The following is a 133,027-nucleotide window of genomic DNA, read 5'->3' as shown; positions in this document are numbered from 1 at the left end:
AAACATAATGCTTTTTATTTTGCAGTTTTACTTTAGTGCCTTAATGCAAACATTATTTGGAATATTTTTATTCTGCACAGGCTTGCTTATTTTCACTCTGTCATTTAGGTTAGTATTGTGGAATAACTACAATTGTGTTGATCCATTCTCAGTTATTTTAGGTGCACTACGTCATCGCATACATCATTTTATCTGCAATAAGTATGTTTGATGGAAACACAGACAGACAGACACATCTCTGGTGAGAAAATGTGCATATTGTTTTATGCAGATTTTGGAGACCTAGCTACTGTGGTCTCATGTTGAGAGAAATCCATGTCTCAGGCCATCTATTTTGTAGATTCACCTGTATGCCACAACCCTAAATGAATGGAAAACATTAGCACCATATCATGTCACATTTTAATTCAATACAATGCTTGTGTTGTTCATTCATTTAGGCTTGAGGCATAAGGCTGAGGAACGTAGCTGGATCTACACAATCGATGGCATGGGATGGGGATTCATCTTGACATTAGACTACTTTAAGTCTTAAAACGTTGGACAAACTTCGATTTGGGATGTCCCTTTTAATCATCAAGTGGCCTGCAATAAAAACACACTATGTCAAATATCATATTAGCCTATGCCATCTGCCTATGTGAATTGTTTCTCCACATCTCTATCCTTGATTTATCCGGTACTTTTCCATACATGCCAAATAATTCTAATAAGCATGGACAGCAGGAACTTAATTAGTCTGTTTGGTGGAAAGGTTAGCTAATTTGTCCTGTGGCTTTAGGCAGCAGATCGTTGTTTGCTTAGATTGATTTATCTGTAATAAGAAAGCCATATGTGAAGAGAAATGTATGAATAATGAAAGCAAAATAGAGTGGGACTGGGAAACATGGCAGTTGTTGAAAATACTCACAAAACAAGTTAGTCTGAATAATATTGGCCAAATCCTGGAAAACATGGGCAGATTTTTTTTTCAGCCCTGCACATTTCGTACATAAGGCCTTTTGTAGAGAGGAAAATGGACAAAAGCAACAATCTTGATAAAAATCAATTGTGATTCATATTGTTTTTCCCACCGAACCGTATCCGTGAATGCAAGTCATATACTGTCATGTGTACCCAACTACTAAAGGTTAGACATGACAGCTGATGTAAAAAGGGCTTTATAAACACATTTGATTGCATTTGATTGATAGTTTAACTGTTCTCAGAATTGTTCTATGTGTTGTGAGGTCAAAGTTTGAGTAGGGGAGAGTGGGGTAAGTTGGGCCAAAGGGGTAAGTTGAGCCAAAGGGCTAAGTTGAGCTGCCCTTGTGTCTAGGAAACCATACACAAAATGTATCATTTGACCAAATATTTAGGAAGAGGTCATCATTTCATGGAGTCTGTGAAGGAAGAAACCACATGGAAAAAGTGGTAAGCAAGTTAGCTCCCAAAAACCGAACACCAGATATGGTTTCAAATGACACCAGGACTAGCTTTGTAGCATCTACAGGATAATCATTTTACTGTCTAAAAGAAGACGTGTTTAATGCCAAAATGTCACATATTTCTCAACTTTAATCAATTATTTCTCAATAATTAAATCAAATCAAATTGTATTTGTGCCAAATGCAACAGGTGTAGATAGACCTTACCATGAAATGCTTTCTTAGAAGCCCTTAACCAACAAGGCAGTTCAGAAAATAGAGTTAAGCTTTATTTACTAAATATTATTTACTAATATTAATAAATTACTATGCATAGATAATAAACATTGAGTAGCAGCAGTGTAAAAACAAAGGGGGGGTGAGGGGGGGGGGGGTAGAAGCTGTTAAGGAGCTTTTTGGACCTAAACTTGGAGCTCCGGTACCGCTTGCCTTGCAGTAGCAGAGAGAACAGTCTATGACTTAGGTGACCGGATTTTTTTTTATTTTTAATTTGGACATTCCTCTGACACCGCCTAGTATAGAGGTCCTGGATGGCAGGAAACTTGGCCCCAGTGATGTACTGGGCCATACGCACTACCCTCTGTAGCGCCTTATGGTCGAATGCCGAGCAGTTGCCATAGCAGACTGGGATGCAACCGGTGAGGATGCTCTCCTTTTGTATACAAGACAAACATCCTTCCCCGAAAAATACCTTCCTATGGATTTCATTTCAGGAAGATCCAAAACACCATAAATATTTTTGGACCAATCTCTTGTGGAATCGCTCTAATGTTGGATATTTGTGCCACATCTCTCCTGCTACAAGGTGATAAGGCTTTTCCATGTGTGAGAGGTCAAAGGTCATATTCAGAGGTTAAACCAGGCACACTACCATGGACATGCTGTGGGAAGGCCTTTATGCTTTTTAAATGGTGAACACAACGTGGTTCCGTACAAGGTCATTGAATATAACTGTCAATTTAAAGGCACACCTTGAAAAGGCACAATCTGCAAGATGTCCTGCTGTTCAATGGCCATTTCAATCTGTGATATACTTGACTTTATTGTAATATTGATGGTTATTAGTGACTGACAGCTAGGGTAAGCTCAGAACAGCCGCGCCAGCTTTAGTAAAGGTATCCCGCTTTGACATGTCTGACACACGTTGATGAAGCACTCCACACATCTTTAGTACTACAGCTGTGTCTCACAGAGTTTATCCCCCTGTCTGCCTGCCTGCCTATCTGTTTGCCTGTCCATCTGTCTGTTTGTCTGTCTGGTGTCTGACTGTTGTCTGTCAATCTGTCTGTCTCACAGTTTACCCTGTCTGTGTGTGCGACATGTCTGTCTGTCTGAACATAGGCCTGTTTGTTTGTTTGTTAGTTTGTCCGTCTGGCTGTGCCTTCTGGCCAATATCCTTCACTTAACAAATCAAGGTTATTCTCCACAAGGGGTTTTTAGTCGAGGTTTACCAATGGTCCTTGCAGGATATATTTTTGATTGAGGTTAGCCAGCAAGGTTCTTGGCCGTTGTCTATATCAAACACAGTTGTATTAAAAGCTTTTGTAATATGCTTCTAAACCCCAAAGACTCATCTTACTTTCATAAGCAAATTGAAAGAGAAGAAAATGCTTCTGTTGAATTTGTATCTGTTGTTCTTTGTTTCCTAATCATTTTGACTACAGTGAAGACGTGAGCCGTATCCTTGAAAAAAAGCCACTGAGTTAAACAAAATCTTACACGAGTGAAAGCAAAAAAACAGTGACATAACACATACGTCCAAAACAATTAGACTTATATACTGTATGGTGTATCCTCATGGCTCTGTCAGGCAAACCTATACACAGAACACACCACAATGCTTAAATGAAGCAAATAACAGGTTTTTGGTTTTATGACCCTTAACAAATGCACTGATTGGAAAGGAGGGATCTGCAGAAATCATGCAGACTGTGCTCCATGATTGGGAGAATCCGAGAGGATGAGAGAGAGAGAGAGAGAGGGGGGGAGAAAGACAGAGCGACAGAGAGAGAGGCAGAGAGAGAGAGAGAGGGAGAGGCGGGAGAGAGAGAGAACGAGAGAGAGAGGGAGAGGCGGGAGAAAGAGAGGGAGAAAGACAGAGCGACAGAGAGAGAGGCAGTGAGAGAGGCAGAGAGAGAGAGAGAGGGAGAGGCGGGAGAGAGAGAGAGAAAGAGAGAGAGAGGGAGAGGAGGGAGAGAGAGAGAGAAAGAGAGAGGGGGAGAGGAGGGAGAGAGAGGGAGAGGAGGGAGAGGAGGGAGAGAGAGGGGGGGGATAACCGGGGGAGAACACATTACTCATAGTGAGAGAGGAGGGGGTGATGTGGGCTATATGATCAAATCCAACCAAACACAGAGCTGAAAAATAGAAGTGAGCTCTCTCCCTTCTCCTTTTTCAGCCCCAGCCTAGCTGCCTCCACAACTTAAAAAACCCTGGCACAGCCACCGTGGAGGAGCCGCTTCAAACAAGGCCCTCCAGCATTGTACTATGTTTGTGTAGTGACAGTTGGCCCACTCTGTATGTTCACAACATTGTTAACAAGAACAATGCTACCAGCAGTCTCTTTCATACACACAAATTGAGCCATTCAAGTTTCTAGTTATCTAAGGCTGTCCTCCTCCAGGACATAAATACTGTGAGCAACCAGGTAGGCTTAGCTTGTCAATCAACCACTCATCTGTTCAGATAGTCTTGATGGCTGATGTACAGTACATGACGTCTGGGACGGAAATTGCTGAGACGAAGGACGATTTCAATATGGCAACGTTTTGAGGAGCATGTCGCACATCCAATGAATAATTCACCCGAGCATTACATTTTTACCTCGTTTTTATAAGTGGCCTACGTTCTCTCCCAGGGAAGATGAGAGGCGCGCTCATAACTGTCAGCTGATGAATTCTTAAACTAAAGAACGACTCCCACCACTTCGTATTCCATTATTCAAGTGTCATTGTTCGCTTGGGACGGAGCTGGAGGAGCCACTCGACGTCTCCTCAAGTACCACTGAGGCGGTTTGATTTTTCAAACACAGTGATGACACGCAGTGCAGCTAAGATAATAAACCCCAAAGCCTCAACAGCAACAGCCTTTGGAAAAGTTAGGGCATTCTGACGTTATCAGCATTACCCATGAATCCCTGTGGGATTAGCAGTAAGAGACCAGGGAAAGTTATGCTGTCACTTGTTGGATATCGAATTCTGCTCCTGGGCATAAATGACTACTGCCTGATGGATCTAACTGGTATGCTTCAGCCTTAGTCATCATGCGTCCCAAATGGCACCCTATTCCATAGGGCCCTGGTCAAAAGTAGTGCACTACACACAATATGGGCATGGTAAACACATTTAAATCCAGATGTAAACGCATGATGTGCTCGGAATTCCATTATCAGAACTCCATGATCAGAATACAAACAATGCATTAACTGTCAAGTGTAGACACAGCCATTGAGCCATTATGCCAAAACAACTATCTCAAACACAGATGCCTCCAGTGAACTAGACCGGGCATACTATCCGTGACTCAAGGACATAAAAAAACGCATCTACCTGACAGAAAGGCAGCCCAATTCTGAAATTTGTTTCACTAATTGGATTTTTGACCAATCAGATCAGCTCTGAAGAAAATCTGACATGAAAAGATCTGATAAGAAATCATATGGTAAGTAAAGATCGCAATTAATGAAAATATTGCAATTTTATTACATTTTTCTAAGTATGCTCTTAAGTATGCCTTGACCCCTGAGGGAAAGAGAGGGAGAGAAGCAGAGAGAGAACACATGGTAGATTCATACTGTATATTAATAAAGTATATACCCCGTAGGGAATAGGGTGCCATTTGGGGCATAGCCATTGAACCCAGATAGCAATTTAATTGCACTTATAGACCTTACCCATCACCATCAAATTGACAACATAGGCCATTTCAAGAGCAAAATGTGAGAGAAGATTCTGAGAACAAGGGAGAATGTGCGACGGAGACAATAAGTGCTGAATGTGAGGGTCACAGATAAGGTCATATTCTAATGGCCAGCTGGGTTGAGGACAGCTGTAGGCTCTCTGCTGAGACACACTGCTGCGGCGAAACTAGTTCACTGAGCATAGGACACTGCACATCACTCACTCACAGTAAATAAACACACACACAAACACACACACACACACAGAGAATGAAAGATAAACACGCAGCACTGGAAACAGTAAGTCCCAGGCATGCTGTAAATCCTGAGTGTCACACAAGGGAGAGGTCAGAGGTCGCGTGTTCCTGCCCCAGTGCTGGCAATGTGATCGCCATCATGAGCACTACGTTTCTCAGAGGGACAGTGGAACACCCTAACCTCAACCCCAAATGCTGTAAAAACATACAATGTACAATGCTATGGGAAAACGTGTTGGAAATAAATAAATATGCCGTCGTGAGAAAATTTGCTGTAAAAATAGGTGCTGTCCATTGTCATAGTCAAGCCTCAGCCATTATGGCTCTAGCAATGACAGTTCAAACACTACCACCTTGTGGGTGTAGATGGAAGTTAACACTGTGTGTTTGAATGGCTTCCATGTGAATACAGTAAATAGGCCTAGCCCTGGAGACCTTGATGCATTTCCTAGACATAATTAACGAAGACTCAACTCACTATAATTGCTTTGCACATGGCTACCCTGTAAGAAAGGATGGTTCCATGGCCTAGATTCGTTCATGGTGGTAGAAAACGTTGAATGTTTTGCTAGCTACCTTTATTGAGGGGTAGTACATATGAAGGTCATTCAGTGAGTAGTAGGTGGTGAAGTGAGGCCTCATCTCACTTTAGAAATTACAACGTATACCTAGATGGTATGGCCATGAACTATGATGACATAGTAGTAGCCAGTGCTTCATTTGAGCCGGATCCTGGTACCTTTCCGTTTTGGACTGTTTTGTTACGAACCTATTTGAGCCGGATCCTGGTACCTTTCCGTTTTGGACTGTTTTGTTCCGAACCTATTTGAGCCGGATCCTGGTACCTCTCCGTTTTGGACTGTTTTGTTCCGAACCTATTTGAGCCGGATCCTGGTACCTCTCCGTTTTTGACTGTTATGTTCCGAACCTATTTGAGCCGGATCCTGGTACCTCTCCGTTTTTGACTGTTATGTTCCGAACCTATTTGAGCCGGATCCTGGTACCTCTCCGTTTTTGACTGTTATGTTCCGAACCTATTTGAGCCGGATCCTGGTACCTCTCTGTTTTGGACTGTTTTGTTCCGAACCTATTTGAGCCGGATCCTGGTACCTCTCCGTTTTGGACTGTTTTGTTCCAAACCTATTTGGCCAGATCCAGTAACTCTCGTGGCATGAAAAATTAGGTTTTTACAATGTAACAATTCTAATAAAATGAATCAAAGTTCATTCGAGTTGCCTCTTCATTAATTATCCTGCCCCCACAAAAAAAACGTAATGTGAAAAAGTAGATTTTCAGCCCGGGGCTAATATTCTCAGAATTGTTTTGGGTTCGGTCGGTTTTATGGTTTGCGGAACATTCTAACCTCTGTTTGAAACCAACGCTTGGCCGTGGCTGTGTGAGAAGAGTGCCAGTATCTCTCACATAACTAGAATGACATTCAATTTTTATAATCTCTCTCCCTCTTTGCTCTGACAGACATGAGCCTGCAACTCTCATCTCTCCAGTGTTGCACTTCATCATTTATTTCCATATGGAATCATACCCGCACGAAGCGTTCTGAAGGAACTGCAGCACCCCTGATAAATTGAAATACATTTGTCAAAGTTATAGAATGACTGCTGTCTCTTCAGAAATAAATGAAATCATTCAGAATAGCCTACTACACCATGAATAGGCATACAATTTAGCCACAGAGGATCAATAGCTTCTTTTTTTTTTTTAAATAGCCTAGCTGTGGAATGTAGCCCAATAACAAAGAATAGCCTACAGTCGGGAACGTGCGGGCAAATATGTCACTGAAAAAAACAGCACACAAACCAAACAGGCCTTTTGCAATATTTAAAATACAATCGAGGGAAAACAAAGTTTGGAAAGAAAATGGCTCCTGCTGAAAAGAGAACACTCTATGCTGTAAGCTACCAACATATTTGATCAACTTCCCAATATTCCCAATATTGTTTTCAGTGGCGACCTGTCATTCAGGGCAAGTGGGGCCCACCTGTGTTGAGCCCCACCTGTTTAGCCAAAAATATATTTATATTTACAGTACCAGTCGAACGTTTGGACACACCTACTCAAGTTTTTTCCCCCACAATTTTCTATATTGTAGAATAATAGTGAAGACATCAAAACTATTAAATAACACATTGAATCATGTAGTAACCAAAAAAGTGTTAAACAAATAAAAAAATGTCATATTTGAGATTCTTCAAAGTAGCCACCCTTTCCTTGATGACAGCTTTGCACACTCTTGGCATTCTCTCAACCAGCTTCATAAGTTAGTCACCTGGAATGCATTTCAATTAACAGGTGTGCCTTGTTAAAAGTTAATTTGTGGATTCTTTCCTTCTTAATGCATTTGGGCCAATCAGTTGTGTTGTGACAAGGTAGGTGTGGTATACAGAAGATAGACCTATTTGGTAAATGACCAAGTCCATATCATGGCAAGAACAGCTCAAATACGTAAAGAGAAACGACAGTCCATCACTATTTTAAAACATGAATGTCAGTCAATCCGGAAAATTTCAAGAACTTTGAAAGTATCTTCAAATGCAGTCGCAAAAACCATCAAGTGCTTTGATGAAACTGGCTCTCATGAGGACTGCCACAGGAAAGGAAGACTCAGAGTTACCTCTGCTGCAGAGGATAAGTTCATTAGAATTACCAGCCTCAGAAATTGCAGCCAAAATAAATGCTTCACAGAGTTCAAGTACAGACACATCTCAACATCAACTGTTCAGAGGAGACTATGTGAAAATAGTACAAATTAAAAAAACACTTGAATGAGTAGGTCTGTCCAAACTTTTGACTGGTACTGTATGAATTAGTTTTTTGTTGTTGTCACGTGTACATTATGGTGGACACCTGTCACCATCGTTATGCGCATCAGCGCATAATGACACTCACCTGGACTCCATCACCTCCTTGATTACCTGCCCTATATATGTCACTCCCTTTGGTACCTTCCCCAGGCATCAATGTTTCTGTGTCAGTTTCATGTCTGTGATTCTTGTTTTGTATTATGTTTTCATTTATTAATTAAATGATTCACTCCCTGAAATTGCTTCCCGACTCCCAGTGCACACGTTAGAGTTGTTGCCTGTTTTGCATGTTATTTTGGCGTTAATACTTGTCACATATCAGTTTACAAACAATGCAAAAAAAATCTTTGAGTTAATAAAGCCACATACAAACAGTCTTTTTTTTGCTTTCTTGAGTAAGGCAGCTCCAAAATGTAGGTGTTTCAGCTTAGCTCAGTGCTTTCTGTGGTGGTGGGGCAGCCAGCGGATAATACAGAGCAAAGGGGTTGGTAATGTTCTCTAGTTGCACCGTGATTGGCTCAGTGTTCTGTCACTCATGGGGACACTACGTCAGTGCAAAATCTACAGGGGAGAGCTCGAAAATTCAAGCCCCTTGGGTGATGTCATAGATTTACATTAGAAGTGCCCATCTAAGAAGGCTCAAGGTAATTGGCCACAGATAAAATGATGTCAAATCACGTTATATCTACTGTAGCTTTGATTGGACTGATCATGACAACATCATACTGTCAAAATCTTAGCTAGCTAGACAAGCAGTCATCATCGTGAATCAAGTCGACAATCTTGTCATATAAAGAGAAATTATAGATAAAATGTATCGGTGCTCATCGGCCATTGGACAAACATTACACAACAAGTTGGAAATCTCAAATTCAACAATGAGTGGTTTGGAAGGAATCGGTGGCTAACTGCAAGCATTGCAAAGCAATCACTAGCCTGCTATTCAGTGGAGATGGTGTGTGGGCCAAGTCTGGGTTTAAGGGTCTCTTTTCCAAGCTTAAAAAGAAAAATATTCACATGCAACACCATGGGCCAGAAAAGGTTGAATACATTGGCCATACTATCAATCCAGCATGACTTCTTCCACGTTCAAGACAACTGGGAAATGGGGAAAAAACGAGCTCCGACTGGGAAAATCCTTTTTGAAAAGGTCATCCAACTCGGAATTCCAAGTCGGGAACTTGGGCCTCTTTCTAGAGCTCCAACCTGAAGATCACTGACGTCATGATTTGACCTTGTTTTTTTCAGAGTTCCCAGTTTTATTGAAAGCACTATACATCCAGAGAATGCCAGACTTTGATGGCAGAATTTGCCCACAAGAAGGATCACCATGCCACCTTCCTGTTCAAGTGAGCACAGCACAACAAGGTGAGTCCAACAATGTCTTATATGCTGCTGCATAAATTATGTAATATGCCTGGGAGATATGTAGACTGTAGCTAAGAAAGCAATACTAAGTGTATGTTGTGTAGTAAGCTGTTAGTAGCTCATGTGCCTCACCCTGATAATGTGGTCCCTTTCCCCCCTCATAACTTAGCCTGCTGTTCTGACTTGCTGGTGCACATGTAGCCTATAGCCTGTTTTAGAGAAATGTCATCATTGAATATTGCAAGAGCTTTCATTGTCTGCTGTAAGAACAGCCCATGTTCTGAATTCTGTCGCTATACTTTTAAAAAGTGCTGAACAAATAGTTACATTGAGTGCGTCTGTTTTAGCTCGCTCATTAATGTCTTAATAAAAATTACGGATTACCTCTTATCCACTCATCGTTCCCTTATGCTATAGTTTGTACATCTCAATTGTCAGTAGAAACCACATAACTTTTTCTCTAAGCAAGTCAGCCATATCAGCTATGTTTTTTAAAAGGCAGTAAATGAGGCTGAATGAACTGTTTCGCTGCCAGACAAGGCTCTGCTGATTCCCAGGTGTAGTGGTGGTAAACATTCACTCCATGGTGCTGTAAAGAAAGCTCTGCTGTTGGGACAGCTTTATGTAGGCCCTAACAGTTTGTGGGCACTGTTTGCCACCATTATAGTGCAATTAATGTATTGTTTAGTGTCGTGTTGTGTAGTGGCTTTGCTAGCATGCATACTTTTGTGTTTGTTTGACCCACTAAGATGTACATGCTAATATCGCCATTGATTATTTTACAAAAGAGAGAGAGAGAGAGAGAGAGCAATAGGCTTTGGCACGAGCGCATCTGCCAGCAAGGGAGTGAGCTGCGCATCAGTGTGTGAGTCAGTGAAACTGGAAAGCATTTTTAGGACTATAATTTCCTCCTCATATTGAAGCCTACAATATGTCTCCACCTAGGCCTAGGCTATAGATGGATTCATGACAAGGCCGTTTTTATTGATCTCAGGTTCTCAGTTGGTCGTTTTGTGCGGTATTTTAAAAAGATGCTGCCAAAGTCTCCAGTCATGTAAAATGACGTAGAGTTGCACGAAATGTGTTTATAAAAGGCAAATATTTCCCCGGATAATAGACTACAAAAATGTTTCCCCGTGTGCAACTTCTGTAAGTGCTTCTATTCTACTGCTCTATGCCACAACGCAAATGCGCTGATATGCATGCAATGCTTTCTGGTACCTCAGAACTCCCCCGGTCAGCCAACTCTCGCGCTCACTTTTTGTTCCGGCACCTCCCAATCTACAAATGAAGCACTGGCAGTAGCCATAGGAGTCTTGAAGGTTAGCGATTGCAAGGAAGTTGCAAGCTTCATGATCACCAAAAGGTGGCGGCAGTGATGCATTATCTGAACTTGTAGAATTTTACTTTGTTGAGTTGTATAGCCTAAACAGTACACCACCTTCAAACTGATGTTTAACTGTCTTTATACATGTCTGAGGTAGTCTATTGTAATAATTACAGTGAGTAATTATTGTACATAAAGCGAATGTTGGCTAATTACAAATGTCCTCTCAACATAATTACAAACGTCCAACTCTAGCTCTCCATACCTATTGTGGCGTCTATTTTCGATGTTTCCTCTGCCATGCGTGAGGGTGGTGTGGCAGGACTTGGCCGCGGTAGTCTTGTAATTTACTTTTTAATGGTACTACTCCAATAATGTACTTCACCCTGACTCAGCTGGCTGCACATGTTGTATAAGGATTAGGCTACAACGCTAACTTCGAGACGTCAACACAAAAAGAAGGAGGTTCTTCATTGAGCCCTACAAAGTCCAAAGGAAAAGAGACCAGACTATTTTCTCTCAAATCTGCAAAACCTTTCTGTTACAAACTCCCGGGAAAAACTTTATGCAGAATGGAAATATCCAAAGCAGATGACCTTTCGACTGAGCAGGCTGCCAATTTACTAGGTTCACCTGGTCGAGACAATCAGATGAGACAGAGTGGACAGGTCCACAAAAAGAGGTCAAAGAACCGCATGGTCATCGTTGCGGTGAGTGGAATTACTGTAACTTTTCAGGCTGGGTAGGCTATGGTAAAACTAGGATCAAGTGTACCTACGCAGTCTGCATTCTTGGTGATGTTATATCGCATGATGATACAATGTAACCTAGCCAAACTTTAAAGTCAAGTACCAGCATGTATAGCCTACATTTCAATTCATTTGTGGCATGTTATCTTTTGGATGGCACACATTCAGTGATTCGTTCATAGGCTATTGCAAGCGAGCAGGTGTTTATGTTATCAAATTTGATATGCTATTGAATTACATAAAGGAACAATGACATTGGGTAAGACAGTTAAACTAAGCTGATGAGGTATTTTTACATTGTATTTCTTTTAAACCTTATTTTACCAGGTAAGTTGACTGAGAACCTGTTCTAATTTACAGCAACAACCTAGGGAATAGTTACATGGGAGAGGGGGTGAATGAGCCAACTGGAAGCTGTGGATGATTAGGTGGCCAGGACACTGGGGTTAACACCCCTACTCTTATGATAAGTGCTATGGGATCTTAAGTGACCACAGAGAGTCAGGACACCCGTTTAACGTCCCATCCAAAAGACTGCACCCTACACAGGGCAATGTCCCATATCACTGCCCTGGGTCATTGGGATACTTTTTTTTAGACCAGAGGAAAGAGTGCCTCCTAATGGCAATGATGTACAATCATTAATGGCTATATAGTAGTGATCCTTCATATATGAGCCATGTTACAATTCTCACCTAGCGGATTAATCCAATTGGCACGATTCGTAGGGTGTTTGCATTTCACACCAGGGACCTGGGTTTACTTCCCTGCCCTGCTGTTTTACTACATTGGTGTCAGAAGTGAGATGGTGGCCATGAGGCCATCAGAACGCACGACGGGACTTGTGAGGGGGCCATGATACGTCAAAGCACAAGGACCTGCCTTCCCATTTGGAGGGGCCGTTTAGCGATCCTCACCAATTCCCACCAAGCCAGTTAACCTCTTTGGTGTGACAGGTAGGGTGTTTGCCAGCGACCTGGGTTCACTTCCCTACTTGCCTGTGCCAGCCATTGACTTTGTGGTTGTCTGAACCTGCAATTACTATATCCTTACATTCAAGAATGTCTCAGTAGCCTACGTGCGCTACTTACAGCGCAATGTCTCAACAATCAGCTTGCGTGCACTTGGGCAATATGTCTTGTCAGACATGAGTCAACTCTCTTCAGGAATCATTCTGCACACATCTGTTCAGAGTTGTGAAATATTACAACAGATGGCAATATTAGAGAGTGTTGCAATGCAGACTGGTCTCATAGACTAACATAACATAGTAAACGTAATGCCGGGACACTCAACTTTACTTACTTACTTAATTACTTAAGGCAAAAACAAAAGGAGGGGTGGTTGGTCTGAGTGGATGGGTAGGTGTATAACGTGAATGCCTAGCAACCCAAAGGTTGCTTGTTTGAAACTCATCGTGGGGAACTTTAGCTAATTAACTTTGCAACTACTTACTACTGTTTAGTTACTTTGCAACAACTTAGCATGTTAGCTAACCCTTCCCCTAACCTTAACCCTTTTAGCTAACCCTTTAACCTAAATCCTAACCTTAACCCCTAGAGCTAGCTAACGTTAGCCACCTAGCTAGCGTTAGCCACAACAAATTGGAATTCGTAACATACTGTATCATACATTTAGCAAATTCATAACATATTGTACATTTTGCAAATTTGTAACATACTGTAATGACCTGACTAGATCATGAAGGAACAATTGTCCAGACAGAGGATGGAGTTAACGAATGGACGGTTTATTAACCCAACTTAACACAGGCTACTGTTTGGCCGTAGCCCACGCCAAATAAATGAAAGGTACACTACAAACCAACCGTGACCTTCTCTTGTGAAGCCCAGACGTAAGAGAGAGAACAATGGCTAAACCCGGTCTTAACTTCCAATGCTCCATCCCCCTGCCCAACCCCCCTTCACACCACTCCGCCAACCACCAGGCTGCCCGGTATCAGAACATTCCAGGCATTCCCGTGATTGGCAGATAGCAGGTTGATTGGCATGACCCCGCGAACACTGGTAAGTACGACACAACCCACTAATAGCCTAACACATAACCCACAACTGTCTGTGCAGGTCGCTACACAGCCCCCCCACCACAAAGTCCCTCGTCCCCGAGGGAACAAACAAAGTCTCTGAAGCGACCCGGAGGTCTCCTTTGCCTGCGTGGCCGTGATGTTCGCAGAGTGTCCAGATGTGAAACAGGGGGCTCCATCCGTGGCAGGGGGCTGCTCTCTGGGACCCAGGGGATGAAGGAAGGGATATGGGGGACAAGGAAGCGGGAACGGGGAATACAGTCCGTGGCACCGGGGAACCACGCGGTGACACAGGGAGGGAGACAGGGGGAGTGGGCCGTCTGGAGCCTTGTCGACGGCACCTGGGGGTGGGTGCCTGGAGAATGTCCTTGCCAGAGAGGGGAATTGTGGGGGTCCCTGGGGTTTGGGGAGAAGCGGCCCCTCTGTATGGGGCTAACCTGTCCCAGTGCAGTGCCACCTTTCTCCCCCTGGAAGGAAGCTGCACCCGGTACACAACCTCCCCTACCCTCTCCAGGATGCTGCAGGGCCCCACCCAGTGACTGTCCAACTTGGGGCATCTGCCTTTTTTCCTTAGGGGGCTGTAGACCCAGACCAGCTCCCCAGCCACAAAGTGCCTTCCTCGGGTGTGCACGTCATAGTGCCTCTTCTGCCTCACACCTGCATTCACCAGCTGCTCTCTGGCGAAGTTGTGGGCTGTCTCCAGGCGGTCCTGGAGTCTTCGGGCATACTCCGGCCCCGGGGGAACATGAGGGCTATCCAGGGGACGACCAAACGCCATCTCCGCAGGGGTGCGGATCTCTCTCCTCTTGTCCCAGTCATGCTGGTGTTTGGCAGAGACGATGGCCAGCTGCTGTCCAAGCGTTTTGTTGAAGCGCTCCACAAGGCCATCACTTTGAGGATGGAGAGGAGTAGTGCGGGTCTTGTGCATACCCAGCCTCTCACACATGGTGGCGAACACACGGGACTCAAAGTTTCTGCCTTGGTCGCTGTGGATGGACTCCGCAGCTCCAAACCTGCTGAACATCCCCGCTGTCAGGGCATCGACGGTGGTCTCTGCCTCCTGGTCAGGCAGAGCATAGGCCTCAGGCCATTTTGTGAAATAGTCCATAGCCGTGAGCACCCAGCGGTTTCCACTGTCTGTGGTGGGGAACGGCCCAACTACATCCACTCCCACCCTCTCCATGGGAGCCCCCACTGGGAACTGTTGGAGCTGAGCATGAGAGCGGCCTGGGGGGCCCTTTCTTGCTGTGCAGTTGTCACAGCGGCGGCAAAAGTCCTCCACATCCCTCTTGTGCTGCCCCCAGTAAAAGCCCTGACGGAGGCGGCGGAGTGTTTTTGTGACCCCAAAGTGTCCAGTCCCCACCCCCCCATGAGTACTCTGGAGCACCGCCTCCCGCAATGCTTTTGGGACCACCACCTGCCACCTCTCCTCTCCCGTAGCTGACTCCTTCCATGCCCGCTGTAGCACGCCATCAGCCAGCCGCAGTCTCTCAAACTTTGACCACAACCCTTTGGTCGCGAGTGAGAGCGCTGTCACCTCTTCCCATGGTGGCCTCACCTGTGCCTCTACCCACTGTAGCACTGGCTGTAGGTCTGTGTCCCGTCCCTGCTGCTGCCCCCATTCAGCCACGTCGACAGTCTGCAGCTCACAGCAGACAGGGCCGCTCACCCGACACACTGTGGCACAGACCCCCTCCTCTGCACTCAGCGCTCTCTCCCGTCCCTCTCTCTGTTCACAGTGGCGGCAGCCATCTGCAGTACAGGGCCGACGGGACATGGCGTCGGCGTTGGAGTGGCGTGCCCCTGCCCTGTGCACCACTGTGAAGTCATACGGCTGAAGCTCCTCCAACCAGCGTGCCACCTGCCCCTCTGGTTCTCTGAACGACATGAGCCACTGGAGAGCAGGGTGGTCAGTCCTCACAGTAAATGGCAGGCCACCCAGGTAGTACTTGAAGTGTTTGATGGAAGCCACAACAGCCAAGAGCTCCCGCCGGGTGACACAGTAGCGGCGCTCATGTTTGTTAAATGTTCTGCTGAAGTACGCCACCACTCTCTCCCCCTCTGGCCCCACCTGGGCCAGCACCCCACCCATGCCCACATTGCTCGCGTCTGTGTCCAGGATAAAGGGCAAGGTGAGGTCAGGGGGGGGCGAGCACAGGGGCCTCGATCAGTGCACATTTGAGGGTGTTGAAGGCCTCCTCACACTCCCCTGTCCAAGTGAAGGCCTTGTCCTTCGGCAGCAGGCGGTTCAGGGGAGCAGCGACGCTTGAGAAGCCCCGTACAAACCTCCTGTAGTACGAGGCCAGGCCCAGGAAGCTCTTCAGCTGACGCTGGTCGGTGGGGGTGGGCCAGTCTCGGACAGCCCCCACCTTGTCCTCCATGGTGCTGATCCCCTCCTTCCCCACTCGGTGGCCCAGGAAGGACACCTCTCTCCTCATGAAGTGGCACTTCTCGGGGTGGAGCTTCAGACCTGCGGCAGCCACCCGCTCCAGCACACTCCGTAGCGCCACCAGAGCTGACTGGAAGGAGCTGCCATGGGCCAGGATGTCATCGAGGTATACCAGACACTGCTGTCGGGGGATGCCATCCAGCACCCTGTCCATCAAACGCTCAAAAGTAGCTGGAGCGTTGCACAGGCCGAAGCACAGGACCTTGAACTGCCAGTGTCCTCTGTTAGTGGAGAACGCAGTTTTGGCTCTGGCCTCTGGAGAGAGGGGCACCTGCCAGTAGCCACTGCGGAGGTCTAGTGAGGAGAACCAGGAGGACCCCCTAACCAGGTCCAGCGACTCATCGATACGTGGTATGGGGTATGAGTCCTTCCTGGTTACCTCATTCAGCCGCCTGTAGTCCGCACAGAACCTCAGCTTGCCCCCCTTCTTAGGAACCATGACAACCGGCGCCGCCCAGGGGCTGTCTGAGGGCTCGATGAAGTCTGCCCGCTGCATCTCCAACACAGCCTTGTCTGCCGCCTCCTGGCGTGCCAGCGGGATACGGCGGGGACGCATCTTGATGGGTCGAGCATCACCTGTGTCGATCTCATGCTGCACCAGATGAGTCTGACCCACCTCTTCCTCACTCAGCGCAAAGCTGTCTCTGAATTCAAACAGCAACTGCCACAACCGTTCCTGCTGCTCAGGGTCAAGACCAACACAGTTCCTCCCCCATATCTCCCTCACTGCAGACAGTGTCCTCTCCTCTCCCATCTGGGGTAGCTGGGCTGGGAGGGTGCGGCCCGGGCTCACGGAGGGCTGTGTCGTGGGGGTAGCTGGGGGAATGTAACACACAGCCGTAGGTGACAGGGGGGCTGGGGAAAAGTCACACACAGATGTGGGGGAGGGGGGCAGCCATGAGTCTCTGCTGCTTTAACTGTTGGAGTAAAGGGTTTGTTGGGTTGAGTGTATGTGATATTAGGGGGGGCCATGATGACTGCAGGCCCTCCCTGGAAGCTCAGTGTGCCCCCATTTAGGTCTAACTGGCAGCCTGTGCTCCTAAGAAAGTCCAACCCCAGGATACAAGGGTCCTGCACAACCGCCACCCACACGGGATGACACACAGTCCTGCCCCCTACTGTCAGAGTCATTATTCCCTTCCCTTTCATGGGTGCCAGCTCACCTGTGACTGTGTGGAGCTGCACAGTTGTGGGCTCACACTGAATCCAACCTGGTACAATATCTGGCCTCACCAGGGTTACTGTGGACCCAGTGTCCACCAGGCCAGAGCAGGGCACCCCCTCCACAGTGACAGGGACATGACAAAAGTCCCCAACACAGGTCCGGCCCACCACGACAACAGGCTCCGTCCGCTTGCCCACGTCTGCTTCTGGGGGAAGTGGAGCCTTGCTTCCCCGTCTGGGCCGGTGGGCTCCTCCTGAAGAAGATGGTGGTGGTTGGGATAGAAAGCCAGGGGTCCGCACTACCCGGTCAATGCGGACCCCGAGCCGTTTCCCTGAGCTCCGGGGGACTTGGGGCAATCTCGGCGCAGATGGCCTGTCTGGCCACAACCCCAGCAGACCCGGGGACCACGGCGTGTGTTTCGTTCCACCTGTAGCGACACAGCACGAATGAGTTCTGTCATATCAGCCACGCATGCAGGCTTTTCCGGCTCTGGGCTGCTCTGCCCCCCAGCTCCCCCAGAGGGTCTGTCTCCCTGCGCCCCCACCAAAGACCCAGCTGAAGCCCCAGCCCACACCAGCTCCCTCTCCAAAGCCATCTCCAAGGCTATCTGCAATGACTCAGGATGAGCCAGCTGGGTCTGTATGCGCAGCTCCGTAGGAGAAAGCACCTGTATGAACTGGTCCCGTGCTAGCTCGCTCTGCACGTAGGGGGGCATGTGAGCATATTCCCGCCGAGAGAGGCTCTCAATGTCATTAGCTAGCACCCGTAGAGGCTCTCCAGGCTGCCTGCGTCTATTACTCAGTTCGGAGCGCAGCAGCCCGGGCTGTACACACTGTCCATAGCGCCTCCTCAGTGCTCCCACTAAGGCACCATAATCGCGTCTGTCCTCGGGGCTAATCAATATCAAACAGGCCAGAGCATCATCCGTCAGGCATAAAGCCAACTGCAGTGCCCTATCTTCATTCGACCACCCCCTAAAATGAGCAACAGTTCAAACTGAGCATGAAAAGCTTCCCAATCCGCCTTACCGGAATACTTTGGGGTCTTAACGGATACGGACGCAGCTGGGGGCTGGGCGCCGCCATGTTTGTTTACATCCTGAGCCCCAGATTCCTCGTCCCGCCGGCGTCGACGTCACCCCTTCGGTCCGCCCACCAGAATCCGCGCGAAACACATTAGACGAAGCACTCATGCCCGCTTCAGCCGCCATCACTCTAACGTCCTCCCTCAAGCGGCCTCTGGGATCCGACGCCCTGGCGATCTCCTCAGCCAGATCCTCTGACGTCCATGCACACGCACCTCCTTGGCCATAATCGTCCCCTACCTCCACCTTCACTTTTGGATTCCCTTGAAGCATTTTCAACCCCGTTCTCACCTATGTTAGCTAGCCACCGAAGTCAGCTAGCTGGCTAACTTTTATACACGTTTTTACTTCTGACACCAGTGTAATGACCTGACTAGATCATGAAGGAACAATTGTCCAGACAGAGGATGGAGTTAACGAATGGACGGTTTATTAACCCAACTTAACACAGGCTACTGTTTGGCCGTAGCCCACGCCAAATAAATGAAAGGTACACTACAAACCAACCGTGACCTTCTCTTGTGAAGCCCAGACGTAAGAGAGAGAACAATGGCTAAACCCGGTCTTAACTTCCAATGCTCCATCCCCCTGCCCAACCCCCCTTCACGCCACTCCGCCAACCACCAGGCTGCCCGGTATCAGAACATTCCAGGCATTCCCGTGATTGGCAGATAGCAGGTTGATTGGCATGACCCCGCGAACACTGGTAAGTACGACACAACCCACTAATAGCCTAACACATAACCCACAACTGTCTGTGCGGGTCGCTACAATACGTTTAGCAAATTCTGAAAATGTTGTACATTTTGCAAATTCGTAACATATTATACGAAAGAGATAATCGACATCCGCAAATGAATACATATCATATGATACCAGTCAAAGGTTTGGTCATTCCAGGGTTTTTCTTTATTTTTACTATTTTCTACATTGTAGAATAATAGCGAAGACATCACAACTGTGAAATAACACATATGGAATCATGTAGTAGCCAAAAAAGTGTTAACAAATCAAAATATATTTTATGTTTGAGGTTCTTCAAAGTAGCCACCCTTTGCCTCGATGACAGCTTTGCACACTTGGCATTCTCTCAACCAGCTTCATGCTTTTCCAACAGTCTTGAAGGAGTTTCCACATATGCTGAGCACTTGTTGGCTGCTTTTATTTCACTCTGTGGTCCAACTCATCCCAAACCATCTCAATTGGGTTGAGGTCAGGTGATTCTGGAGGCCCGGTCATCTGATGCAGCACTCCATCACTCTCCTCCTTGGTCAAATGGCCCTTACACAGCCTGGAGGTGTGTTGGGTAGGGATGTACGATGTATCGGTGAACATATCGGAATCAGCCAATATTAGCTAAAAATGCCAACATCGGTATCGGCCTGATGTCTAGTTTAACGCCGATGTTAAAATACCGATGTCAAAGCTGCCGTGCATACCTATATAACGTAGGTACATGACATAATGACGCCACGTAACATTTTGCACTACACGTGCAAAACAGCATCCCTAACCTTGCCAACAATGTCTGCTGTGTGGATTGAGCAGTCAACAAGTCGAGCAGTCATTTGAAAGAGTAAGAACATTTCAGCAAGACAACTCAAAAGCGAAATCCATTAAAGTCAAGATAATGGAATTCATTGCCCTTGACAATCAACCGTTCTCTGTAGTGGGTGATGTTGGCTTTCGCCGACTGTTCGAGCACCGGTACACACTATCAAGTGCGCTATTTTTCAGATGTTGCCCTACCAGAGGTACACAGTAATAGCGTCACTGCTATTAGCTTCACGACATACATACTATGAAACGCCGTTTGGGTCTTTGCGTGTCGTAATAGCGTCACTGCTGTTAGCTTCACGACATGCATACTGTGGAACGCCGTTTGGGTCTTTGCGTGTCGTAATAGCGTCACTGCTATTAGCTTCATGACATACATACTATGGAATGCCGTTTGGGTCTTTGCGTGTCAAAAAAGATACAGTAGCACTGTCAAAGCTGTACAAAAAAGTCTGCAAACTCCAGCCATGAACGATGTGTTTACAATACCTCGTTGGTAATAAAGCATCATTTGTTTGACCGCAACTTCTGGGGTAGCTAGCGTTAGCTTGGTAGCAAGCTAGCACCAATACAACCAGCCTGAAAACAACGACCAGTAAGAAACTGCAGTCATTTTCATTATTCTTAGCAATGATTTAGGAATCCTTGTATTGTTGTTCGCCTATTGAAATTGAACTTCAGTTCATGAAAATAAACTCAGCAAAATAGGAAATGTCCTCTCACTGTCAACTGCGTTTATTTTCAGCAAACTTAACATGTGTAAATATTTGTATGAACATAAGATTCAACAACTGAAACTGAACAAGTTCCACAGACATGTGACTAACAGAAATTGAATAATGTGTCCCTGAACAAAGGGAGGGTCAAAATCAAAAGTAACAGTCAGTATCTGGTGTGGCCACCAGCTGCATTAAGTACTGCAGTACATCTCATCCCCATGGACTGCACCAGATTTGCCAGTTCTTGCTGTGAGATGTTACCCCACTCTTCCACCAAGGCACCTGCATGTCCCAGACATGCTCAATGGGATTGAGATCCGGGCTCTTCGCTGGCTATGGCAGAACAGACATTCCTGTCTTGCAGGAAATCACGCACAGAACGAGCAGAATGGCTGGTGGCATTGTCATGCTGGAAGGTCATGTCAGGATGAGCTTGCAGGAAGGGTACCACATGAGGGAGGAAGATATCTTCCCTGTAACGCACAGCTTTGAGAACGCCTGCAATGACAACAAACTCAGTCCGATGATACTGTGACACACCGCCCCAGACCATGACAGATCCACACTGATCCTCAGCACTGGAGCTCCCCAAGGGTGCGTGCTCAGTCCCCTCCTGTAGTCCCTGTTCACCCACGACTGCATGGCCAGGCACGACTCCAACACTATCATTAAGTTTGCAGACGACACAACAGTGGTAGACCTGATCACCGACAACGACGAGACAGCCTATAGGGAGGAGGTCAGAGACCTGGCTGGTAGGTGCCAGAATAACAGCCTAACCCTCAACGTTACCAAGACTAAGGAGATGATTGTGGACTACAGGAAAAGGAGGGCCGAGCATGCACCCATTCTCATCGACAGGGCTGTCGTGGAGCAGGTTGAGAGCTTCAAGTTCCTTGGTGTCCACATCAACAACAAACTAGAATGGTCCAAACACACCAAGACAGTCGTGAAGATGGCATGACAAAGCCTATTCCCCCTCAGGAAACAAAAAGGATTTGGCATGGGTCCTGAGATCCTCAAAACGTTCTACAGCTGCAACATCGAGAGCATCCTGACTAGTTGCATTACTGCCTGGTACGGCAATTGCTCGGCCTCCGACCGCAAGGCACTACAGAGGGTAGTGCATACGGCCCAGTACATCACTGGGGCTAAGCTGCCTGCCATCCAGGACCTCTATACCAGGCAGTGTCGGAAGGCCCTAAAAATTGTCAAAGACCCCAGTCATAGACTGTCCTCTCTACTACCGCATGGCAAGTGGTACCGGAGTGCCAAGTCTAGGACAAAAAGGCTTCTCAACAGTTTTTACCCCCAAGCCATAAGACTCCTGAACAGATAATCAAATGGCTACCCGGACTATTTGCATTGTGTGACCCCCCCCCAACCCCTCTTTTTCACGCTGCTACTTCTCTCTGTTTATCATATATGCACAGTCACTTTTCACTATACATTCATGTACATACTACCTCGATTGGGCCGACCAAGCAGTGCTCCCGAACATTGGCTAACCGGGCTATCTGCATTGTGTCCCACCACCCGCCAACCCCTCTTTTACGCTACAGCTACTCTCTGTTCATCATATATGCATAGTCACTTTAACCATATCTACATGTACATACTACCTCAATCAGCCTGACTAACCGGTGTCTGTATGTAGCCTCGCTACTGTATATAGCCTGTTTTTTACTGTTTTCTTTACTTACCTACTGTTCACCTAATAATTTTTTTGCATTATTGGTTAGAGCCTGTAAGTAAGCTTTTCACTGTAAGGTCTACACCTGTTGTATTCGGTGCACGTGACAAATAAACTTTGATTTGATCCTCCACCTCCAAATCAATCCCGCTCCAGAGTACAGGCCTCGGTTTAACGCTCATTCCTTCGACGATAAACCCAAATCCAACCATCACCCATGGTGAGACAAAACCACGACTCGTCAGTGAAGAGCACTTTTTGCCAGTCCTGTCTGGTCCAGCGATGGTGGGTTTGTGCCCATAGGTGACGTTGTTGCCGGTGATGTCTGGGGAGGACCTGCCTTACAACAGGCCTACAAGCCCTCAGTCCAGCCTCTCTCAGCTTATTGCGGACAGTCTGAGCACTGATGGAGGGATTGTGCGTTCGTGGTGTAACTCGAGCAGTTGTTGTTGCCATCCTGTACCTGTCCCGCAGGTGTGATGTTCGGATGTACCGATCCTGTGCAGGTGTTGTTACACTTGGTCTGCCACTGCATGGACAATCAGCTGTCTGTCCTGTCTCCCTGTAGCGCTGTCTTAGGCGTCTCACAGTACAGACGTTGCAATTTCTTCCCTGGCCACATCTGCAGTCCTCATGCCTCCTTGCAGCATGCCTAAGGCATGTTCACGCAGATGAGCAGGGACCCTGGGCATTTTTCTTTTGGTGTTTTTCAGAGTCAGTAGAAAGGCCTCTTTAGTATCCTAAGTTTTCATAACTGACTTTAGCCTACCGTCTGTAAGCTGTTAGTGTCTTAACGACCGTTCCACAGGTGCATGTTCATTAATTGTTTATGGTTCATTGAACAAGCATGGGAAACAGTGTTTATACCCTTTACAATGAAGATCTGTGAAGTTATTTGGATTTTTACAAATTATCTTTTAAATTATCTGAAAAAGGGACGTTTCTTTTTTTTGCTGAGTTTAAATAGCTAGCCAGCTACTTAACCCTTTTGCCCAAAGCTAATGTTATAAGCAGCCAGCTAGCTTCATCTGGCTAGTGACGCTCGACCGGCCCAGGATATGTGTTGTGAAGCTAGGCACAAAAATAATTAGGCACAGTAGTGGAATTTGCGGTTTGCCTTCAAAATAAAAGTTTGACAGTGACAAATGAATACATATAGTAGAATTATGCCATACTTTTATTTTGAAGGCTAAACGCAAATTCCACTATTGTGGCTAATCCTTATTGTGGCCTGCTTCATAGATGGTCTGACCACCATTAAACAAAATAGAACTCTTATAAATGAGGGTTATTTTAGATGACACCTAGCTAGATAACTGTAGCTACTGAAACAAATTGTCGTTTTGCTTTGTTTTTGGGGAAGAACATTGTTTGCATCCATGAGCTAGATAGCTTTTTTTTAAATGACCAGCACTGTAGGTGCGCGAGACAACTTTACCTGCATCATAGCATAAGTATCGATGAAGAAATACGAGTGATAGTGTAATCTGTGTAATAACTACATAAAAAAATGTATGAACGTGTTAAATTATTATGTGACGTGCAGTCATATTCAGATCCTGATTGATCAACAAGCTTATGACACGTCAAATAGTGTTATTTGACACGCAAGGACCCAAACGGCATTCCATAGAAATCCTGGTTGAGAATTAAATGACTGAACAATGAAACAGCACAGCAAGTAAGTGAAAGAAATCGTTTTTGATTATGTTTTACTGGTAATGGGGACATGCGTAAATGCCAACAAAATATTTTTTGGGTCCGTGTGGAGTGTGTGTGTGTGTGTAACCTTTTTTTTAACTAGGCGAGTTAAGAACAAATTCTTATTTACAATGACGGCTTCCCCGGCCTAACCCGGACAACACTGGGCCAATTGTGCGCCGCCCTATGGGACTCCCAATCATGGCCGGATGTGATAGAGCCTGGATTCAAATCAGGGACTAGTGACGCCTCTTGCACTGAGATGCAGTGCCTTAGATCGCTGCGTCCGTGTGTGTGTGTGTTAACTATTTAACTGTACTAGAATGCTTAAAAGGCCGCAAAAAAATGCAATATTGGTTATCAGTATAATTTTTTGGGGCAAGGGAAATAACGGATATCGGTATCGGCCAAAAATGTAATATCAGTGTTGGGTCATTGTCCTGTTGAAAAACAAATTGAAGTCCCATTAAGTGCAAACCAGATGGGATGGCGTATCGCTGCAGAATGCTGTGATAGCCATGCTGGTTAAGTGTGCCTTGAATTAAATAAATCAATGACAGTGTAACCAGCAAAGCACCCCCACACTATCACACCTCCTCCATGCTTCATGGTGGAAACCACACATGCAGTGATCATCCGTTCACCTACTCTGCATCTCACAAAGACACAGCGGTTGGAGCCAAAGTCCAAATTTTAGATTTTATCAGACCAAAGGACAGATTTCCACCAGTGTAATGTCCATTGCTCGTGTTTCTTGGCCCAAGCAAGTCTCTTCTTCTCATTGTTGTCATTTTAATAGTGGTTTCTTTGCAGCAATTTGACCATGAAGGCCTGATTTCATGCAGTCTCTTCTGAACTGTTGATGTTACTTGAACTCTGAAGCATTTATTTGGGCTGATTGCTGCAGAGGACTCTGTGTTATCCTTTTCTGTTGCAGTCCTCATGAGATCCAGTTTCATTATAGCACTTGATGGTTTTTGCGACTGCACTTGAAGAAACTTTCAAAGTTCTTGAAATTTTCCAGATTGACTAACCTTCATGTCTTAAAATAATGGACTGTTGTTTCTCTTTTCTTATTTGAGCTGTTTTTGCCATAATATGGACTTGGTCTTTTACCAAATAGGGCTATCTTCTGTATACCACCTCTACCTTGTCACAACACAACTGATTGGCTCAAACGCATTAAGAAGGAAAGAAATTCTCTAATGTACTTTTAACAAGACACACCTGTTAATTGAAATGCATTCCAGGTGACTAACTCATGAAACTGGTTTAGATAATGCTAAGAGTGTGCAAAGCTGTCAAGGTAAAGGGTGGCTACTTTGAAAAATCTAAAATATATTTTGATTTAACACTTTGTTGTTGTTGCTTACTACACAATTCCATATGTTATTTCACCGTTTTGATGTCTTCACTATTATTCTACAATGTAAAAAATAATACAAAATTAAGAAAAACCCTTGAATGTCTCAGATTTACAAACGGAATAATAATACAAAAAGTCAACCAATAACAGGAATCCTTCATGATTCCATGAAGCAAGACATGAAGCAAATTGATATTGACATTTTTGAGTATTCTTGCTCAATAAACCTGGGATGTATATAGCTACTCCCACCATTTGGGTTGTGAGATTCATATTCTGTTTAGTGTCCTGAGGCGCCTGCTGTAGGTTTCCACCGAACAGTGTGTTTACTTTCACTGGACCTCGGTACTTTACCCTTGGCTTTCCCAGGACACCAGCCAGGTTTCTCAAACACCACACACACTCTTGCACACATATATACACACACACATGCATACTTGCACAATATTTTGTTCTAATATGGCTTTTCCAGTAAGTTCATGAGGACTTACGAGATCACACATGTACAGCATATGATTCATGAAACAAAGTCCTCAGTTTTCAAAGCACTTCAAGATTAGGACCTGAGTCTTCTTTACGTCAAGCTCTTTACTACAGGTTCTTGGTTTTAACCCACAATGAGAATACGCCATACTGATTAGAGCCCAGTTCTAATCCGGACAGGTCCTGCTAGCCTCTATTGAGGCTCTTGACTCTCTTCAAGCCCTGATTATTAAACTGCTGTATATCCCTCCCTTTTAACATGGGCTGACTCAGTTGAAACTTTAAACCACTGAGATCCACAGTCTTTGAACCGCCCACTAATTACAAACATGTGGCCAGCCGTGCACCCTTCCATGGCCAGAGGAGCCAGGCAGAGCAGACCACCAGGCAGCCAGGAGGAGGGGAGTTGTCTTACGACCAGCATTTACTTCTCAGTTAGAGGGCCAACACCCAGATGTGGAGAATTACTGACTTTTTATTTGTACCCAGAAGAGAGTTATACATTTGAATGGGAACGATTAAAGTGTCATACGACACATTTTCAAGAAGATTAATTCGGGTATGGTCTTTAGTATTTCATTTATTGTTTTGGTTGATTATTATTCTAGGATGTGTCTATTTAAAAAAAAAAAAAGAGTTTCTGGGGTTTCTCTCGATTTATAAACGGCTAGATGTTGTCCTCATACGCTAAAGAAATGTACAGTTAAAGTAATATTTCTCAAGGTAACAGCAGGAAAGACTGCTGCCAAACATCTTCATCATTTTTCTGACACAATACTTTTCTGTGGTATGTGATGTCACTTGGCAGTCTCGATTTACTGGCCTTACTAACAGTGAAAGTGATTTAAAATCCCATGTACACAATATAAAAAAGCCACAAAACAATCCCCAGAAGATTGAATACTGGGATAAAGCAGAGAAAGAAGTACTAGCCTGGTTAAACTAGAGGGAGTGCTACGTATCGTCACAATAGGGATAATATACTCCTAAAAAAATAAAGGGAACACTAAAATAACACATCCTAGATCTGAATGAATGAAATAATCTTATTAAATACTTTTTTCTTTACATAGTTGAATGTGCTGACAACAAAATCACACAAAAATAATCAATGGAAATCCAATTTATCAACCCATGGAGGTCTGGATTTGGAGTCACACTCAAAATTAAAGTGGAAAAATACACTACAGGCTGATCCAACTTTGATGTAATGTCCTTAAAACAAGTCAAAATGAGGCTCAGAAGTGTGTGTGGCCTCCACGTGCCTGTATGACCTCCTTACAATGCCTGGGCATGCTCCTGATGAGGTGGCGGATGGTCTCCTGAGGGATCTCCTCCCAGACCTGGACTAAAGCATCCGCCAACTCCTGGACAGTCTGTGGTGCAACGTGGCGTTAGTGGATGGAGCGAGACATGATGTCCCAGATGTGCTCAATTGGATTCAGGTCTGGGGAATGGGCGGGCCAGTCCATAGCATCAATGCCTTCCTCTTGCAGGAACTGCTGACACACTCCAGCCACATGAGGTCTAGCATTGTCTTGCATTAGGAGGAACCCAGGGCCAACCGCACTAGCATATGGTCTCACAAGGGGTCTGAGGATCTCATCTCGGTACCTAATGGCAGTCAGGCTACCTCTGGCGAGCACATGGAGGGCTGTGCGGCCCGCAAAGAAATGCCACCCCACACCATGACTGACCCACCGCCAAACCGGTCATGCTGGAGGATGTTGCAGGCAGTAGAACGTTTTCCACGGCATCTCCAGACTCTGTCACGTCTGTCACATGTGCTCAGTGTGAACCTCCTTTCATCTGTGAAGAGCACAGGGTGCCAGTGGCGAATTTGCCAATCTTGGTGTTCTCTGGCAAATGCCAAACGTCCTGCACGGTGTTGGGCTGTAAGCACAACCCCCACCTGTGGACGTTGGGCCCTCATACCACCCTCATGGAGTCTGTTTCTGACCATTTGAGCAGACACATGCACATTTGTGGCCTGCTGGAGGTCATTTTGCAGGGCTCTGTCAGTGCTTCTCCTGCTCCTCCTTGCACAAAGGCGGAGGTAGCGGTCCTGCTGCTGGGTTGTTGCCCTCCTATGGCCGCCTCCACATCTCCTGATGTACTGGCCTGTCTCCTGGTAGCGCCTCCATGCTCTGGACACTAGGCTGACAGACACAGCAACCTTCTTGCCACAGCTCGCATTGATGTGCCATCCTGAATGAGCTGCACTACCTGAGCCACTTGTGTGGGTTGTAGACTCCGTCACATGCTACCACTAGAGTGAAAGCACCGCCAGCATTCAAAAGTGACCAAAACATCAGCCAAGAAGCATAAGAACTGAGAAGTGGTCTGTGGTCACCACCTGCCGAACCACTCCTTTATTAGGGGTGTCTTGCTAATTGCCTATAATTTCCACCTGTTGTCTATTCCATTTGCATAACAGCATGTGAAATTTATTGTCAATCAGTGTTGCTTCCTAAGTGGACAGTTTGATTTCACAGAAGTGTGATTGACTTGGAGTTACATTGTGTTGTTAAGTGTTCCCTTTATTTTTTTGAGCAGTGTAGTTTGATCGGATGAGAAGAGATCCAAGATGGTTTATCAGGACGCAATGCTTCCATAACATTATATACCCATGATATGTACTGTGCTGGCCTTGTACCTATCCACCATACAGTGCATTTGGAAACTATTCAGACCCCTTTTTCCACATTTTGTTACATTACAGCCTTATTCTAAAATTGATGAGGAAAACATATTTTTTTAATTAATCTACACACAATACCTTATAATACCCTATACCCTATACCTTATCTACATAAGTATTGAGACCCTTTGCTATGAGACTCGAAATTGAGCTCGGGTGCATCCTGTTTCTATTGATCATCCTTGAGATGTTTCTACAACTTGATTGGAGTCCACTTGTAGTGAATTCAATTGATTGGACATGATTTGGAAAGGCACACACCTGTCTATGTAAGGTCCCACAGTTGACAGTGCATGTCACAGCAAAAACCAAGCCATGAGGTCGACGGAATTGTCCGTTGAGCTCCGAGATAGGATTGTGTCGAGTGTTACGAACCGGCTCAAAGTTCATAACAAAAGGGAGACAACGTGGAGACAAGGAATACCAAAATATATATTTATTAACTAAAGTAAACTAAGAACAATAAACAATGGTGTGTGTAATCAGTAGTGTAAGGGAGTGTTTTGCATGCAGAAATGTAATAATGCAAGGTGTTGAAGGGTGCCAAAGCAAACAACCAAAAAGCCACAAAACTACCACAACAACAGAAATCAACAAAAGTGTCTGCATGGAGAGAGTCTTTCCAATCAATGTGGAAGAGGTCTATTTATCATGGGACACACCCGGGCCCAGGTGTTTCCCATGTAGCTGACGACCCTCCCAACTCCGCCCACCGACATCCTAATAAGGAAACAAGAGAATACGGCAGACAGAGTGGGAGGGTCGTCACACGAGGCACATATTTGGGAAGGGTACCAAAAAAATTCTGCAGCATTGAAGGTCCCCAAGAACACAGTGGCCTCCCATCATTCTTATATGACAGAAGTTTGGACTGTTTGTAGAGCTGACCGCCCGGTCAAACTGAGCAATCGGGGGAGAAGGGCCTTGGTTAGGGAGGTGACCAAGAACCCGATGGTCACCCTGACAGAGCTCCAGAGTTCTTCTGTGGCGATGGGAGAACTTACCAGAAGGACAACCATTTCTGCAGCACTCCACCAATCAGGCCTTTATGGTAGAGTAGCCAGACGGGAGCCATTCCGCTTGGAGTTTGCTAAAAAGCACCTAAAGGACTCTCAGACCATGAGAAACAAGGTTCTCTGGTCTGATTAAACCAAGATTGAACTCTTTGGCCTGAATGCCAAGCATCACATCTGGCAGCATCCCTACGGTGAAGCATGGTGGGGGCAGCATCATGCTGTGGGGATGTTTTTAAGCGGCATGGACTGGGAGACTAGTCAGGATCCAGGGAAAGATGAACAGAGCAAAGTACAGAGAGATCCATGATGAACACTCCTGAGTGCTCTGGAGCAGGTTAAGGTTCACTCTACCTTGGGAGCACCATTCACATGTCCATAGGCCATGCTCACGGCGGAGGTTATGTTGCACCATTAGGTCAAATGTTTTTACCTTGTTGTTATGGATTATCATAGTCTTCATCAGACATGTAATCAGGCATAGGAAATAAATCCAGTAAATAGGGTTCTGAGGTGTCTCCTTCAGGGGTCAGTCAACAGCTTAGCTGCACAACTTTTTTAACACAAGTTATTTTTTATTTAACCTTTATTTAACTAGGCAAGTCAGTTAACCTGTTTAGGATAGGGGGCAGTATTGACACGGCTGGATAAAAACATACCCGATTTAATCTGGTTACCACTCCTACCCAGTAACTAGAATATGCATATACTTATTACATATGGATAGAAAACACCCTAAATTTTCTAAAACTGTTTGAATGGTGTCTGTGAGTATAACAGAACTCAAATGGCAGGTCAAAACCTGAGAGATTCCTTTACAGGAAGTGGCCTGTCTGACCATTTCTTGAACTTCTTTTCCATCTCTATCATTTACTAAGGATCTCTGCTCTAACGTGACACTTCCCACGTCGTCCATAGGCGCTCAGAGCCCGGGAAAAAACAGAATGTCGTCATTCCAGCCCCAGGCTGAAACACATTATCGCCTTTCTCAAGTGGCCGATCAAGGGACACTGGGCTTATGCTCGTGACCCGACCGCCCCGCCTTTGGGATTTTTTTCCTCTGTTTGCCGAAAAGGAGATTCCCTGTCGGAATATTATCGCTTTTCTACGAGAAAAATGTCGTAAAAATTGATTTTAAACAGCGGTTGACATGCTTCGAAAGTACGGTAATGGAATATTTAGAATTTTATTGTCACGAATTGCGCCATGCGCGCGACACTTCTTTACTATTTCGGATAGTGTCTGGAACGCATCGAACAAAACGCCGCTATTCGGATATAACGATGGATTATTTTGGACCAAACCAACATTTGTTATTGAAGTAGCAGTCCTGGGTGTGCATTCTGACGAAGACAACAAAAGGTAATCAAACTTTTATAATAGTAAATATGATTATGGTGAGTGCTAAACTTGCCGGGTGTCTAAATAGCGAGCCCGTGATGCCTGGGCTATGTACTTAGAATATTGCAAAATGTGCTTTCACCAAAAGCTATTTTAAAATCGGACATATCGAGTGCATAGAGGAGGTCTGTATCTATAATTCTTAAAATAATTGTTATGCTTTTTGTGAACGTTTATCGTGAGTAATTTAGTAAAATGTTAGCGAATTCCCCGAAGTATGCTAGTTCGGAACGTCACATGCTAATGTAAAAAGCTGGTTTTTGATATAAATATGAACTTGATTGAACAAAACATGCATGTATTGTATAACATAATGTCCTAGGGTTGTCATCTGATGAAGATCATCAAAGGTGAGTGCTGCATTTAGCTGTCTTCTGGGTTTTGGTGACATTATATGCTGGCTTGAAAAATGGGTGTCTGATTATTTCTGGCTTGGTACTCTGCTGACATAATCTAATGTTTTGCTTTCGTTGTAAAGCCTTTTTGAAATCGGACAGTGTGGTTAGATTAACGAGAGTCTTATCTTTAAATGGCCGTAAAATAGTCATATGTTTGAGAAATTGAAGTAATAGGATTTTTAAGGTTTTGAAAATCGCGCCACAGGCTGCCAGTGGCTGTTACGTAGGTGGGACGAATTCGTCCCGCCTAGCCCAGAGAGGTTAAGAACAATCACGTCCGGATGTGATACAGCCTGGATTCGAATCAGGGACTGTAGTAATGCCTCTTGCACTGAGATGCAGTGCCTTAGACCGTTATAATAAGTATTTATTGAAAAAACACATTTCCAAGCCATAAATCAATCAATTAAATATTGTAGCTCCCATAACACCAAATAATAACTGAACCCTTCAAAACGGATTCCAATCATTGTCTGGTTGGTGTTTAGTTTGCGAGATCACTGCTGCTTTCTGATGTTCCACTACAATAGTCAAGTTATCCTCACCCAGGGTATGAATGTACAGCAATGGTCACCTATAATTTTGGATAAGGCTAAATCAATTACGGGCATGGTTGACCTCCCCCTGTTTCCCGGCACTCATCCTTCTGGCGTGTCTTCATGTTCTTCTTCAGATAGTGTTTCAGTTCGTCCTCCCGAATGGCACATGTTCACTGTCCTTTACAGTCCGTTATGTATTGTCCATTTTCCCACCAGTACACCAGCAGCATGAAAGAAGTTGACAGGATCTCTCTCCATGCTCACTCCACGTGGACTCATGTCGCACAACCTGAGAGAAAAAGGCATGAGAGAAAAGGTAGTTGAAGGCTTTGACTGGATGCTGTGTACTGGTAGGCTGGCTCGGAATCAGGTCTCACGGTAGAAGTGGTGCAGGACCATACTGAACGCCATTGTCGCCATTGCTTCAGACAGTTGGGGGGGGGGTTTGAGGTTCCGACTGTTCTTGGTCAAATTATATAACCCTTTCATGCATCTAGATACCATCTGTAGTCACCTTCACCATAACCTCAAGAGAGGCTTGACCAGAACAACAGTTTAGTTTAGGGCATTTCTGATTCAGGAAATCCAGACAAATGATTTACTGTATGACAAATGATTACTACTAGCAATATTCTGAATACAAATTTCTAAAACAAATGTCAAAGAGAATAAGAATACACAGTTTAAACCATTTTTGCCCTATCATCTTGGCAATCTCACTGCAAAGTTACAGGGTCAGGGAGTTAGAGGGCCAACCCTTAGGGAGATATCCCGACCATACAGCAGACCCAATCTGATGAGATTTGTTATGGAAGCAAGATGACGACGACAACAAACAAACCACAACAATACACTTCATATTAAACTAGAAGTGGGAAAAACTTTTCTTCCTTTTAAAAAGGCAGATGTGAGGAAAGGTGTACAGTGTTTCCTCTGACACATTGGTGCGGCTGGCTTCCGGGTTGGATGGGCATTGTGTCAAGAAGCAGTGCGGTTGTGTTTCGGAGGACGCATGGCTCTCGACCTTCGCCTCTCCCGAGTCCGTACGGGAGTTGCAGCGATGAGACAAGACTGGAACTACTACCAATTGGATACCACGAAATTGGGGAGGAAAAAATATAAACAAATTAGATTAATATATCAATTGTAACTCTTGTCTCGAGGTCGACCGAATTAATCGGAATGGCCGATTTTTAATTAGGGCCGATTTCAAGTTTTCATAACAATCTATAATCGGCATTTTTGGACACCGATCATGGCCGATTACATTGCACTCCACGAGGAGACTGCGTGGCAGGCTGACTAGCTGTTATGCGAGTGCAGCAAGGAGCCAAGGTAAGGTGCTAGCTAGTATTAAACATATCTTATAAAAAACAATCAATCTTAACTTCTTATGGGTATGTGGGACGCTACCGTCCCACCTGGCCAACATCCGGTGAAATTGCAGAGCGCCAAATTCAAACAGAAATACTCATAATAAAAATTCATACAACATACAAGTGTTATACATCAGTTTAAAGATTAACTTTTTGTTAATCCAACCACGGTGTCAGATTTCAAAAAGGCTTTACGGCGAAAGCATACCATGCGATTATCTGAGGACAGCGCCCAGCACACAAAACATTACAAACAGTTACCAGCCAAGTATTGGAGTTACAAAAGTCAGAAATAGCGATAACATTACCTTTGATGATCTTCATATGGTTGCACTCACAAGACTCCCAGTTTCACAATAAATGTTTGTTTTGTTCGATAAAGTCCCTCTTTATATCCAAAAACCTCCGTTTTGTTGGCGCGTTTTGTTCAGTAATCCAATGGCTCAAAGGCAGTCAACAGGCAGACGAAAAATCCAAATAGTATCTGTAAAGTTCGTAGAAACATGTCAAACGATGTTTATAATCAATCCTCAGGTTGTTTTTGGCCTAAATAATCGATAATATTTCAACCGGACAATAGCATCGTCAACAATATAAAAGAAAAACAAGAAAGGCGCGCTCTCGGTCGTGCGCAGGTCTGGCGACTTCCCAGGGTGCACTCACTCAAAGAAGTCTTACTCCCTCATTTTTCAGAATACAAGCCTGAAACAATTTCTAAAGACTGTTGACATCTAGTGGAAGCCATAGGAAGTGCAATTTGAGTCCTAAGTCATGGGATACTGTATAGGCACTTCCTGGATGGATTTTTCTCAGGTTTTCGCCTGCCATATCAGTTCTGTTATACTCACAGACACTATTTTAACAGTTTTGGAAACTTTTGTGTTTTCTATCCAAATCTACCAATTATATGCATATCCTAGCTTCTGGGCCTGAGAAACAGGCAGTTTACTTTGGGCACGCTTTTCATCCGGAGGTGAAAATAGTGCCCCCTACCCGAGTGAGGTTAACTACACATGGTTGATGATATTACTAGTTTATCTAGCTTGTCCTGCGTTGCATATAATCGATGCGGTGACTGTTAATTTATCATTGAATCATAGCCTACTTCGCCAAACGAGTGATTTAACAAGCGCATTCGCGAAAAAAGCACTCGTTGCACCAATGTGTACCTAACCATAAACATCAACACCTTTCTTAAAATAAATACACAAGTATATATTTTTAAACCTGCATATTTTATTGCCTGCTAACATGAATTTCTTTTAACTAGGGAAATTGTGTCACTTCTCTTGCATTCTGTGCAACAGAGTCAGGGTATATGCAGCAGTTTGGGCTGCTTGGCTCGTTGCGAACTGTGTGAAGACTTTCTTCCTAACAAAGACAGCCAACTTCGCCAAACGGGGGATGATTTAACAAAAGTGCATTTGTGAAAAAAGCATAATCGTTGCACGAATGTACCTAACCATAAACATCAATGCCTTTCTTAAAATCAATACACAGAAGTATATATTTTTTTAAACCTGCATATTTAGTTAAAAGAAATTCAGGTTAGCAGGCAATATTAAACTAGGGAAATTGTCACTTCTCTTTATTTATTTATTTATTTATTTAACCAGGTAGGCAAGTTGAGAACAAGTTCTCATTTACAACTGCGACCTGGCCAAGATAAAGTAAAGCAGTTCGACACATATAACAACACAGAGTTACACATAGAGTAAAACAAACATACAGTCAATAATACAGTAGAAAAATAAGTCTATATACAATGTGAGCAAATGAGGTGAGATAAGGGAGGTAAAGGCAATAAATAGGCCATGGTGGCGAAGTAAATACAATATAGCAATTAAAACACTGGAATGGTAGATTTGACAGTAGATGAGTGTGCAAAGGAGCAAAATAAATAAATACAGTAGGGGAAGAGGTAGTTGTTTGGGCTATTTATAGATGGGGCTATGTACAGGGGCAGTAATCTGTGAGCTGCTCTGACAGCTGGTGCTTAAAGCTAGTGAGGGAGATAAGTGTTTCCAGTTTCAAAGATTTTTGTAGTTCGTTCCAGTCATTGGCAGCAGAGAACTGGAAGGAGATGCGTCCGAAGGAGGAGTTGGCTTTAGGGGTGACCAGAGAGATATACCTGCTGGAACGCGTGCTATGGCTGGGTGCAGCTATGGTGACCAGTGTGCAGAGATAAGGCGGGACGTTACCTAGCAGGGTCTTGTAGATGACCTGGAGCCAGTGGGTTTGGCAACGAGTATGAAGCGAGGGCCAGCCAACGAAAGCGTACAGGTTGCAGTGGTGGGTAGTATATGGGGCTTTGGTGACAAAACGGATGGCACTGTGATAGACTGCATCCAATTTGTTGAGTAGGGTGTTGGAGGCTATTTTGTAAATGACATCGCCAAAGTCGAGGATCGGTAAGATGGTCAGTTTTACGAGGGTATGTTTGGCAGCATGAGTGAAGGATGCTTTGTTGCGAAATAGGAAGCCAATTCTAGATTTAACTTTGGATTGGAGATGTTTTATGTGAGTCTGGAAGGAGAGTTTACAGTCTAACCAGACACCTAGGTATTTGTAGTTGTCCACATATTCTAAGTCAGAACCATCCAGAGTAGTGATGCTGAGTTCATTGCACGCAGAGTCAGGGTATATACAATAGTTTGGGCCACCTGGCTCGATGCAAACTAATTTGCCAGAATGTTACGTAATTATGACATAACATTGAAGGTTGTGCAATGTAACAGCAATATTTAGACTTATGGATGCCACCCGTTAGATAAAATACGGAACGGTTCCTTATTTCACTGAAAGAATAAACGTTTTGTTTTCGAAATGATCGTTTCCAGATTTGACCATATTAATAACCTAAGGCTCGTATTTCTGTGTGTTATTATACACTGCTCAAAAAAATAAAGGGAACACTTAAACAACACAATGTAACTCCAGTCAATCACACTTCTGTGAAATCAAACTGTCCAACTTAGGAAGCAACACTGATTGACAATAAATTTCACATGCTGTTGTGCAAATGGAATAGACAACAGGTGGAAATTATAGGCAATTAGCAAGACACCCCCAATAAAGGAGTGGTTCTGCAGGTGATGACCACAGACCACTTCTCAGTTCCTATGCTTCCTGGCTGATGTTTTGGTCACTTTTGAATGCTGGCGGTGCTTTCACTCTAGTGGTAGCATGAGACGGAGTCTACAACCCACACAAGTGGCTCAGGTAGTGCAGCTCATCCAGGATGGCACATCAATGCGAGCTGTGGCAAGAAGGTTTGCTGTGTCTGTCAGCGTAGTGTCCAGAGCATGGAGGCGCTACCAGGAGACAGGCCAGTACATCAGGAGACGTGGAGGAGGCCGTAGGAGGGCAACAACCCAGCAGCAGGACCGCTACCTCCGCCTTTGTGCAAGGAGGAGCAGGAGGAGCACTGCCAGAGCCCTGCAAAATGACCTCCAGCAGGCCACAAATGTGCATGTGTCTGCTCAAACGGTCAGAAACAGACTCCATGAGGGTGGTATGAGGGCCTGACGTCCACAGGTGGGGGTTGTGCTTACAGCCCAACACCGTGCAGGACGTTTGGCATTTGCCAGAGAACACCAAGATTGGCAAATTCGCCACTGGCACCCTGTGCTCTTCACAGATGAAAGGAGGTTCACACTGAGCACATGTGACAGACGTGACAGAGTCTGGAGACGCCGTGGAGAATGTTCTGCTGCCTGCAACATCCTCCAGCATGACCGGTTTGGCGGTGGGTCAGTCATGGTGTGGGGTGGCATTTCTTTGGGGGGCAGCACAGCCCTCCATGTACTCGCCAGAGGTAGCCTGACTGCCATTAGGTACCGAGATGAGATCCTCAGACCCCTTGTGAGACCATATGCTGGTGCGGTTGGCCCTGGGTTCCTCCTAATGCAAGACAATGCTAGACCTCATGTGGCTGGAGTGTGTCAGCAGTTACTGCAAGAGGAAGGCATTGATGCTATGGACTGGCCAGCCCGTTCCCCAGACCTGAATCCAATTGAGCACATCTGGGACATCATGTCTCGCTCCATCCACCAACGCCACGTTGCACCACAGACTGTCCAGGAGTTGGCGGATGCTTTAGTCCAGGTCTGGGAGGAGATCCCTCAGGAGATCATCCGCCACCTCATCAGGAGCATGCCCAGGCATTGTAGGGAGGTCATACAGGCATGTGGAGGCCACACACACTACTGAGCCTCATTTTGACTTGTTTTAAGGACATTACATCAAAGTTGGATCAGCCTGTAGTCTGGTTTTCCACTTTAACTTTGAGTGTGACTCCAAATCCAGACCTCCATGGGTTGATAAATTGGAATTACATTGATTATTTTTGTGTGATTTTGTTGTCAGCACATTCAACTATGTAAAGAAAAAAGTATTTAATAAAATTATTTCATTCATTCAGATCTAGGATGTGTTGTTTTAGTGTTCCCTTTATTTTTTTGAGTAGTGTATTATAAATAAGTCTGATTTGATAGAGCAGTCTGACTGAGCAGTGGTAGGCAGCAGCAGGCCCGTAAGCATTCATTCAAATAGCACTTTACTGCGTTTGCCAGCAGCTCTTCGCAATGCTTCAAGCATTGCGCTGTTAATGACTTCAAGCCTATCAACTCCCGAGATTAGGCGGGCAATACTAAAGTACCTATTAGAACATCCAATAGTCAAAGGTATATGAAATACAAATGGTTATGAGAGAGAGAGTCCTATAATAACTACAACCTAAAACTTCTTACCTGGGAATATTACATTTACATTACATTTACGTCTTTTAGCAGACGCTCTTATCCAGAGCGACTTACAAATTGAAGACTCATGTTAAAAGGAACCACCAGCTTCATATGTTCTCATGTTCTGAGCAAGGAACTTAAACGTTAGCTTTTTTACATGGCACATATTGCACTTTTACTTTCTTCTCCAACACTTTGTTTTTGCATTATTTAAACCAAATTGAACATGTTTCATTATTTATTTGAGACTAAATGAATTTCATTGATGTATTATATTAAGTTAAAATATAAGTGTTCATTCAGTATTGTTGTAATTGTCATTAATACAAATATATAGAAAAATCGGCCGATTAATCGGTATCGGCTCTTCTGGTCCTCCAATAATCGGTATCGGTACTGGCTTTTTTGGCCCTCCAATCGTCGGTATCGGTATCAGCGTTTAAAAATCATAATCGGTCGACCTCTACTCTTGACAACTCCATAAGGAAATATTTGTATCTTTATAAGTTAATGGTAAAATAAACTAGAGACAGGTGTCCCTCATTCAGGGACAGCTCTCTCTCTCTCCTTCTCATGTTCTGGATCACACACAGGACATTGCTAAATTATAAATGTCTTCCTAATTATTAGTGTTTACATAACCCATTTAAATCTCACCCAATGTCTCCAGTCTTTCTAGTGAGGGTGATCAGGCCTCACCAGGAAGTCAGAACAGAGGTTATAGGTCAGTCAGCCGTATTAAGTATTTTCTTTCCCTGTTCTTCCGAAATCATTTCAAATATTTTTGAAATGTTAAACCAAATTTAAAAAAGACCCCACACAATAAATCAAACACAGTATTAACACCACTAACAAATATTCTTAACCAGTGGGTTGTGTGTGCATGCTGGTGTTCATGGTAAAACGTAGGGCAAAACAAACAACCCAATGGCCAGGCCTTACTTATTTGGGAGCTCCCTTTACGGACAAATCCGGATACCTTTATACTTTATAAAACTGCAGAATTGAACTACTTTCCCAAGGAAAAATCCTCGGGAAACATTTCAAAGGGAGAGAAAATAATCATTCTTTAGTTTTCACTTTGATAAATCTTAATCAGTACCAAACAATTCAAAATTCTTATTATCCAATTAACTTCACATTTCCTTTGTTACCTTCACTAGTCTACATCTGTTTCCTTTAACTCAGAAGCACTCTCAATCACCATCACCCAGTACATTTCTCTTCCACTCTAACACTTGTTTCTCTCTACAATCTCTACTATACTCTACCTCTGTCTTTTCGTCTAACGTTACTTTACCAGGTGAACAAAAAGTTTTAAATTATAAACAAAACAACTTCTGTACACCAGGAATCCACTTTAATTACTCGTGACCCCCTCCTCAGTTTTGTCAATTCTATACATCTATTTCAGAATAAGATAGAATAAAGTGTCTCAAATCAAATTTTATATGTCACATACACATGGTTTGCAGATGTTAATGCGAGTGTGACTTGGATTCGAGTCACAAATATGACTCGTGACTTAACTTGGACTTGAGCCTTTTGACTCGACCTGACATGATACCCTCCCCAAGCCCAGATATAAAAAATGATGCTATTTAAAAAAAATGTGCAGCGCATCAACTCTTCATTTAACAGATTACTGTTTTGAATCGGACAGCAGCCAATCAAATTGTGCCAGCTGAGAAAAAGTTGCGCGTGGCAGTGCAGAGGAACGTTGGCGGATATAAATATATCGGATATAAAGACTACGCTGTATCAACAAAAAACAGATTGCAACTTGCAAAACATGAGGGAAGAAAATTAGACGGATGCGCAACAACTTCCAACTTTGTTCGACATTTGAAGCTGCACAAAGAACGGTAAGTCATGGCTAATATAGCTGACACCTATATAATTTATATCTTTGCTAGTGTAGCATGTAGGATAATGTAACGTTAAATCAATGAGCCTCCGTCAGTCAGTCAGTGCGGGAACGTGAACATTGCACCCAAGATTGAACAACAACTGGCTAGGCAGTTGGTAGCCTAAATCCTGCCTGATGTTACTGCTGTTCCTTAAACCATTGACATGCGTTAGCCTACTGTAACCACACACAGAGGGGATGTGTGTGTTTGTTTGTTAAGGTTGAGCGATTGTGTACAAGCCTACATCGCCCGATTGCGCCCCATAGTGATCCTCTAGTCGATCCATCCTCATCGCCAAATTGTCAGAGAAATTCTATAGAAAGAGAGACTGCAGATTCTTTCAAACAACAATTGTATTGTAAGATTTGCAAAAAAATGGAGCAGTTAACCATGCACTTCAATAGTGCATAGTTAAGGCCCAACGAACAGAGTTGTCTCTCTCCTCTTATAGAAAAGGTACAACCTATTTTGTCTACATGGCAGTTTAGCAGATGGGTGCAAACAGGGGTGGAGAACATGGTATATAAAAGGTGTTTCGTTTGTCTGTGTAGATAGCTGACGTTGCCACCATTGACTGTTCCTTCCTGCATGTTTCCACACATCTAAGTTCCTGTAGATTAAGACAGGATGTCATATACTGCAGTCTCACCCCAAACGGCTCTTCTCTGTATGCCCAGACTTATGACTAAGTCACACGACAAACCTGTATCAATAAAATACTAACATATAACAATAGACAGTTCTCATAAGTAAAAACAGCATAGTATGTAATTAATATTTAATTTCCACCACAGAGGATCTGCAGAGAAGAATGGGAGAAACTGCCCAAATACAGGTGTGCCAAGCTTGTAGTGTCATACATAAGAAAACTTGAGGCTGTAATCGCTGCCAAAGGTGCTTCAACAAAGTACTGAGTAAAGGGTCTGAATACTTATGTAAATGTGATATTTCATATTTTTATATACATTGTATGACCCTGGGTTTATAAACGCGGATATCGACTCTGCCGCTGGAGCATGCTTTTAGGGCACAGTTGATAGCACCCTGGACTTCGGGCTAGAAGGTTGAGGGTTCGAGACCTGCTCCCTGCCTGTTTCTTTACATTGGTGTCAGAAGTGATCAGATCTTGCATCCACAACAGTGCGTGTGCTTGGCCAGTGAGTGCGTTCCTGTAAGACGTAGAGTCGCAAGCTAGCGCGAGGACGCGCTCTTTGAAAGGAGGGGGTAGTGTAACGACCCTGGGTTTATAAGCGTGGATATCGACTCTGCCGCTTGAGCATGCTTTTGCGGCACAGTCGATAGCGTGCTGGACTTCGGGCTTGAGGGTTCGAGGCCTGCTCCCTGCCTGTTTCATTACAATATATATACAGTTGAAGTCGGAAGTTTACATACACCTTTGCTAAATACATTTAAACTCAGTTTTTCACAATTCCTGACATTTACTCCTAGTAAAAATGCCCTGTCTTAGGTCAGTTAGGATCACTACTTCATTTTAAGAAATTTGTGGAGTGGTTGAAAAACGAGTTTTAATGACTCCAACCTAAGTGTATGTAAACTTCCGACTTCAACTGTGTGTGTGCGCGTGTGTGTGTGTGTGTGTTATACACAATTTTGCAAAAAATTATAACCAGTTTTTGCTTTGTCACCATGGGGTATTGTGTGTAGATTAATGGGGGGAAAAAACTATTTAATCCGTTTTAGAAAAGGCTGTAATGTAACAAAATATGGAAAAAGTCAAAGGGTCTGAATACTTTCCGAATGCACTGTATGTACTGGAACCGTGCTGGAAAGATAATGTGAAAATAAAATATCCAAGCCAGCACTGCATGGTTTGAGTCGACAGAATACTTTGAAAATGGTAATAGTGGACTATACAAGATGCCAAATGTATCTCTTTTCCTTTCTAGATGTTTTACTTGTATTGATCTTTTCCTGCCACTGCTTCTGCGTTTCTTCCTCTGAGTTTTAGGCCCGGGTTACTGTGAGCACTTTGTGATAACTGCTGCAATAAAAGGACTTTAGAAATAAATTGAATTGATTTGACTCCTACACATGGGGAATTTTCTAAATTCTTTATCTCGTCTCACCAATAGGTACTGTTGCTCTGCTTGCTGATGATCACTGTCATCGTGGTCGTATTTGCCTTGAAGCAGCGCTGCGATGTTAAAGGTACGGTTTAGTTAACAACGAGCCATCTCTGTCTACTGCCCTTTTAGCCCTTGTGCTTGGCAGCTGTGCAAAACTGACCATTTGTAAGCACAGAAACAAAACCCGCCATTGTCTTTGTTAAAATAGAAATCCTGTTCTAGTCTAATTTAATGCATTGAATTTCCAGCTTTAATGGTTCAATATTCTCTTTTGAGAAAAGGGAAAAAAACAGCTAAGGGTCAGCAAGCTAGAGCCTTCCTATTTGGACACCCACTTACACTAGCACTTCTAGAACTGAATAAATGGGTGTCAGAGAATTGACCATCTTGAGGTGCCTAGAGAACTAGAGGTTGAGAAACACTGGCTTAGACTACAGTATCTCATCAAAATTTTAGAGCTGTTTTAGTCATTCAGTTGGCTTCATACTTATCACTCTTAACTCCCCTAATAAAGCTTTAACTCATGGTCATTTTAGCTAGTATTCACCATTACTTGGCTTGCTGTAGCCTAAGCGATCCAAGCACAATGTTCACTTCATACATTTCTTTTATATATTAGATGTGGTTTGAGTGTAACGTGATTTTAGTCTAGTAGATCGATGTATTGTCGATGTGTTTGATAGTTCACCACAAATTAGTGACGATAGTATGGTTGATTTATAATAATATTTTCCAGTGGGAGCGAAGTCTTGGATAGAAGAGGAGTGTGAGGACATTCAAACACCACAATGTCCTGCTGGGTAAGTCATTTTCCACAACTACAGGACTTTCTCTGTGAGAAACACTTTCATACATCACAGTCTGAAGATAGTATCTACTGTTGAATTTGGAGGTCCCACTGTGCTATAAGGGAGAGCACAACACAGTCCTTGATTTAAACTGCTTGATAGTGTATACACACAGTGTGCTGTTGTTACTTAGTCACACTACAATCTGTGTGTACTACAGACAAAAACAGAGCACATTATGACGCAAATGCATTGTGTACAAGGTGAGGCCATTTGCTCTACTTGTGAGACTAAAACAGGATTAACCCAAATACGTTATTCCTGGCTTTTATGATGGAGAAGTTGGAGTGAAGATGTTCAGTGTCTATATGGAAACTTAGCTAATGGTGCTGTGTATTGGATGTGTGTGTGTGTGGCATGTTGTGCGATAAGGGTGGGACCACAGACTTGTTAGACTATGGAAAAGTAAACAGCTGGTTGTCTTGAAGCCATTTGTAGTCTGAAAGAACTTCCCAAAGGTCTTTGAACTAATTAACGTTATTTTTCTTTTGAATGTTTTTTTTCTTCTTCTTACTGACTGACATCACTCATTCTTGTGTTTTTCTTTTTTGGGGGAAGGGGGGGGATCTCTATTGGCTATAACTTCAAATTAGGGTTTATTTTATGAGTTGTTAGCCTTTACAGGAAACACTGAAATCTCCTCTGGTACGGCCCTCTCTGTCATGACGAACAGATAACAGTTTAAAACGCCTATTACTGAACCACAGAGAGCTTTAAATAACTCTAACATAACATCACTTACCTCTGTTATCCCTCATGTTGGAGAAAAGAGAGGGCGAGCGGAAGAAGGAGTAAAAGGAAGGAGATAGAAAAAGCAACCGTTGTGTTCAACTGAAATCTGGCTTTACCCTGCATTGCATTTCAGTTGAAAAGGGGAAGGGGAAAGTTTTAAAATTCTCAGGGAAAGGGGAACATTTTTAAACAACAGGTCTTATACATCTGACTCATCTTGGATGCAGCCATCCAGCCCCAGACCTCTTCTTGCCCTTCCCCTCCTCTCTCTGTGTGTCTGTGTGGGCTGAATCCATCTTGCCTATCCTTCTCATCTAGTCAGTTCACGTCAGTTCCCCACAGTCAAAGGGCTGCTTTGTGTTCGTTCACATAAACCCACAGCACAACTACTGTAACGGTGGAACTGTACCATCCACACTGTGCCAGACTCAGACAGTTTTAGATTCATGCTTTCCAGGAAAAATGTAAGTTCTGTTTTAACCTCAATACAGCTCATTCTCTGTTTGTATCCCCAGTTTTTCCAACCCCCCTCTGATCCTGGTGTCTATGGATGGCTTCCGGGCAGGTTATTTAAAGGCCTATGGCAGTCTTCTTCCAGTCATCAGCAAATTACGTAAGCACACCATTGTTTTCTGGTGCGTAGGGCAACATTTGGCATGAAACGTTGTAAAGAAGCAATCTGGTTGAAATTTGGTTTCTGGTTGAAACGACGTCAGATTACAATCAAGTAAGGACGTCGTGAGGGAAATGATCTTGTTTCAGGAAATTATGTTTATTTGGCCACTTATGTCCGCGCCATCGCAAAAGACGTCAGTCTGACCTCTTTTAAAACCATTATCCACATGGTGAAATGATCGATTTACTTTGGCAGCTTTCAACTATTTTTTGTCTCCATCTATTTCAGGCAACTGTGGCACTTCTACCTCGTATATGAGACCTGTCTACCCCACCAAGACCTTCCCCAACCACTACACCATTGTGACTGTAAGTGTGATGCTCGTCTTAGTTGATCTAATATGGAACCAGTCAGGCGTCGGTAACTCTGCAGAATTGTATACACAACTGGCCTATTTGTTTATTTGAAAATGGAATTCACTTAAAAGAAAGATTACTCTTTAAATCACCTTATCCATCAAATTGTCACTTACGACTAACGATAAGAAAGGACCTCCTGTTGTGGCTGGATGGCTAGGACATGCTGGATGGCTAGGACATGCTGCATCTCAGGAGAAACTGTGTTGGATGTGTGCAACCGTGGGCAGTGATTTCAGATCTACTGGATCTACTAACCCACACCTTCCATTTAGCCTCCAGACTGCTTTCAACACAGTGGGTTAACCGGTGGCTCCGGTGGGTTAACCGGTGGCTCCGGTGGGTTAACCGGTGGCTCTCTGTGATGAAGTGGTTTAGATGTAAAGTTACAGATCATATGTCCACTTACTTAGCCTTGCAGCTGTCAAAGCACTGGTGTGTGTTACTCCCACAGGGCCTCTATCCAGAGTCCCATGGGATCGTTGACAACAAGATGTATGACGTGACCCGCAACGCATCCTTCAGTCTGAAAGTTCCCGAAAAATTCAATGCCAAATGGTACCAAGGAGAACCAGTGAGTGGATACATTGGAATACACAACAGTCCAAATACCGCACCTTCATTCAATGTTAGTTTACTGCTAGAGCTTATTGGTTTTAGGATAATGTGGCCCTAGTGTTAGAATAAATGTAACTTGACTGGTAGCAAAACAGGTTCTCAATTTCAGGCTAACATTCCACTCCTTGTGTCATGTTAAGAATGGCAAGGAGTGGAATGATAACACAAACAGACTGGTACCCAGGTTAGAAGAGTGGAGCTTGAAGACATAAGGGTCCCTGTTGTTGTTAGAACAAGTCCCAGATGGCACTTCGAGAAGATTTCCTCCTGAAACATTTAGCTGGAAAAATGCATGAGGAATAATAACATGAATGTTGAGGAAATTCCTTTGAACTGTGTTTACTAAAACAACCCTAACTATGAGACATACGGACATTACAGAACTGTGTTTACTAAAACAACCATAACTATGAGACATAAGGACATTACAGAACTGTGTTTACTAAAACAACCATAACTATGAGACATAAGGACATTACAGAACTGTGTTTACTAAAACAACCCTAACTATGAGACATAAAGACATTACAGAACTGTGTTTACTAAAACAACCCTAACTATGAGACATAAGGACATTACAGAACTGTGTTTACTAAAACAACCATAACTATGAGACATAAGGACATTACAGAACTGTGTTTACTAAAACAACCATAACTATGAGACATACGGACATTACAGAACTGTGTTTACTAAAACAACCATAACTATGAGACATAAGGACATTACAGAACTGTGTTTACTAAAACAACCCTAACTATGAGACATACGGACATTACAGAACTGTGTTTACTAAAACAACCATAACTATGAGACATACGGACATTACAGAACTGTGTTTACTAAAACAACCATAACTATGAGACATACGGACATTACAGAACTGTGTTTACTAAAACAACCATAACTATGAGACATAAGGACATTACAGAACTGTGTTTACTAAAACAACCCTAACTATGAGACATACGGACATTACAGAACTGTGTTTACTAAAACAACCATAACTATGAGACATAAGGACATTACAGAACTGTGTTTACTAAAACAACCCTAACTATGAGACATAAGGACATTACAGAACTGTGTTTACTAAAACAACCCTAACTATGAGACATAAGGACATTACAGAACTATGTTTACTAAAACAACCCTAACTATGAGACATAAGGACATTACAGAACTGTGTTTACTAAAACAACCCTAACTATGAGACATACGGACATTACAGAACTGTGTTTACTAAAACAACCATAACTATGAGACATAAGGACATTACAGAACTGTGTTTACTAAAACAACCCTAACTATGAGACATACGGACATTACAGAACTATGTTTACTAAAACAACCCTAACTATGAGACATAAGGACATTACAGAACTGTGTTTACTAAAACAACCCTAACTATGAGACATACGGACATTACAGAACTGTGTTTACTAAAACAACCCTAACTATGAGACATAATGACATTACAGAACTATGTTCACTAAAACAACCCTAACTATGAGACATAATGACATTACAGAACTGTGTTTACTAAAACAACCCTAACTATGAGACATAAGGACATTACAGAACTGTGTTTACTAAAACAACCCTAACTATGAGACATACGGGCATTACAGAACTATGTTTACTAAAACAACCCTAACTATGAGACATAAGGACATTACAGAACTGTGTTTACTAAAACAACCCTAACTATGAGACATACGGGCATTACAGAACTATGTTTACTAAAACAACCCTAACTATGAGACATAATGACATTACAGAACTGTGTTTACTAAAACAACCCTAACTATGAGACATACGGGCATTACAGAACTATGTTTACTAAAACAACCATAACTATGAGACATAAGGACATTACAGAACTGTGTTTACTAAAACAACCATAACTATGAGACATAAGGACATTACAGAACTATGTTTACTAAAACAACCATAACTATGAGACATAAGGACATTACAGAACTGTGTTTACTAAAACAACCATAACTATGAGACATACGGACATTACAGAACTGTGTTTACTAAAACAACCCTAACTATGAGACATAAGGACATTACAGAACTATGTTTACTAAAACAACCCTAACTATGAGACATAAGGACATTACAGAACTGTGTTTACTAAAACAACCATAACTATGAGACATAATGGCATTACAGAACTGTGTTTACTAAAACAACCCTAACTATGAGACATACGGACATTACAGAACTGTGTTTACTAAAACAACCCTAACTATGAGACATAAGGACATTACAGAACTATGTTCACTAAAACAACCCTAACGATAAGACATAATGGCATTACAGAACTATGTTCACTAAAACAACCATAACTATGAGACATAAGGACATTACAGAACTGTGTTTACTAAAACAACCATAACTATGAGACATAATGACATTACAGAACTGTGTTTACTAAAACAACCCTAACTATGAGACATAAGGACATTACAGAACTGTGTTTACTAAAACAACCCTAACTATGAGACATAAGGACATTACAGAACTGTGTTCACTAAAACAACCCTAACGATAAGACATAATGGCATTACAGAACTATGTTCACTAAAACAACCCTAACGATAAGACATAATGGCATTACAGAACGATGTGGCGCAGCTTGAGGAGTCACTGAAGACCGGGTTCGATCCCAGGCTGTTTCATAACCGGCCGTGACCGGGAGTCCCATAGGGCGTCGCACAGCGTCGTCCGGGTTAGGGGAGGGTTTGGCCGGGGGGCTTTACTTTGCTCATCGTGCTCTAGCGACTCCTTGTGGCGGGCCGGGCGCCTGCAGGCTGACACGGTTTGTCAGTTGAACGGTGTTTCCTCCAACACATTGGTGCAGCTGGCTTCCGGGTTAAGCAGGCGGGTGTTAAGGAGCGCGGTTTGGCGGGTCATGTTTCGGAGGACACATGATTCGACCTTCGCCTCTCCCGAGCCTGTTAGGGAGTTAGGGTTAACCCATTGGGAGTGAATTGTAATGTGGCTCATATAGTGAGGAGCTGAGGATCACTACACTAGGCCCTCCAAATGGGAAGGCACGTCCCCGTGTGTCAACTTTCTTTCAAGCCTCTTCACACGTCCGCCAGGCTTTCTGGTGGCCTCACGGCTGCCATCCCACTTCTGACATCAATTTGGGGGGTACCCCTAACCGCGACTCAGACCTGGGTCCAACGACTGTCAAGCCAACACCTTAACCATTACACCAAGAGGTCTGAACCTCTTGATGAGGTTTCTAGGTGTTAATGTTGCTTGCTACATTACCCCCTTTCATCGGGAGAGTGTGTCCCTCACGTGTACATGCCTCTCCAATGGCCTAACAGGCACCATCTCACTTCTGACAACCAATGTAGCCGAACGGAGGGAGCAGGAAGCAAACCCGGGTGGCTGGAGTGAAAGGCAAACAGCGTATAGGGTTAACCTACTACTATATGTAGGTCAGTTTTGATGAGTTTATTGGGAAAATCTTTAGATGTAATGATAATGTACTGCTTATTCCGGTGTACCTGAATGAATTAGCTATTAGGGTAGCTCTTTCTAGTGGTCTGTGGTTGTTTTGACGATCAGAGCACCTCCACTGTCTGTCTCTCTCTCTCTCTCTAGGTTTGGCTCACTGCCATGGACAATAACCTGAAGTCAGCCACATTCTTCTGGCCTGGCTCTGATGTGGCAGTCAATGGAATATTACCTGACTTCTATAAGACGTATGACAGGTAAGAGACTTGCGTAATGGTCTTTCTTATCCATGTTTGTTTGTCATAATAAAGAGGAGTAGGTAATTATCCTATATTGAATACCCCATCTATTTGTTTTGTAGGATATAAAGTATGAATGTGTTATTTGGAGGTGACCAGCATTTGCTGTAGTGTATTGTAGCAGTGTGTTTAAGCTATCCATAGTGATGCTTTCTAAAGTAAGAAATAAAGCACTATCTTTGTCTTAGGAACATCCCATTTGAGGAGAGAATCTCAACCATATTTCAATGGCTGAACTTGCCTCAAGGGGAAAGGTATGGTAATACGCTTCTTATAACTTTTTCTAACTTCTTATAAAAAAAAAAATGTAATTCCTTCCTCACCATCTTAAATAAGCATGCCCCATTCAAGAAATTTAGAACCAGGAACAGATATAGCCCTTGGTTCTCCCCAGACCTGACTGCCCTTAACCAACACAAAAACATCCTGTGGCGTTCTGCATTAGCATCAAACAGCCCCCGTGATATGCAACTTTTCAGGGAAGTTAGAAACCAATATACACAGGCAGTTAGAAAAGCCAAGGCTAGCTTTTCAAGCAGAAATTTGCTTCCTGCAACACAAACTCAAAAAAGTTCTGGGACCCTGTAAAGTCCTTGGAGAATAAGAGCACCTCCTCCCAGCTGCCCACTGCACTGAGGATAGGAAACTCTGTCACCACCGATAAATCCAATATAATTGAGAATTTCAATAAGCATTTTTCTACGGCTGGCCATGCTTTCCACCTGGCTACCCCTACCGCGGTCAACAGCACTGCACCCCCCACAGCAAGCCTTCCCCATTTCTCCTTCTCCCAAATTCAGTCAGCTGATGTTCTGAAAGAGCTGCAAAATCTGGACCCCTACAAATCAGCCGGGCTAGACAATCTGGACCCTTTCTTTCTAAAATGATCTGCCGAAATTGTTGCAACCCCTATTACTAGCCTGTTCAACCTCTCTTTTGTGTCGTCTGAGATTCCCAAAGATTGGAAAGCAGCTGCGGTCATCCCCCTCTTCAAAGGGGGGGGGACACTCTTGACCTAAACTGCTACAGACCTATATCTATCCTACCCTGCCGTTCTAAGGTCTTCGAAAGCCAAGTCAACAAACAGATTACCGACCATTTCGAATCCCACCGCACCTTCTCCACTATGCAATCTGGTTTCAGAGCTGGTAATGGGTGCACCTCAGCCACGCTCAAGGTCCGAAACAATATCTTAACCGCCAATACTGTGCAGCCGTCTTCATTGACCTGGCCAAGGCTTTCGACTCTGTCGATCACCACATTCTCTTCGGCAGACTCAATAGCCTTGGTTTCTCAAATGATTGCCTCACCTGGTTCACCAACTACTTCTCTGATAGAGTTCAGTGTGTCAAATCGGAGGACCTGTTGTCCGGGCCTCTGGCAGTCTCTATGGCGGTGACACAGGGTTCAATTCTCGGGCTGACTCTTTTCTCTGTATGTATCAATGATGTTGCTCTAGCTGCTGGTGAGTCTCTGATCCACCTCTACGCAGACGACACCATTCTGTATACTTCTGGCCCTTCTTTGGACACTGTGTTAACTACCCTCCAGATGAGCTTCAATGCCATACAACTCTCCTTCCGTGGCCTCCAACTGCTCTTAAATACAAGTAAAACTAAATGCATGCTCTTCAACCGATCGCTGCCTGCACCTGCCCGCCCGTTCAGCATCACTACTCTGGACGGTTCTGTCTTAGAATATGTGGACAACTACAAATACCTAGGTGTCTGGTTAGACTGTAAACTCTCCTTCCAGACTCACATCAAACATCTCCAATCCAAAGTTAAATCTAGAATTGGCTTCCTATTTCGCAACAAAGCATCTTTCACTCATGCTGCCAAACATACCCTCGTAAAACTGACCATCCTACCGATCCTCGACTTCGGCGATGTCATTTACAAAATAGCCTCCAACACCCTACTCCATATACTACCCACCACTGCGACCTGTACGGTCTCGCTGGCTGGCCCTCGCTTCATACTCATTGCCAAACCCACTGGCTCCAGGTCATCTACAAGACCCTGCTAGGTAAAGTTCCCCCTTATCTCAGCTCGCTGGTCACCATAGCAGCACCCACCTGTAGCATGCGCTCCAGCAGGTATATCTCTCTGGTCACCCCCAAAGCCAATTCCTCCTTCGGCCGCCTCTCCTTCCAGTTCTCTGCTGCCAATGACTGGAACGAACTCCAAAAATCTCTAAAACTGGAAACACTTATCTCCCTCACTAGCTTTAAGCACCAGCTGTCAGAGCAGCTCACAGATTACTGCACCTGTACATAGCCCATCTATAATTTAGCCCAAACAACTACCTCTTCCCCTACTGTATGTATTTATTTATTTATTTATTTAGCTCCTTTGCACCCCATTATTTCTATTTCTACTTTGCACTTTCTTCCACTGCAAATCTACTATTCCAGTGTTTTACTTGCTATATTGTATTTACTTCGCCACCATGGCCTTTTTTGCCTTTACCTCCCTTATCTCACCTCATTTGCTCACTTTGTATATAGACTTATTTTTCTACTATATTATTGAATGTATGTTTGTTTTACTCCATGTGTAACTCTGTGTTGTTGTATGTTGTCGAACTGCTTTGCTTTATCTTGGCCAGGTCGCAATTGTAAATGAGAACTTGTTCTCAACTTGCCTACCTGGTTAAATAAAGGTGAAATAAAAAATAAATAAATAACCATTAAATGAGCATCATTTTGAAGGACAGACCAAACACTTACGTACATCTCTTTCATTTGATCGGACCTCACTATGTAATCAGAGTCCTTTCGTTTTGTTTTCATGTAGGCCAGATTTGTACACTCTGTACATGGAGGAACCAGACTCTGCCGGCCACCGATACGGACCAATGAGCAGCCAGGTCAGATCCATCTCTATTCATTCAACCCACCAATCAGGTGGGAGGTCATTTATAACCAATCAAACCAGGCCCAGCAAAGGCCACAAAGTAGTCAGGCAGAACTCCTGGGCCTTGTATAACATGTGGTGTTATGAATGACTATATACTGTATTTGCAGGTGATTGAGGCCCTGCTGAACGTGGACAGGTTGTTAGGACTTCTAATGGACGGTCTAAAACAGAAGAACCTTCACCGATGTGTCAACCTGGTGCTTCTGTCTGACCACGGTGAGCAGCATGTTACCACAACACACAGCCGGATTGTCCTGTACACACAGTGGTCTCTGCGATCAACAGTGGAATCAGTAGCCTTGTTTTCTACACAGCATTCAGATGAAACAGTAGATTGGAAAGTGACTTGTTGTTTTAGCTCCTACTGGAGCAAAGGGCCTCGAGGGGAAATGTACAGTACAAGAGAAACAATGTTTCTCAGAGATAAGCACTAAGAAAGTCAATGTGAAAGCAGGGGAGGCGGCGGTAACCCATTTAGTGTTTTTTGGCAAATGAAAAAAGACAAGTGGTTTACTTTATGGGTCTGCTGTAAATCATACGGTGATGTGATAGTGAGCATCCACTACTACTCAACATGAAAGAGGAGTTGGTCTAGGGGGGAAAAGGGATGAAAATTTAAAAGAGGAAGTAGCTGATTTTCCTACATCCCTAAATATTAGTGACTCATCAAAAAAAAGAGCTCATATCGAGTCAGTATCTGGCAGCTAAATGATGGCTAACGTCCCTTAGCTGTTGTATAATGGCTGCATAGCTCCTGCCTAACGTCCCTTAGCTGTTGTATAACGGCTGCATAGGTCCTGGCTAACGTTGTATAACGGCTGCATAGCTCCTGGCTAATGTCCCTTAGCTGTTGTTTAACGGCTGCATAGCTCCTGGCTAACGTTGTATTACGGCTGCATAGCTCCTGCCTAACGTCCCTTAGCTGTTGTATAACGGCTGCATAGCTCCTGCCTAACGTCCCTTAGCTGTTGTATAATGGCTGCATAGCTCCTGCCTAACGTCCCTTAGCTGTTGTTTAACGGCTGCATAGCTCCTGCCTAACGTCCCTTAGCTGTTGTATAACGGCTGCATAGCTCCTGGCTAACGTCCCTTAGCTGTTGTTTAACGGCTGCATAGCTCCTGGCTAACGTCCCTTAGCTGTTGTTTAACGGCTGCATAGCTCCTGGCTAACGTCCCTTAGCTGTTGTATAACGGCTGCATAGCTCCTGCCTAACGTCCCTTAGCTGTTGTATAACGGCTGCATAGCTCCTGGCTAACGTCCCTTAGCTGTTGCATAACGGCTGCATAGCTCCTGGCTAACGTCCCTTAGCTGTTGTATAACGGCTGCATAGCTCCTGGCTAACGTCCCTTAGCTGTTGTATAACGGCTGCATAGCTCCTGGCTAACGTCCCTTAGCTCTTGTATAACGGCTGCATAGCTCCTGGCTAACGTCCCTTAGCTGTTGTATAACGGCTGCATAGCTCCTGCCTTATAACACTATCAAACTCAATCATTAAGTTGTTATCTACAGATTTTATTGTACAAGTAGCAATTCAGAAATAAAACTTAACAATGTAGCCATAATGTATATTACCACAACATATTGTTTTGTTTAAATGTTATAGTTTGTCTTCCAGCCTCTGGCCTGTACTCTGGGGTCCTCCATTGTGGGGGAATTTGAATGCTTACTGTCAGCCACACGTACTGTTTGTTTTGGCTGAGACAATGGATGAGTCCTAAATGGCTCCCTATTCCCTATTTAGTTCAATGCTTTTGACCAGGTCCCATAAGGCTGGTTCAGAAGTAGTGCGCTATATAAGAAATACGGTTCCATTAGGAACGCTGTCCTTGCACCTGTTGTGGGGGAATCACATGGCAGAGCGAAAACTTTTGTAAAACAAGGTCAGAGTGAATGCTGAAACAGCTGTGAGTGATTTATCAAAACGAGCATGAGGGAGCCAGGGAGGTTTACAGAGGAGAGGTCTGTAAAGAAGAGATGCGCAACATCTGCATAGCATTTGACATATGTCTAGTCTTGTAATTATGTCATTATGCATGTAAAGGATTAACGAAATGAAATGAATTTGGTGGCACCGACCGATGGCTGCTCAACTGGCCTTGTAATAAGCTCCACGTCGCAGGGTTGTAATTTTGATGTCAGGTTTTTAATATAACAAATATCATATGGGAATCGTTTTTTATTTAGCCTATACCAATCATTGCATCGTTCTTTTGGGTTATTTTTTGTCAATGGGATTGTGATTGATTTCACATTTGCCGTTGAGAATGATTGATTGGGAAATGGAGGATGTAATCCTACTAACAATAATCTGTTTATAATTTCAAGTTAACAGTTTGTTCAGTAAAAAAAAGAAAGATTTTCTCAGAAATCTGGTACAGATTAGACTGCCTAATTATGGTGCTGTTGAAGTCTTATACTGTCTTTTCTCATCCTCCATTTCTCTGCTCTAACTTCTCCTATTGCTCTGACTGCCCAGTTGCCAGGAACAACAATACAAACAATGGCAATTCTTTTTTAAATGGTGACCGTGTGTGTGTGTGTGTGTGTGTGTGTGTGTGTGTGTGTGTGTGTGTGTGTGTGTGTGTGTGTGTGTGTGTGTGTGTGTGTGTGTTTACTGTAATTGCAGGAATGGAGGAAGCTTCCTGCAAAAAGGCTGCCTTTGTAAGCTCGTACCAGGACAACATTGACGACTTCACTGTCATCCAAGGCCCTGCCGCGCGAATCCGACCCAAGAACCTCCCGGAAGACTTCTTCTCCTGTGAGTAACTGTTAATGATGACAACGTGTCACTTCCAGCTGTTTTCCTCCCTCTTCCTGGCCTTACGTTGCAATACCATCCAGTGTTACAGCTGGTCCCAATTCCCTCCCTTCCTCTTGGTCCTTACCCTTAGATTTTTGTCAGATTTAGTCATGTGTAAACATTAATTAAGGTAGAAGCTTCACCACTTCACTGGGGCAGCAGGTAGCCTAGCGGTTAGAGTGAGCTGGCAACTGAAGGATTGCTGCTATCAAATCCTAGATGCCATTGCCTGCCATTGAGCAAGGCGCTTAACCCCCCACAACAACAGCTCCCCGGGCGTCCCGGGTGTGGCAGTCCCCCGCACATCTCCATAAACCTGTGTGTATGTGTGTCTTTCGGAGGGGTTGGGTTAAGGTATTCGGTTGGACTATGTGTACAATTGGCTAAAGTGATTTTAATCTTTATCGCACTGTACCTATGCAGACCATCAAGATCTGCAAACATAAGGGGAAGGGGCCAAGGGGTTGGGGCCAAGGGGTTGGGGGCAAAGCGGTTGGGGCAAAGGGGAAGGGGCAAAGCGGTTGGGGCCATAGGGAAGGGGAAAATGGGAAGGGGTAAGCGGTTGGGGCCAAGGGGAAGGGGCCAAGGGGAAGGGGAAGGGGTAAAGTGGTTGGGGCCAAGGGGAAGGGGCAAAGCGGTTGGGGCAAAGGGGAAGGGGCAAAGCGGTTGGGGCCAAGGGAAGGGGAAAATGGGAAGGGGTAAGCGGTTGGGGCCAAGGGAAGGCGCAAAGGGGAAGGGGCAAAGTGGTTGGGGCCAAGGGGAAGGGGCAAAGGGGAAGGGGCCAAGGGAAAGGGCAATGGGGAAGTGGCAAAGCGGTTGGGGCCAAGGGGAAGGGGCAAAGCGGAAGGGGAAAAGCGGTTGGGACAAAGTGGAAGGGGCAAAGGGGTAGGGGCCAATGGGAAGGGGCAAATTTGGGGGAAGGGGTAACGCGGTTGGAGACAAGGGGAAGGGGCAAAGGGGAAGGGGCAAAGCGGTTGGGGCCATAGGGAAGGGGCAAAGGGGTTGGGGCCAAGGGGAAGGGGCAAAGGGGTTGGGGCCAAGGGGAAGGGGCCAAGGGGAAGGGGAAGGGGTAAAGTGGTTGGGGCCAAGGGGAAGGGGTAAAGCGTTTGGAACAAAGGGGAAGGGGCAAAGCGGTTGGGGCCAAGGGGAAGGGGCAAAGCGGTTGGGGCCAAGCGGAAGGGGCAAAGCGGAAGGGGCAAAGCGGTTGGGACAAAGGGGAAGGGGCAAAGGGGAAGGGGCCAACGGGAAGGGGCAAAGTGGTTGGGGCCAAGGGGAAGGGGCAACGGGTTGGAGACAAGGGGAAAGGGGTTGGGGCCAAGGGGAAGGGGCAAAGCGGTATGGGCCAAGGGGAAGGGGCCAAGGGGAAGGGGCAAAGCGGTATGGGCCAAGGGGAAGGGGCCAAGGGGAAGGGGCAAAGCGGTTGGGGCCAAGGGGAAAGGGTAAAGCGGTTGGGGCCAAGGGGAAGGGACCAAGGGGAAGGGACCAAGGGGAAGGGGCAAAGCGGTTGGGGCCAAGGGGAAAGGGTAAAGCGGTTGGGGCCAAGGGGAAAGGGTAAAGCGGTTGGGGCCAAGGGGAAGGGGCAAAGGGGTTGGGGCCAAGGGGTCAAGAGTGATTTGGGAAGGGGAAGGTCATGACCCTTGAGTTACCAACCATGTCTGTTTTTATTCCCCCAGTCGACTATGAAGGCCTGGTGAAGAATCTGTCGGTATGTGAAGTATTTGTGCCCAGTTGACTTCTGTGTTAATAAGATTAATTGAAAAATGATTTGCTTGCTTTAGCTCATGTCAAACAGGCCTCTCCCTCTGTCCCTTCATTGACTCTCTGCTCTTCTCTTGCTGTGTGTTTTGAAGTGCAGGAGCCCTGACCAGCCCATGAGGCCCTACCTCAAAGAGCACCTCCCCAAACGGATGCACTTTGCTAACAACATGCGCATTGAGAAGGCCCATCTCTACATGAAGCCTGGCTGGCAAGCAGCTCTGTATGTCATAACACAACTCTCTTGTTTGCTTTGCCTCAAGTGACAGATTCCCCCAAATACCCCCACCCTGACATTTTGTGTTTTTACATCTTTATTCATACAGATGTGGGATCTTAATTTGAACAGTTTCATCTCATGAGTAAAATAATCGTGCAAATGGGAAATTAGCTTTGATAGGCTATAGTTTAGGTGTTAGATCTACTGAGAGAAAGATAATTATGGGTTTTCAATGAAGGTATGTAAATCACAAGGCTCATTCTCTGCGACAACCGATCAAATTAAGATATGACATCTGTAGGAACCGTATACAGTATGAACCATAACCCTAAATGCAATTTCTTTGAAAACGCAACAATTTGTTTTATCACATAACCTAAGCTGCACTCTTAGCTTTACTCTGGCATTAAGCCAAAGTATCTGTTGTGGAATAACCTAAGTAAAAAGTACCATTTTAAATATTTATTAGTTACTTAAGTTAGCCAACTCATCACGGTTCACTCCTTTTTCAAGTCATGAGTTCCAGGCAAAACTAAATCCGCACCGGTTAGAACTACACATTGTCCATTGACATTCACTTTAAACGTTGTGCCTACATGCACTTGTCCCTATATGCATTTCTCCCTACATGCACTTTGAAAGCAGTTACAGGTACTTGCAAAAGGTCATCCCACTTTATATTTATACGGAAAAGTACAAAACTGTATGCACTCACTACTGTGGGTCGCTCTGGATAAGAGTGTCTGCTAAATGATTCAAAAGTAAATTGTTATTCGAAAAGACGACTCACTAGCCCTAACTTGACCGCTGAAATTCTCAACAGCTGCCACACATGAAAAGTGATAGTTGGTCGCTGGTTAACAGAAAGCCTATTAACATACCAACAGACATTTTGTTTTGCCCATGTTTGGGCATGTTTTTTACAGATGTCTTTAATGGGTGCTGAAAGCTGTTCCTTGTTGTTATGGTTGCCACAGTTGAGGATGTGAGCTATTGTTTAGTTGGGCTGGTTTATACAGCTGTCCAATTGATAACCCCTCAATTTTAGTTGTATAAATATATATAAAATACAGATAACTCAGTGTCATGTCATTAGTAAAGATTGAAAAAAGTAAGGGGCCTAGACACCTGCCCTGAGGAATTCCTGATTCGACCTGGATTATTTTGGAGAGACTTCCATTAAATAACGCCCTCTGTGTTCTGTTGGAGGTGTGATGTCCTTTCTAGGAATGGAATAATGTTTTTTCATCTCTGTTCGTCCACAGACAACCTAAGGAAGTCAAGTACTGCACTGGTGGATTCCACGGCTCGGATAACGTCTTCAAAAACATGCAGGTCAGGGAAGGGTGAGAGGGATGATGCTGTACTTCCGTTGATACTCTGTGATATTACAGTATGGACACGTGGTTATGTACACACCCAGGGAAACCCATCCAAACATAGTCTCTAACTAAAAAACAGCTAATGCTAATAGCTACATTACACTTGAATCACATGGAGATTAGCTAAACAACACAGCTCGCTTGTTTTTATTTTGATGTGATGAAGTTCTATGATGAAAGCACTACAGAGAGGTAGCCTGAGTCCCAGATCTGATTGTGCCATCTCTTACAGATATAGGATCTTAATTTGATCACCCTTTTGTTGCTGATTTGTCACATGCGCCAACTACAACAGGTGTAGGTAGACCATACCGTGAAATGCTTACTTACAAGCCCTTAACCAACAATGCAGTTCAAGAAATAGAGTTTATATTATATAGTAAATATTTTCTTAAGAAAAACTATCGAATCAAAAGTAAGAAGAAAATTACATAACAATAACGAGTCAATGTGCGGGGGTACAGGTTAGTCGAGGTAATTTGTACATGTAGGTAGAGGTAAAGTGACCACGCATAGATAATAAACAGTGAGTAGCAGCATTGTAAAAACAAAGTGGGTGTGGGTGTCAATGTAAATAGGTCAGGTGGCCTTTTGATTAATTGTTCAGCAGTCTTATGGCTTGGGGGTAGAAGCTGTTAAGGTCCTAGACTTGGCGCTCCGGTACCGCTTGCCGTGCGATAGCAGAGAGAACAGTCTATGACTTGGGTGACTGGAGTCTTTGACCATTTTTTTGGATCTTACTAGGTGACACCACCTAGTATATAGGTCCTGGGTGGCAGGAAAAGCAAACTTGTAGTGTATTTGAGTTTTTAAAAGGCTTCTAACATTTGTAATTTTCACTTTCAAATTTCAGACTTGATTTGCCGAAAAATGTATCAACCCCTACAAAAAAGTCCATTATAATCCACATTTCCTGTAGCTGCAGGATTATTTTCCTGCTGTAGCAAACTGGCTCAAATTAAGATCCAAAACCTGTATGGCCATTCTCAGGCCAAATGTCCCAAACAGATCTGGGAGCAGGCCACTACAGAGGAGCCCCAGTTCGTTAAATCATGCCTGACATTCTTTAGGTTAAATCAAGCTGTGTACTCTGAGAGAGTCAAGTCTCTCCCAAAGTAAACCCACTGCAATACCATTACCTTTTACAGTACAATGTCCTCCCATTCGGAGTTGTTGTTTTCCCATGTACATTTTTACTATTTTTACTATGTTTACTATGTTTTACTAGATTTCTCCCCATCTCCATGTTAGTCTTTATGATCGGTCTGTGTATGTTTCCGGCCTTAGAAAATCACTCCCAAAATAAGCCTGCTGAAATACCATCCCCTATAACAGTATGCTTTGTTCCCATTTGTGTTGTGTTCTATCATGGCTATGTTTACTAGACGTCTCCCTGGCGTCTCCCTGTTAGTCTTTATGTTTATAATAGGTCTGTGTATCTTTCTAGACGTGGTCACACCTGGAATGTGTTGGTATAATTATCGCTGGGACTTTACTCGCTACCCTAAATAAAACAGGTGCATAAGTCAAATGAAAGTCTGCTGAAAATATCTTCTGTGTGTCTTGCTGCAGAGCGGAAGAAAAACAGACATAGCTAGCAAGTAGCGACATCACCTATTTAATTTAGTAGCCACCCGCGTTTTAAAGGGGCAATCAGCAGTTACTACATACATTTTTTGGACTTATACATGAATTATGTGCCCATTGACTCATGAAGAATACAAGTTATGAATGCCTCATTAACTGTCATACTCCATCAGAACCCAAAATATAAGTTTGTTTTTCTTAAATGTTTGTAAAAAAAAACGTAAATGTAACCAAACACTATACAGCCGCAACATGGTTAAAACTATCATTTTGATTTCATGGATGGTTAGTCCTTGCATCAATAGCTCTGAATTTGAGAGTGGTAGATTTCTCCAGCCCCATCTCTCAGCTTTTTACTTAAACAAGGGCTGGGAGTCCCCTTGTTATTGTTTCTACTGCTGATTGCCACTTTAAGGCTTATCTTATGATTATTGCAAAATGTTAATTGCTTTTCAACCCACCTTTTTGGAAGGCCGTTTAAGTACTTAAACTCCCACACGGTTTACTTTTAGCTATTCTGATGTTTACACATGGTCTATTTGTGCTTTTGACTCCTTCGTAGGTGGAGGGAAATTCGAACTAAATGAGATGGTGAAATTGTGGTTACTTTGTTCTTCTCTCCATATCTAACATGTCTACTCCACTGTCATGAATAGCATGTCTCTATCTATTCATGTGTCAGTTATTCTAGTGAAAGTGAATGAAGTTTGTTTTTGTATTTTTCAGGCCATTTTTATCAGTTATGGACCAGGGCTGAAATACAAGACCCAAGTTGCACCTTTTGAAAACATTGAAGTCTACAACCTCCTGTGTGGTAAGCCTGTTAGTCAATGGACCCTTTAACATGGGGACAATGTCCTGTTGCATAAATAGAAAGGGTTAGCCTGGGTGCCAGTCTGTTTCTGCTCTCTTGCCAACTCCTGATGGAGTTGGCAATAGTTGGCAATAGATGTACTATTGTAAAGTGGTTGTTCCACTGGATATCGTAAGGTGAATGCACCAATTTGTAAGTCGCTCTGGATAAGAGCGTCTGCTAAATGACGTAAATGTAAATGTCATGCCAAAGGAGTGGAATGATATCTAAACAGACTGGTACCCAGGCTAAGTATTACTTCTCTAAAGTGAAACTATTTCAGCAGGCCAAACTGGCTTTACATTCATTGTAGCATCATTTCAACCACTTCTATACAGAACTCCCGAGAATATTTCTCAACATTGTGATACATTTCAAAGAGGATGTTCCAGTTGTGAAGGCCACAGCACCACCGCTGGAAACAAAGTCCATAGTCACACAGCTATTCTGTACAGTTAGCCCATTAGATCAAATCTAGTCAGTTAAAGAAAATACCTTTTCAACTCTACTATCACTTTATTTCTCACCCCCCCCTCCCGTCTCTCTTTCTATCTATCACCCTCTCTCTTTGCCTGTCAGATTTGTTGGACGTTCCCCCCGCTCCTAACAACGGGACCCATGGGAGTCTGAACCACCTCCTGAAGAACCCTCCCCACCGCCCCGTATACCCAGCTGAGCTCTCCTCTGACTCCACCTGTAAGGCCAGTGGCCCTGCCTCCTCTGACGACCTGGGCTGCAGCTGCAGCACCCGCACCAAAGAAGCGGTATGACCAGGGGGTACAATCAGGGAGGGGGGGGGTGTATCCTCAAACTCGCACATCCACCCCCAGAGAGCAGGACTGGGAGGGAGGGGTAGACAGAGGGGATGTCCTGTCCATGACACTCTAAATCCTCAAAGTTTGAAAGGTGCTTCATTGAAAACTAATATTTATCCTCACTTTATGATTGATAACCCAGAAGCACTCATTAGAGGGAGAGATGTTGACAGACACACTAACATGCTGAAAATATGTTTCAGGAGAAGACTATGAACAGGCAACTCATCAAAGACAATTCCAGTGAGTACACACTTCATGGGGTCTCTTTTGTAATGGCTTAGTAGTAAAAGCTTTGCCAGACACTCCAGTTAGCTAATCATGGCTCTATTTTGTCAATGATTGTTTTTTTCACCCTCCCCTCCCTCAGATTCCGGAACCAAGGCTCTTCACCTACCATATGGAATCCCTCGAGTTCTCCAGGAGAATTCAGAGTACTGTGTCCTGCACCACGCCGACTACATCAACGGTTACAGCAAAGATACTCTCATGCCCTTATGGGTCGCCTACACAATTAAACCACTGGTGAGTCTTTTTGTGCTTGTGTGAACGACCAGGGTACATACCTAGGTATGTGTTAGTCTGCTTAGCTAAAGCCAAGGCATTTGCTTGGGGGAGTTAACGCAAGTCTTCAGAATCTTAGGAAATGTTACCCCTCACGCGAGCGTGGTTCTAAACCACCTCCATTACACTATGTCGTGTTGGAGATGCACTGTTGTATTATGTTTCTCTGGTTAGTGTTAGTGTTTCTCTGGTTAGTGTTAGTGTTTCTCTGGTTAGTGTTAGTGTTTCTCTGGTTAGTGTTAGTGTTTCTCTGGTTAGTGTTAGTGTTTCTCTGGTTAGTGTTAGTGTTTCTCTGGTTAGTGTTAGTGTTTCTCTGGTTAGTGTTAGTGTTTCTCTGGTTAGTGTTAGTGTTTCTCTGGTTAGTGTTAGTGTTTCTCTGGTTAGTGTTAGTGTTTCTCTGGTTAGTGTTAGTGTTTCTCTGGTTAGTGTTAGTGTTTCTCTGGTTAGTGTTAGTGTTTCTCTGGTTAGGGTTTCTCTGGTTAGGGTTTCTCTGGTTAGGGTTTCTCTGGTTAGGGTTTCTCTGGTTAGGGTTTCTCTGGTTAGGGTTTCTCTGGTTAGGGTTTCTCTGGTTAGGGTTTCTCTGGTTAGGGTTTCTCTGGTTAGTGTTTGTGTTTCTCTGGTTAGTGTTTGTGTTTCTCTGGTTAGTGTTTGTGTTTCTCTGGTTAGCGTTAGGGTTTCTCTGGTTAGGGTTTCTCTGGTTAGGGTTTCTCTGGTTAGTGTTAGTGTTTCTCTGGTTAGTGTTAGTGTTTCTCTGGTTAGTGTTTGTGTTTCTCTGGTTAGTGTTTGTGTTTCTCTGGTTAGTGTTAGTGTTTCTCTGGTTAGTGTTAGGGTTTCTCTGGTTAGGGTTTCTCTGGTTAGGGTTTCTCTGGTTAGTGTTTGTGTTTCTCTGGTTAGTGTTTGTGTTTCTCTGGTTAGTGTTTGTGTTTCTCTGGTTAGTGTTAGGGTTTCTCTGGTTAGGGTTTCTCTGGTTAGGGTTTCTCTGGTTAGTGTTAGTGTTTCTCTGGTTAGTGTTAGTGTTTCTCTGGTTAGTGTTTCTCTGGTTAGTGTTTCTCTGGTTAGTGTTTCTCTGGTTAGTGTTTCTCTGGTTAGTGTTTCTCTGGTTAAGGTTTCTGTGGTTAGGGTTTCTGTGGTTAGGGTTTCTCTGGTTAGGGTTTCTCTGGTTAGTGTTTCTCTGGTTAGTGTTTCTCTGGTTAGTGTTTCTCTGGTTAGGGTTCCTCTGGTTAGTGTTTCTCTGGTTAGGGTTCCTCTGGTTAGGGTTCCTCTGGTTAGGGTTCCTCTTGTTAGGGTTCCTCTTGTTAGGGTTTCTCTGTTTAGGGTTTCTCTGTTTAGGGTTTCTCTGTTTAGGGTTTCTCTGGTTAGGGTTTCTCTGGTTAGGGTTTCTCTGGTTAGTGTTTCTCTGGTTAGGGTTTCTCTGGTTAGGGTTTCTCTGGTTAGTGTTTCTCTGGTTAGTGTTTCTCTGGTTAGTGTTTCTCTGGTTAGTGTTTCTCTGGTTAGGGTTTCTCTGGTTAGGGTTTCTCCGGTTAGTGTTTCTCCGGTTAGGGTTTCTCCGGTTAGGGTTTCTCTGGTTATTGTTAGGGTTTCTCTGGTTATTGTTAGGGTTTCTCTGGTTAGTGTTAGTGTTTCTCTGGTTAGGGTTTCTCTGGTTAGGGTTCCTCTGGTTAGGGTTCCTCTGGTTAGGGTTCCTCTGGTTAGGGTTCCTCTGGTTAGGGTTCCTCTGGTTAGGGTTCCTCTGGTTAGGGTTAGGGTTTCTCTGGTTAGGGTTTCTCTGGTTAGTGTTCCTCTGGTTAGGGTTTCTCTGGTTAGTGTTAGTGTTTCTCTGGTTAGGGTTCCTCCGGTTAGGGTTCCTCTGGTTAGGGTTTCTCTGGTTAGTGTTAGTGTTTCTCTGGTTAGGGTTAGGGTTTCTCTGGTTAGGGTTAGTGTTTCTCTGGTTAGGGTTTCTCTGGTTAGTGTTAGTGTTCCTCTGGTTAGGGTTCCTCTGGTTAGTGTTTCTCTGGTTAGTGTTTCTCTGGTTAGTGTTTCTCTGGTTAGTGTTTCTCTGGTTAGTGTTTCTCTGGTTAGTGTTTTCTCTGGTTAGTCTTAGTGTTTCTCTGGTTAGTCTTAGTGTTTCTCTGGTTAGTGTTTCTCTGGTTAGTGTTTCTCTGGTTAGTGTTTCTCTGGTTAGTGTTTCTCTGGTTAGTGTTTCTCCGGTTAGTGTTTCTCTGGTTAGTGTTTCTCTGGTTAGTGTTAGTGTTTCTCTGGTTAGGGTTTCTCTGGTTAGTGTTTCTCCGGTTAGTGTTTCTCTGGTTAGGGTTTCTCTGGTTAGTGTTAGTGTTTCTCTGGTAAGGGTTTCTCTGGTTAGTGTTAGGGTTTCTCTGGTTAGTGTTAGTGTTTCTCTGGTTAGGGTTTCTCTGGTTAGGGTTCCTCTGGTTAGGGTTCCTCTGGTTAGGGTTTCTCTGGTTAGTGTTTCTCTGGTTAGGCTTCCTCTGGTTAGGCTTCCTCTGGTTAGGCTTCCTCTGGTTAGGCTTCTGCTGGTTAGTGTTAGGGTTTCTCTGGTTAGGCTTCCTCTGGTTAGGGTTTCTCTGGTTAGGCTTCTGCTGGTTAGTGTTTCTCTGGTTAGGGTTTCTCTGGTTAGGGTTTCTCTGGTTAGGGTTTCTCTGGTTAGGGTTCCTCTGGTTAGGGTTAGTGTTTCTCTGGTTAGTGTTTCTCTGGTTAGGGTTTCTCTGGTTAGGGTTCATCTGGTTAGGGTTTCTCTGGTTAGGGTTCATCTGGTTAGGGTTCCTCTGGTTAGGGTTCCTCTGGTTAGGGTTCCTCTGGTTAGGGTTCCTCTGGTTAGGGTTAGGGTTTCTCTGGTTAGGGTTCATCTGGTTAGGGTTCCTCTGGTTAGGGTTCCTCTGGTTAGGGTTAGGGTTTCTCTGGTTAGGGTTCCTCTGGTTAGGGTTTCTCTGGTTAGGGTTTCTCTGGTTAGGGTTTCTCTGGTTAGGGTTTCTCTGGTTAGTGTTTCTCTGGTTAGGCTTCCTCTGGTTAGGATTCCTCTGGTTAGGCTTCCTCTGGTTAGGCTTCTGCTGGTTAGTGTTAGGGTTTCTCTGGTTAGGCTTCCTCTGGTTAGGCTTCTGCTGGTTAGTGTTTCTCTGGTTAGGGTTCCTCTGGTTAGGGTTCCTCTGGTTAGGGTTTCTCTGGTTAGGGTTTCTCTGGTTAGGGTTCATCTGGTTAGGGTTCATCTGGTTAGGGTTCCTCTGGTTAGGGTTCCTCTGGTTAGGGTTCCTCTGGTTAGGGTTAGGGTTTCTCTGGTTAGGGTTAGGGTTTCTCTGGTTAGGGTTAGGGTTCCTCTGGTTAGGGTTCATCTGGTTAGGGTTCATCTGGTTAGGGTTCCTCTGGTTAGGGTTCCTCTGGTTAGGGTTCCTCTGGTTAGGGTTAGTGTTTCTCTGGTTAGGGTTCCTCTGGTTAGGGTTCCTCTTGTTAGGGTTCCTCTGGTTAGGGTTCCTCTGGTTAAATAAAGGTTCAATAAAAAAACTAACTGGTTAGGGTTTCTCTGGTTGCTTTTCTAGTTAGTGTTTCTCTAGTTAGTGCTTTTGGCTAGGATATGAAATAAGTTGTAAAGATGTGTGAAGTGCTGAGAGCTGAGCTGCTGCCCAGGCCCTGCTAGCTGGCTGTAGATCTTCCTAACTCGTGCTGGCTTTCACAGCTTCTTGTGTTTGTTATTATGTGGTGAAAACCTCAATGTAAATCAGGATGTCTCTCTACAGTATATCTATCCCTGGCTTTCGTTCTATCTCAACATCCTCATTTTCTTCCATTACTTTCTATCTAAAAGCTATTAAGAGGAAGGAAAGTAGATGATTCATGGTTTTATTTTATCTGAGTAGAAGTTAACGGGAAAAGCACTATCGTAATGTATATATTGAGTCAACCCTGCAATAAGGAATGAAACCAGGTTCACAGAACTAATACAAGAGCTCAAGAACTGGAATCATCTCTCTCGTCCCCGTCTCTCTTATCAGAACAATGTTCAGCCACTGAGTCCAGTAGCGGAGGCCTGTGTCCGTGCAGACGTCCGTGTGGCGCCGCTCTTCAGCCAGAACTGTGTCAGATACAAGGACAACCCTGCGCTGTCCTACGGCTTGTTGCATCCACCCAGTGAGTACATGGGAGGTTACACCCCAAAACCTTTTGTTAAATACCTACTCCATATTACTGTACATGCATATAGCCAGCGGTGCATCAGATTCTAACACTAAATCAGGACAGTTCTCATACAACTTTTGAAGACCAGTTGATGATTTAAATGAATTGAAGTGTTTAGTGTGTTTAGTGTGTTTAGTGTGTGTGTAGTGTGTGTGTGTGTAAGTGATTAATTCATGTTAATGTTTCAGATCTGGGTGCCAATGGAACAGAGGCAGAGTCACTACTCACCAGCAACATTGCGCCCATGTACCCTGCTTTTAAAGGTGAGCAGGTCAGGCTAGCTGGCTAAGAGACAGGAAAATCTCCAGTACTGTGCAATAATAGCTCAAACACTCAACAAGGTTTGTGTGATTTCTTATGGAGATGCAGCTTCAGGAAATTACTTCTTAGGACACAGTGTGTCTTTGCATGATGTATGTATAGGCCTAATGTAAGATTATTCTCACTGGACTAATGGGTTTGTACTATACTGATCAAAAATATAAACGCAATATGTAAAGTGTTAATTCCATGTTTCATGAGCTGAAATAAAAGCTCCCAGAAATTGTTCATATGCACAAAAATATTATTTCTCTCAAATTTTGTGGACAAATTTGTTTACATCCTTGTGAGTGAGCATTTCTCCTTTGCCAAGATAATCAAGCCACCTGAAAGTTGTGGCATATCAAGACGCTGATTAAACAACATGATAATTGCACAGGTGCACCTTGTGCTGGTGACAATAAAAGGCCACTCTAAAATGTGCAGTTTTGTCACACAACACAATGCCACAGATGTTTTGAGGGAGCGTGCAATTGGCATGCTGACTGCAGGAATGTCCACCAGAGCTGTTGCCAGAGAATGTAATGTTCAATTCTTTACCATAAGCCGCTTTAGAGAATTTGGCAGTACATCCAACCGGCCTCAGAACCGCAGGCCACGTGTAACCACGCCAGCCCAGGACATTCTTCACCTGCGGGATAGTCTTGAGATCAGCAACCAGGGTCTTGACCTGATTGTAGTTCGACTGTTGTAACCGACTTCAGTGGGCAAATGTTCACCTTTGATGGCCACTGGCACGCTGGAGAAGTGTGCTCTTCACAGATAAATCCCGGTTTCAACTGTACTGGGCAGACGTGGCGTCATGTGGGCGAGTTGTTTGCTGATGTCAACGTTGTGAACAGAGTGCCCCATGGTGGCGGTGGGACTATGGTATGGGCAGGCGTAAGCTATGGACAACAAACACAATTGCATTTTATCAATGTAAATTTGAATACATAGAGATACCATGATGAGATCCTGAGGCCCATTGTCCTGCCATTCATCCATCACCTCGTTTCAGCATGATAATACACGGCCCCATGTCGCAAGGATCTGTACACAATTCCTGGAAGTTGAAAATGTCCCAGTTCTTGCATGGCCTGCATACTCACCAAGGATGCTCTGGATTGGAGTGTACAACAGCATGTTCTAGTTCCCGACAATATCCAGCAACTTCACACAGCCACTGAAGAGGAGTGGGACAACATTCCACAGGCCACAATCGACAGCAGCCTGATTAACTCTATGTGAAGGAGATGTCGCACTGCATGAGGTAAATGGTGGTCACACCAGATACTGACTGGTTTTCTGATCCACACCCCTACTTGTTTTTTGAAAGGTATCTGTGACCAACAGATGCATATCTGTATTCCCAGTCATGTGAAAACCATAGATTTAGGGCCTAATGAATTTATTTCAATTGACTGATTTACAGTTCATATAAGGAACTCAGTAAAATCTTTGAAATTGTTCCATGTTGTATTTTTATATTTTTGTTCAGTGTAGTTTCTGTCAGTTTTACTTTTACTCTTAGGCCTACTCTTACAGCATGTAACACTCCCAGCTTGCATCTCTATTCTATTTTGAACTAGCCTTGGCCAATTAGGTATACATTTCAGCCCAAAGATCCAGCGGAGATAACGTACTAGGACAGTTTTTTTCCCCTGGTATTTCCTGTTCGATCCTAGGAAAAATGGTACGATCTAAGGTTCTAGTTGAACAGTGGAAAAAAAGCTGACTCCATAGTAAATATTGAACTCTTAACAACAAGCTGTAGATTTAGGAGCAGGGTTTAAAACTCTTTCACACCAACTGAGATATCTCAGATTGGTCTGTCACATAAAAGCTTCCCTGTGCATGAACATGGTAATTTGACCGTGGTCATAGAGAGCCATATTTATTCAGTAGACATAGGATCTCTGTTACATTTTGCCTAGGGGACAGTAGTGTACAGTAATAGTGCAGCAGGGAGTTACCGTATTATCAGGCAGTGGTCACGGTAAAAACCCAGCCCACTCACTAAGCTCTCTTTTAGTGTTTTATTGTTCACTTTCCATTCTGTGTAACTGGCTCGACAAAAGTGATTGCTTGCTATGCTATTCTAAAGAAGGGGAGTTTGTTACGTTCAAAATCCCACCCCATTTTGTACTCTGTGCTTGGCACGTAATGTCATTTGTGAGAACATGAGCACTCCTGATGCAACATTCCTATAACAACTTGTGGTAAAGTTACTCATAGACCGTCAATGTTTTGGTAGTAGAGCTAAAGGTGTGTTCCTGACTTTCCCAGACAGACAATGTTGCTAGTGTGGGGTCATGTCTACTCTGATTGAGAATAATACCACAGAGTTTTAAGTACTGGGCTGTAGGATACCGTTTGGGACTCAGTCATGGGATAGCGGTCAGGATGGTACAATTTGATGCCACCTTGTGGGTTCCATATTGATGAAAGTGAGATGCAAATGGTTGTTACTTTTGTTGATGGTCGTGGACACAGGTAATCCATCATAAAAAGGGGTTTATGAAGTATGATATCATATCATGCAAGGGGATTTAAAAAATCCATGAACAGAAGCACTCTGGATAACTTTACAAACACTCACTGCCCTCTGGTGGCAAATAGTGAAAGTCTACAGAGTAGAAAGGCTGATCTAGGATCAGCCCCCGACACTGTCCATGTTATCACATTTATTATGATCTAAATGGCAAAACTGATTCTAGATCAACAGTCATACTCTAAGACATTTTTGTGAATACGGGCCCTGAAGACATTGTTGAGTGACTTCTCGTTTTAATAAGTATATGATCGTACGTTTGCAGATGTTTGGACGTACTTCCATGACGTCCTCCTGGTGAAATATTCCCAGCAGCTGAATGGGGTCAACGTTATGAGTGGACCTATCTTTGACCAGCACTACGACGGACACTTTGACACTCCTACAGTTAGCACAGCACAGTAAGTGTTCATCATCCATGAGTGTTGTTGCTTTTTTTGAATTCTCAGTTGTACATGAACATGTTTCCATCTTTCTCTCCTGCAGACACGAGGCTCCCATCCCCACTCACTTCTATGTGATCCTGACCAGCTGTGGGAACTCTTCCTTCTCCCCTGCTGACTGCCAGGGTCCCCTGGAGACGACCTCCTTCACCCTCCCCCATAGACCAGACCACACTGAGACCTGTGCTGTGAGTCACACCGCTCTGGCTGGCTGTCCTACTCTTTCCTACAGGGCCACCTGAAAAGCCTGTTGAGGAAAAGTAACACATCAGCAGACCAAAGGATGGCTGAGATCATCAGACCTGGGTTAAATAGATGCTGTATGTCAAATACTTTCAAATACTTGAGCAGCACTTCGTTTAGTTAGCCCTGTACAATGCAACCAATTAAATCGTCTCAAATGTGCACATTTCAAACTAAATCAGCTGCACCGGAAATATTTTCAGGAATTTCAAAGAATTTGATTGTGTATTTGACCCAGGTCTGGAGATCATATGAGATCCTCTCTAGTTTTGCTGTTTGTAAAGATAATCTATGAATATTGTTAGTGACTCAGCCCTCCTTTTCCTCCTCCTCCGTCTCCTCAGAATGGCTCAGACTTCCAATGGGTCCAGGAGTGGGCCCAGTTCCATGCTTCCCGGGTCCGAGACATAGAGCTCCTGACTGGACTCAGCTTCTACCACAACAGGATATCAGTGGAGGAAACGCTACAGCTCAAGACATTTTTACAGACTTTCTAAGATCCCAAGAAGTTACCTCCGGCGGGTTTTAGTACCATATTTTATTTTTATCGCTGTAAGGCCTTATTACACATATCAAAGTAAAAAGTCAAGGGCTAAATGTGTATCCCTGGATCCCATTAAATTAAAAAAGGTGTAACACTTAAATATAAGTGCATAAAGAGAAAAAAAGCTGTTCTGTTTAAGTGAGAAACTGCCTGAAAGTCGCTTGAACCTCAATCCCTCATAGACTTTAAACCAGAAAGGCATACACTGAAAGAAGCCATGTTATGAGACATAATATAATAGACCGTTGTCTGTTTGGACTTGAGCCAGAACACTGAACCAAAGAAGTCATCATTACAGTGCATTTCGAAAGTATTCAGACCCCTTCCCTTTTACCCAATTTTCTTGTTACAGCCTTATTCTAAAATTGATGAAATAAATTAAACATCCTCAATCTACATAAAATACCCCATAATGACAAATCTAAAAATAATAATAATAATTGAAAATATGACATTTACATAAGTATTCAGACCCTTTGTTATGAGACTTGAAATTGAGCTCAGGTGCATCCTGTTTCCAATGATCATCCTTGAGATGTTTCTACAACTTGACTGGAGTCCACCTGTTGTAAATTAAATTGATTGGACATGATTTGGAAAAGCACACACCTGTCTATATAAGGTCCCACTTGAACCCAATCGAACATCTCTGGAGAGACCTGAAAATAACTGTGCAGTGACGCTCCACATCCAACCTGACAAGAGTTTGAGAGGATCTGCTGAGAAACTCCCCAAATACGGGTGTGCAAAGCTTGTAGTGTCATACCCAAGAAGACTCGAGGCTGTAATCGCTGCCAAAGGTGCTTCAACAAAGTACTGAGTAAAGGGTCTAAATACTTATGTAACTGTGATATTTCTTTTTTTTTATTAACATTTGCAAAAATGTCTAAAAACCTGTTATTGCTTTGTCGCTATGGGGTATTGTGTGTAGATTGAGGGATTTAAAAAAAAATCTATTTTAGAATAAGGCTGTAACGTAACAAAATGGACAAGTCAAGGGGTCTAAATATTTTCCGAATGCACTGTAGATCCATCTACCACTCTGCTAAACCCCAAACACCCCTCTTTCATCCCAGAAAAACAAGGGGAAAGAGTGAGAATGGAAGAAAATAAGAGGAAACCGGCATATAAATAGGAATTCTATTTGACTAAGTGATTATAATAGCTGGGACATTCTCAGGAAACCTCAGACATTCTGGAATGGAAAAGTTAGTCACGGCCGAAGGCCTGAAACACTGCCAACGTTTTTGACTCGGATGTCTGATTTGGAGAGTTGGCTGAAAGACATGGCATGGATGCTCCAAAAAAAGTGTTTGGTCTACAAGCACAAATAACAAGAAAACCACACATTCCCCACACATGTTCATGGTTGCACTTGCCAAATGTTGTCATTGTATGTTTGACTAGATAGTGTTTTTATTTTGTTAATATCAATGTTTTTATATATTGAGTGTTTATTTTTATTGCTCTGTCACTGTAAATTAAAGGTTGTGAAGTTGATGTGGGGAATTGGGATTAAATTCTTGACAGGACTATTGGTGTGTGCACAAGTATGTGGCGTACATGTATTGTGGTTGCAAATGCATGTACATGTGTGTTCTATGGTCGTGACAGGAACTTAAAGTAATACCAAGATTAGCATGACTCTAAAGACACAAAGTATACAGTGTATGAAACAAGATATGCAGTACATGACATCCAATGTACAGTTGAAATACACTTAGGTTGGAGTCATTAAAACTCATTTTTCAACCACTCCACAACATTTTTTGTTAACAAACTATAGTTTTGCTAAGTCGGTTAGGACATCTACGTTGTGCATGACACAAGTTATTTTTCCAACAATTGTTTATAGACAGATTATTTCACTTATAATTCAGTGGGTCAGAAGTGTACATATACTAAGTTGACTGTGCCTTTAAACAACTTAGAAAATTCCAGAAAATGATGTCATGGCTTTAGAAGCTTCTGATAGGCTAATTGACATAATTTGAGTCAATTGAAGGTGTACCTGTGGATGTATTTCAAGGCCTACCCTTCAAACTCAGTGCCTCTTTGCTTTACATCATGGGAAAATCAAAAGAAATCAGCCAAGACCTCAGAAAAAAAATTGTAGACCAAAAGTCTCATCCTCATCAATTTCCAAACACCTGAAGGTACCACATTCATCTGTACAAACAATAGTACGCAAGTATAAACACCATGGGACCACGCAGCCGTCGTACCGCTCAGGAAGGAGACGCGTTCTGTCTCCTAGAGATGAACGTACTTTGTTGCGAAAAGTACAAATCAATCCCAGAACAACAGCAAAGGACCTTGTGAAGATGCTGGAGGAAACCGGGCCAAAAAGATCTATATCCACAGTAAAACGAGTCCTATATCGACATAACCTGAAAGGCTGCTCAGCAAGGAAGAAGCCACTGCTCCAAAAACGCCAGACTACGGTTTGCAACTGCACATGGGGACAAAGATTGTACTTTTTGTTTTGAAGAAATGTCCTCTGGTCTGATGAAACAAAAATAGAACTGTTTGGCCATAATGGCCATTATGTTTGGAGGAAAAAGGGGGAGGCTTGCAAGCCGAAGAACACCATCCCAACCGTGAACCACAGGGGTGGCAGCATCATGTTGTGGGGGTGCTTTGCTGCAGGAGGGACTGGTGCACTTCACAAAATAGATGGCATCATGAGGTGGAAAATTGTGGATATATTGAAGCAACATCTCAAGACATCAGTCAGGAAGTTATAGCTTGGTCGCAAATGGGTCTTCCAAATGGACAATGACGCCAGCATACTTCCAAAGTTGTGGCAAAATGGCTTAAGGACAACAAAGTCAAGGTATTGGTATGGCCATCACAAAACCCTGACCTCAATCCTATAGAAAATGTGTGGGCAGAACTGAAAAAGCGTGTGCAAGCAAGGAGGCCTACAAACCTGACTCAGTTACACCAGCTCTGTTATGAGGAATGGGCCAAAATTCACTCGCCAAAATTCACCAAGCTTGTGGAAGACTACCCGAAACATTTGACCCAAGTTAAACAATTTAAAGGCAATGCTACCAAATACTAATTGAGTGTATGTAAACTTCTGACCCACTGAGAATATGATGAAAGAAATAAAACCTGAAATTAATTATTCTCTCTACTATTATTCTGACATTTCACATTCTTAAAATAAAGTGGTGATCCTAACTGACCTAAGACAGGGAATTTTTACTAGAATTAAATGTCAAGAAATGTGAAAAACTAAGTAGTTATCTAACATTCAGAGATTCAGATTGTATAATAGTCACATGTACAGGGTTGCAGGTGTGATTGCAGGGTACAATGAACATCTTAGGCTTGGAGCTCCAACATGCAGGACAAGTGAAATAAAATCATGACAGTGGTAATAAAAATGATCGACATAGAACTATATACATCATAACTGTAGCAGTGATGAATATATACATGTCCGTTGGGGTGGAGGCAGAGTAAAGGCTTGAGGGGGTGGGGTGGAATGACCATAGGACGAGCAGCATGACCACTGAGTGAAATAAAAACTAAAAACTGCCACAGGGGGTCAACACTGGCTCAGTGAAAAGCTCCCTCTTTTAGTTGGTCTTCTACTGGCATTATGGAAGTTGTCAGTCTTTCAGCAGTGCACCAATTTATCCACAACAAGCAACGGACAAGTCAAGAGCATTTTGACATGGGTTAAACTAAAACATTGAATACCTCCATGCATTTTCCTCACATCTGCCCATAAGTAATGACAGCTATAGCAACAGCGTACAGAAATCTCTGCAAAGCATGGGCAGGAACGACCTTGGGGACTCATAAAGCCTTGTTTAACACAGCAAGACTGTAGTGGACAGTAATATTTGTCATGTATGATATTATAAATACCTTGCACGCAACCCGTAATAAGACCTAGCAATTAGGCTATTAAAATGGTTATCTGACTCCATAAAGATAACAAAAATGTACAAGCAAGCATTAGGCAATGAGTTGACATTGACTAACAAGAATTGGTCTGAGAATGAAATATCTTTCTTTGATATAGACAATTAACATTGTACAATGAATGGATTCGCATAAAAGGCATTAAGCTTAAGTTACAATGCAATAACAAGGCATTATTCCAAGCATATAGATCCTAAGGTTAACTCATAGGACAAAGCATGAACAAATAGATGCTTACTAGGGCAGAGGCCTAGAAGTCTAGGAAATGAGAACTGATCAAACAACCTTCCTCAGTGAACTGGATACAGGATAAGAGAGAAAACAAAGGCATTAATTCCATTTATAACATCTGAAGGTGTAACCTTTCAACCCCAAACCAACCACCATTGACCAATCAAACGATACCAAATTTACAGTAACCAAAACACTCCCAGGCCCAATCTCCACATGGTGTCACGGCATTTAAAGGCTTGTCTGGGTGATGAAACCAACGTAAATAAGATTGAATTCCTGGGAAACGGTGGCCACCTGTTTTACATGTTATTTTGGCATTAATACGTGTCCTATATCAGTTTGCAAACAATGTCAAAAAAAAAGTGTAATCATTGAGTTAATAAAGCTGCACACAAACATGGTCTCTTTTTTGCTTTCTTGAGTAAGGCAGCTCCAAAATGTGTGTGTTTCAGCATAGCTCAGTGCTTTCTGTGATGGTGGGGCAGCTAGCGGAAAATACAGAGCGTAGGGGTTGGTAATGTTCTCTAGTTGCACCGTGATTGGCTCAGTGTTCTGTCACTCATAGGGACGCTACGTCACTGCAAAATCTACGAGGAGAACTAGAAAATTCAAGCCCCTTTGGTGCTGCCATTGAGTTACATTAGAAGTGCCCATCCAAGAAGGCTCAAGGTCATTGGTCACAGATAAAATGACTTCAAATCAAGTTATATCTACCTTAGCTTTGATTGGACTGATCATGTCAACATCAGACTTAAAATCTTAGCTAGCAGTCATCATCATGAATCAAGTCGACAATCTACTGGTAAATCCTTTTCAATCCTTGTCATATGAAGAGAAATTATGGAGAGAAATTATAGATAAAACGTATCGGTTCTCATCAGCCATTGGACATTAACATTACACAACAAGTTGGAAATCGCAAATTCAACAATGAGTGGTTTGGAAGAAATCAGTGGCTAACTGCAAGCTTTGCAAAGAAATCATTAGCCGGCTATTCAGTGGAGTGGGTATGTGGTCCAAGTCTGGGTTTAAGGGTCTGTTTTCCAAACTTAAAATTATAAACATTCTACATTGGCCATGCTGTCAATCCAGTATGCCTTCTGCCAAGTTCAAAACAACTGGAAACTCGGCACTGGGAAATCTCTGACTTCAGTGAGTTCAAGACAACTGGGAACTCTGAAAAAAACTAGCTCCAACTGGGAAAATACATTTTGAACGGACATCCAACTTGGAATTCCAAGTCGGGAACTTGGGCCTAGACCTTGTTTTTTCCAGAGTTCCCAGTTTTCTTGAAAGCACCATCAAAATGCCAATTTTATACAAAATTTGCCCACTAAGGACCACCGTGCCACCTTCCTGTTCAAGTGAGCACAGCACAACAAGGTGAGTCCCAAAATGTATTGTATGCTGCTGCATAAATGATATAATTTGCCAGGGAGATATTATACTGTAGCTAAGGAAGTAATGCTATGTGCATGTTGTTTAGTAAGCTGGCCCATGTGCCTCACCCTAATAATTTGGTCCCTTTCCCCCTCATAACTTAGCGTACTGTTCTGACTTGGTGGTGCACATGTAGCCTATAGCCTATTTTAGAGAAATGTCATCATCAAATATTGTAAGAGCTTTCATTGTCTGCCCCCTTTATTTATCCTACAGTTCTGACTTGGTGTACAGGGAGAATACTGTAAGAACAGCCCATGTTCTGAATTCTGTCGCTGTACAGTTCAAAACTGCTGAACAAATAGTTATATGAGTACATCCATCCTAACCTGCTCATTGTCTTACTCGAAATTACGGATTGCCTCTTATCTGCTCGTCGTCCCCTTATGCCATAGTTTGTACATCTCAATTGTCAGTGAAACCACATTTACTTCAGCAAGTCAGGCATATACTCTATGTTTTTTTAAAGGCAGTAAATGAGGCTGAATGAACTGTTTCGCTGCCAGACAAGGCTCTGCTGATAGCCAGGTGTAGCAGTGGTAAGGATTTACTCCATGGTGCTGTAAAGAAAGCTCTGCTGTTGAGACAGCTTTATGTAGGCCCTAACAGTTTGTGGGCACCGTTTGTCAGCTTTATAGTGCAATTAATGCATTGTTTAGTGTTGTGTTGTGTAGTGGCTTTGAGTTTGCCACACCAGGATTGACATGCTAAAATTGCCACTGCCTGAGAGGACCATAAAACCTTTTTGCATATAGTAATTCAGAGTTCACCCTGTACAGATACAAGTTACCACTGAGATCATACATCCATATAGATAGCATCAGAGTTATCCTCAGTGAACACGTTTCAGACAGAAACCAGACATGGATACTATAGTATTATTCTACCACATTCAATATTCAGTGCTCTGGATACTGTACCAGAGCGATAAAGGGCTGACTAGTCCTTGGGCATAGTTAAATAAAAAATTGTCCTTTGTTCCTGGACCGTTTTTCTTGCAACTCCAGGTGTCAGACAGCACAAATTTAAGCAGAGCCTACAAGACAACAACGAAACCTCTCACAATGGGGTTCCATTAACACTGGGTAATTTTACAAAAATATTTTCACCACTGCCACACACATCCTAAACCGGGCCCTCAACAAAGAAAACCAAAGGAAAAAGAAATTGCACCCGGGGCCACTTCAACCAACCTCATTCACCTCAGCTCTGTCAAGCAGCAGTTGTGTGACAGCAGGAAGGAAGGAAACAGAAAGTGAAGTGTTTTCCTTGTTACCTTGGCTGCACATAAGAATCTGCCTCTCTCAGGGTGACCAAGAGTCATACAAACAGCGCTGTGCTGAGGCTTCAGCTCAAGAGGTAAGATCCTGTCTTCATCTGACTGTTTGACTTTTTTTGGTGGGGGGGGGCTTTGAGAGGAAACGGCTCATGCAGCTGATACAGTAGCTGTTCTTCAGTAAGTGCCACAATTGGTTTTTCTTTGTTTGATTGGTTTGCACATGAGGCAACTTTAAGGATAAGATAAGAAACTAGGTATTCCATGAGGTCAATGCCTCAAGGCCTTGTCAGCTTGGTGGCCTCTACCTAACCCTGGCATTGCTGGATGATTATTAGGATTTAGTCCTTCCAGTTGCCATCTACAGTATAGGACTATTGTGTATTCCATTACTGCAATGCTCAGCAGTATACTAAGGAGGTAAATTACTTTTAGAAGTGATCTACAGCATCTACAGAGCAAGGATTTAGGATTTGTCTTTATGACTGTGAGTGGTACTGTAGGTGTTTGAAATTTCTCTCATTCTGAATCTGCTGCAAAGCAATGCATAGGTTTCTATTCTGTGGTTGTTTCATCTGTGCTCTCTTTTAGTTGTCTGCATAGCCATAGCCTCGGCAGCCGATGGGCGCTAGATCTCTTCTGTGAGAAACACTGTTGGAGTCACCACATGTCAATTCCATTTCAATTGAGTCAATTCAGGGAGTTAACAATTCAGGGAGAAACTCATTGCTTATCATTGCCTAGATTGACTGAATTTAATTGAAATTGATCTCAACCCTGGTGAGAAATTCAACCTATTTCAGAGGAGCTTTATTTGGTATCTGTGTTGAACTGTGAGGATACAGAAATGCAATGGTGGGAAAAGTACCCAATTGTCATACTTGAGTAAAAGTTAAGATACCTTAATAGAAAACGACTCAAGTAAAAGTCACCCAGTAAAATACTACTTGAGTAAAAGTTTTAAAGTATTTGGTTTTAAATATACTTAAGTATCAAAAGTAAAAGTATAAATAATTTCAAATGACTTATATTAAGCAAACCAGATGGCATACATTTCTTGTTTTTTTCATTTACGGATAGCCAGGGGCACGCTCCAACACTCAGAAACCATTTACAAATGAAGCACGTGTTTAGTGAGTCCGCCAGATCAGAGTTATTAGGGATGACCAGGGATGTTCTCTTGAGAAGTGTGTGAATTAGCCCATTTCTTGTCCTGCTAGGATTCAAAATGTAAATAGTAATTTTTTGGGGTGTCGGGAAAATGTATGGAGTAAAAATATTAATTTTTATTAGGAATGTAGTGAAGTTGTAAAAGTTGTAAAAAATATAGTAAAGTAAAATACAGATACCCTAAAAAACTACTAAAGTAGTACTTCAAGTATTTTTACTTAATTACTTTACACCACTGAAGAAATGGTGGAGTCTCCTGTTGCTATGTACATCTCTTCAGACGAGTTGAGTAAGGTAAGTAAGTTTCGGTTAGCAGCGAGCTAACTTCTTCCAGGAAACGTTTATATGCTTGGGTAACGTGTCTGTGGGCCCCATGAGTTCTCACAGCAGACAGACAAGTATGTGGTCCCACACACATACACGTGCGTACACACACACCGGGCCGGCTCCAGGCATAAGAGGTCCCTTAGGACCCCCGGCTGCGGTGAGAACGCACTATCCTCTCATGGGGCCCACTTTTCTTTCTTTTTTTAGTAACTCAGTCGAGGTCTCAATTTACTATTGAGAGTGAGAATAGTAAAATACAATTTCATTCAATTTCAAAACTTGGTTGTGCATCAGCAGTTTCTCTCTTATTATGTCAGTCACTCAATTAGCTGACAATTGGTCAGCTATCTAAACTTGTGTTAATCATGGCCGAATACCAACCAGGCACACAGCGCACATGACTAGGGGGCCACATTGATCTTGTTAGTCATTCTCACTCATATCATAGTAACATGGCATAAGTCATGACAAATTGTGTAGAATTGTAGGAATTTTGCTTTAAAGCCCCCCCATAATTCTGTCCTATTGCGGAAATTCTCGTTTAGGTTTCACCTTCAAAGAATGACACAGGCTGATAATGCGTATTCGCTAATTGGGGATGGGAATGTTGTGGTGATTTCCACGTGAAGTGGAGAAATAACAAAAAGAAACTGTCAGTGTAGCTAGCTAGCATGCTAACTTTATCTAGATAGCTAAAGTTATATGTTGTTGCTACACTGTATTCAAAAGATTAGCCAGATGGCTAGGCTATGGCTGGTTCTGGGGCTGGATTTGTCAGAAGCAGTTAGGGAAAACTTTGCCACAGATGGATAGGAAGTATCTTTGACTTTGCCATCTATTGTTATCTCTAACGTTTTGTCATATTCTATAAATTGCGGCAGCGATTCCGCCATAGAAAGAATAAAATTAGCTCCAGTAATATGGCTAGCCTAACTATTGAACGGTTTGGACTACATTATAATGGACATGGTGCAACCTTTAATATTCTGCTGGCAGGCTATTTGGCTTAACTACAGCAATGTCAAGTCAGCCCGTGCCAGTCTTGGGGAAGCTACTCTGAAAATATAGTTTACTTAGCTACCAATTACTTCACACTGGAAGAAGTTCAGCTACATTAAAGCTAAAGTTAGAAAAAGTAGTTCACTACATCTAAACTACTAGATAATTATATCTAAATCTGAAATGTCATAGACCATAAATTGCAAAAACAGATCACTCTGGAGTCCGATGTCAACAGAATGTGTAATTTAGCCTAAACACAAAAAGAATTAGGCACACAAAAAGTGTTTCAAGCGAAAATTAAGCAGGTTTTAAGTAAAACAAATCTGTAAATTCTTGCCAACTTCACCCATATTTGGTTTTTGTTTAGCAAAAAAAGTAGTGTGTAGTTCCAGTAGTTAGCTACACCACATGTCAAAAAGTAATGAAGTACTGAAAACACTACCAAGATTTGAATTTAGTTACACTACCACCAAGGTACTGTAAAATGTCATTACATTTCGAGTTGAATTAAATATAGTTCACTACACTGGCCCGTGCACATGACATGGTTCTCACAACTAGGGGAAGTGAAATGATAGGCTATGACTTTGATCATGATGCACGCCGCAAATTATACTGTATGTACTGGTATCAACAACCTGAACGCATCGGATACGAAAAAACTATAGAAATGTAACAACAGCACGAAATAGATACATCCGTAAAAAATAAATGTGCGGATGCCTTTTCATTATCGGATAGATGCTTGAGATTTCTAGATGCACCAATCAAAGCAGTAGCCTCGTATGAACCATCCTGATCTCACGAGCTCACATTCTGTTTCTCTACACGAAACAGAGTCTGCATTCCAAACACTTAAAATACACACCCTATTCCCTCACCCTCAAATGAAGTGTACACATATGACCACCTATCATGACGTTTGACGTGTTTCCCCTTGCAGGGCAAGGGGCGAGGGAGAAAGGAAGTAATGATTTTTAAATGGACCGCCCTTTCCCGGAAATTCGTCACTTGTTCAGCACACGATGATTATTTTTTAAGCCAGTAGATTGTATTTTCAACCAGCAACTATCAGGAAATAACTGATTTAAAATACAGTATTTACAGTATTAGTTTCATAAGCTGTTGTACAGTATGAACTTTAACTGCACTGGGCCTGTAAAGCCATATAGGGCTGATAACTGTTCAGTGTCTCCTGTCCACTCTCTTTATCAGAAATGCAGAATATGCGTCCCAAATGACACCCTATTCCTTATCTAGTGCACTACTTTTGACCAGTACCCATAGGGCTGTAGCGAATAGGGTGTAATTTGGGACAGAACCATAAAGATGCTGCTGCTTCGCCATGGGGGACTGATCACATTAATTTTGACACTGATTGTTTACAGTGGCCCTCTGCTGCCATGGAGAAAGGCAGAGACAACACATGGTGGCATCCAGTCACTAATGAGGCTCTTTCTCACCATACTTCAGATCACATCCCCTCTCCCAAACCAAAATACACTCTGATGATGCTCTTTCTCACCCTACTTCACATCCCGCCTCCCAAACTAAAATACACTCTGAGAAAAGAGTGAAAAAAGAAAAACAGAGACATTAATAATGCAGCGGTTGGCATTTGGATAACGTGTGCGTGTGTGTCTGTGTGTGTGATGCCTTCACTGGAGCATCACTACATTACCGTAGCAGAGTAGTCAGCTTGCTGTGAGAGGAGCGGTGCATGTGGGCGCTGTGGCAGGACCAAATGGGATTTACTATTCTGAGCAAAGCACTGTGACATTAAGGGAAAGTGTACAATACAGGAGTCGGGAGGAAGGGCGAGATACGTTCAATGGGTTATCAGATGGCTTTGATACTGTAGCATTATACACAGCACCAGTGGAGGCTGCTGAGGGGAGGACGGCTCATAATAATGGCTGCAATGGAGTCAATGGAATGGTATCAAACACATGGAAACCATGTATTTGACACCATTCCACCTATTCCGCTCCAGCCATTACCACGAGCCCGTCCTCCCCAATTAAGGGGCCACCAACCTCCTGTGCACAGCATACGGCATGGTCATTCTGTTGGTCTTTCCCTGTTCTGCCTTAGTGAGTGGGACGTTACTGTGAGGGCTACAATGACTGAATGACTGGTTGCTCTTTTCTTGTCCTAGTGAACAAAGTGAACATCAGTCATCGGACTTTGTGAAGAGGATCCCTGCGACTATAGGTCAGAGTTTGCTTCTTGGATGCAACACTATGAATGGGTTAGAGAGCAGAGTGTAAGAGTTAGTGGTGGTCACCAGAGCAGAAACATATCAAGGTCTGGGATGCGAAGCGGAGAGAGCTTCTGTGAATATCGTGACAGGGACATGGGATGTCTCTGACTGTGCAGCGAAATCAACATGACTTTCATTCTGCCCTCAGTCTGGTAACAAGTGAAGACGTCGTCCAGCTTGTCGCAGCATCCGGCACCCAATAAAAAGAGAAAGAGGGTGGAACAAAGGGAGAAGAGAGAAAGGGAGAGACAGTGGTATGATGTGAAGGAGACAAGAAGAATAAGCGAGAGAGAGAGAGAAAAGGAGAGACTAGAGAGGTAAAGTGGGGAAGAGAGAAGAAAGAAACTCACATTTTTACAGATGGATCTGGGCGTGCTCAAGACTCTGGAGAGAGAGAAGATTCTGGAGGTTCTTCAGAGAGACAAACTTTTACGCAGCACGGATAACGACAGGATAAGGTAGACAATATAATTTACTTCAGCCAAGCTTTTCACATTTACTGCATGGACACACTGTATAACAACAACACTCAGAGGGTACTTCAGGATCTGTGGAGACTTAAAATGACAATGACAACGTTGAACTGATGCTCCTCAAAATAGTATTCACAATTGTTGGTGCAAAATGTATCAGTAATACTATAATGCATTTAATTGGAATGAATTACCAGTGGCTGACTGACAGGAAAAGTGGATGCGAAGAGATGATCAATACAGTTAAAGCACTGCCATCATTACTGTACCTCAGGCTGCTGAGGGGAGGACGGCTCATAATAATGGCTGGAACGGAGCGAATGGAATGGCATCAGACACATAGAAGTCATGTGTTTAATACCATTCCACTAATTCCGCTCCAGCCATTACCACGAGCTTGTCCTCCCCAATTAAGTTGCCACCAACCTCCTGTGCTGTATCTCTACCTGCCACCATCTACTGTTACAGGAGGCTGAAGACGGAGCTACAGGAGATCCGAAGGAAAGGTGCCAAGAGTTTTGCCCGGCAGTACAGCGAAAGGACGTGCGCCCGCTGTCAGAGGCCGCTGGGAATGTTCTGGAACTCGGGCGCCGTGTGCCGAGGCTGCAGCCACCGCATCTGCAACAAGTGTCGCGTGGGCGTGTCCGCCCTGCACTGGAAGTGTACCGTCTGCCACGCCTACAGGTAGGAGGCATGTCAGTGCCGTAACATAGACTTAGATGTCAGAACTGTAACATAGAATGTTATGTCAATACCAGAACTGTAACATAGACTGACATGTCAGCACTGTAACATAGAATGTTATTTCATTGTTATAACATATACTTTTATGTTAGTGCAATAACATACTGTCATGTCAGTGCCGTAACATAGAACGTCTGCTCTAACCTTTTTATTATTGGTATCCTCTATCCTTTATTCAATATTTTAAGGCGTGTTAACATGTTGAGAGAATGAACTGACAAAATGTACAGTATTTCCTTTGTAATCTAAACCAGGGCTGTTCAATATCAGTCCTGGAGGGCTAAAACACTTCTGGTTTTCATCCTATCCTTCTTATAAGGGACTAATTCCGACCAGGGACAAAAGGGGAGTGTAATTTACTAGCAGGTAGAAACAAAACCAGAAGTGTTTCGGCCTTCCAGGACCAGAATTTAACAGCCCTGATAAACAAAGGAAATTAATCTAAAATCCATTTCTTCACACTTCTTAGGGAGGTTAAGATCAGATCCGGGGAATGGTTTTTGGAAGAAAGGGACAAGAAATTTCCACCTGACACAGGTTTGTTTCCTTTACCCCTCACATGCCCTATTCTCTCATAATTCATATGCATAATTCTCTTATAAGTAAAATGTCAGTATGAAAAAGTAAAAACCCGTATGCACTCATGAAATGACTAAAATGTAAAAATGCCTTGTATGTCTAAAAACACAGCTATACAGTACATGACTAGTCAAGTAATACATCATACAGCTAGATGTGTTTCAGTTGTTTGCATGGTATTGAAAAGCGGTCTTCTACATAATCTTCTGACGTGTGTATGGTTTAGAGAACTGCTTTGACTGAATAATGCATTGTTGCTGTCTGCTAGGACATTGCCCGGGAGAGTGGGATAGAGTGCATAACAGTAATATTTAATAGTGGATGTGTACTGGTGTTGGCAGCTATAGCAATACTCTTTTAATTTACAGAAAGGCATGAGACTGTTGGGGAGAAACTACTAAAGTCTTACCAGAGGTTGAGGTGAGTCGATGTGCAGTCATAATTTGTAAATGTATTGTATACTACTGTATTATGTGACCATAGTGTCTGATAAAGATATAAGACACAGATAGATGCAGGTATGTACATAGTCAATATTTAAAAATAAAAAAAATATATATATATTTTCATCAGAAATTGGTGGGCAAAACACTGTTCAGTGAAAATATCACTTTTAAAAACTCATTCTGTTAAGTCATGCCCAAATAATGGTTGATCCTATACTTGTGTGGCCAAAGCATACATTTGTGAGAGAAAAAAAAACACTTAAAAAAACCCACTTCAAACTATCTGACTGTTTCAAAAATGTTTGGCATTTCCTCATATAACGTGATGTCACTTTTTTGGCCGAGACGTCTCATTGGCTCATTGGCTGGCCTGGCCAATCAGCTGTTTACTTGTTATTCATATTTTTAGCGACCAGTATACACCCACACCGTTCAAACACTGAAAAGCTGCTTTTTAAACTACTTAATTACAATTTTTGGGGGAAGAAAAAGTATTTAACTTATATTGTAATGAATTATAGGTCATGTTTAATAGAAATATGGAAACCCTGGACAATTTCTTTAAATAGCATTCTCTGTGTGTGTTTCACTTTCCAGTCATATAACAGTCGTTCCGCCAACCCCTCCACCCTATTACGATGGTCCATCCTTCAGCAGATCAGGGGTAAGGTGAAATAAAGATATCCAAATGATCTACCACTTAAAAGGCTTTAAAAACCATCTGAGAAGTAACATGTGCAAAAATGCTTAGCTTATTGTAAAAGGGCAGGATAAACCAAGTAAAAAGGTACACAATGTATGGCTAAAACTGTCTCACCTTACACACACAATAATCTCTCAAACAATGACACACATGCTGTTAAAGGCAGTTTCTTCAATAATTAGGTCAGAGGGACCACACCTGTGTTAAAACAGCCACTCAATTTACTAGCTAATCAGGATACAGACCCAATTAAAGGGATAGTTCACCCAAATTACAAAATGGCATTGGTTTCCTTACTCTGTAAGCAGTCAATGGACATGGTATGGCAGCAATCCATGCTTTGGTTATGTCTCCCTGGCACTGTTTCCACATGCTAACATTTTAGCATTTGTGGCACAAATCCCACTCAAGTCATGGGCCCGATATTAGAATTTTTAACGCATCATGTCCAAATCATCCAAAAGTATCTCAAATTGATTGAAGCTCAACAAAGTTACTTATAGATGATTTGAACATGATGTTCAAAATTCCAAGAGGTGCAATTGACATTGCAGCTATATTATTGCCTGGAATGATGAATTGTTAAAATGAAAGGGATTCTGCATACAACTTATTTTATCCAATAAATAAGTTGTGAAGGGCTCACTCCTTCACAGTTTCATGAACCACAATTATGACTTGGTCTGTCAAATGTATTGTCAATCATCTCTAGGGACTGAAGAATTCCTTTAAAAAACCATTCACCAAGTCTATGGAGGACCTGATGGTTTCCCTCACCAGCCACATGAGAAGTAAGTGACTCTTTTGAGCCATTTTGGTATTAACGAAGAAAAGGGCTGCATTCCAAACACTTAACAGACACACCCTGGTCCTCCCGAGTGGTGCCGTGGTCTAAGGCACTGCATCACTGTACTAGCTGTACCACTAGAAATCCTGGGTTTGAGTCCAGGAAACCTCTGTTGCAGAAGTTTACGTTGCAAACTTCCCTTGCTTGGCTAATCATTTTGACCAACGACAAATATGGCTACAGGGATTCCCCCAAGGGCATAAGGCAAGGGTAAGTGGACTAGGGTGTGTCTTTTTATGATTTTGAAATGCAGCCAAGGTCTCTGTAAAAACAAAACTATATGATCTTTCAATGTGAAGTAATTGTATGTACATCTTGGTGAGAACTAGGATCCAAGAAAGTCAAAACAGTAACACATTTCCTCTGAGCGTTATCGCAAACCTTAATGTAATTTGTCGATAAGATATCCTTGCGCTCAGCCGTTGGTGTTAAGGAAACCGCACATAGGAAATAAGATAAGATATGATATCTATATTGAAGCTTGTTCGCAAGCAGCACGTCAGAAGTGCTATGTTATGGATGGAGACGGTCTGTGTGTGTTATCCTCCCTACCGTTCGGGTTGCAGGGTTCTCCAGGTCGCAACAGGATGTACGAGGGGAACAGGATCTTCTTACAGTGGACAACAGGCGGGGACAGAGCACTGGCTGGAAAAGCCTCTCTGAATCAAACATCAACAAATACAACAATGTAAGAGAAACCAAATACATATCAACCCCTCAACTTTGTCAAAGTATCACACTATCCAGTCAGACAGACCACATATATTTCGTCAAACCCCTGAGGTAAAATCAAAGAGACCCCACCTACATGTTCAAAACCAAGTGAGATATTGATCGTATGACACTGACAACTATTTCAGACAGGAAAGACGGAGACTTTAGAAACAGCTATTGGAACAACCTTTAATAATAATAGACATTTCCATCTTGTCAAGAGGTTCAAGCCTCTCGGTGGAATGGCTAAGATGTTGGACTGACAGACGCAGGGACCCGGATTCAAGTACCAATTGGGTTTCCCTGGAAATTCACTAGAAAATGAACAAAAGTATACTATATTTCAACAGACACAACCTCTCTCCTCAAAGCTTACCAAAGGTCCCAGTCTTACCAACCTGTTCAAGAAGAGCCGGAATGATGACCAGAGCAGTGCCTCGTCAGGGGCGGATGAGGACCTTTCCCTGGGCTCAGAGTACTCATGGGGAAAGAGGGTGAGTTGAGTGCCCTGATGATGAAGAAAAGAGACATAAAGAACACAGGGATTTGTGCAACAGCAGCTCGTGCCAAACTTCATAATCAATTTGACATTTTATCAGATAAGAATTGTTGTTAGTGTTTGTTATGTGGTTGTCGTGTCTTTTTCATGTCTCGCATAGCTGCATTGTCTTGTAGCTGGCGGAGAAGTTGGAAAGGAATGCATCCAAATCATCTGAATACTTAATTACAGAACATACCTGCATTATGCAGTCATAACATCCTTTTAGAGGCAATGTGACATGTTGATCTGTATATAAAATATATATATATATATATATATATATATATATATATATATATATATATATATATATATATATATATATTACAGGGCAGTAGTGCTAGTAGCACTGGTACAGACTGTGGTCTCTTGGAGATCAACAGAGTGACAGGGGAGCTAAAGCTCGCCATCACCTTCAACCACATCACTTCCTGCCTGGAGATCACAATAAACGGCTGCAGAAACCTGGCGTATGGAGATATCAAGAGGAAGAAGTGTCACCCGTAAGCATTAATACTCAATACACCAGATTATAGAAATAGGCCCTACCCATCATTGAAGGCCGACTTGAATGGGGAGGGCCATTCTAGTAATTCTATGTCTTTGATACCAGATTATTACTCTGTTGTACTGATATATCCATTTGCAAACTAGATCTCCTCACGCTGTACTGTATGTGTCAACATCCTGGGCAGGTACGTCAAAGTCTACCTACTGCCGGAGAAGTCTCAGAGCAGCAAACTGAAGACAACTATCAAGAGGAACACAACGGATCCCATTTATAATGAAATTTTACAGGTAAGGAGACAAATATTATGGGTCATATTCATTTGGACACTACAAAACGTAGTAAAAACCTTTTCAAATGAAAATCAAAACAAGCTTCAATTTGGTGTCTAAAGAATACCCTGAACTGGCTTAAAACTAGTGAGTGAAATAGGCTACATGGCAATGAAATCTCCTGTTTTTCACCCACCTATGTGTTGTATTCCCTGATGCAGTGCAAGATTGAGAGCCCCTTGTTGTCCAGGAGTACTCTGCAGGTGTCTGTGTGGCACTCTGCGACCCTGAAGAAGAAGGTGTTTCTGGGAGAGGTCCTCGTCCCACTGGAGGGCTGTATATTTGAGGACAGCACCACCCAGGGCTCCAACTGGTACCCCCTGTGGCCAAAGGTAGGGTACAACCGCTGACCATGAAGCAACGTTCACACAATACCCTTTATCTTCATAAAACAATATTTTGGGTTATTTTTGGGAAAAAGTTTTGTTCAATTTGCTGGTATGTCTCCTCTGTCCTCTCTCTCTCTCACTCTTCTTTCTCTCTCGGTCAATAGCCTGAGAGTCCAGAAGGGAGTGCAGTAGAGCAGGATACAGCAGGAGAACTGCTGGTCAGAATGAAGTTCACCTCCTTGTCCCAGCCATCCTGGGTTTGCCACACAGATGGTAAGTTGACTCTCTACCGTTCACGCACCAAAACGTTTTGCTACAGAAAACAAACGTTTATATCTCAGTTAGTCCCTCCCTGTTCCATTCTGTTTTCGCCTGTTTGGTGTCTAATGAATAAGACCTAATTTTGAAACAGTTTACAGTGTGTTTTTACAGCACTAGTGGTCAGAAGATCCTTATATTGGATTGAAATGACCTTGATTTATTTTCTTCCTCCTCACAGAGGTTCATATTGGACCACATGATGTTGGTCAACTCACTGTTCTCATCACTGGTGCCAAAAATCTGCCCACTAAAGCAAACACCAGTCAGAACACCTATGTGAAAGGGTAAATGTATGATTAGTGTGTGTTTTCTGGGGTGTGATATTGTTGTGTGTCTGTCTGTTCTAGGTGTGTTGTGTGTGTTTATGTATCTATGAGTACATGTGTGTGTCATGCATACATACAGTACGTTTCTGTGTTATCAACTATATGTTTATCTTTACATGTATGTATTTTAGGTGCTTGACTCTTCCCGGGCCCAGGGAGCTGGTCCAGAGGACCCCTGTCCTGAAGAAGCCCAGTCCGGCGTGGTTTCACCAGCTGCTCTTCAGCAGAGTCACGCCCTATGACCTCCAGATCTGCACTCTGGAGCTTGACCTCTGGGACCACGCCCCATTTACCTTCTCAGACCGCCTCCTGGGCTGGGTCAGAATGGAAGCCGGTAATATGGGTGGTTGTCATACCTTTACAATCATACAGTAGATTTGAATCAGTTTGCATGAAAATTAAATGGCGTAAATAGAAAAGTTTGACCAGGCCCATCCAAGGGGGCTCGAGATGAGATACGTTGTTATGTGATATGTTTATAAATTCTTCAACTGGGTTTACTTTATCTAATACCAACTTCAGTTGTCTAAAATGCCAGACAGTCTGAGTCAAACATCAATGAGAATTGAATTAACAAGAGCACAAATGTCATATTTCACACTAATGGAATTTAGAGAAAGCCATCTGAGGAAACAGGTTTCACCAATTTCACCTTACAGGGTATTGAGGACTCTCTCTCCTTAGCATATAATTTCTCTATTTTCATTCTCTCGTGCTATCTCTCTGTGTGATGGACTCAGCTTAGTGCAGTCTCTGGTTTCACCGAACTAGAAAACATTGAAAAAATATTTGAGAGGAAGCAAGGAAGGACTGATGTCACTGACCTGGCACTCTCTGTTAACCACGTGTCTCCCAGGGTCATCATGGCAACTGGTGCTGCAGACACCCAACATGTGGCATGACTTTAGTTTACCCATGCAGGCCAACATCAACAGCAGGAGAACATGATGTCAGAGTCAACAGAAAAAAAGCCCCTGGACTGGACACGGTCTTCCCACAAGAAAAACCTTGGCACTTTAAGGGCTCTATTCAATCCACATCGCAGAGATTCAGCGTGACTGAAATTTAAAGGCAATGCTCCCGCGTTAGCGAATTCTGCATTTATGGGAAACGTTGCGGATGTCGGCTCAATATGAAATGACTTTTACATTTCAGCAATACAGACTGAATAGAGCCCCTACTCCACCTTTAGCTCTATTTGCACTGACCCTCAGGCCCTTGCTTAGTGAAAGTCCCTCCTATTTATGTTCAATTGATGACCTTTAATGTATTAAAAGGATGTCCTACTCCAAAAGGAAACCTATTGTTCTTTATTACTGTTTTTAAAGGGACATTCCACTCAAATACAACCCAACATGATTTTTCCACTTTCCTTGGGAAATGGCCTACAACTAAGGTATTAAAGTGGAAAATCATGTTAAGTTGTATTTTGAGGGGAATATTCCTTGTGCTTTAAGCATGCTCACCTGATAACATTAAATGTCTGAGAAAGTGACTGTCTACAACATAAGAAAACATGTGGTTGTCTCATTCTTTCTTAGTTTCTTCTTGTCCTTTCTGTTCATGAGTTTCTGTAACCCCTAGCTAACGTTTTTCCCTCAAGTCAGAAGATCAGGAAGCAGAAAGTGAAAACACAGTATGAAGCTGTAATCATAGATCTTTATTGCCAATATGCTAAACACCTCATTATAAAATCCAGTTGAAATAAAGAACAGCGGGCCAGCGGCAGCATTGTGTGTTGTTTTGGTTATAGTGTCAGTAAAAACCCAGTCTAGTACACATCCACAGAGAGGGAACGGTGAGACTGTATTCACGGTAAACGCTGCATGTGTCGGCTCAATCGGAAATGACCTTTAAGTTTCTAAAACGCAATCTGTAACGCTTCAGTGAAGCAGACTGAATAGAGTCCTAAGTGTTTTTGTATAAGCACTTTTCTCCTGGAGAAGATGCACGTATGCCTCGGAAATGCTGCTGCTAGCTACTGTGAACTGCATGGCAAAATGCTGCTAGCTACCGTGAACTGCATGGCAAAATGCTGCTAGCTACCGTGAACTGCATGGCAAAATGCTGCTAGCTACCGTGAACTGCATGGCAAAATGCTGCTAGCTACCGTGAACTGCATGGCAAAATGCTGCTAGCTACCGTGAACTGCATGGCAAAATGCTGCTAGCTACCGTGAACTGCATGGCAAAATGCTGCTAGCTACCGTGAACTGCATGGCAAAATGCTGCTAGCTACCGTGAACTGCATGGCAAAATGCTGCTAGCTACCGTGAACTGCATGGCAAAATGCTGCTAGCTACTGTGAACTGCATGGTCTCCTTATGTTGATTTGATGACATACAGTGGAATATTTTCTAAAGTAAAAAAAAAAGTTATAATTTACAAATAAATCTCTTTAATTTACTGATCTAAAAGAAAACCTTATGGAACACAAATCTATCATTATTTTGGTTGATATAGAACCTGATACATTTAAAATGTTCTTGTGATCATTAGTAGAATAGGAGAAATATACAAACCAAGAGGAAATAACCCTTTTTTAAATGACCCATTTATCGTATAAATAGTAAACTATTCATGATTTCCCAGATACTGAAGAGCAATATTAAACATAAATGAAAGTGTTCAAATATTATGGAAAAACACAATGAAACAGAACATAGTACACTTTTCTGCAAGTAAGAGTAAAAGTTAATATACTGTATGTTCCCCTTTCTGAGTGGTCCCTGTCAGAAAAAAATAAATATATATTACCCTTTTTCAACATTGACACCACATTTAAGAAAACACCAAAAAGCAAGGCTTTGATTGGCTGTACTTGATGTCTCTCAGGTGTACATCATGGCGTACTATTACTGTATAGTCCCACAACTCATCATCACACCTCTGGTTAAAAATAATGGTGAGTGATTTTGTCTGATCGCATCAAATTACATACAATCAAAACGGAAAGAAGATTTGTTATGCTAAAAGAAAATAATATATATTTTGGCACTAGTAAGTTTTCTTACAAGAATTTGAAAAGCCTTTTTACAGGAGTAAGTTCTCACTAAGGGGGAACTGGTAAAAGTGGTGAGGCAGATGTGTGTATCACTCACACTCTTTATACTGCTCCTGTGTGTGTGTGTGTGTGTGTGTGTGTGTGTGTGTGTGTGTGTGTGTGTGTGTGTGTGTGTGTGTGTGTGTGTGTGTGTGTGTGTGTGTGTGTGTGTGTGTGTGTGTGTGTGTATAGCAGTGGAGGGATTAGTTCAGTGACCATTCAGAAAGGGTACGTGGCTGTGTGGCCCTCATGGCCTTTGGGGAGGGGCCTTCTTATAAGGCCTCAAACTCGTCAATCCTCTGCTTGGTGTTGCCCGATCGGATCTGCCGCAGGGTCTTGTACTTGTCCCGGCCGGCGCGCACGTTCTCCGTGTGGAGCAGATCGTTCTGGGTATGCTTAGTGTCGTCGCGGGCCTGGGCCAGCTCTGAGCTCAGGGCCTGCAAGGAGGAACACGATGAATCAAGAAGAAGTCAACCAGGGAGGAACATGCCAAGGACATGAGTGAACAACAGGACAACAAGCTATTGAAGATCTGGATTTGAACCAGATCTTTATAATAATCCAATAAATATATCCAGTATATTCTATATATTATATTTAGACACAAATAGTACGTATGCACTGTGTTAAACGCTTCACTTCTGCTCAGAAGCCGCGCTATTCTGAGAAACTACCACAATGCTGACAGAGAAATTCCTCTGTTGGGCTGCTTATTCCAGGCTGACAATGACACATTCTCCTGGAAGGGAAACTCGAGTTGTTAACCATATATTTTCACCTACCATATTAGCTCCCTGGTAACGTAATTTGAATGCCATATTTGGCTAAGTAGTTTTCACCTGTTAGTCTATAATTATCTGTTGTAGTGGACTACCGAGTAAATATATGAATATATGAAATATATTGGTAATTCTGTACCATCCAATCAGAATTAGCGGTGTGACAAATGGAACAATTTTCTAAACGTTTTAAAGGCCATTTTTATCTGTTTTCTGTTAAAACAACAAGACAAATTCATTTAATTCCACATGAATAAAAAATGCAGAATATGGTCCTATTTCGGATGGTGGTCCTATTGAATATGTGACTGCTAGGGGGCAATGAAGTTCTATCTATCTATCTCAGCCATAGGCTGAACCTCAAACCAAACACTTGGACCCTAAGCCCTTTATCACGTGGCCACTTGCTGTTGTGTTTGATAGTGATCACAAGTTTGTAAGTGTTTTGGGCTAAATGAGCATTGAGACGATGTACACTCGACGTCCCAACTTTGCGAGCATTGTCTCCCGCGACCTGTCTTGTGCATGACTCACTCGCTATGAAACATGGGTAGACACAGGGGTAGACACAGATGCATACTCTGATAGACAGTGAGAAAGTTGTAAAAACAAAATGACATCTCTCTACAAAATATGTGCAAGTATATCGGTCGCTAGTGAATTCATCGGCTGATTTAGCTTGTTGTAGTCTGCCTGCTGCTAACTAGCTTCACTGACAAACGCAGGGATGGAATTTTATCTAGCTAGCTAAGGATGTTGGGCACTACTGATAAACAGTTAGGCACTTAATTACGATAGTTTGACAGCTTGCTGATGAAGTTGTAGACATGTTCGCAGCAGTCAGTCCGTACTTCAGCATGTTCCAAAGCACCAATTGCTATGTTGTAATGTTGGGTCAGCTAAAAGCACAGCGCAGCAGCAGACTCAATAGGGGCAGAGAAGGCTGTTCGCTGCAGTCGCTTGCCTTTCTCTGCCATTTTTCCAACTTAACGACGATGACGTGTGGAGCGCTTTATATCTGTGGCAAATAATTTCAAAGACTCATATCCCCTACTAACGTTACATCACTGTTGCATTAGCTATTTGTTTAATTTAAAATTGTCCCTTCATGATGATGTTTGGGACCTGTTAGTAGTAGTTTTGTGACCTGTTCGTCATACCGCTCAGGAAGGAGACGCGTTCTGTCTCCTAGAGATTAACGTACTTTGGTGCGAAAAGTGCAAATCAATCCCAGAACAACAGCAAGGGACCATGTGAAGATGCTGGAGGAAACAGGTACAAAAGTATCTATATCCACAGTAAAACGAGTCCTGTATTGACATAACCTGAAAGGCCGCTCGGCAAGGAAGAAGCCACTGCTTCAAAACCGACATAAAAAAGACAGACTACGGTTTGCAACTGCACATGGGGACAAAGATCGTACTTTTTGGAGAAATGTCCTCTGGTCTGATGAAACAAAAATAGAACTGTTTGGCCATAATGACCATCGTTATGTTTGGAGGAAAAAGGGGGAGGCTTGCAAGCCGAAGAACACCATCCCAACCGTGAAGCACAGGGGTGGCAGCATCATGTTGTGGGGGTGCTTTGCTGCAGGAGAGACTGGTGCACTTCACAAAATAGATGGCATCATGAGGCAGGAAAATTGTGTGGATATATTGAAGCAACATATCAAGACATCAGTCAGGAAGTTAAAGCTTGGTCGCAAATGGGTCTTCCAAATGGACAATGACCCCAGCATACTTCCAAAGTTGTAGCAAAATGGCTTAAGGACAACAAAGTCAAGGTATTGGAGTGGCCATCACAAAACCCTGAACTCAATCTTATAGAACATTTGCGGGCAGAACTGAAAAAGCATGTGCGAGCAAGGAGGCCTACAAACCTGACTCAGTTACACCAGCTCTGTCAGGAGGAATGGGCCAAAATTCACCCAACTTATTGTGGGAAGCTTGTGGAAGGCTACATGAAACGTTTAACCCAAGTTAAACAATTTAAAGGCAATGCTACCAAATACTAATTGAGTGTATGTAAACTTCTGACCCACTGGGAATATGATGAAAGAAATAAAATCTGAAATAAATCATTCTCTCTACTATTATTCTGACATTTTACATTCTTAAAATAAAGTGGTGATCCTAACTGACCTAAGACAGGGAATGTTTACTAGGATTAAATGTCAGGAATTGTGAAACTGAGTATAAATGTATTTGTCTAAGGTGTATGTAAACTTCCGACTTCAGCTGTAGGTTGATTTTCAAGCAGTAATATATGATTCAAGACTGAATGATTTAATGAATTAATGATTTAAACAATCAATCAATCGATCACTCAACCCATTAAGCAACCAACCAATCCCTGCAAATTCGCACGTGTTGCTGCGAACTAAATCACCCTTACCATGAGCTGCCTCTGCACACGCTCGTTCTTCTCGGCCTCGGTGAGGCGCTCCTCTTCCAGGCGGTGGTCGTTGAAGCCCTCGTTCTGCAGGTCGGCACTGTACGTGCTGTTGTTCTCGCTGTCGTTCTGCTCCTCCACCATCAAAACGTCATGGTTGTCCACAAACATGGGCACCTCCACGAACATGGGGGGAGGGGGTGCCTGAATGGGGGCCGTCATCACCATTTGCAGCTCCTCCTTGGTCTTCAGCAGGTCGTCCTGGGCCTCCTGAGCCTGAGGGGGTGGGGTGGGAGGACAGGGAGAGAGAGAGGGTTATTACTACAGAACACTGTGGAATGCCCCACATTACAATACAACCTGTTCTCATCTTGAGCCACAGCAAAAAGTGATTCCATATCAATGGTAGAGTACCTACAGTTAAGTGACTGTGTGACATAGGCCTAGATTCAATCAGATCAAGCGTTAACCGGCGATAGATGACACCCGCATAGCTGATATATTGGCGTTGTCGGAGGTGTAACTGCGTTGGTGCTGTCAAATCGGTGAGCAGCTGCCCTTGTTCATTGTCACGAAGCCACAGCCGTCCCACTCTCGTTAGAAGTTCAGAGCGAGTAAGTGAAGGCTATCAAGAAATAATCACGCTCAAATTGAAAAATCATTCAACATGGTAATTAGGATTTCTATCAGCCTAATGGAGGTGTAGACTACATCTCACATTCCAGTGTTCCAACTTGTAAACAAGGCTGAATGGGATTTATGTTAATGCGACTCCATGCAGCCAATGGCAATATCCGCTTTAGGTATAGCGCCGGGAGCCGCTTGTGGATTTAACAGCTCTAATGCAGTTTCACCTCCGATCGTGTGTGTGTGTGCATGTGTGTGCATGTGTGTGCGTGTGTGTGCGTGTGTGCGTGTGTGCGTGTGTGTGTGTGTGTGTGTGTGCGTGTGTGTGTGTGTGTGTGTGTGTGTGTGTGTGTGTGCAAGAGCGTGCATCCAATTGTGCGTGCTTGTGCGTGCGTACATATGCATGCATGCATTTGTCCATGTGTGTGTGTGGGCGACTCACCCTGTGTTGCCATGTGTCAGCCTCCTCCTCCTTGCGCCGCTTGGCCTCCTCCAGCAGGGCGATCCTAGCTGTGTGCTCTGCCAGCTCCGCAGCCTGAGAGAGAGAACAGAGGAGAAAAGGGAAAGAGGTGAGGAGGCTGACACACATCTAGGAGAGACAAGGAGGAGGACAGAGGAGGGTGACAGGCCACAAAAAGTTGGGGTACAGTAGACAAAAGACCACAGGTCCGTGGGAAGGGATGGAGAGACAGCGAGGGGTGGAGGGGATTGTGTGGAGGCCTACAGGTTTTAATTCAGTGCTGAGAGCAGTACAAGGCGGAGTAGTCCAATCCGTCTCAACATGTGCTGGGGCTGGCCAGAGTCCAGTCTGTCTCAACAAGTGCTGGGGCTGGCCAGAGTCCAGTCTGTCTCAACATGTGCTGGGGCTGGCCAGAGTCCAGTCTGTCTCAACAAGTGCTGGGGCTGGCCAGAGTCAAGTCTGTCTCAACAAGTGCTGGGGCTGGCCAGAGTCAAGTCTGTCTCAACAAGTGCTGGGGCTGGCCAGAGTCCAATCCGTCTCAACATGTGCTGGGGCTGGCCAGAGTTCAGTCTGTCTCAACATGTGCTGGGGCTGGCCAGAGTCCAGTCTGTCTCAACAAGTGCTGGGGCTGGCCAGAGTCAAGTCTGTCTCAACAAGTGCTGGGGCTGGCCAGAGTCCAATCCGTCTCAACATGTGCTGGGGCTGGCCAGAGTCCAGTCTGTCTCAACAAGTGCTGGGGCTGGCCAGAGTCCAGTCTGTCTCAACATGTGCTGGGGCTGGCCAGAGTTCAGTCTGTCTCAACATGTGCTGGGGCTGGCCAGAGTCCAGTCTGTCTCAACATGTGCTGGGGCTGGCCAGAGTCCAGTCTGTCTCAACATGTAATGGGGCTGGCCTGAGTCCAGTCTGTCTCAACATGTGCTGGGGCTGGCCTGAGTCCAGTCTGTCTCAACATGTGCTGGGGCTGGCCTGAGTCCAGTCTGTCTCAACATGTGCTGGGGCTGGCCTGAGTCCAGTCTGTCTCAACATGTGCTGGGGCTGGCCTGAGTCCAGTCAGTCTCAACAAGTGCTGGAGCTAATAATCTGGGGATGAGGTATAATTACTTCCGTGTCGGCCATAGAGTTAGATAGAGGACTCATATTTGTATCTGTGCCAACCTGGCATCTGTGACAGCATGGGCAGCGCCATTAAAACGGGTTATATTCATCTGGAGTCCTCTATCTAACTCTATGGTGTGGGCCATATAGTAGATACACCATTGTACCAGAGAGACCTGCAGTAGAGTACATTTGAGTAGTGTACAGTGCTCAGTGCTTATTGTTGGGCTCAGTACGCTGCTTTGTTGTTCACACACACACACACACACACACACACACACACACACACACACACACACACACACACACACACACACACACACACACACACACAAAGCCCAGCACAAAAGCACCACACACACAGTGGGGATACTTAACCATAAAACACCTATGTCAAGTGTGTTCAGCTGGAAAATTGGTGTCTGGCTCAAAAAGGGCCAACACAGCCTCTATTGAAAACAGTCAACAGGTTGCTAGGCTAGACTGCTGCTTAGTCATTGGAGATTCCAGTCTACCTAGTTAAAGCTGAGGAGATGTTGAGAGAAACAGTAGATTGTGTTGTGATGTTCATACTAGTGGTGCCTGTTGTATATATGGATCATAGCGAGACATTACATGTTTGAGGAAAGCCCCATTACAGCAAAACCTGTAGCGTATCCTGCATTCTGTTTCTTTGCAAACTGACCATTTTGGTGTTTTATAGTGGCTTATTGTCTGGTGTCTATCTGTTTATCATGACACATTGCTCTGTTATGGGGTCGTTGTCCCAACTTGTCCCTATAAAAACAGCCTCAGTGTTCCACTGTCAATAGTCTTCACCCTAGACTACAGGTTTACTGTCAGGTCTGTTACAGTGACCCTGTGTGTGGTCTGGTGCAGAGCAGAGTGCAGAGCAGGGTGGGGTGGACAGTGTCTGGCATAAAGGGATGTAGTCCACTTTTACTGTGGTGAAGGACATTATTACAGTAAGGTACAGAGGCGCAGTCTTCAGTGCTGCATGGAGGAGTTCATTTCAGCTCTGCACAGTGCGCTACAGTGAGGTGAGGTTTGGAGTTTTACATGTTGAAGAGGTGGTGTCTAGGCTTAAGCTCAGCAGGCTAACACAGTCTTGTGTCACAGATAGGTCAATTTCAGAATTGTACAGTATAGTACAGTATAGTAGGGTTATAGCGGGGTTTCAATTTGCTGTGACATGGTAGCGTTAAGGTACAGTGCAGTAAGGTTATAGGGGGGTTGTGACATGGTTGTAACATGATTCTGACATGGTTATAACATGGTTGTAAGATGTTATAACATGGTTGTAAGATGTTGTGACATGGTTATACCATGTTGTAAGATGGTTATACCATGTTGTAAGATGTTGTGACATGGTTATACCATGGTTGTAAGATGTTATAACATGGTTGTAACATGTTGTAAGATGGTTGTAACATGTTGTAAGATGGTTGTAACATTGTTGTATGATGTTACAACATGGTTGTGTGGTGGTTCTCACCAGCTGCTCCTGGTTGTGCATCTGGTCCTGGGCGTGGCGAGCCAGCTCCTCCTTGGCCAGCAGGGCGGCCTGACGCTCAGCCTCCAGGCGGGCTGCCTCGTCCTCCGCCATCCTCCTCTCCACCTCCAGCTGCATGGCACGTTGCATCTGCTCCTGCAGGTCTGGAGTGGAGTGGAGTGTAGAGGAGAGAGAGAGAGAGGGGGAAGAGAGAGAGAGAGAGAGAGAGAGAGAGAGAGAGAGAGAGAGAGAGAGAGAGAGAGAGAGAGAGGAAGAGAGAGAGGGGAAGAGAGAGAGAGGAAGAGAGAGAGGGGAAGAGAGAGAGGGGAAGAGAAAGAGGGGAAGAGAGAGAGGGGAAGAGAGAGAGGGGAAGAGAGAGAGGGGAAGAGAGAGAGGGAAGAGAGAGAGGGAGGAGAGAGAGAGGGGAAGAGAGAGAGGGGAAGAGAGAGAGGGGAAGAGAGAGAGGGGAAGAGAGAGAGGGGAAGAGAGAGAGGGGAAGAGAGAGAGGGGAAGAGAGAGAGGGGAAGAGAGAGAGGGGAAGAGAGAGAGGGGAAGAGAGAGAGGGGAAGAGAGAGAGGGAAGAGAGAGAGGGAAGAGAGAGAGGGAAAGAGAGAGAGGGGAAGAGAGAGAGAGGAGAGAGAGAGGAAGAGAGAGAGGAAGAGAGAGAGGGGAAGAGAGAGAGGGGAAGAGAGAGAGTGGAAGAGAGAGAGGGGAAGAGAGAGAGGGAAGAGAGAGAGGGGAAGAGAGAGAGGAAGAGAGAGGGAAGAGAGAGAGGAGAGAGAGGGGAAGAGAGAGAGGGAAGAGAGAGAGGGGTAGAGAGAGAGAGGAAGAGAGAGAGGGGAAGAGAGAGAGAGGAAGAGAGAGAGGGGAAGAGAGAGAGGGGTAGAGAGAGAGAGGGGAAGAGAAAGAGGGGAAGAGAGAGAGGGGTAGAGAGAGAGAAGGAAAAGAAAGAGAGATGAAGAGAGAGAGAGAAAATACAGAATATATATTTAATATTGAATACTGCACTGTTGTGAAGGGCTTGCAAGTTAAGCATTCCACTGCACTTGTGCATGTGACAAATAAAACGTGAAACTTGAAACTAACGTGGTTTCAGAGATGTTGGTTTTACACTTTTTCAGGCGTTGTGAGATCTGATAGTAGCCTAACACGATACACAGACTAAGGTATCATATCTGATCGTCTGTGCATCGTGTTAGACTAGTAAGGCACCAAAGACGACCTGGAAAACACCTAAAACACCCAAACACATGCTCCTCATGCAGGTCAGACACAGAGAGACACTGACAGATAAAAGACAAATACACCTCTGCAAGACAGAGATATTCATAAACACATATAGTAAATAGTACCAGACATACTCCAGAACTACACTAAGGAAACACATATAGTACCAGACATACTACAGAACTACACTAAGAAACACATATAGTACCAGACATAGTACAGAACTACACTAAGGAACACATATAGTACTAGACATAGTACAGAACTACACTAAGGAACACATATAGTACTAGACATACTACAGAACTACACTAAGGGACACATATAGTACCAGACATACTACAGAACTACACTAAGGAACACATATAGTACTAGACATAGTACAGAACTACACTAAGGAACACATATAGTACTAGACATAGTACAGAACTACACTAAGAAACACATATAGTACCAGACATACTACAGAACTACACTAAGGAACACATATAGTACCATACATACTACAGAACTACACTAAGGAACACATATAGTACTAGACATAGTACAGACCTCTGAAGCAGACCTTCAAAACGAAGTACAAAATCTTACAAATGTATGATTGCATTATGGATAGTATGGAACCACCAGGCACTTACTGTAATTACAGAGTTGTTCTACTTCCATGATGTAATCCTAAACCCTCTCCACAGATATTCATGGAAATAATAATACAATAATAATCCGGTTAAGTAAACCCGAGAGAAGGTATACGCTATCTGCTAGACTGAATATAGAGAAAAACCATGGTCATATTCATTAGGGCTCACCGTAACAAAACATTACAGAAATGTTTTGCAACGGAAAACAAAAACAAGCAATTCTTATTGGACACGTTCAGGTAGTCCCTCCCTGTTTTAGTAGCTTTTCTTCCGTTTCATGCCTAATGAATACGACCCATGTATAATAATATATAAGGTTACAAACAAAGGTCGATGAGGAAGCATTGACAGTCAGTAAATGCCTTATCAACCTGCTAACTGATATCTAACCATGCAGAAACAATACCGCCGGGCTATCTAAGGTCCACCGGGACATAAAGTCACACATAGCACAAGGCTAGCTGTATACTACTACTTCCAGTAAAATAGACCAGAATTTTCTAACTATTTAAATGCAAATTGTTGTCAACAGAGTCATTTTCTCAAATATCATTACTGTTTTAAGCTATTTAATGCAGCATGAAAATGCAGCACACACACCAACACACGCATGCACACACACACATTCTCTGTCTCTCTTACTCACACATCTCCCTAGATTTAGGTGATAAATGTGCTCTGGTTGACCCTAGTGTCCTCACCAGTCAGACCCTGTTCTCCAGGGGCATACCTTTCTCTGCCTTCTTGGTCTTTTCCTCAAACTGGTAGAGTCTCATCATCAGATCCTGCTTCTCTCTCTCCATCTGCTCCTTCTCTTTCTCTATGTCCTCCCTCTTCTTCTTCTCGTTCTCCAGCTGGGCCCTGCAGATAAGAGAGGGCCGGTGTGAGACACAAAGAGAGGCTGACGTGTGCTGGCTAATTAAGTAATAACCACTCAGGGGCCATTGGCCCCTCTCGCTGTGTGATTTTACACACATTGAGTAGAGACACACTTTGTACACACACACACACACACGCACACACACACACACACACACACACACACACACACACACACACACACACACGCACACGCACACACACAAAGCAAGCAAACACATTTGGGGCACAGTGTAGCAGGTGTAAACTGTCATTCTACAGATACCCTTTGTAGTTTGTTCAGTGATGTTAAATAAGCTGGTTAGACTGTCTAGACCGGGGGTCGGCAACCCGCGGCTCTAGTGCCGCATGCGGCTCTTTAGCGTCGCCCTAGTGGCTCCCTGGAGCTTTTTCAAAAATATGAAAATGGAAAAAGATGGTGTGAATATATTTTTGGTTTTAATATAATTTATTATCCAATGCTGTAAAAATGTGTATAATAAATATTTAATTTCAACATTTCTGTCAACGAAAATGTACGTCATAGCCTGCGACACACGTTTCTTTCAGCTCGGCGTAGTGCCAGACAGGTGGCTGTTGCAAACAAACCGGCGGGTGTGTCATGGGCCATGGATCCCAAAGGGAAAAAGAGAAAGATAGCTGAGGAGAACAGAGGATTCCACAGTTCTTGGACCGAATCATTTGCTTTCATTGCCAATGCGGAAGGATTGCCTGCATGTTTGCTTTGTAATGAGAAGTTGTCAAATAACAAAAAGAGTAACGTGGAAAGACATTTCCAGGGGAGGCATGCTACATTTGCAGCCGAGTACCCAGTTGGGAGTGAGAGAAAAAGTGCGATTGCATTACTTCTGGAGATATTAGAGGAGCGCAAAGATAGATTTAAGAAGTGGATTGCATCTCCAAACTCCACTACTGCTGCTAGTTTTGTTGCAACCCGGGAGATAATAAAGCGTGGAAAACCGTTCACAGATGGTGACTACAGGAAGGATTCATTCATTAAAATATCAGAGCACCTATTTGCAGACTTCAAAAACAAAACCGAGATAATACAGAGAATTAAAGACATGCCTCTCTCCGCAAAGACAGTGAAGGAAACGGCCATTAAAATGGCAGGCAACTAGACTCTTGACTAATGACACAAAAACACCCTTTCCCTTTATTGTTGAAGGTTGGCAGCGTAATGTTAGGTTCCAATGTAGGGTTAGGTTCCAATGTAGGGTTAGGCTCCAGTGTAGGGTTAGGTTCCAGTGTAGGGTTAGGTTCCAGTGTAGGGTTAGGTTCCAATGTAGGGTTAGGTTCCAATGTAGGGTTAGGTTCCAGTGTAGGGTTAGGTTCCAGTGTAGGGTTAGGTTCCAGTGTAGGGTTAGGTTCCAGTGTAGGGTTAGGTTCCAGTGTAGGGTTAGGCTCCAGTGTAGGGTTAGGCTCCAGTGTAGGGTTTGGTTCCAGTGTAGGGTTAGGTTCCAGTGTAGGGTTAGGTTCCAATGTAGGGTTAGGCTCCAGTGTAGGGTTAGGGATAGGTTTCAGTGTAGGGTTAGGTTCCAATGTAGGGTTAGGCTCCAGTGTAGGGTTAGGGATAGGTTTCAGTGTAGGGTTAGGTTCCAATGTAGGGTTAGGCTCCAGTGTAGGGTTAGGCTCCAGTGTAGGGTTAGGGATAGGTTTCAGTGTAGGGTTAGGTTCCAATGTAGGGTTAGGCTCCAGTGTAGGGTTAGGCTCCAGTGTAGGGTTAGGGATAGGTTTCAGTGTAGGGTTAGGTTCCAATGTAGGGTTAGGCTCCAGTGTAGGGTTAGGTTTCAGTGTAGGGTTAGGGATAGGTTTCAGTGTAGGGATAGGTTTCAGTGTAGGGTTAGGCTCCAGTGTAGGGTTAGGTTTCAGTGTAGGGTTAGGTTCCAGTGTAGGGTTAGGGATAGGTTTCAGTGTAGGGATAGGTTTCAGTGTAGGGTTAGGCTCCAGTGTAGGGTTAGGTTCCAGTGTAGGGTTAGGTTCCAGTATAGGGTTAGAGATAGTTTTCAGTGTAGGGTTAGGTTCCAGTGTAGGGTTAGGTTCCAGTGTAGGGTTAGGTTCCAGTGTAGGGTTAGGGTTAGGTTCCAGTGTAGGGTTAGGCTCCAGTGTAGGGTTAGGTTCCAGTGTAGGGTTAGGTTCCAGTGTAGGGTTAGGTTCCAGTGTAGGGTTAGACTCCCGTGTAGGGTTAGGTTTCAGTGTAGGGTTAGGTTCCAGTGTAGGGTTAGGTTCCAGTGTAGGGTTAGGTTCCAGTGTAGGGTTAGGGATAGGTTTCAGTGTAGGGTTAGGCTCCAGTGTATGGTTAGGTTCCAGTGTAGGGTTAGGTTCCAGTGTAGTGTTAGGTTCCAGTGTAGGGTTAGGCTCCAGTGTAGGGTTTGGTTCCAGTGTAGGGTTAGGTTCCAGTGTAGGGTTAGGTTCCAGTGTAGGGTTAGGTTCCAGTGTAGGGTTAGGTTCCAGTGTAGGGTTAGGCTCTAGTGTAGGGTTAGGGATAGGTTTCAGTGTAGGGTTAGGTTCCCGTGTAGGGTTAGGGTTAGGTTCCAGTGTAGGGTTAGGTTTCAGTGTAGGGTTAGACTCCCGTGTAGGGTTAGGGTTAGGCTCCAGTGTAGGGTTAGGTTTCAGTGTAGGGTTAGACTCCCGTGTAGGATTAGGGTTAGGCTCCAGTGTAGGGTTAGGTTCCAGTGTAGGGTTAGGCTCCCGTGTAGGGTTAGGGTTAGGTTCCAGTGTAGGGTTAGGGTTAGGTTCCAGTGTAGGGTTAGGGTTAGGTTCCAGTGTAGGGTTAGGCTCCCGTGTAGGGTTAAGGTTAGGTTTCAGTGTAGGGTTAGGTTCCAGTGTAGGGTTAGGTTTCAGTGTAGGGTTAGGTTCCAGTGTAGGGTTAGGTTTCAGTGTAGGGTTAGGCTCCAGTGTAGGGTTAGGCTCCCGTGTAGGGTTAGGCTCCCGTGTAGGGTTAGGGTTAGACTCCAGTGTAGGGTTAGGCTCCCGTGTACGGTTAGGGTTAGGCTCCCGTGTAGGGTTAGGGTTAGACTCCAGTGTAGGGTTAGGCCCCAGTGTAGGGTTAGGGTTAGGCTCCAGTGTAGGGTTAGGCTCCAGTGTAGGGTTAGGTTCCAGTGTAGGGTTAGGCTCCAGTGTAGGGTTAGGTTCCAGTGTAGGGTTAGACTCCCGTGTAGGGTTAGGGATAGGTTTCAGTGTAGGGTTAGGCTCCAGTGTAGGGTTAGGCTCCCGTGTAGGGTTAGGGTTAGGCTCCCGTGTAGGGTTAGGGTTAGACTCCAGTGTAGGGTTAGGGTTAGGCTCCCGTGTAGGGTTAGGGTTAGGCTCCAGTGTAGGGTTAGGCTCCAGTGTAGGGTTAGGGTTAGGCTCCAGTATAGGGTTAGGTTCCAGTGTAGGGTTAGACTCCCGTGTAGGGTTAGGGTTAGGCTCCAGTGTAGGGTTAGGCTCCAGTGTAGGGTTAGGCCCCAGTGTAGGGTTAGGCTCCAGTGTAGGGTTAGGTTCCAGTGTAGGGTTAGACTCCCGTGTAGGGTTAGGGATAGGTTTCAGTGTAGGGTTAGGGTTAGGCTCCAGTGTAGGGTTAGGTTCCAGTGTAGGGTTAGACTCCCATGTAGGGTTAGGGTTAGGCTCCAGTGTGGGGTTAGGTTCCAGTGTAGGGTTAGGGTTAGGCTCCAGTGTAGGGTTAGGTTCCAGTGTAGGGTTAGGTTCCAGTGTAGGGTTAGACTCCCATGTAGGGTTAGGGTTAGGTTCCAGTGTAGGGTTAGGTTCCCGTGTAGGGTTAGACTCCCGTGTAGGGTTAGGGTTAGGTTCCCGTGTAGCGTTAGGTTCCAGTGTAGGGTTAGACTCCCGTGTAGGGTTAGGGATAGGTTCCTGTGTAGGGTTAGGTTCCAGTGTAGGGTTAGGTTCCAGTGTAGGGTTAGACTCTCGTGTAGGGTTAGGGATAGGTTTCAGTGTAGGGTTAGGGTTAGGCTCCAGTGTAGATTTAGGTTCCAGTGTAGGGTTAGACTCCCGTGTAGGGTTAGGGTTAGGTTCCAGTGTAGGGTTAGGTTCCAGTAGGGCTGGGCGATAAGGCAAATAAATTATCACGATATATATATTTTTTTCATTCGATCATTATAATTATCACGATATTAATCAAATAATGTTTAAAAAGGTGCATATCTGCTTCCGACTCAAGAATGCCTAAACAAACGAAAGGCTTTAATGTTTCTTATTTATTGTCAGAAGTAAAACTCACAAATAACATTTTAACTTCACTTTTTAAAGCTGTAAACCCTTACAAGTCAAAAAATTAGATAGTGCAAGTCTATATGCATTATAACTGGTACCCTAATGGCACATCACAGTTGAAGTTAGGGTAGTTGTTGTCTTACAAGTTACAAGCAAGAAAGACAAGTCTGTCTACGGTCTCTGGCTTTAAAGCTGTCCTATGGCAGGTCACGATGTTGCCACCTGTGCTAAAAACCCGCTCTGAGGGGGAGCTGGTCGCAGGAATGCACAGGTAGCACTTTGCCAAGTGGATGACTTTGGGAAAGTGTTTTTGGTGGAAATTCCACCAGTCCAGTGGATTGGTTTCACTGTCAGCATCAGGAGACTGAAGGTAACAGCTGAGTTCCTTTTCTACCAGCTGGATTTCAGTAAGACCTGTGGTGGTGGAGCATGGCTTTTTGAAAAAACTTCCCAGTGACTTTCTCTTTTTAGCTGTCAGTTGTGGTGAAGCAGCAGCAAAGTCTCCCTGTGCTGGGCTTGGGTTTTATGTCCCTCATTGACCATCCCTGAGACAGCTCTTGCTTTTATGTGGCCCACCTTCTCCTCTTTGATGTAATGTGTTTTAAACCGAGGGTCGAACAACGAGGCTTTGTCCAGGAAGTCATCTGTGGCTAGGTCATCATATTTCTCATTCAGATAGTCCATGATTATCGTTTTGATGGTTTGGGTGAGCACTATTTCACCATCATCAGGTTTCATGACCTCTGTATTGAACAGGTGTAGTACTGGCTTCAGGTAAGACACACTGACATAAGACTCACCAGACAGAGCATCTGTGATTTCTAGGAGTGGGGTCAATGCCTGGTTGATGGACTAAAGAACATCTATATCAGTATAGGTGGGAGCTAATTGCCAGGTCTTCTTGTCACTGGACAAGACCTGTGAAATGTCTTTCTCCTGCTCCAGTACTCTGTGCACCATGTTTTGACGTGATCCCCAGCTGGTAGGCGACTCGGTCACCAACTTGTGCTGGGGTAGGTGGTGTTCTTTTAGAGCAACTGCCAGGTCTCTCTTCTTTGTCCACCAATAGGAAAAGGCACCTACCACTTTCTAACACACTCCAATTGCTCAATCCACCAGTTTGCCTCTACCCACTCTCTCTTATTAAAATCTCTTGATTTCTCTTAATTGTTAAAATCGCAATAATCCCTTTAGTTACGTACAAATGTCATTTTTAACTTAATCAGTTGATGGGGAAAAAATCCACCTTTAGTTTCATCTAACTAATCACTTCAATATACACAATTGACAAATGCAGACGATGTCCAAAAGACTGCAGTCAGGTCCATTTGTTGATTTGAGCAGCCTTCACCAAGTTCACACCACTATCTGTTGTAATGCAGACCTGTCTGTCTTGACCGAGTCCCCAGGAGGCGAGAGCGTCAATGAGCCCCTCTGCTATAGCTTCACCCGTGTGGTCGTCGGGAAACTATGTGTTTGAAGGCATTTATTTAGAAGATTCCAATCTGTACATTTTTTAAAATTTTTGTCACTTCTCTGCACGTTCCTGCTGCGTCACAGAGGTGAAATGGACTGCTGTACCCAATTATTCTATATTGACATTATTGATAATTAATCTAAACGTTTTTATATTGTTATTGAGGGAAGTAATTACCTAGATAATTATTGATATTGATTTATCTCCCAGCACTAGGTTCCAGTGTATGGTTAGGTTCAAGTTTAGGGTTAGGGTTAGGTTCAGGTTCCAGTGTAGGGTTATGTTCCAGGGAAGGGTTAGGGTTAGGTTCCAGTGTCGGGTTAGGTTTAGGGTTAGGTTCCAGTGTAGGGTTAGGTTCCAGTGTAGGGTTAGGTTCCAGTGTAGGGTTAGGTTCCAGTGTAGGTTTAGGGTTAGGTTCCAGTGTAGGGTTAGGTTCCAGTGTCAGGTTTAGGGTTAGGTTCCAGTGTAGGGTTAGGTTCCAGTGTAGGGTTAGGTTTCAGTGTAGTGTTAGGTTCCAGTGTAGGGTTAGGGTTAGGTTCCAGTGTAGGGTTAGGTTCCAGTGTAGGGTTAGGTTCCAGTGTCAGGTTTAGGGTTAGGTTCCAGTGTAGGGTTAGGTTCCAGTGTAGGGTTAGGTTCCAGTGTAGGTTTAGGGTTAGGTTCCAGTGTAGGGTTAGGTTCCAGTGTAGGGTTAGGTTTCAGTGTAGTATTAGGTTCCAGTGTAGGGTTAGGGTTAGGTTCCAGTGTAGGGTTAGGTTCCAGTGTAGGGTTAGGTTCCAGTGTAGGGTTAGGGTTAGGTTCCAGTGTAGGGTTAGGTTCCAGTGTTGGGTTAGGTTTAGGGTTAGGTTCCAGTGTAGGGTTACGTTCCAGTGTTGGGTTAGGTGTAGGGTTAGGTTCCAGTGTAGGGTTAGGGTTAGATTCCAGTGTAGGGTTAGGTTCCCGTGTAGGGTTAGGTTCCAGTGTTGGGTTAGGTTCCCGTGTAGGGTTAGGTTCCAGTGTTGGGTTAGGTGTAGGGTTAGGTTCCAGTGTAGGGTTAAGTTCCAGTGTAGGGTTAGGTTCCAGTGTAGGGTTAGGTTTAGGGTTAGGTTTAGGTTTAGATTCCAGTGTAGGTTTAGGGTTAGGTTCTAGTGTAGGGTTAGGTTTAGGGTTAGGTTTAGGTTTAGATTCCAGTGTAGGTTTAGGGTTAGGTTCTAGTGTAGGGTTAGGTTTGGGGTTAGGTTCCATTGTAGGGTTAGGATTGGGGTTAGGTTCCAGTGTAGGGTTAGGTTCTAGTGTAGGGTTAGGTTCCAGTGTAGGGTTAGGTTTAGGGTTAGGTTTAGATTCCAGTGTAGGTTTAGGGTTAGGTTCTAGTGTAGGGTTAGGTTTGGGGTTAGGTTCCATTGTAGGGTTAGGATTGGGGTTAGGTTAGGTTCCAGTGTAGGGTTAGGTTCCAGTGTAGGGTTAGGTTCTAGTGTAGGGTTAGGTTCCAGTGTAAGGTTTAGGGTTAGGTTCTAGTGTAGGGTTAGGTTCCAGTATAGGGTTAGGTTTAAGGTTAGGTTCTAGTGTAGGGTCAGGTTCTAGTGGGTTAGGGTTAGGGTGAGGTTTAGGGTTAGGTTCTAGTGTAGGGTTAGGTTATAGTGTAGGGTTAGGGTTAGGTTCTAGTGTAGGTTTAGGTTCTAGTGTAGGGTTAGGTTCTAGTGGGTTAGGGTTAGGGTGAGGTTTAGGGTTAGGTTCTAGTGTAGGGTCAGGTTCTAGTGGGTTAGGGTTAGGGTGAGGTTTAGGGTTAGGTTCTAGTGTAGGGTCAGGTTCTAGTGGGTTAGGGTTAGGGTGAGGTTTAGGGTTAGGTTCTAGTGTAGGGTTAGGTTATAGTGTAGGGTTAGGGTTAGGTTCTAGTGTAGGTTTAGGTTCTAGTGTAGGGTTAGGTTCTAGTGTAGGTTTAGGTTATAGTGTAGGTTTAGGGTTAGGTTCTAGTATAGGGTTAGGTTCTAGTGTAGGGTTAGGTTCAAGTGTAGGTTTAGGGTTAGGTTCTAGTGTAGGGTTAGGTTCAAGTGTAGGTTTAGGGTTAGGTTCTAGTGTAGGGTTAGGTTCAAGTGTAGGTTTAGGGTTAGGTTCTAGTGTAGAGTTAGGTTTAGGGTTAGGTTCTAGTGTAGGGAAAGTCCTACAGGTGATTGTGACGGACCCTGGCCATCTAAAACGTTACGCATGACTGTTACATCATGTTGAAGAGCTGTGCGGAGGCCATACTGTCCAGCTAACACTAGAAGATACAGCAGCCAGCTCCCACAACCTTGTCTTTAGGTCACGTCACTCATCCCAGAATGAGGTCATGCTACTGAATCATCAGTGCTACGCTGGGATTACTCTAGTTATGCTAGTGACCTAGCGCTGCAGTACTTCATGTACCTGTGAAGCCTGCAAAGGTGCTGAGCATGTCTTGCTATAATGAAGAGCATGCTATGCTTTGGAGCAAGAGATACATGCTAGGATATGATTAATGGCATATTTTTGTAACTTTGGGCAACTCCAATCATGGGATACAATATATCCCTTTTCGTGAGTGACATTCTGAATCTGATTAGGTGTGTTTGTGTAGGGATGGAGCAAAAGCATGCACATACAGTAGTTTTCCAGGAGGAGAGTTGGCCACCCCTATTCTAAACACACCCACACACACACACACACACACACACACACACACACACACACACACACACACACACACACACACACACACACACCTCTCCATCTGTTTGTGGTGTTTCTCCTCGCGGGCCTGGGCCTTCATCTGCTGCACCTCGATGGTGTCTGGCTTGCGGCGGCGCATGTACAGCTCATGGTTGCCCATGCACAGCTGCAGGATACGCTTGTTGATGCGCAGGCGAGGGGCAAAGAACACAAAGTCCTGAGAGAGGAAGAGAGTAAAAAGAGAGGGGGGTAGGAAGAGAGAGGGAGAGGGGGGAATAGAGAGGGTAGAGAGAGAGGGGGGGTAGAGAGGGGAAAGAGAGAGAACACGTAGAGAGAAAGGGGGGAGTAGAGAGAGAGAGAGCAGGGGAGAGTGGTGGGTGAGAGAAAGTTGAAGGAGGGTGGAGAAAAGAACAAAACTCAGGTCAGACTAAATGGTTTTGCAGCCAGCCATCTTTAGTGTTTCCATAACGCTGAAATGACAAAGGCTCTACTAACAGTAGGCAGGTGCAGAGTCCGACACTCGACAACACCAATAGTGACCATTTAGTTTGGAATGGAAAGTTAAAATGGCAGCTGAAAGGAACAGTAAGGATGACTAAACCAAACCTTTAATTTGAAGGAGACACTTCCCATCTGCGGTTACTGACCACAGTTATGCTGACCCCCCCCCCCACACACACACACGCACACACACACCAGGGTTCCCGTTAGGAAAATGTGGCACTGGACAACATGACCGGAAAGATTTTAATTTACTGGAACCGTATGCATTGGGTGCATAACCAATTAGGGCATCTACCCACGATGCTCAGAATGACAGACATCACATGTACAGTTGAAGTCGGAAGTTTACATACACTTAGGTTGGGGTCATTAAAACTCGTTTTTCAACCACTCCACAAATTTCTTGTTAACAAACTATAGTTTTGGCAAGTCGGTTAGGACATCTACTTTGTGCATGACACAAGTTATTTTTCCAACAATTGTTTACAGACAGATTATTTCACTTATAATTTACTGTATCACAATTCCAGTGGATCAGAAGTTTACATACACTACATACACTTGCCTGTGCCTTTAAATAACTTTGAAAATTCCAGAAAATTATGTCATGGCTTTAGAAGCTTCTGATTGGCTAATTGACATCATTTGAGTTCATTGGAGGTGTACCTGTGGATGTATTTCAAGGCTTACCTTCAAACTCAGTGCCTCTTTGCTTGACATCATGGGAAAATAAAAAGAACTCAGCCAAGACCTCAGAAAAAGATTTGTAGACCTCCACAAGTCTGGTTCATCGTTGGCAGCAATTTCCAAAAGCCTGAAGGCACCACATTCATCTCTACAAACAAAAGTACGCAAGTATAAACACCATGGGACTGCGCAGCTGTCATACCACTCAGGAAGGGGACGTGTTCTGTCTCCTAGAGATGAACGTACTTTGGTGCGAAAAGTACAAATCAATCCCAGAACAACAGCAAAGGACCTTCTGAAGACGCTGGAGGAAACGGGTACAAAAGTATCTATATCCACAGTAAAACGAGTCCTATATCGACATAACCTGAAAGGCCGCTCGGCAAGGAAGAAGCCACCGCTCCAAAAGCCTCCATAAAAAAGCCAGACTGCGGTTTGCAACTGCACATGGGGACAAAGATCGTACTTTTTGGAGAAATGTCCTCTGGTCTGATGAAACAAAAATAGAACTGTTTGGCCATAATGACCATCGTCATGTTTGGAGGAAAAAGAGGGAGGCTTGCAAGCCGAAGAACACCCTCCCAAACGTGAAACACGGGGGTGGCAGCATTATGTTGTGGGGGTGCTTTGCTGCAGGAGAGACTGGTGCACTTTACAAAACAGATGGTTTCATGAGGAAGGAAAATTATGTGGATATATTGAAGCAACATCTCAAGACATCAGTCAGGAAGTTAAAGCTTGGTCGCAAATGGGTCTTCCAAATGGACAATGACCCCAGCATACTTCCAAAGTTGTAGCAAAATGGCTTAAGGACAACAAAGTCAAGGTATTGGAGTGGCCATCACAAAACCCTGACCTCAATCTTATAGAACATTTGCGGGCAGAACTGAAAAAGAATGTGCGAGCAAGGAGGCCTACAAACCTGACTCAGTTACACCAGCTCTGTCAGGAGGAATGGGCCAAAATTCACCCAACTTATTGTGGGAAGCTTGTGGAAGGCTACATGAAACGTTTGACCCAAGTTAAACAATTTAAAGGCAATGCTACCAAATATTAATTGAGTGTATGTAAACTTCTGACCCACTGGGAATATGATGAAAGAAATAAAAGCTGAAATAAATAATTCTCTCTACTATTATTCTGACATTTTACATTCTTAAAATAAAGTGGTGATCCTAACTGACCTAAGACAGGGAATGTTTACTAGGATTAAATGTCAGGAATTGTGAAACTGAGTATAAATGTATTTGTCTAAGGTGTGTCTTAACAGAACATACAACTCCTGTAATGAAGCAGACAATAAAACGTCATTTTCAAACATTTTCCAAAATGCAATTGGCAGGAAAATACCAATTTAAATGGCCCACCTGATAGTGTTTCCATAGATACACAATCTCTGTTAGAATCTAAAGATGCAACAACTAGGATGGGTTGTTACTATGACTAGGATGGGTTGTTACTATGACTAGGATGGGTTGTTACTATGACTAGGATGGGTTGTTAATATGACTAGGATGGGTTGTTACTATGACTAGGATGGGTTGTTACTATGACTAGGATGGGTTGTTACTATGACTAGGATGGGTTGTTACTATGACTAGGATGGGTTGTTACTATGACTAGGATGGGTTGTTAATATGACTAGGATGGGTTGTTAATATGACTAGGATGGGTTGTTACTATGACTAGGATGGGTTGTTACTATGACTAGGATGGGTTGTTACTATGACTAGGATGGGTTGTTACTATGACTAGGATGGGTTGTTACTATGACTAGGATGGGTTGTTACTATGACTAGGATGGGTTGTTACTATGACTAGGATTGTGCCTTTGGCTTCTGGACAACAAAATAAAGTTGATATGAAAACCAATAGAATAGTAGAGAAATACTGGTTTCAATGGCATATGAGGAAGTCTTTATAAAATAATTGCCTCCATGTTTCAAGTACATGTTTTCAAAATGCATACTGCTTCCACCTGCCTGCATACTGTTGCCTATGCAACGGTATGCATGGGCCCTTCTTGGTTTGGGATAGTTATTTATTGGCTTTTAATTGCTTATATCTGCCAAAAGGCCGGCAATTACCGGCTAATGGAAACCCTGGCACGCACACACACACACACACACACACACACACACACACACACACACACACACACACACACACACACACACACACACACACACACACACACACACACACACACACACACACACACACACAGGCTTGAGCAGAAGAGATAAGGTGTCTTGAGCGTAGAGGCTTGATGGACATTAGGACATTAGAAGAGCACTCAGGGTGTGTGCACGTGTGTGTATGGATGTGCGTGTGTGTGTGTGTGTGTGCACGTGTGTTTGTGTGCATGTGCGTCCTCATACACGTTTGTGTGCATGTGTGTCTGTGTTGCTCCCTATCTGTGCCACAGGGGCTGGAGCCAGGGTTATGTTGACAATGGGAGATGGGATGGAGGATAGGGCTAATGGACCTGCTGCTCCCAAGGAGACAGAGGAGGAGAGGAGACGAGAGGGCTAATGAAGGAGACAGAGGTGGAGAAGATAGGATAGGGCTAATGAAGGAGATGGAGAGGAGATAGGATAGGGCTGAGAGGATAGGATAGGGCTAATGAAGGAGATGGAGAAGAGAGAGGTTAGAATAGGGCTGAGAGGTTAGGATAGGGCTAATGAAGGAGACATAGGAGAGGAGAGAGGTTAGGATAGGGCTGAGAGGTTAGGATAGGGCTGAGAGGTTAGGATAGGGCTAATAAAGGAGACAGAGGAGAGAGGTTAGGATAGGGCTAATGAAGGAGACAGAGGAGGAGAGAGTTTAGGATAGGGCTGAGAGGTTAGGATAGGGCTAATGAAGGAGACAGAGGAGAGAGGTTAGGATAGGGCTGAGAGGTTAGGATAGGGCTAATGAAGGAGACAGGAGAGGAGAGAGGTTAGGATAGGGCTGAGAGGTTAGGATAGGGCTAATGAAGGAGACAGAGGAGGAGAGAGGTTAGGATAGGGCTGAGAGGTTAGGATAGGGCTAATGAAGGAGAGGTGAGGAGAGATTAGGATAGGGCTAATGAAGGAAACAGAGGAGAGAGGTTAGGATAGGGCTGAGAGGTTAGGATAGGGCTAATGAAGGAGACAGAGGAGGAGAGAGGTTAGGATAGGGCTGAGAGGTTAGGATAGGGCTAATGAAGGAGGCAGAGAGAGGTTAGGATAGGGCTGAGAGGTTAGGATAGGGCTAATGAATGAGAGGTGAGGAGAGAGATTAGGATAGGGCTGAGAGGTTAGGATAGGGCTAATGAAGGAGACATAGGAGAGGAGAGAGGTTAGGATAGGGCTGAGAGGTTAGGATAGAGCTAATGAAGGAGGCATAGGGAGAGAGGTTAGGATAGGGCTGAGAGGTTAGGATAGAGCTAATGAATGAGACAGTAGAGGAGAGAGATTAGGATAGGGCTGAGAGGTTAGGATAGGGCTAATGAAGGAGACATAGGAGAGGAGAGAGGTTAGGATAGGGCTGAGAGGTTAGGATAGAGCTAATGAAGGAGACATAGGAGAGGAGAGAGGTTAGGATAGGGCTGAGAGGTTAGGATAGAGCTAATGAAGGAGACATAGTAGAGGAGAGAGGTTAGGATAGGGCTGAGAGGTTAGGATAGGGCTAATGAAGGAGACAGAGGAGAGAGGTTAGGATAGGGCTGAGAGGTTAGGATAGGGCTAATGAAGGAGAGGTGAGGAGAGATTAGGATAGGGCTAATGAAGGAAACAGAGGAGAGAGGTTAGGATAGGGCTGAGAGGTTAGGATAGGGCTAATGAAGGAGACAGAGAGAGGTTAGGATAGGGCTGAGAGGTTAGGATAGGGCTAATGAATGAGAGGTGAGGAGAGATTAGGATAGGGCTAATGAAGGAGACAGAGGAGAGAGGTTAGGATAGAGCTGAGAGGTTAGGATAGGGCTAATGAAGGAGAGGTGAGGAGAGGAGAGAGGTTAGGATAGGGCTGAGAGGTTAGGATAGGGCTGAGAGGTTAAGATATGGCTAATGAAGGAGACAGAGGAGGAGAGGAGAGAGGTTAGGATAGGGCTAATGAAGGAGAGGTGAGAGGAGGAGAGAGGTTAGGATAGGGCTGAGAGGTTAGGATATGGCTAATGAAGGAGACAGAGGAGGAAGCTGAGATTAGATATGCTAATGAAGGAGACAGAGGAGGAGAGGAGAGAGGTTAGGATAGGGCTAATGAAGGAGAGGTGAGAGGAGGAGAGAGGTTAGGATAGGGCTAATGAAGGAGAGGTGAGGAGAGGAGAGAGATAGGATAGGGCTGAGAGGTTAGGATATGGCTAATGAAGGAGACAGAGCAGGAGAGGAGAGAGGTTAGGATAGGGCTGAGAGGTTAGGATTGGGCTAATGAAGGAGAGGTGAGAGGAGGAGAGAGGTTAGGATAGGGCTGAGAGGTTAGGATAGGGCTAATGAAGGAGAGGTGAGGAGAGGAGAGAAGAGAGGTTAGGATAGGGCTAATGAAGGAGAGGTGAGGAGAGGAGAGAAGAGAGGTTAGGATAGGGCTGAGAGGTTAGGATAGGGCTAATGAAGGAGAGGTGAGGAGAGAAGAGAGATTAGGATAGGGCTGAGAGGTTAGGATAGGGCTAATGAAGGAGAGATGAGGAGAGGAGAGAGGTTAGGATAGGGCTGAGAGGTTAGGATAGGGCTAATGAAGGAGAGGTGAGGAGAGAAGAGAAGAGAGGTTAGGATAGGGCTGAGAGGTTAGGATAGGGCTAATGAAGGAGAGGAGAAGAGATAGGAGGCAGGCAGGCAGGTAGAACTGGCAATATGGGAGGTGAGCGAGCCAACACCCACATAGTGTAATTGTACTTACAGTAAATACACAGTAAACATCTTCCTGTACCTCATACTTCACTGCATTGATTTGTTTGTGCTGTATAGCCAACTGCTATGGTTGTTGTTTGGCCTAACACAAACAGATCTGGGACCAGGCTTACTGTGTTTTATATTGGTCCATCAGGACAGCTGCTGCAGCTGTTTGCTGATGCTTTCAGATTGGTTTCATTGTGATGTTAAGTGTGGTGTGTGAAGACAGTGTGTGATGTGGTGAATGCCATCCATCATCAAAACAGTGTTATTGTGATTCAGGATCATGACGACCTGCATATGATGCCTGATTCAGACTGTAGGGCTGACCCAAACTGTAATTTGTTGGCTCTAATAGTTTATTTTCACATTGTCCTATACAGCACAGTTCCAGCAACTATGGTAGATGCGTAACCAGGCCAGAACAGCTTGGCTTGGTTTGGCCCTGTAGTGTGGAACTATAGTGTAACTCACTGGGGCCTTCTTGGTTTGGCCCTGTAGTGTGGAACTATAGTGTAACTCACTGGGGCCTTCTTGGTTTGGCCCTGTAGTGTGGAACTATAGTGTAACTCACTGGGGCCTTCTTGGTTTGGCCCTGTAGTGTGGAACTATTGTGTAACTCACTGGGGCCTTCTTGGTTTGGCCCTGTAGTGTGGAACTATAGTGTAACTCACTGGGGCCTTCTTGGTTTGGCCCTGTAGTGTGGAACTATAGTGCAACTCACTGGGGCCTTCTTGGTTTGGCCCTGTAGTGTGGAACTATTGTGTAACTCACTGGGGCCTTCTTGGTTTGGCCCTGTAGTGTGGAACTATAGTGTAACTCACTGGGGCCTTCTTGGTTTGGCCCTGTAGTGTGGAACTATAGTGTAACTCACTGGGGCCTTCTTGGTTTGGCCCTGTAGTGTGGAACTATTGTGTAACTCACTGGGGCCTTCTTGGTTTGGCCCTGTAGTGTGGAACTATAGTGTAACTCACTGGGGCCTTCTTGGTTTGGCCCTGTAGTGTGGAACTATAGTGCAACTCACTGGGGCCTTCTTGGTTTGGCCCTGTAGTGTGGAACTATTGTGTAACTCACTGGGGCCTTCTTGGTTTGGCCCTGTAGTGTGGAACTATAGTGTAACTCACTGGGGCCTTCTTGGTTTTGGCCCTGTAGTGTGGAACTATAGTGTAACTCACTGGGGCCTTCTTGGTTTGGCCCTGTAGTGTGGAACTATAGTGTAACTCACTGGGGCCTTCTTGGTTTGGCCCTGTAGTGTGGAACTATTGTGTAACTCACTGGGGCCTTCTTGGTTTTGGCCCTGTAGTGTGGATCTAAACTGAGTGTACAAAACATTAGGAACACCTTCCTAATATTGAGTTGGCCTCCCCTTTTGCCCTCAGAACAGCCTCAATTCGTAAAGGCATGGACTCTAAAATGTTTCAAAAACGTTCCATAGGGATACTGGTCCATGTTGACGCCAATGCTTCCCACAGTGTCAAGTTGGCTGGATGTCATTTGTGTGGTGGACCATTCTTGATACACACAGGAAACTGATGAGCATCAAAAACACAGCAGCGTTGCAGTTCTTGACACACTCAAACCGATGCACCTGGCACCTACTACCATCCCCCATTCAAAAGGCACTTAAATATTTTGTCTTGCCCATTCACCCTCTGAATGGCACAAATACACAATCCATGTCTCGGTTGTCTCAAGGCTTAAAAATCCTTCTTTAACCTGTCTCCTCCCCTTCATCTACACTGATTGAAGTGGATTTAACAAATTACATCAATAAGGGATCATAGCTTTCACCTGGATTCACCTGGTCAGTCTGTGTCATGGAAAAAGCAGTTGTTCCTAATGTTTGCAGACTCAGTTTATAGTGTGTAACTCACCGGGGCCTTCTTGTCGATGGGTTTGATGATGAACTTCTTGTCGTTGAAGGAAATGTTCCTGATCTCGCTCCAGGGGAAGCCGATCTTTGGGGTCAGTCTGGTGGGGGAGGAGGCAAACCAGTGTAAGTATTGTGTAGGCCGCATGTGCTTTAAACAGGTTGTCATTTATTGGGATGACTCATGTACTGGAGGCATCTCTGCAGGGTGGTCACTAGCTGGCACAGCCACAAAGTCATAAAATCTCATTTTGAACCTAACCCTCACCTTAACCCTTAACCACACTTCTAACCTTATGCCTAACCCTAACCCTAACCCTAAATTAAGACCAAAAAGCACATTTTTGATTTCATGAATTCTTATGATATACAGCAAATTTTGACTTTGCAGCTGGCCCATCTAGTGGAAATCACTGCCTCCAGGACAAGCGTCTTTACGTGGCTAAATAGTGGACATTACAGTGTACATTTTCCATAGATTTATTCCAGATCATTTCCCAAGTCACAATCCAGGGTTTTTGTAGCCAAATCTTTCAATTGAAATGATTTTAGGCAGGAGGAACAGAGCTAGGTGGCTGGGCCCGCCCCACCCTCTGGGGTTTGTGGTAAATGGCCAATATACCAAGGCTAAGGGCTGTATCCAGGCACTCCACGTTGCGTCATGTGTGGAACAGCCCTTAGCCGTGATATATTGGTCATATACCACACTTCCTTGGGCCTTATTGCTTAAATATAGTGCACTACTTTTGACCAAGGCCCCATAGGGCTATGCACTACATGTGGAAAAGGGTGCCATTGGTTATGCAGCCTGGGATGTGGTAGGAAACAAGTGCAAATAGGATATGATTCATTCATGTCTGAGGTAGGACTGTGTGTACTACTGTATTGTACATGGCCTCTGTATCAATAGGGCTAGGTGGGAGGAATCTGGGGTGGGGCTCGTCCATTGTGTACTAGAGAAAGACACATTGACTGGATGCCAATCTCATTTGGTAATTTACGGACACACACACACACGCGAGAGCACACACACACAGTTGTTTGATCCGCCTTACAGTGACACACAGTGACACACAGTGAGACACAGTGAAACCCTGCTGCTGCCTGAACTGGTATTTCAATTCCTGGGTGACATACACCTAACAAATCCCAGATCTGTTTGTGCTGTATTGTTAACACCTACGTCACGTTTTGTCACCTTTTGTACAAACAGATCTGATACCAGACTAGAGGTTATCTGAGCAGTTTTCTCTAGAACAAGCTTTCCATGGAGATCCAAACCTGAACTCTACAGGGTATTTTAGCATGAATGTTAGTGAACATTGTTAAGTTAAAGGGATAGATCATTTTTTTGCTCTGTACTGAAAGTGCTCCATCTTGAAAACATAACTGCTGACATGCTCCAGATTGAGTTGGGATCTCCAGTAGTTGTCTGTCTCTCTGGGCGTTAACTCTAGGAACCTGGTTATCCTGTTTGTGGTAGATGTGGATCAGGTAAAGGAAGACTGAGACATAATGCTGATCAAGAGGCATAGAGGAGGAATGAGACATAACACTGATCAAGGTCTTATCTAGAGACATCGAGGAGGACTGAGACATAACACTGATCAAGGTCTTATCTAGAGACATAGAGGAGGACTGAGACATAACACTGATCAAGGTCTTATCTAGAGACATAGAGGAGGACTGAGACATAACACTGATCAATGCCTTATCTAGAGACATAGAGGAGGACTGAGACATAACACTGATCAAGGTCTTATCTAGAGACATAGAGGACTGAGACATAACACTGATCAATGTCTTATCTAGAGACATAGACGAGGACTGAGACATAACACTGATCAAGGTCTTATCTAGAGACATAGAGGACTGAGACATAACACTGATCAATGTCTTATCTAGAGACATAGAGGAGGACTGAGACATAACACTGATCTGATGTCTTATCTAGAGACACAGAGGAGGACAGACATAACACTGATCAAGGTCTTATCTAGAGACATAGAGGAGGACTGAGACATAACACTGATCAATGTCTTATCTAGAGACATAGAGGAGGACTGAGACATAACACTGATCTGATGTCTTATCTAGAGACATAGAGGAGGACTGAGACATAACACTGATCAAGGTCTTATCTAGAGACATAGAGGAGGACTGAGACATAACACTGATCAAGGTCTTATCTAGAGACATAGAGGAGGACTGAGACATAACACTGATCAAGGTCTTATCTAGAGACATAGAGGAGGACTGAGACATAACACTGATCAATGTCTTATCTAGAGACATAGAGGAGGACTGAGACATAACACTGATCAAGGTCTTATCTAGAGACATAGAGGAGGACTGAGACATAACACTGATCAAGGTCTTATCTAGAGACATAGAGGACTGAGACATAACACTGATCAATGTCTTATCTAGAGACATAGAGGAGGACTGAGACATAACACTGATCAAGGTCTTATCTAGAGGCATAGAGGACTGAGACATAACACTGATCAAGGTCTTATCTAGAGACATAGAGGAGGACTGAGACATAACACTGATCAAGGTCTTATCTAGAGGCATAGAGGAGGACTGAGACATAACACTGATCAATGCCTTATCTAGAGGCATAGAGGAGGACTGAGACATAACACTGATCAAGGTCTTATCTAGAGACATAGAGGACTGAGACATAACACTGATCAAGGTCTTATCTAGAGGCATAGCTAAGTGTTAGATTAGACGTTGTATAAGGTAAGCCCTCCCACTGACCCCTAACGACTGTTATCCACAGTACCCACAGAGGTTGGTAAGCCCTCCCACTGACCCCTAACGACTGTTATCCACAGTACCCACAGAGGTTGGTAAGCCCTCCCACTGACCCCTAACGACTGTTATCCACAGTACCCACAGAGGTTGGTAAGCCCTCCCACTGACCCCTAACGACTGTTATCCACAGTACCCACAGAGGTTGGTAAGCCCTCCCACTGACCCCTAACGACTGTTATCCACAGTACCCACAGAGGTTGGTAAGCCCTCCCACTGACCCCTAACGACTGTTATCCACAGTACCCACAGAGGTTGGTAAGCCCTCCCACTGACCCCTAACGACTGTTATCCACAGTACCCACAGAGGTTGGTAAGCCCTCCCACTGACCCCTAACGACTGTTATCCACAGTACCCACAGAGGTTGGTAAGCCCTCCCACTGACCCCTAACGACTGTTATCCACAGTACCCACAGAGGTTGGTAAGCCCTCCCACTGACCCCTAACGACTGTTATCCACAGTACCCACAGAGGTTGGTAAGCCCTCCCACTGACCCCTAACGACTGTTATCCACAGTACCCACAGAGGTTGGTAAGCCCTCCCACTGACCCCCTAACGACTGTTATCCACAGTACCCACAGAGGTTGGTAAGCCCTCCCACTGACCCCTAACGACTGTTATCCACAGTACCCACAGAGGTTGGTAAGCCCTCCCACTGACCCCTAACGACTGTTATCCACAGTACCCACAGAGGTTGGTAAGCCCTCCCACTGACCCCTAACGACTGTTATCCACAGTACCCACAGAGGTTGGTAAGCCCTCCCACTGACCCCTAACGACTGTTATCCACAGTACCCACAGAGGTTGAACAGAGGTGTGTTCCATAGAATAACAATGAGTTGACCAGTCAAATGGCCAGGGTCAGAGGCTCTTAGCCCATTCTAGAGAGTATATGGTGTGTTCTGCGTTATATAGAATCTCATAGAAATGTGAAAATGTATGTAGATGGATTCATACAGCAATCAGGGACAATATAGGCCAAAAAAACACAAAATAGACCTTATTTTCTACAAACTAAAAGGTCCCAGTGGTGTGCTATAGGGTCCAAATGGAATCCTGTCCTGATAGCTAGCTATATGTCTTCTGCTAAATGAGGGTGTGTGTTTGTTTGACAAAGGGCCTAAGGACTAAAACCTTGGCAGAATGGCCATATCTGACACAAAAAGGAGCAATGCTACGCTAGTGTGTGTGTGTGTGTGTGTGTGTGTGTGTGTGTGTGTGTGTGTGTGTGTGTGTGTGTGTGTGTGTGTGTGTGTGTGTGTGTGTGTGTGTGTGAGTTCTTGGCAGTAATGGTGCTACATATTGTCTATGGCCTGAAACCCTCGTTGCGGGGCCTGCCCTCTAACTTAGTCTCGGATTCTTAAGAGCACAGCTTGAAAAACCAGTCAGCGTTGCCATGGTTACAGCCGAGCCCCAGAATGCACAAACACACAAACACACACACACACATGCATACACACTCAAGGACACTAAGAACCCTACATACACACACAGAGCCCTGTGTTTGAGTCTCTCTCTTCTTTTTGGTTAGGCAGATTTACAGGTATCAGACTACTAACTTAAAATAAGAGCATTAGATTCCTTTTAAAGCCATTCTATGGAACAATAGTTTCAAATAAACACTTTGATGGAACTCTAACACCCATCAATGTGTGCTTTGTGTGGATTTAAAGCTAAACATAAAACCTCCAGACAATTTGGACACAAGCCCCAATAATGTGGGTAGAGAGTAAGACAATGGGGAATCCCCAAAAAATCTAAGTTACAGCACACCATCAGTGGCCACTCAAGTTACAGAGATACAGCATTGCCATCTGTGGCCACTCAAGTTAACCTGTTGGTGATAGGGGGCAGTATTTGCACGGCCGGATAAAAAACGTACCCGATTTAATCTGGTTACTACTCCTGCCCAGTAACTAGAATATGCATATAATTGTTTGATTTGGATAGAAAACACCCTAAAGTTTCTAAAACTGTTTGAATGGTGTCTGTGAGTATAACAGAACTCATTTGGCAGGCCAAAACCTGAGAAGATTCCAAACAGGAAGCGACCTCTCTGACCATTTCTTGGCCTTTGTCATCTCTATCCAAAACAAAGGATCTCTGCTGTAACGTGACATTTTCTAACGCTCCCATAGGCTCTCAGAAGGCGCCAGAACGTTGAATGATGACTTTGCAGGCCATGGCTGAAAAACAGTAGCGCATTTGGTAAGTGGTCGATCTGAGAACAATGAGACGGGCGCCCGCGTGCACGAGACGACTCCATGTTTACATTTTCAGTCTTTGAACAAAAACAACGACTCCCGGTCGGAATATTATTGCTATTTTACGAGAAAAATCACATAAAAATTGATTTTAAACAGCGTTTGACATCCTTCGAAGTACGGTAATGGAATATTTCGAATTTTTTTGTCACGAAACGTGCCGGGCGCGTCACCCTTCGTTACCCTTCGGATAGTGTCTTGAACGCACGAACAAAACGCCGCTATTTGGATATAACTATGGATTATTTGGAACCAAACCAACATTTGTTGTTTAAGTAGAAGTCCTGGGAGTGCATACTGACAAAGAACAGCAAAGGTAATCCAGTTTTTCTTATAATAAATCTGAGTTTGGTGAGTACCAAACTTGGTGGGTGTCAAAATAGCTAGCCTGTGATGGCCGGGCTATCTACTCAGAATATTGCAAAATGTGCTTTCACCGAAAAGCTATTTTAAAATCGGACACCGCGATTGCATAAAGGAGTTCTGTATCTATAATTCTTAAAATAATTGTAATGTTTTTTTGTGAACGTTTATCGTGAGTAATTTAGTAAATTCACCGGAAGTGTTCGGTGGGAATGCTAGTCACATGCTAGTCACATGCTAATGTAAAAAGCTGGTTTTTGATATAAATATGAACTTGATTGAACAAAACATGCATGTATTGTATAACATAATGTCCTAGGAGTGTCATCTGATGAAGATCATCAAAGGTTAGTGCTGCATTTAGCTGTGGTTTTGGTTTTTGTGACATTATATGCTAGCTTGAAAAATGGGTGTCTGATTATTTCTGGCTGGGTACTCTGCTGACATAATCTAATGTTTTGCTTTCATTGTAAAGCCTTTTTGAAATCGGACAGTGTGGTTAGATTAACGAGAGTCTTGTCTTTAAAATGGTGTAAAATAGTCATATGTTTGAGAAATTGAAGTAATAGCATTTCTAAGGTATTTGAATATCGCGCCACGGGATTCCACTGGCTGTTGACTAGGGTGGGACGCAAACGTCCCACCTAGCCCAGAGAGGTTAAAGAGTTACAGCACTACCATCTGTGGCCACTCAAGTTACAGAGATACAGCATTGCCATCTGTGGCCACTCAAGTTAAAGAGTTACAGCACTACCATCTGTGGCCACTCAAGTTACAGAGTTACAGCACACCATCTGTGGTCACTCAAGTTAAAGAGTTACAGCACTACCATCTGTGGCCACTCAAGTTACAGAGTTACAGCACACCATCTGTGGTCACTCAAGTTAAAGAGTTACAGCACTACCATCTGTGGCCACTCAAGTTAAAGAGTTACAGCACTACCATCTGTGGCCACTCAAGTTACAGAGATACAGCATTGCCATCTGTGGCCACTCAAGTTAAAGAGTTACAGCACTACCATCTGTGGCCACTCAAGTTAAAGAGTTACCATCTGTGGCCAGACAGAGTCTTCTAGGGGCCCTTGGATCACACTGCTTCAAGAGACCTTTGGCATGGAGGGTTTAAACAGTGCATGGAGCTCTAGGGAGGGAGTAACGGCTGTTGTCAACAACACAACCCAGCAAGAGGTTAGTCCACTGCACTCAAAACACTACTTTGGCATGTCTTCCAGACATACTTTTCTGTGCTTTTATCTGTGCTGATTGAGTGGAGTAGTCCCAAAAGTACAAAGTGCAAACCCCAATCATCTAGCACTCTGGCAGGTTCACTCAAACGCTCAAAGTATTTGAAAATAAACAACTACTATTTGAACCCTCTGCCAGAGGGTCAGTGACTGCAGGGCCATCGGCTGTATAGAGAAGCTGGGGACACATATTACATGAAATCAAATCCCATTTTATTGGTCACACACATATTTAGCAGATGTTATTACGGGTGTAGCGAAATGCTTGTGTTCCTAGTTCCAATAGTGCAGTAATATCTAACAATACACAACAATACACACAAATCTTAAAGTAAAATATATATTTATAGAAATATTAGCACGAGCGCAAAGTTGCTTAGGAGCTAGATGCAGAGCTGCCATGTCTGTCGGCGTCATCTGGAACATTATGTCACAATCTACTTTAACACATTACCTTTAGTGACCTCACTGGGAACAAGTAGTTAACACATTACCTTTAGTGACCTCACCGGGAACAAGTAGTTAACGCATTACCTTTAGTGACCTCACCGGGAACAAGTAGTTAACACATTACCTTTAGTGACCTCACCGGGAACAAGTAGTTAAAACATAATCACGCAGTTACCGCATGTGTCGCTCAAGCAATCTCGTAAAATATTGTACTTTTGAGCTTCAGCAAAGTGTTTGGTGGATCGCAGATTCACAGAGCAATCTTGGGTATGAAGACACAGTAAAAGCTCATCAAAAGATAGAGAGAGAGAGAGTGGAAGGGAATAGAGTTGTGCTAACTGTCTGGTGAGAATAATCTTCATTGGTACTGATTAAGTAAAGACGTGGGTTAACCTGTACGGCTCCAATAGTCAAATCCATTGGAATTAGGATTCAATGTCTGACACAGAACTGTGGCCAAGGCCGGAAAACACACCGGTATCATTGACCAGCAGAACCAGAATGGGTAGATAGGCTACATTACTTTAGACCTGGGTTCAAATAGTATTTGAAATCTTTCAGATGTGTTTGATTGAGCTTGCCTGGCTCAATGGAAGCCATGGGATAGGCCCAGAAGTGTAAACCTTGCCCAACTGGCACACCAGGTATTATCAATCAAACCCTATTCAAGTTTTTCATGAATTGACCCCCTAGTGGTCAGTTCAGAGAGGGAACATGGGTGGTGTCCAGTAGGGAATAAACGTTTTGAAACAGACTGAAACTGGGAGGGACTACCTGGACATTTAAATGTTTCTTTGCAAAACATTTTGCTACGGTGTGACCGACTGAACAGGACCCTGGAGGCAGTTGTTTCTTACTTGTCCTCCTTCTCGTAGATGTTGAGTCCCAGGGCATCTACTCCCAGCCACAGCTCGGTCCCCTTCTTGTTCTTGATGTCAAAGTAGTTGACTCCGTACATCTCCAGGTCCTGGGCGATCTTCAGGTACTCCAGCATGGCATCCTCCCTGCACAATCAAACATGACCAAATTAACTCCACACACACACACACACACACACAACGCTGCTGTACTATTCATTCAACTGCTCTACAAGAATAAATAATGCAAATAATGCAACCTGTTTCCTTATCACAGCGACACCAACATAGAGACTCATACAAACCAAAACAGACCAGAACTCACTTCAGCATTCCACGGTGTTCCTCATGCCACACCTGGATCCTCTCCTCCCACTGCTCCCTGGACAGCTTGTGCTGCTCAAGAACCCTACAGAGGAGAAGGAGGAGGAGGAGAAATAGGAGGAAAAGGAGGAGGAAGAGGGGGAAGAGGGAGGAGGAGAAGGAGGGAGGACAGAAAGAAAGAGAGGAAGAAGGAGGAGGATCAGAAGAGGGGGTAAACAGAGAGTACACTGAATATAGGGTACTCATATTCTGATCAATATATGGATTTCTTTGTGTCTATGTATGTACGTGAACACAAAACTTCATCCTGTTCCAGTTTATAACAGCAGCACACTGAGCTATTTACTATCTGTACTCCTGGCTTCTTATGTTCCAATGTCGATACTAGCATACCACTTAGAATGTACCCCCAATACATTGATATGAATGAAGCAAGGAGTGTGCTTCATGCTACTGTGCTATTGGAAAAGAGCACTTGGATGTATCCTAAATGGCACCCTATTCCCTATGTAGTGCACTACTTTTGACCAGAGTCCTATGGTGCACTTTTTTTTTACCAAGGCCTGGATAGGGAATAGGGTGCCATTTGGGACACAGCCCTAGTGTGGGCTGGGAGTGGATCGACGCTCACCGCTGGGGCAGCAGACGGTCTGAGGTGAGGTAGCCGGGCCGGTGTTGGTCCCGGGTATAGTCTCCAAACTTGGCCTGGACAGAGTAGGAGGCCAGCAGCACGGCCGTCTCCGGGGGACAGTACACCTCATCGCTCAGGATGCCCTCCTTCACCTGGACACACACACACACACACACACACACACACACACACACACACACACACACACACACACACACACACACACACACACACACACACACACACACACACACACACACACACACGCTTAACAGCTTTGTTTGTATCAGCAATGAAGCATTGTGAGTACAAAGAATAGTATGACAGTGTATGTTTCTGTGCCTGCGTGTGTTACCTGCATGAAGAACAGCTTCTGGGTGATGTCCTGGATGAGCTCCTCAGACACATCCTCGGGGAAGAACTTGGCGCGGAACTTGAACTGCAGCGGGTTCTCCTTCTTCACGTCCTGGGAAGACACCTGGTTGGAGAGAGACGATTGATTGATCATTGATTGATGAATGTCCTTCAATAATTATCTACGTCCCAAATGGCACCCTATTCTCTATATAGTGCACTACTTTTGACCAGAGCCCTGTAGTGCACTACTATAAGGGAATAGGGTGCCATTTGGGATGTAGCCCTATGTCTACTCCTTTCATGAGTAGCAAAGAATGATGGGATTGGATCAACTTTATTGTTCCCGGAGGGTTAAATTGTCTTGGACGCACGGACGCATTCCTCTTTAAAAAAGGGATGTGTAAAATGCATGGTACTGATCAACTTGAATGATCCTCTGTAACGTTGTTTGTTTACTGGCATTGGTCTCTTCTTCTGTGTTGGCTCCAAAACAGGAACCAAAAGGTATTGATGAGGCGAATGGGGAGCGAATGGAGGTGGCTGTGTGAAGAATGGGGAGCGAATGGGGTGGCTGTGTGAAGAATGGGGAGCGAATGGGGTGGCTGTGTGAAGAATGGGGAGCGAATGGGGTGGCTGTGTGAAGAATAGGGAGCGAATGGGGTGGCTGTGTGAAGAATGGGGAGCGAATGGGGTGGCTGTGTGAAGAATGGGGAGCGAATGGGGTGGCTGTGTGAAGAATGGGGAGCAAATGGGGTGGCTGTGTGAAGAATGGGGAGCGAATGGGGTGGCTGTGTGAAGAATAGGGAGCGAATGGGGTGGCTGTGTGAAGAATGGGGAGCGAATGGGGTGGCTGTGTGAAGAATGGGGAGCAAATGGGGTGGCTGTGTGAAGAATGGGGAGCGAATGGGGTGGCTGTGTGAAGAATGGGGAGCGAATGGGGTGGCTGTGTGAAGAATGGGGAGCGAATGGGGTGGCTGTGTGAAGAATGGGGAGCGAATGGGGTGGCTGTGTGAAACGACTGGACTATTCCTAAGTAACTAAGTAAAGTTACTCTACTACCCCATAACCATTTATACACCTTTCACTGTAAACTAAGTAAAGTTACTCTACTACCCCTATAACCATTTATACACCTTTCACTGTAAACTAAGTAAAGTTACTCTACTACCCCTATAACCATTTATACACCTTTCACTGTAAACTAAGTAAAGTTACTCTACTACCCCTATAACCATTTATACACCTTTCACTGTAAACTAAGTAAAGTTACTCTACTACCCCTATAACCATTTATACACCTTTCACTGTAAACTAAATAAAGTTACTCTACTACCCCTATAACCATTTATACACCTTTCACTGTAAACTAAGTCAAGTTATTCTACTACCCCTATAACCATTTATACACCTTTCACTGTAAACTAAGTAAAGTTACTCTACTACCCCTATAACCATTTATACACCTTTCACTGTAAACTAAGTAAAGTTATTCTACTACCCCTATAACCATTTATACACCTTTCACTGTAAACTAAGTAAAGTTACTCTACTACCCCTATAACCATTTATACACCTTTCACTGTAAACTAAGTAAAGTTACTCTACTACCCCTATAACCATTTATACACCTTTCACTGTAAACTAAGTAAAGTTACTCTACTACCCTATAACATCACTCAGTGAATGGGGTGGCTGTGTGAAACAACTGGAATGTTCCCATTAGAGCATTGTGCTGATAGAGCTACTCTACAGTAGAGCAGTGCAGTCAGCACTCAGTTAGTGCAGTTCAACTGGCCTGGTCAGCCTGCATGAAGGGAAGCAAGGTCAACAAGTCTCTCTCTCTCATGGTTGTGGAGCACTGGGTTGTCAGGAAATTATTCAATTCTACAGTAAGCACTAGAGCTGGTACAATAAACAGAAAATGATCAACACCGACCATAACAATCACTTATCGTAGGCATCTTGCTGATATCGTTCATTACAATAAGTAGCCTATACTAGAGAAATGTGAAGTTTGAAATGAAATAAGTTTGTTAATATGGGTGATTGTTAATGGGAATATTGATGCCTACAACCATCAAAATATTAATAGTAGTTTAAGTATAATTTCAAAAAGACTGGTGCACATTGTTTTAAATAAATTGTTCTATTTATCGTTATTGCATAAATTCATGGATTTTTGTCAATATTGCCCAGCTCTAGAAAGCGCCCCACTGTCCTGTGTCCTCAGTCAAACTGTTCTTCAAATGTCCTGGTGAACCCACAACCGGCCTAACACCTTTATACACCTTTCACTGTAAACTAAGTAAAGTTACTCTACTATCCCTATAACCATGTCTACACCTTTCACTGTAAACTAAGTAAAGTTACTCTACTATCCCTATAACCATGTATACACCTTTCACTGTAAACTAAGTAAAGTTACTCTACTATCCTTATAACCATGTATACACCTTTCACTGAAAACTAAGTAAAGTTACTCTACTACCCCTATAACTATTTATACACCTTTCACTGTAAACTAAGTAAAGTTACTCTACTACCCCTATAACTATTTATACACCTTTCACTGTAAACTAAGTAAAGTTACTCTACTACCCCTATAACCATTTATACACCTTTCACTGTAAACTAAGTAAAGTTACTCTACTACCCCTATAACTATTTATACACCTTTCGCTGTAAACTAAGTAAAGTTACTCTACTACCCCATAACTATTTATACACCTTTCGCTGTAAACTAAGTAAAGTTACTCTACTACCCCTATAACATCACTACATTTACACTAATGCTAATAGTCTAGTGTAGCTCCTCACATTGTGCCGTAATGCTAATATAGCAAAAGGAAACAGTTTACTATCCTTGCAATATAAATCAGCCAAAACCAAATACTGTAAGGTGGGGTTGGTGGGTTTGTGTGACCTCTGAGCCGTTTGATATATACAGTACATATCCTGAATATACAGCTCTGGTGATAACCATCTGGCCCATTTGGAAATTCTGCACATTGACACAGGCTCAACTCAATTCTACAAACACAGGTGGAGGTGTTTTAGCTATAATGTAACTACACTGTAGATATACTGTAGCTATACCGTCGCTATACTGTCAGTACAGAGTCTACATGGTCTACAAATGAATGAAGACAGAGCAGTGTGAGATTTCTGTTTGCTCAGGAACAACAGAAAGAGTGAAGTAGAACTAGTATGTTAGTTTGTGCGGTTCACTAAGAGTTCACACTCAGGAATTTCATTGGAGTGGATTCACTGGAAATTGCTTGCATCACAAATGGCACCCTATTCCCTATGGAGTGCACTACTTTTGACCAGAGCCCCGTGGGGATCCTTATGGTCCCTGGCAGGAAGTGAAAATAAAAGGAGAGAGATTAAGAATTAGCCACCGGCCTGCACAGGAGTGAGAGAGGGTGACCATTGGCCAGCCGCAATGCATTATGTGAATTCAATAATGCAGTGAGTGAGTGGATGCTGATTGATTGAGTGAGTGGTAAGCAAATGTAGTGTGGAGTGATTTGACCCCGCCTTTAAAAGAATGTGCTCTTTTTGAATGGCCTATTATATATTGTTTACCATATAATGGTTATGCAAAAAATGTGCAGAAGTCCAGCGGTTTAAGAATACAGTGGAAAATGGTTTGAGAATGCCTGAGCAGATATGAACAAATATTTGTACAGTACTACATCAGGCAAAATACAGGGCACTTGTAACATTGTCAGTCCTAAATTAACCTTACCTTTTTGTCAAGCTTCAGCCAGGTGAGGTATCCTTTACCGTCCACATACTGAAGACCAGAGTACCAGACTTCCCTCAAGCCGATGGTCTTCACCACCTATGAACGAGAAAGAGACCGTACCATGAATCAACTCTGTCAGTAAGACAGTTACTAGAGACAAACTGTACCTACCAAACACAAACAAATAGGATACACTGTGAAGGCAGGAACCTGACTTGAGATTGCATAAATCATGCATTGTTGTGAATGGAAGATTTGAGTGAAAACTCAAGTTACATTCACAGATCTCCAGGCCTAAATTAATGGATATAAGTAAACAATGTATAGTACCTCTATATATTAAATTCACTAGCTTACACAACTGCCACACAGCAGTAGTGTCACGTCCTGACAGGTAAAAGGGGTTATTTGTCATTGTAGTTTGGTCAGGGCGTGGCAGGGGGTGTTTGTTATGGTGGTTTTGGTTTAGGTTCTATGTTTTCTATTTCTATGTTGGGTTTTTGGCAATGACCTCCAATTAGAGGCCATATTAGAGATTGTTGTTGTCTCTAATTGGAGGCCATATTTAGTGGTGTTTGTTTCACTTGTGTTTTATGGGTGGTTGTTTCCTGTATAGCCTGTGTTGCCTTACGGAATTGTTTCGTCGTTTTGTTTAAATCTTTAAATAAATTAAGACAATGAGCACTATACCCGCTGCGCCTTGGTCCTATCCTTACGACGCTTATGACAAGTAGTATATACAGTACTGGTCAAAAGTTTAGAACACCTACTCATTCAAGGGTTTTTCTTTATTTTTACTATTTTCTACATTGTAGAATAATAGTGAAGACATCAAAACTATGAAATAACACATATGGAATCATGTAGTAACCAAAAAAGTGTTAAATCTAAATATATTTGAGATTCTTCCCTGTGGCACAGTTGGTAGAGCATGGTGTTTGCAACACCAGGGTTGTGGGTTCGATTCCCACAGGGGGCCAGTACAAAATATATATATTCTTTTTTTTAAATGCATGAAATGTATGCATTCACTACTATAAGTCGCTCTGGATAAGAGCGTCTGCTAAATGACTAAAATGTAAATGTAAAATTCTTCAAAGTAGCCACCCTTTGCACACTCTTGGCATTCTCTCAACCAGCTTCATGAGGTAGTCACCTGGAATGCATTTCAATTAACAGGTGTGCCTTGTTAAACGTTCATTTGTGGAATTTCTTTCCTTCTTAATGCGTTTGAGCCAATCAGTTGTGTTGTGACAAGGTAAGGGTGGTATACAGAAGATAGCCCTATATGGTAAAATACCAAGTCCATATTATGGCAAGAACAGCTCAAATAAACAAAGAGAAACGACAGTTCATCATTACTTTAAGACACGAAGGTCAGTCAATACGGAACATTTCAAGAACTTTGAAAGTTTCTTCAAGTGCAGTCACAAAAACCATCAAGCGCTATGATGAAACTGGCTCTCACGAGGACCGCTACAGGAAAGGAAGACCCAGAGTTACCTCTGCTGCAGAGGATAAGTTCATTAGAGTTAACTGCACCTCAGATTGCAGTCCAAATAAATGCTTCACAGAGTTCAAGTAACAGACACATCTCAACATCAACTGTTTAGAGGAGACTGCGTGAAATCAGGCCTTCAAGGTCGAATTGCTGCAAAGAAACCACTACTAAAGGACACCAATAATAAGAAAAGACTTGCTTGGGCCAAGAAACACAAGCAATGGACATTAGACCGGTGTCAATCTGTCCTTTGGTCTGATGAGTCCAAATTTGAGATTTTTGGTTCCAACGCCTTGTCTTTGTGAGACGCAGAGTAGGTGAACGGATCATCTCTGCATGTGTGGTTCCCACTGTGAAGCATGGAGGGTGGTGGTGTGACGGTGCTTTGCTGGTGACATTGTCTGTGATTTATTTAGAATTCATGGCACACTTAACCAGCATAGCTACCACAGCACTCTGCAGCGATACGCCATCCCATCTGGTTTGCACTTAGTGGGACTATCATTTGTTTTTCAACAGGACAATGACCCAACACACCTCCAGGCTGTGTAAGGGCTATTTTGCCAAGAAGGAGAGTGATGGAGTACTGCATCAAATGACCTGGCCTCCACAATCACCCGACCTCAAC

General features: G+C 43.8%; 3 protein-coding genes across 7 annotated transcripts in view; 2 read left to right on the top strand and 1 right to left on the bottom strand.

The window, feature by feature from the left end:
* Positions 1–11,383: 11,383 nt before the first annotated feature.
* Positions 11,384–70,914, top strand: enpp1 (ectonucleotide pyrophosphatase/phosphodiesterase 1). Of its 2 annotated transcripts, none has more exons than XM_014143992.2 (23): positions 11,384–11,806; positions 42,283–42,358; positions 43,013–43,076; positions 44,372–44,469; positions 44,761–44,840; positions 45,343–45,462; positions 49,137–49,246; positions 49,477–49,542; positions 52,087–52,159; positions 52,317–52,425; positions 54,837–54,968; positions 56,684–56,715; positions 56,861–56,988; positions 58,251–58,320; positions 60,681–60,768; positions 61,387–61,571; positions 61,826–61,865; positions 61,993–62,147; positions 66,164–66,299; positions 66,536–66,610; positions 69,467–69,602; positions 69,688–69,832; positions 70,232–70,914. In XM_014143992.2, exons 1-23 carry the CDS (start codon positions 11,669–11,671, stop codon positions 70,382–70,384), a joined length of 2,409 nt encoding a protein of 802 aa, XP_013999467.2. In that variant the 5' UTR covers positions 11,384–11,668; the 3' UTR covers positions 70,385–70,914. The 2 variants fall into 2 exon arrangements, with proteins under 2 accessions (XP_013999467.2, XP_045551563.1); XM_045695607.1 differs by lacking the exon at positions 11,384–11,806 and adding an exon at positions 26,487–26,665.
* A 6,426-nt stretch (positions 70,915–77,340) lies between these two features.
* sytl3 (synaptotagmin-like 3) lies at positions 77,341–91,264 on the top strand. 4 transcript variants are annotated; one of them, XM_045695604.1, is made up of 16 exons: positions 77,341–77,406; positions 81,981–82,543; positions 83,027–83,242; positions 83,772–83,839; positions 84,250–84,301; positions 84,925–84,991; positions 85,743–85,821; positions 86,444–86,565; positions 86,942–87,085; positions 87,463–87,635; positions 87,828–87,930; positions 88,134–88,304; positions 88,466–88,574; positions 88,801–88,906; positions 89,080–89,282; positions 89,805–91,264. In XM_045695604.1, the coding sequence occupies exons 2-16, from the start codon at positions 82,446–82,448 to the stop codon at positions 89,894–89,896; spliced, it is 1,803 nt and encodes a 600-aa protein (XP_045551560.1). In that variant the 5' UTR covers positions 77,341–77,406; positions 81,981–82,445; the 3' UTR covers positions 89,897–91,264. The 4 variants fall into 4 exon arrangements, with proteins under 4 accessions (XP_045551560.1, XP_045551561.1, XP_045551562.1 ...); XM_045695605.1 differs by lacking the exon at positions 77,341–77,406 and adding an exon at positions 77,414–77,503; XM_045695606.1 differs by lacking the exon at positions 77,341–77,406 and having other exon boundaries at positions 80,014–82,543; positions 86,963–87,085.
* ezrb (ezrin b) overlaps positions 90,588–133,027 on the bottom strand; it is a 64,493-nt gene continuing 22,053 nt past the window's right edge. Inside the window, exons 4-15 of the mRNA XM_014143991.2 lie at positions 130,899–130,994; positions 127,146–127,268; positions 126,791–126,942; positions 126,161–126,244; positions 125,836–125,982; positions 117,841–117,937; positions 109,982–110,145; positions 101,433–101,563; positions 98,838–98,998; positions 96,230–96,322; positions 95,164–95,436; positions 90,588–92,427 (exon numbers count right to left, since the gene is read on the bottom strand). Of these exons, the coding sequence (XP_013999466.1) occupies positions 92,263–92,427; positions 95,164–95,436; positions 96,230–96,322; positions 98,838–98,998; positions 101,433–101,563; positions 109,982–110,145; positions 117,841–117,937; positions 125,836–125,982; positions 126,161–126,244; positions 126,791–126,942; positions 127,146–127,268; positions 130,899–130,994 (1,686 nt within the window). The 3' untranslated portion in view covers positions 90,588–92,262. The remainder of the gene's footprint in view (positions 92,428–95,163; positions 95,437–96,229; positions 96,323–98,837; positions 98,999–101,432; positions 101,564–109,981; positions 110,146–117,840; positions 117,938–125,835; positions 125,983–126,160; positions 126,245–126,790; positions 126,943–127,145; positions 127,269–130,898; positions 130,995–133,027) is intronic.

Source organism: Salmo salar, chromosome ssa15 (assembly GCF_905237065.1).
Source record: "Salmo salar chromosome ssa15, Ssal_v3.1, whole genome shotgun sequence".
NCBI classification, from domain to species: Eukaryota; Metazoa; Chordata; class Actinopteri; order Salmoniformes; family Salmonidae; genus Salmo; species Salmo salar.
This window is presented reverse-complemented; position numbering and strand designations above follow the sequence as displayed.

Excerpts from the sequence above, each read along its gene's own strand:
- sytl3 (XM_045695604.1), top strand. The coding sequence starts at position 82,446 with ATGGATCTGGGCGTGCTCAAGACTCTGGAGAGAGAGAAGATTCTGGAG. Across the intron at positions 86,566-86,941 it reads ACATCAACAAATACAACAAT|ACACAACCTCTCTCCTCAAA; the intron begins GTAAGAGAAACC and ends ATATTTCAACAG. Across the intron at positions 87,931-88,133 it reads TTTATAATGAAATTTTACAG|TGCAAGATTGAGAGCCCCTT; the intron begins GTAAGGAGACAA and ends TCCCTGATGCAG.
- enpp1 (XM_014143992.2), top strand. The coding sequence starts at position 11,669 with ATGGAAATATCCAAAGCAGATGACCTTTCGACTGAGCAGGCTGCCAAT. Across the intron at positions 49,543-52,086 it reads AACTTGCCTCAAGGGGAAAG|GCCAGATTTGTACACTCTGT; the intron begins GTATGGTAATAC and ends GTTTTCATGTAG. Across the intron at positions 66,611-69,466 it reads CATGTACCCTGCTTTTAAAG|ATGTTTGGACGTACTTCCAT; the intron begins GTGAGCAGGTCA and ends GTACGTTTGCAG.